The 144,179-nt window shown below is 45.2% G+C and overlaps 3 protein-coding genes across 4 annotated transcripts in view; 2 read left to right on the top strand and 1 right to left on the bottom strand.

Annotated features, from left to right (window-relative positions):
* The window catches only part of Tmem254 (transmembrane protein 254), an 8,564-nt gene extending 7,130 nt beyond the window's left edge, over positions 1–1,434 (top strand). Inside the window, exon 4 of one of the 2 annotated variants that reach the window (XM_076834375.1) lies at positions 1,020–1,434. In XM_076834375.1, the coding sequence (XP_076690490.1) occupies positions 1,020–1,140 (121 nt within the window). In that variant the 3' untranslated portion in view covers positions 1,141–1,434. The remainder of the gene's footprint in view (positions 1–1,019) is intronic. The other variant, XM_076834376.1, reaches the window with a different exon arrangement.
* Positions 1,435–30,860: 29,426 nt separating this feature from the next.
* Positions 30,861–43,313, top strand: Plac9 (placenta associated 9). The gene is made up of 4 exons (XM_076834492.1): positions 30,861–31,224; positions 40,284–40,381; positions 41,583–41,706; positions 42,231–43,313. The coding sequence occupies exons 1-4, from the start codon at positions 31,161–31,163 to the stop codon at positions 42,239–42,241; spliced, it is 297 nt and encodes a 98-aa protein (XP_076690607.1). The 5' UTR covers positions 30,861–31,160; the 3' UTR covers positions 42,242–43,313.
* Positions 43,314–48,873: 5,560 nt separating this feature from the next.
* Anxa11 (annexin A11) lies at positions 48,874–90,796 on the bottom strand. The gene is made up of 15 exons (XM_076834463.1): positions 90,664–90,796; positions 66,105–66,167; positions 64,515–64,627; positions 62,669–63,055; positions 61,048–61,135; positions 60,697–60,791; positions 59,873–59,986; positions 57,915–58,005; positions 57,469–57,548; positions 57,293–57,349; positions 55,566–55,659; positions 52,365–52,460; positions 51,083–51,141; positions 50,756–50,878; positions 48,874–49,677 (listed from the first exon to the last, which is right to left on the bottom strand). The coding sequence occupies exons 2-15, from the start codon at positions 66,157–66,159 to the stop codon at positions 49,618–49,620; spliced, it is 1,512 nt and encodes a 503-aa protein (XP_076690578.1). The 5' UTR covers positions 66,160–66,167; positions 90,664–90,796; the 3' UTR covers positions 48,874–49,617.
* Positions 90,797–144,179: the final 53,383 nt, after the last annotated feature.

Genomic DNA, 144,179 nt, shown 5'->3' with positions numbered 1-144,179 from the left:
AGCACAAGCCTGAAATCACAGTGGCTTGGGAGGCTGAGACAGGAGGATCACGAGTTTAAAGCCAGTCTCAGCAATGGCAAGGCGCTAAGCAACTCAGTGAGACCCTGTCTCTAAATAAAATATAAAATAGGGCTGGGAATGTGGCCCTCAGTTCAATCCCCAGTACAAAAAAAAAAACTTCTGTGTGTATCATGTTACAGGAATTGTTTCTTCTAGAGTTCTGTAGACCTCTAGTAAATTTAGGAAGCTCCATTGTATTTCTAAGTTTGCTGAGAATGTTTATTAAGAATAGATGATAAAATTTATCAAATGCTTCTTCTGAATTTACTAAGATTCTTTATGGTCCTTTTAAATCTGTTAGTGTAGAAAACTATATGCTTTTATATGTGATGTTTGTTTTAAATAAAAAGACATCCAAGTGAGATTTATATTACAGATGAAACTAAAATTTCCTTCAATTAGATCATTTTTCTTATTTATTAATTGGAGTTTTGTTTTAGGCAGTTTAATTTGAAAGACTCTGTGAGCAGGTGTTTATTATTACTGTGCACCAAGCTCTTTCCTAAGCCCTTTGGTTAATTATCTTACCAATCACCTCAAAATTTGGTGAGTTAGAAACTACTATTTCTATTTTTCAAATGAGAAAACTGAGTAAGTTTCCAGGTCACAGCTAGTGGGTGGCAAGCTGGGATTCTCTTCTGGTCTGTCTTCAAGACACTTACTCTGAAGCCCTACTAGTGCTGATAACCTATCCACTGATCAGGATCACATGAGAAACAGTTGTACAATACTGTACCCAGAGAGCAGCCAGACTGGTTCCCAGGGAGGTGTACCACCTAAGATGCATTTATCAGAAAACAAGAGAGATGAAAAGTAAATGAACCTATCTTTCACCTTCAGAGAAAAACAGCAAAATAAACCTGAAAGTACATGGAAGTGCTAAATGAAAAAAATAGAGAAGTCAGTAACCCCCATAAAATGACAATTCTGGTGTCTAAATTTTGTTCTTTCTTTTTCAGGTATAAAGGAATCACAGACAGTCGGGCTCAACTACTCTGGTTCTTGCAGACTTTCCTCTTTGGGATAGCATCTCTCTCCATCTTGATTGCTTACAGGCCAAAGCGCCAAAAACACAGTTAAAGGAGAAAGTCAAAACTTCCTCTCCACTTTCACATTCAGACTCTCTTTTGGGGGGTGCTATGTTTACTTGATGATATTTCTACATTCTAAAAATTCTGTCCTACAAAGGTATTTAAGACCCTCTCAATGTTCATTTTTCTTCCATATGCTCGGGTTGAGCTTGAGTAGACTAGTTGTTATCTAAGAAAGAAATAAGAAAAAACTCTGGTTTTCTAAGTTCTGCAGAAAACTTGAATGACAGCAATCTTGCAGCCTCTGCCTCTAAGGCCCTTGGCTGTGCTGGTCCCTCTCTGTCTTCAGGGCTGAAAGGAGTACTAGATTTGCTTGCTGGTGGGCCTGTACTCCCTGTTTCTGAGTAAAGCATCTCTTCTAAATTTGTTCTCACCTTTCTGAACCAAAACGAAATGACACATCCATAATACATTTGTTAGACAACTGTGAGGCAGGATCTTATCTCCTCAACTAAGCAATTGTGTAAAGGCCCAAAGGACCTGCCAAGAACCCAGAGCAGAGGACCAGGGCAGGGTCTCCCTGATGCTGCCGGTCAGCAGTGATCCTTCTCTGCACATGGCCCCAGGGACACAGTGCTCTGTGGTAGGCAGAGTGTGATGGCCACTGCTAGATTGTCCCTTCAATTCAAGGCCACAACTCAGGCATCTGTCCTTTTCCCTGGGGCACCTGTTCCCACCTGTGCATCAGGTGGTCCTCCTCCAGTGTCACTGACAAAGGAGGGAAGCACTTCGCTTCCACTTGTTCTGTTTCATTCATTCCATGTGTCCTCATCTCCTAGAACAGCACAGGACACCTTCAGTAGTGGTGCCACCTTTCTGTGGGTCCTCTGGGGAAAAGTGGATTGTTCCCCACTCTCCTGCTGTCTGTCGCTTTCTTCATCCAGCCCTAGCTTACTCAGTCACACCCACATTCCTCTCTAGAGATGCTAACCTCTGGTTTTTCCAACTGATTACTACCTCCCTGATTAACCTGAATGTACTTTATTTCTACTGGCCTTTGGGGAGAGAGGTTCCCTATCTCTGTCCCTTTACCTTGGAAAAATGGCATCATCACACTTAGGAGACATTAGGGCTCCTTCTGTGGAGAGCATCTGCTTGTTCTCTGGAAGCTATTTCTCATTTCCCTTTGGGATTCCTTGGGCAGTTGTTGAATCAGCATACATTTATAAGAAAAAACTCTCCCCAAAAAGAAAGCCCCCATGAGAGATCATGAGCTATGAATTGTTTTTAGTGGACATAATTTTTTTGCAAATATATCTCAGTCTTTCCTGATCTTCCTCTTGGAGTAGGGGTTACTTTTGAGTAAAGAAAAAAATTTGACCAGGAGTTAAGCATCATGGAGATCCAACCCAGATTTTTTTTTTTAAAGCATAGCTGTCTCCAGATGACCCTAATAATGACAATAATGGTGCCCCAGAACAATGTGGCAGATGATTAAATGAAATAGACTAACTCAAATAAAATGCTGTGACTTTCTCTACAATGAAATGGATTTTTTTTTTGTTTTGATCAGTGTTGATATTATCACACATTTTATTTTTCTCGGTAGCTCTAAATGGAACTGTTGGCACAGTTCAAATATCAGTTTGGCGTTCACTGATTAAGAAATGCAGAATGCCCTGGTTGTGGGGTGTGTAGTTCTCCATTCCTGTGTGCTCGCTGAGTCTCTGGGTTGGACACCAGTGTCTCTTTTTCCTTGTATGGTTGTTTCCTGTTTGTTTCTGTTTTCATTCAACATCTGATAAAATCTGTGCAGCAGGTGAAGTGTTCTGGCATTTTTAAAATGCCAAACCTAAAGAAGTCCTATAATCTTATTTGTGGCATTATTATGGCTTAGAACCAAAGGGGATCTTAACAGGTGCTGCAGGTCATTCATTTTATAGAATCATAAACTGCATCCCCACGAGAGTGACCTACCCAACATCTTCCAGAAAGAGGCAGAACCCTGAGCCTTGTATTTCCCCTTCCCGCACAGCCCAGGGATTTAGAAGTAAGTCTGTGAAGCAAAAAGTAAACAGAAAAATGGAGCCATCTTGGCTCTGCATTAGTCATGGTGGTGATAAGGGAGAAACAGATCTATGTTGAGATGAATGAGAAAAGGCCAGAGGCATCTTCATGGAAGCAAACATGGAAGATGAAGAGACTGACCTGTTTTCTCATAAACCCAAAAGATTTCCAGAGCATGTATAGTTTGGAAGAACAAAAAAGAAAAAAAAAATGACCTCACATCTTAATAGAAGTATCAACATATAAACTAACATGGCCTCCATTCACATGTTTATGAATCCAAGTCTGAACATGTTTTATAAGTCATGGTGTTAACAAGCCTTACGTTTAAGAGGCTAAATTTCAGATGTGTTGAGGCTTTTTAGGAAAACAACTTGCTCTCTCAGAAGGCCCTTATGTCTTTACAGTGAACATACACAAAAGAAAAGAAGTTAGAGGATAGAGTGCAACTGCAATTTTATCTTGCGAAGGCCCTTCCTGGAGTTTCCTTAATTAAAGCTCTAAGTTTGATGACTTGGTTAATAAATACCATTGCCCTGCAAAGGAACTAAACAGACACTTCTCAAATGAAAAAAAATATGAGTGGTCAAAAATTATATGAAAAAAAAATGTTTAACATTGCTAGTAATTAGGAAACTGCAAACTAAAACTACACCAAGATTTCATCTCCTGTCAGAATGGCAATTATGAAGAATACAATTAACAAATATTGGTGAGGAGGTGGGGATACATTGCTGGTAGGACTGAAAATTGGTGCAACCACTTGGAAAAAAAGTGTGGAGAGTCCTCAGAAAACTAGGAATGGAACCACCTTTTGATCGAGTTATTGCATTCCTCCATATATATCCAAAAGATTTAAAGTCAGCACACTTTAGTGACCAGCCACATCAGTGTTTATAGCAGCACAATTCACAATAGCTATGCTATGGAGTCAATCTGGGTGCCCCTCAACAGATGAATGGATAAAGAAAATGTGGTGTATATACACAAGCCATAGACAATGACTTTATGGCATTTGCCAGTCACTGGATAGAATTGGAGACTACCAGACTAAGTGAAATAAGCCAGCTCCAAAAAGTTAAAGGTCTAATGTTTTCTGATATGAAGAAGCTAATCCAAAATAAAAGTAGGATAAAAAAAAGAAAAGAAAGATCAGAGGATTAGATAAAGGAGAATGAAGGGAAGGGAGGAGGGATAAGAATAGGGAAAGACAGTGAAATGAATCTGACATAACTTTCCTATGTACATAAATGGATATGCCTTAGTGAATCTGACCATCATGTACATCCAAAAGATACTAATTTAAAAAAAAAAAAATCAGCGTAGAGGGAAGGGAACAGTGGGAGGGAAGAAGGGAGGAGAAGAGGAAATATCAGGGACTGAATTAGAACAATTGTATTTCATGCTTTTATAATTGTGTCATGGTATATTCCATCATCATGTATAACTAAAAGAACTAATAAGAAAAGATGATTGCTTTATCTATTTCTACAAGAAATGCCGTTGGGGTTTTGATTGGCATTGCATTGAACCTATAGAGAACTTTTGGTAATATTGCCATTTTGATGATGTTAGTTCTGCCTGTCCATGAACAGGGTATATTTTTCCATCTTCTAAGATCTTCTTCTATTTCTCTCTTTAGGGTTCTGTAGTTTTCATTCTATAAATCTTTCACCTCTTTTGTTAGGTTGATTGCCAAGTATTTTATTTTTTTTTGAGGATATTGTGAATGGGGTAGATGTCCTCATTTCCAGTTCAGAAGATTTGTCGCTGATATACAGGAATGCCTTTGATTTATGCGTGTTGATTTTATATCCAGCCACTTTGCTGAATTCATTTATTAGCTCTAGTAGTTTCTTTGTAGACCCTTTTGTGTCTTCTAGGTATAGGATCATATCATCCGCAAATAGTGATAATTTAAGTTCTTCTTTTCCTATTTTTATGCCTTTAATTTCTTTTGTCTGTCTAATTGCTCTGGCCAGTGTTTCGAGAACTATATTGAATAGAAGTGGTGAGAGAGGGCATCCCTGTCTTGTTCCAGATTTTAGAGGGAATGCCTTCAGTTTTTTTCCATTTAGAATGATGCTAGCCTGAGGCTTAGCATATATAGCTTTTATAATTTTGAGGTAAGTTCCTGTTATCCCTAGTTTTTCTAATGTTTTGAACATAAAGGGATGCTGTACTTTGTCGAATGCTTTTTCTGCGTCCATCGAGATGATCATATGGTTCTTATCTTTTAAGCCTATTGATGTGGTGAATAACGTTTATTGATTTCCGTATATTGAACCAGCCTTGCATCCCAGGGATGAATCCTACTTGATCATGGTGCACAATCTTTTTGATATGTTTTTGTATACGATTTGCCAGAATTTTATTGAGGATTTTTGCATCTAAATTCATTAGGGATATTGATCTGTAGTTTTCTTTCTTTGAGGTGTCCTTCTCTGGTTTGGGAATCAGGGTGATATTGGCCTCATAGAATGAATTTGGGAGTTCTCCCTCTTTTTCTATCTCCTGAAATAGATTATGGAGTATTGGTATTAATTCCTCTTTAAATGTTTTGTAAAACTCTGCTGTATATCCATCCGGTCCTGGGCTTTTCTTGGTTGGTAGTCTTTTGATGGCTTCTTCTATTTCCTCCCTTGATATTGATCTGTTTAGGTTGTTTATATCTTCCTGATTCAATCTGGGTAGTTCATATGTCTCAAGGAATTTATCTATGCCTTCACTATCTTCTATTTTATTAGAGTATAGGGTTTCAAAATAATTTCTAATTATCTTCTGTATTTCTGAATTGTCTGTTGTGATGTTGCCTTTTTCATCCCGTAAGCTAGTAATTTGGATTCTCTCTCTTCTTCTCTTTGTTAGTGTGGCTAGTGGTCTATCAATCTTATTTATTTTTTCAAAGAACCAACTTTTAGTTTTGTCAATTTTTTCGATTGTTTCTTTTGTTTCGATTTCATTGATTTCAGCTCTAATTTTAATTATTTCTTGCCTTCTACTGTATTTGCTGCTGATTTGTTCTTCTTTTTCTAAGGCTTTGAGGTGTAGTATGAGGTCATTTATTTGTTGGCTTTTCCTTCTTTTAAGGAATGAACTCCATGAAATGAATTTTCCTCTTAGTATTGCTTTCATAGTGTCCCAAAGATTTCGATATGTTGTGTCTGAGTTTTCGTTTACCTCTAAGAATTTTTTAATTTCCTCTTTGATGTCTTCTGTAACCCTTTGTTCATTCAGTAGCATATTGTTTAATCTCCATGTGATGTAGGGTTTTTCCTTTCTCATTTTATTATTGACTTCCAATTTCATTCCATTATGATCAGATAAAATGCATGGTAGTATCTCAACTCCTTTGTAGTTGCTAAGAAATAGATAAAGCAATCATGAAATTCATATGGAAAAATAAAAGACCCAGAATAGCAAAAGCAATTCTAAGCAGGAAGTGTGAATCAGGAGGTGTAGCGATACCAGATTTCAAACTGTACTACAAAGCAATAGTAACAAAAACAGCATGGTACTGGTACCAAAACAGGCGGGTGGACCAATGGTATAGAATAGAGGACACAGAAACCAATCCACAAAATTACAACTATCTTATATTCGATAAAGGGGCTAAAAGCATGCAATGGAGGAAGGATAGCATCTTCAACAAATGGTGCTGGGAAAACTGGAAATCCATATGCAACAAAATGAAACTGAATCCCCTCCTCTCGCCATGCACAAAAGTTAACTCAAAATGGATCAAGGACCTTGATATCAAATCAGAGACTATGCGTCTGATAGATGAAAAGGTTGGCTCCGATCTACATATTGTGGGGTCGGGCTCCAAATTTCTTAATAGGACACCCATAGCACAAGAGTTAAAAACAAGAATCAACAAATGGGACTTACTTAAACTAAAAAGTTTTTTCTCAGCAAGAGAAACAATAAGAGAGGTAAATAGGGAGCCTACATCATGGGAACAAATTTTTACTCCTCACACTTCAGATAGAGCCCTAATATCCAGAGTATACAAAGAACTCAAAAAATTAAACAATAAGAAAACAAATAACCCAATCAACAAATGGGCCAAAGACCTGAACAGACACTTCTCAGAGGAGGACATACAATCAATCAACAAGTACATGAAAAAATGCTCACCATCTCTAGCAGTCAGAGAAATGCAAATCAAAACCACCCTAAGATACCATCTCACTCCAGTAAGATTGGCAGCCATTATGAAGTCGAACAATAACAAGTGCTGGCGAGGATGTGGGGAAAAGGGTACTCTTATACATTGCTGGTGGGACTGCAAAGTGGTGAGGCCAATATGGAAAGCAGTATGGAGATTCCTGGGAAAGCTGGGAATGGAACCACCATTTGACCCAGCTATTGCCCTTCTCAGACTATTCCCTGAAGACCTCAAAAGAGCGTACTACCGGGATACTGCCACATCGATGTTCATAGCAGCACAATTCACAATAGCTAGACTGTGGAACCAACCCCGATGCCCCTCAATAGATGAATGGATAAAAAAAATGTGGCATTTATACACAATGGAGTGCTACGCAGCACTAAGAAATGACAAAATCATGGAATTTGCAGGGAAATGGATGGCACTAGAGCAGATTATGCTAAGTGAAGCTAGCCAATCCCTAAAAAACAAATGCCAAATGTCTTCTTTGATATAATGAGAGCAACCAAGAACAGAGCAGGGAGGAAGAGCAGGAGGAAAAGATTAACACTAAGCAGAGTCATGAAGTGGGAGGGAAAGGGAGAGAAAAGGGAAATTGCATGGAAATGGAAGGAGACCCTCATTGTTATACAAAATTACATATAAGAGTTTGTGAGGGGAATGGGAAAAAAATAAGGAGAGAAATGAATTACAGTAGATGGGGTAGAGAGAGAAGATGGGAGGGGAGGGGAGGGGGGATAGTAGAGGATAGGAAAGGTAGCAGAATACAACAGTTGCTATTATGGTATTATGTAAAAATGTGGATGTGTAACCGATGTGATTCTGCAGTCTTTGTAATGTTTTGAATAACCAATAAAAAAAAAGATGAAATGGAAACTTACTCTTCATTATGTATAATTTTATGTAGTTCTTTACCCCATCTAAATATTTTTTAACTCACTATATATAATGAAAGTATATTCTCCAAATTTTTTTCTTTTTATGAAGAGATTTGTATACTGATTCCACAGTGAACATTTGAAAATGCTAATCAATTGCCACTAAATGTGCTTTTTTTATTTTTTAGGTACCGGGAATTAAACCCAGGGATGCGGAACTCTTGAGGCACATCCCCAGCCCATTTTATATTTTATTTAGAGACATGGTCTTGCTAAGTTGCTAGGGCCATGCTAAGTTGCTGAGGCAGGGTTTGGCTTTGAACTCACAATCCTCTTGCCTCAGCCTCCTAAGCCACTGGGATTACAGGCATGCACCACCACGCCCTGTAGTGTATCTGCAGTTTCTAAGAAACATATTAAGATGCTTCTACCATACTAAAATATTCAGTACTTAGGAAAACAACACATTTCAGTACTTACGAATACAAAAAAGTGGGACGTCTCTACACTGAAAACAAAAAGATGAAAGACAGAAGTTGAAGAAGATACAAATTCTCCATGGCATTAATCTGAGCAATGATTTTTTGGACATGACCCCAAAAAGAACAGGCAACAGAAGTAAAAATAGACAAACAGGATTTCATCAAAGTAAAAAGCTTCTGCACAGCAAATGAAGTTCTCAACAGAGGGAAGAGACAACCTTCAGAGTGGAAGAAAATATGTGCAAAGCCACACACCTGATAATGGGTTAATATCCAAAACATACCAGGAACTCAGACTGAAGCAACAAACAAAGCACTCAATTAATAAATGGAAAGTCCCTGAGTAGATAATTTCAAAAGAAGAAAAAAGTCAGGTGTAGTGGCATAATGCCTGTAATCCCAGTGACTTGGGAGGCTGAGGCAGGAGGAGGGCAAGTTCAAAGCCAGCTTCAGCAATTAGGGAAGCCCTAGGTAACTTAGCAAGACCCTGTCTCAAAATAAATAAAACTGCTGAGGATGTGGCTCAGTGGTTAAGTACCCCAGGTTCAATCTCCAGAACAAGAAAAAACCAAAAGGAAGAAGAAAAAATCTGCCCCTGGTGGCACAAGACTGTAATTGCAGTAACTCAGAAGTTGGAGTCAGGAGGGTCAGAAGTTCAAGGGCAGCGCTAGTAACATAATGAGACTGTCTCAAAATTAAAACTTAAAAATGGCTGGGGATGTAGCTCATGGGTAGAGCACCTCTAGTGTCAATCCCCAGAACCACACAAAACAAAAAGAGACAAACAAATGGCCAACAGATGTACAAAAAAATGCTCAAGGTCACTAATAATCAGAGAAATTCAAACTGAACCACAATAAGATACTATCCTGGAGGTGGGGTTGTGGCTCAGTGGTAGAGTGTTTGCCTCGCATGTGTGAGGCCCTGGGTTCAATCCTCAGCACCACATAAAAATAAATTGATAAACAAGAGGTATTGGGTCCAATTACAACAAAAAATGAAATAAAATATTTTTAAAATGTCGTCTTCTCACACCAGTTAGAATGGCTATTACCAAAAGGAGTAAAGATAAGTGTTGGCCAAATGCAGAGAAAAGGGAACCCTAGTACACTGCTGATGGGAATGTAAATCAGTAACCCATTTATGATAAATAGTGTGGTGGTTCCTCAAAAAGTTAAAAATAGAACTAACATCACCCAGCAATCTAATTACTGGATATATATCCAAAGGAAATGAGACCAACATGTCAAAGAGACATCTGCACTCCCATGTTCATTGCAGTGTTGTTTTCAGTAACCAAGGTATGAAATCAATTTATGTGATCCATCAACAGATGAATGCATAAGGAAAATGTGGTGTATCTGCATAGTGGAATACTATTCAACCTTTGAAAGAGGAAATTCTGACATTTACAATAGCATGGAAAGACTGAAGGACATTGTGTTCAGTGAATTAAACAAGATACAGAAAGATATATGTCACATGACCTCACTTATATGTAGAATCTTAAAAAAAAAGTTAAACTCAGAGAACCTTGAAGGCTATCAAGGGCTGAGAATGTTTGTCAAAAGAAGCATATTTTCAGTTAGAAAGGAGGAATAAGTTCAAGAGGTCTGATGTTCAACATGGTGAATATAGTTATTAACAATATATTAGGTACGTGAAAATTGCTAAAAGGATAGATTTTTAAGTGTTTTCACAACAACAAAAATTTCTATATAAAGTGATTTTATTGAGCCTGATATAGTTATTTCACAATGTACACATATGTCAATACATTATGCTACACATCATAGGTGTGCCCAATTTTTTATCATTTAAAAAGAACAAAAATAATTCCACATCCTTAGGATGAAAATAGAATGGCAAATTTAAAGTCATTTAGATAAACTGATTATAATGCTGGCAAGGGGCTGGGAACATAGCTCAGAGTTAGAGGGCTTGCCTAGCATGTACAGTGCCCTGGATTCAATCCCCAGTACTGGGGGAAAATAAAAATACAGCACAGGCAACAGGAGTAGAGTTGCTCTGGAAGGTCTACAATTCCCCATGATGCATCCAGTGCTTCTCAAACTTGATTCTTTAGATGGACCAAGTAGGATCTTGTAAAAATGCAGGTTGTAATTTAAGCTTGATTAAGTAGAAGTGATTGAATCCAGCAATCAAGCTCGATTAGGCCAGGCATGATTAGGTTATTTCATCAAAGTAAAAAGCTTCTGCACAACAAATGAAATTCTTAGTGGAGAGAAGAGACGTTAGTGATGATGTTAAGACTGATGGCATCAAGTATAGAGTATAGAGGAGATTCTACAGGTCTAGCAGGCTCTCTGTGATGTACAGCACTTTGAGTAGCCAGGAAGAAAAAAAAAATTTAGAACTAGAAGTCAGATGATTCTATCATGGTTCCCTGAGGATGAGGTTAATTTCTGTATGTGCCAACATGGGTTGGTGTGTGAGTGTGTGTGTGTGTGTGTGTGTGTGTGTGTGTGTGTGATGCTGGGGATTGAACTCCAGGGCCTTGTCCATATTAGGCAAGTATTCTGCCAACTGAGCTATATCCCCAGCCCAGCCAACATGTTTTTGTCAATAATAAAAACTTCATTGTGAGCTCAGCACTCACTATATACAGTATTTGGAGGCAAATGAAAAGAACATTGTTCAAGGCCTTAAAATGCCTGATTGGATTAGTCGATTGAAATTTGGGATTGAGGTCTTTTGAAAATAGAAAGAATCCAGTACCTTCCAATCATTTACTTTATTCTAGACGTTGATGTAAAATATTCAAATCCACAACTCCTTCCGGTCATGTCATCCCCATCTTGTAGTTGAAGACACAAAGAATTCTTGCCAAGATGACTGACTGGCCAGGAGATTGACTCCCTCCCCAACAGTCAGCCCTGAAGGAGACAACAGAAGCACACAGAAGCCAGGATTTCTAAAACTAAGGAGTGGAGGAACTGAGAACTCTCCCCACTGTTCTAGACCAAAGTCAACTGCAGTCTGTGGGGATGGAGAGCTAGCTAATTAATAGCTATAGTCTGACAGCTTGTGAAACAAGGTTGGAGAACTTGGCACACTCTGCTCTCATACCGTCAAGTTGCCTTAAGACAGTCACCCTTTCAGCACAATAGCACCAGGGCCCATCAATGTCAGCAATGGGGGGGAGGGTGGGCAGTGTGGGAAATAGTTCATAACAGGTCATTTGCTCCACCACACTCCCAACCAAATCACCAGAATTGTAGATTAGATTGTTATTTCTTCCTAAATTTAGAAGTGAAACCCTAGCCAAAGGAAGGGCTAGTGGATTGGCCTTAAACAGGGATTAAGAATTGTTTAGTCCTTGGATTCTCACTCTATAAATCACTAGAACTGGAAATGTCACCAGAAAGGTTCATGGAGGTCCCCCAAAAGGAAAAAGGGGACTTTAACTCAGTCCCAGTAGATTCTCAAAATTTCAGAGAAGAATGTCAGGACACATCTAAAGTGGCTCAAGCTGAGATTTAGCCAGGATAGCAAGCACTAGAGCAGGATACACACTCAAAGGGAGAGGAGCGCGGGCCTCAAGAGTGAGCCACACTGTTGGGGTCTCAGCCTTCTTCTTTTTTTTTTTGGTAGCAGGAATTGAACCCAGGGGCACTTAACCACTTAGCCACATCCCAGCCCTCTTTTATATTTTATTTAGTGACAGGATCTTGCTAAGTTACTTAGGAACTTGCTAAATTGCTGAGGCTGGCTATGAACTCCGAACCCTTCTTCCTTAGCCTCCAGAGCTCCTGGGATTCAGGTTTCTTCTTTTAAAGGCCACTTTGTAAATGGTGAGCGTGAGAAGTACGTGGGCTGGTGGGAACTTGATGAGCTTATTCTTTTGATCACGGAGCACAGTGATCCACAGTGGTCTAGTTCTAAATAATTTTCATGGTGACATTATCTAGTTTCTAGATAGCACTTGGAATGTGCTCATATTGTGGCTCTGTAGCAATCTCTCAATTGTTCTTCCTTTAATCAGTCTAAAAATATATTCTGTAAGCTAACAAGGTATATAAGCACAAATTAACTAGACTTACAGTGTTCTAAAGTATATTGAACCTCTTAAAAATTTAGGCCTAGAGGAAATATTGGCCAGGGCGTGATGGAGAGGACACTCCAGGAGTTGTTAGACTTAAAGTCACAGTCATACTTTCCTTCTCTGTATCCTTCCCACCTGTTTTTATTTCTTCTCTTTCAAAACCGTTCTAGGCTGGGTTTGCTGCCCTCACCCCCTACCCCCATTGAGTCACTGCATCAGGAAGCAGTGTGATAGCAAGCCATGTGTTGGAAAACGGCAACTGTCACTTTTTAAATGACCATCTTAACCTTTGCCCTAAGGGAGAATCTTTATATGATTTTTCGAGGGATGGTATATGGGTCTCAGATGGGTGGGTACCTCAGTTGTCCTGCGCAGGCTGAGTATGCGTCTCTCTTCCTACACATGGGTCTGTAAGAGCTATCCAGAATCGATTTCCAAAGAGGACATCGATGATTAAAGTTTCTGGGTTTTGTTGTGGTCAAGGTTCCTGGCAAGACCCTTCTAGGTATGACCTTCTTTGGTAACAGGGTGCTCTGGAAGATGGCTTTGTGCATTCCCAGCTCACTTCAGCCTTCAGTTACTTCATAAGAAAAAAAGCTTCAGGTTGGGGATGTGGCTCAGCATTAGAGCGCTTGCCTAGCTCGAATGAGGCTCGGGGTTCGATCCTCAGCACCACATAAAAATAAATAAGTAAAATTAAAGATATTGTGTTCATCTACAAGTAAAAAGGAAAAAAGCTTCACTGGGCAGTTTATCCTGAGGAGACAGCAGATGGTAGCAAAGAGAAACTTGTAAAAATCAGATCTCCCTCATCAAGGGACTAACTACACTTGTAAGAAGAGCAGACATGAGGGCCTGGCTGGGCCGTCTTCCACTGCGTACTATGGGATGACCTAGTTTGATGTCCCAAGGAAAGGTGAGCTCTCAACCCAATTCATTGGACAGTGAGGAAAAGAACTCTACATGGAGGAACAGATAGCCTCCAAAACAGATGTGTTGGAACAGAAGGACCCAGAATCTAAAAGTATTCTTTAGGTAGGCAATAAGAGAAAATTATGTAAAGGAACAAAAAATTGTTTAAAAAAAAGTGAAAATATCTGGCGCATAAAACAGTTGAAATAATAAATGGAAACAAAACAAATGAAATATGATGGATATAGTTGAAAAAATAAATTGTGAATATAAGATTGTAGAAGTCCCACAATAGGACTAAAAGATATCAAGTACAAAAAAGAAATAGTTGGGCTGGGCAAGGTGGTGCACACATGTGATCCCAGAAGCTCAGGAGGCTGAGGAAGGAGGATCATGAGTTCAAAGCCAGCCTCAGGGATTTAGTGAGGCCCTAAGCAACTTAACAAAACCCTGTCTCAAAAAAATAAAATGGGCTGGGTATGTGGCTCAGAGTTAAGCGCCCCTGGGTTCATTCCCTCTTTTTTTTTTTTTTTTAAAGAAAAGAAAAATAAACACTTCATAATATGAAGAACAAGCATAAATACTAATAGCAGATAGAAAAAAATAAGAGTAGAGGAAATATTTGAATAAATATTTCTAAAAACTGACCTTATTTGAAAGGGCTTATAAAGAGCTAGACAAGACCCACATTGAAAACATGTTTGGAAGAAGACCTCAAATAATAAGAGGGAAAAAATCCAAGCAATGATGTGAGAGATAGGAACAGCAAGAGGGTGGGGAGGGGAGAGTTCATATTATCTTATATGAAGTTCAGGTTCAAATTATCTTCATGGTGCAGATGTCTTTACAGCCTCTCGGTATTTGAGGATGAGGGTTAAGGGGATCCAGGACCCAACCCAGGATCACACACAGCAGTTAGTTGTTGGGTTCCATTACCATTTTTGTTTTTGGTTTTGCCTGTAATGATTGTGTGTGTGTGTGTGTGTGTGTGTGTGTGTGTGTGTGTGTGTGTCTGTGTGTGTTTTGTACACATGCTCGCGTTTTACTGGTGATTAAACCCAGGGATGCTTTACAACTGAGTCACATCCCCCAGCACCCTCCTTTTTTAAATTTTTGATGTAAGATCCTGATAAATTGCTGAGGCTGACCTCAAATTAAGGATCCTTCTGCCTCGGTCTCCTGGGTTGCTGGGATTACAGACTTTCTATGACTGATGTTTTTAAAAAGTTTGTTCCAGTTATGTTGCAAAATGTCGCTCAATATTCTCCTTCCTCATGGTCAGACCGAAGTTAAGCACTCGAATAGGAACCATCCCTGGTGAGCCTGTGTCCTCTTCATTGTATCCCATCAGTAGGCACAAAATGAGGTTTATCCTGTTACTAATGACCCTACATTTCTTTACTGGGTTCCATTGGTATCCTCTCATTTTCTCCATTGGAAGGGTCTCTTCTCCCACCCAACCTGTGAGTTCATAAGGGATCTGTGGATCCTCACCAGAGGCCAAAGATGCCATTGATGATCCTGCCTCAACCAGTTTTCACCTTGATGTGGGCCCTGGGGGAGTTCCTGTCATTTCACCTGCCTTCCTTGGACGACTTTCCTCAGAGAGCTTTCCCTTCTCTGCCCCTCCTCCTTTCATTTCTTTCATATTTTAAGTATCACTTTGAATTCCTGGATTCTTTTTTATTTTTTCATTGTTTTTTTTTATATTTTTTATACACAATACCTTTATTTTGTTTTTTTTTTTAATGTGGTGCTGAGAATCCAGTGCCTCATACGTGTTAAGCAAGCGCTCTACCACTGAGCCACCACCCGGCCCTTGTCATTGGTTATTTTGATGCTCATATTTGGCCAGCGGAAGTCCCTTCAAGCTGGTTCCTATTTTGTCCCCTTTAAATCCCTTCTAAGTATTTTTCAATGAGATGTAATTTTTCCTTCCATAGCCTTGGATTGGCTTTTCTCTGAGCAGTCTGACTTCCTTTTATTAGTAAAAGGTATTTAGTAACCCAGATTTGGTGTGTCCCTGAAGCTTAGCTAAACTGTTCAGGGGACAGAGCTAAGAAAAATGTTTTTCTCTTTACTGTCTTTCTTTTTTTAAAAATCATGGACTGATATTGATGCCTTCTGACTCCAGTTTGATACCCCAGGGCTCTTATTCCTCCTCTATTTCCTGCTCCCACTGTGAGTATCCCAGCTCCAATGGCCTCCCTCCCTCAGTCCTCTGGCACATACACCCGCACTGCAGAATCACACCTTCTCAACCAGTGTCACCACCAACAAGGAATCACCTTTGCAAGTCATTTTATCCTTATAGCAGAGAAGTTACCTTTTATCTCCTTGTGAATATGCTGTTGGCGTTCAGGTTTATTTGCTAATTGGCATTCAGTTTGAGGGTTTTTCCCCCCATGCTTTTTAATTTTATCTTATATCCTTAACATATAAGACATTGACAAGGTCCAAAAAGAAAAACTGTGTAAAAAGGTAAAATGGAGAAGTCTTCTTCTTCTCCTTCTATTTTTTATAAAAAAATTTTTTAAAAACCTTATTTTTATTTACCCTCACATAAAAAAACATAATTGCCATCAGGTTTATCCTTGTGTAATTTTCAAATGAAAGCAAATACCCATGAACATTCCGAATTTGCCTTTACCTTGTGTGTGAGTTCCTGGAATAGATGCCCACCATGAAGTAGATTCCCCAGAAAAAAAAAGAGCAGAGGCTCTTTCACAAAACATCCAACATGGCGTCTCATCCTCAGAGAGTAACTCATGCCAAAAAGAGCCCCATGTTCAAGAACTTTCTACTTTCTAGAGCCCTCTACAGTCTGCATGAACCGAGACCTCAGAACACCAGAGCTGAATTTATTTACCTTCCCTTTCCTGCTATTGAGAAATGAAATTACCCAATCAAGATAAGAAGAGGTCTGATCAAAGCCAAAGTCCTAAAGAAGGAAGACTAGATTTGCATGAATCTTAAAGGTACTTTATTCACAAGGAAAAAATAACAATATTACACCCCTCAGAGTTGATAAGGAACAAATCCCTTTGTAATTCTTTGTTGTTATTGTTTGCCTTTATGAGCACAAGAGGCAGAGGCAGGGAACAGCCTGGGTCTTTCAATGACAGCTCTGTTCAATCACCCAACACTTATTAGCTATCTCTCCTTGGGTAAATTACATTCTCTCTTTGAGTCTCAGTGTCTATTCCCTCTTGTTTTGTTTGATTTCCATTATCCCCATTACCCAGCTGTCCCCAATTCTGGACAATAATCCCAATGTGTTTGCTATGCCTGTATTCTTGCAAAAATGTACATCATCATTTTCTGACTTATTTTTAATATAAATGAATAGTATTGTAATATATTTGTAACTGCAAGACCCATTCATGTTGCAATAGGTCAATTACAACTAAACTTTGGCATCTGGAAAGGACTCTGTGGATTCTGAGTTTGGTAACTGACTTATCTGATTTTCATTTAATTCTTGACAATTTGCCAACAAGAGCTGAGTCACTTACATTTCATGTTGCTCTCTTAAAGGGGAAAATCTATCTTTAAGACAGTATGAGAACCAACTAAAATCTATATAATTTTTGAACAAGACAAACAGAAAAAAAAAAAAAAAAAACCTTGTCCAACCAATTATTGTAGCTCATCTTGGATGTCTCCATAAAGTATTTTTTATTTTGGTGAACTTAGCTAGAATTGCATTCAACCACACGGGATATGAGATGAAATCATGTTTCCCATCCACTTCTAATCAGAATGCTGGCAATAACTTCAAAACACTCCCCTCAACACACATAAACCTCGTTTTACACTGGGAGAAACTAAGGAAAATAAACACCAACATCCCACAGACAACTGGGTGGCAGACCTGGGTCCCTCATGTCTTGCTGTTCTGCAAAGTGCCTGTTAGCAGGGTTGGATGAAGCATCCAAAGTAACATTCAGCAGCATACCTCACCTCACAAATATTTTGTAAATCTCATCCAAGAATGATGCATTAAGAGAGAATAGTCTCTATCACTGTTAGCTGCCTTAACCAGCTGAGGTCCATTTACATTACTTGTGGTTGACTTTGATACTGTATCCATGGCAATGCTCAAATATTGAAACACCCTGCAGACCTAGAGTTCTTCTTGCTCTCCATTAAAGATGCAGCAATAATATTTGGCACATGTACACAGGATGGGGGTATTTATAACATTTGTGAAGTTTTGTCATCTTCACAACCAGAGTTTATGGGTTTATGTTCTGGGTATTAGAGTATTTCCTAGAAAACTGAAAATAAACATGTTATGAAATTCCAAAGCTCAATGTGTCACTAATGTTATCCTGGATCCTGTCATGCCTGTAGTAAACACAGTTTGATCAGAGGAGGGATTTTTTTTTTCTTTTGAAGAGGAAGGATTCTTTATATCATCCCATGGTGTCCTTTGCATCTGCAGGAATCCCACAGAACAGTTTTAATGTTAATAATAATAGGAGAAACATCAACTGAATGCTCACTGTGGGCCAGGCATTGTGCTAAGAGCCTAGCTTGCATTCTTTCATCTAATCCTCACTTTGACCCCTAGGAGACAGATTCTGCTAGCCATTATTCCCAGTGGGCCTGAGGAATTAGTAGCTTGTTTGCAATCAGAACAGTGAGTGATAGAACCAGGAATCAAACCTAAATCCCTGTAGCTCCAAAGCCTATGTTGGTAACCTGTTCAGAGACAACCAGTTGTAAATTACTGAGGTAGCCAGTAATTTAGTCCCAACTGGTATCAATATATTCACAGTGAAATATGGATGTATATTGATTCCACCGTCTAATTTGTTATACAGAAATTACCCCATTTTGGCTTTAAGCAAGGGGTCCAATTGAAATGTTAAATTGCATCCAGGAGGAGAAGACTCAACAAGAGTTGAGCAAGAACTGACCAGAGGAGCATCCTCTGAGGCAACAGAGAAGCTGCATGGCAGCAGCTGGGCATTGTAAAAGACGCAGTGCTAATTCTGATTTGGCATCATAAGTTATTAATTCAAGAGGAGGAATAGGAGAGGCCCACTCAGAAGCACAAGATGACGTGGCAGGGTTCACATGGTCACAGTGCATCCATCCAAGTTCTGGGCAGTGGCACTGAGGGCTTTGGGTGGGTGTGGCCAGGCTCCTTCCCTGCGCAGGTGCACAAGCTGTTCTATGGTTGCTGTGGGTGTGATGGCCCCCACGCAGCTCCTCTGAACTGGTTCCACCAGGTTCCATTTCCAGTGTGAGGACACACCCAGACTAGATGGAGTAGATCAGTAAATGGACGTTGACCTGCAGAGATGGAGCTTCTTCAAGCAGGACCAAGGTGAATGTTAAGAGCCTTTTGGGATTGGAGGGTGCGGGACAATCAAAGGAATGTGGCCAAGAACTTTGCAAAGCTCAATCATCCTGTGACATTGCAGGATTGAGGGCAGGATTGCCTTGCAGAACCTAACCTTCATCAGTGAACTTGACCTTCACCATGTATAAGTCTTAAAACAGAGAATTTAATCCTGGAGTCCATAAACAGTCAGCACACATTTATATTGGTTTGTTTGTTGAAATGCTTTACACTCTTCAAACATATTGAGGATATAAAGGAGATTTTATATATTATCGATAGTTATGTTTACTATATTAGAAATAAAAACAGAAGTTTTTTTGAATGATTTTTCTGATGACTCACTTCAAAATAGCAACAATGAGTGAATTGCAATGAATACACTCCACAGAAATTAGTTTCAACCTCAGGAGCCCTTGAAATTAGTCCTAGGGCTGGGCGTAGTGGGGCCCACCTATAATCCCTGTAGCTCTGGAGGCTGAAGCAGGAGGATCATGAATTTAAAACCAGCTTCAGCAACCTAGAAGAGGCCCTGTCACTAAATGAAATATTAAAAAAAAACTGCTGGGAATGTGGTTAAGCACCCCTGGGTTCAATCCCAGTACCAAAAAAAAAAAAAAAAAAAATTGTAAAAAAAAAAGAAAGAAATTAGTCCTAAGGAAAGAATCATTTTGTTATAGAATATGAAAAAGCATAATAAAGAATTTAAAATAAGTTGTGGGGCCAGAAATGTGCCTCAGTAGGAGAGCACTTACCCAGCATGAGCAAGGCCAAGGGTTCAATCACCAGCACAGGAAAAAATTAATTAAATAAAACAATTTATTTGCTTTCTTTATAATACCAGAGTCTGAAATGTGTTAAATATGATGACAAATGTTTAAAAATCTTATGAAAAGTTGCTTTTATCACACTATGAATTTTATCAAGCAAAATTAACACAGTATATAATAATATTTATAACAGATAACATACAATGCTTATAAAATCATCATATGCAAAACCACTCCAGGTGGTACATGCCTATTATCCTTGCTCCTGGAGAGGCTGAGGCAAGAAGTTCACAAATTGGAGGCCAGCCTCAGCAATTTAGTGAGGCCTTGTCTCAAAATAAAAAATTTTAAAAAGAATGGGTTTAGCTCAGTGGTAAAATGCCCCTGAGCTCAAAACCTAGTACCAAATAAATGAATAAAATATATCATCCACTTTTTCACATTACAAAATACTTTAGAAATCTTATAATACTTTGTGTAATTTTGATGGCCTCATTTCCTTGATTTGCTGTTTGCCATCTTCAGCTATGATACAAAGGGTTTTTCTTTTGTCTATGTAACTTATCTATGTTGAAAGATTCTGGATTTGTTTCACCAGAATAACCTTCTAACTTTTACATTGATTTTATTATGCCCTTGATTATTTAATAAAATAAAATTTCTCACTGAGGAGAGAGCTAAACTTTACAGTTCCTGTCACTTTCTGGGTTTATTCTTAAATGTCCCCTTCAAAGAGGAAAACAAGTGTTATTTCTCAAGCACCCATGGCTCTAAATTAAGGGTTCACATTGAACAGTTTTGGATTTTCACCTTCCTCAAAACAGTCCTAAAGGTGGAATAAAAGACTTGATGTGGTGGTGCATGCCTCTAATCCCAGCAGCTCCAGAGACTAAGGCAGGAGGATAGCAAATTCAAAGCCAATCTCAGCAATTTAGAGAGGCTGTAAGCAATTTAGTAAGATCTTGTCTCTAAGTAAACTATAAAAAAGGGCTGAGGATGTAGATTAGGTGGTTAAGTGTCCCTGGGTTCAATCTCCAGTACCTACAAACAAACAAAGGGTGTGGAATAAAACTAATGATAGCTGAGCTCATCAAGAAAGCCCATTAAAAATCACAAAAACTTTAGCAATGCAAAATAACCCTCATCTCTACACAGGTACATTCTGCTGTAGCAGAGGGGTTCAGCTAACTTCCCTTTCTGTCTCTTGAAGAAGCTTATTTGAGCGTTATCTGTGCTTCTTTAACTTTCCTTTGCTTTATATAAGTCTGTGGTTTTTGACTTCTCCTTTGAGTCAGTTTTCTCATTGATTCAGTGAAAATCCCTAAAAAGTGTTCATTTTATATCTGTTTGAAGATCATGATTTGATCTTTATAAAATATGTTTTCAAACAATGCATAGGGTAAATGTTAATTACAAACAAGGCAAGCCTTAGGCTTTAGAGTTTAATTCTCTCCCTTAACCTTGGTGGGAAATCCCTAGAAGGCATTAACTAGGTGGAGACTTCTAGAAGGAAAGATGGCTAGCTGGATTAACCCCCAACAGCTCTGCATTCCTACTCTATCTCTGCAGGGGGTAACCTTTGGGCAGGTCCCTTCCCTTCCTTCCACTGTGCTCCTAGGTAGGTGGGGTGACAATAATCCCTTCACCTCCTGGATCAGAGATGGTGACAGTCATGAAAGGATTATCATCATGCTTATGCAACACGGTCTGGAAGAAGAAGCAGGGTGGGCTTGTTCAGAATTGTTCTATTGTTTTCAATGAGGCTTTTGTATCCTGAGTTGAAATGAAGGTAACATGAGAGTTAGACCAGGAGATGAAGATTTTGCAAAAACTTTCTATTGAAGTAACCAAGACATTTTCAGAACTGAGCACACTTGCTAGAATTTAATCCCACAGTTTAGGAGGCTGAGGCAGGAGAATTTGGGTTCAAAGCCAACCTCAGCAACTGTGAGACCCTGTCTCTTAAAAAATACAAAATAGGACTGGGGATATGGCTCAGTGGCCAGGTGCCCCTGAGTTCAATCTTAGATACCAAAAATAAAAGAACTGAACACACTTGTGTAACCAGCATCCAGGTCAAAGGACAGAACAATATCAGGGACTCCCTGGTTTTTCTCACAATCACTACCCTCCCACAGCCCACAAAAGAACTGGACACTGAGTTCTCAAAGCTTGGATTAATCCTGCCTATTTTAGAATTTCATACAAAGTGAATCACAGCATTTTTTGTGAAAGTTCCTCTCACTGATTATATTTTCATCCACAAGTTTGCATACAGTGATTCATTACCACATCTGATGTCAGTTGACATTTGTATAGTTCCATTTAGGGCTATCATGATAGAGCATTTATCAACATTCCTATTGGTATATTTTCACAATTATGCAATTAGGAGTGGAATTGCTGAGGCACATTTATTTCTCCATCAGTCTAAAACATGAATTCACCTTGAAATACACAAAAAGGTTCATATTTCCCTCTCCCTTTCTTTATTTGTAGTTCATTTCATCCACAGTGAGAAAAGTAGCTCCTACTAAATATAGCATTCTTATTATTTGCTCAATCCTAGAAACCCATAAAATAATTTCAGAATTGCTAATCTGTATTCCCTAGCTGTGTCTGCTGAGAGGGCCTGGGATCAATGGCACTCCAGTAGCAATGAGCACAAACAGAACCCCAAGAAAGGGAAGCAGAGGCCAGATGCAGTGGTGCACACCTGTAATCCCAGCAGCTCAGGAAGCAGAGGCAGGAGGATCACAAGTTTGAGGTCAACCTGGGCAACACAGTGAGACCCTGCTCAAAATAAAATCTAAAAATCTGAGGGGTATAGCTCAATGGTAGAGAACTTGCCTGGCATGTGCAAAGCCATGGGTTCCATCCCAAGCACTACAAAACTAAATGAATAAATATATAAGGAATTATTGAATGTGTTACTGGCGAGGGCTGCTGTGTTCATTGTCTCTGTTCAGAAAAGAATTGAAGAACAGGACACAGAGACAGCAAGTAAGAAGTAGGCTTATTGTAAAAGCAACAGAGTTACAGAGATAGGCTTCTCTGAAGAGAAGGGGCCCCAGAGCTGGGAATTTGATGGGGGAGTTTTGGCTTGTTCTTTTTGTGATCTCTGGAATTTCCTCCTTTCCTTATCTCCACTCCTGTCCACGTGCTCCTCACTATTATTGATTGGTGTCCCCCTCTGTCCCTGTGTCTGTTTTAGTTTTTCTATTGGATCCCCCACTTAGGAGCATGAATGCAGAAGTGCTTGTCTGATTGGGTCCCTCACCTGAGTCCTCCATGAGCACTTTCATCAAGCAGGAAATTGACCTCATCAGAAGACCCTCTCCCTGTTTCTTTGTTCTGGCCCCACTCCTGACATCCTCACTCGCCATCTTGCCCTGACTGCCTAAGCCCCTCTACATCTAGAAAACCACCCTTTGGAAACACAGTGTTCATGAATAGTGAGCCGGGAGTCAGCAATGAATGAAAGGGTTAGTAGGTAAAAATACAATTATAAGATATTTACATGAGATATTTATTACAAAAGGAAATTTTTAAAGTAGAGAAATCATGCAGCCATCATCTTTATCACTCCCTCTTCCTTCCCCCCATTAATGGGCAGTGAGCCCAGGGCAGCTGGACATATCACTGAGATACATCCCAGCCCTTGATGGAACGGACTGAGAAACACTCTACGCCACTTCACAGGAGCTTCACAAAGTCAGAATGGATGAATCGTGGCATTTGAGCTGTTGTTACTGTTACAATAATTATTATTAACACTAAACCTTGACCCTCACCCTGCATTTCGTTTCTCCCTGTACCAAGCAGACCCTCCTCTCCTCTTATATCTTTTCCCACCTGGCAGGAGGTTGAGAATGCATACTAAAAAAATGGTAGCTTAAAAACAAAATATAAACAACCAAAAAGCTTCCAAAATCTCAACTTTCCAAGTCATCTCCCTCCTTTCCCCACCCTGCCCCAGATGTTCTGGTTCTCTTCTCTGGCTATAGCTTGCTGTGGTCTTGGACTAGCAGCCTCCTAGGCAAAGCCCACGCTGCCTTGTGGGGCAACGCTGAGGGCTCTCTTGGCTGGGTCTCGCTGGTGGATCTGGAAATCCTTCTTGGTGCCAAAAGCCAAAGACAAGGACGCATTGTGTGGTTCAGACACTCCCAACCAGGAGGCTTTCCAATTGGGCTGACTCTCACCCCATGACTGTGCTCAGAGAGAGGGCTACCTCCCAGCTTCCTGTTTTCCTTGGACCCTTGCTTTGGGCATGATCGAGGAGAGCAAGCCCCAGAGCAGACTGCAAACCTGAGTACACACTTTGGGCACTGGTACAACCTGGGCACCTGGGGGCAAATCCCCACACCTCTAAATAGTCTCTGTGTATTTTGGGCCACCTCCTCGATCCTCCCAGACTCACCTTCCATTCAGCGTGGGTATCACTGCAACCTGCAGGGTAAGGGAGCATTAAAGAAAAGAGAGACTGGAGGCTCCTGCATCAAGGGTGCCTCATTAGCTCAGGCCAAGAGTGTTTTTTCTGGCAGCAGGATGCTCATGGCGGAGACCCACAAATACCCCAGTAGCTTCATTCTCACCTGGTTCACCCTCCGCATTCCCTCATTATCTATGATTTTCCTGGGACCTGAGAGTTAAGAGGCTCCATAATGCTGAAGATGTGGATTTTGCAGGCAGACCTAAGTGCCTTCCAACCTGGAAGCTGCAACTCTCTGACCTTAGAGTAAATATATTTCATAAATTTTACTTGAAAAATGGGGATGAAGATACCTACCTGGTGCAAGGATTAAATGAGATAAGGCATGTACAGTCCAAAACACCACTGAGATTAGAGAAGGCATCCAGCAAATGATAGAATAATAATAAATGATGGTACTTCCTGCTTCCTGGCCACCAGTGTGCTTTGTGGCCTGGCATCTGGTTGGTATATTCTGTTAGTTCCTTCCACTGATGCCAGTCTTCCCAATTTTGAATTTGAGGGCTCATTTATAGAGAATGTTGGACTTTAGTAAACTGGGCCCTTACTGTCTTCTTGCCCAGAAATATCCCATATACATTGGACTGGTTTCTATTAGTATGAGGAAATAAACACACAATTGTCATAAATTCAGGCAATTTATGAAATCATTCAAGTAGTTCTGGTCCTACCAGATTTTCTAGGTAAGCAATCAAATCTTCTACTAATAGCAATATTTTATCTCCTTCACAATACCTCCTCTTTTGATTTGTGCTTTATTACATTGAACTGCCCTTGGATTATTAACTGCTTCTATGGATACAGCATCTCTACCTCATTCCTGGTGTAAGAAAGAACACACAGCCATGCAAGGAGGCATATGTCTGCAATCCCATGGCTGGCAAGGCTGAGGCAAGAGGACTGAGAGTTCAAAGCCAGGCTCAGCAGTTTAGAGAGGTCCTAAACAACTTAGCAAGACCCTATCTCTGAATATAAAAAAAGGCTAGGGATGTGGCTCAGTGGTTAAGTGCCCTGGGTTCAATCTTCCAAACTAAAAAAAAAAAAAAAACAACAAAAAAACAACAACAACAACAACAAAAAAAAAAACAGGAACACAGCTCTCCTTTATCCTCTATGTATGTGTAAACTGTTTGATTAAGATAGAAGTAATTATCATGTTTGAGATATGACCCTTTATTTATACCTCAGAGTTTATCATTATTGTAAATCAGCAATGACTATTTAATTTTAATAGTTAAGTATTTATTGAAGTGATACTGCTATTTTGATTTTTATTTCTTTAACCATGGGACAGACATGACGGCCAGAAATTATTCCAGAATACCATTTGGGAACAAATAGTCAGCCAATAATTTAATTTATTTTCAAATTATCAGCTAAATGACTTGGCTAGCTTGGGAGGCTGAGACAAAAGGATCACAAGTTCAAGGTCAGCCTGGAAACTTAGCAAGATTCTAAGCAACTTAGTAAGACCTTCAAAATAAAAAATAAAAAAGTCTGGGGATGTGGGGATGTGGCTTTGTGGAAAATTACCCCTGTGTTAAATCCCTAATACATCAAGAAAGAAGGAAAGAAAGAAAGAAAGAAAATTAGCAGCTAAAGGATAGACTATATAATAGAGCAGGAGGATATTTAGATGTCCATTTGGGGAAAAAAATGTTAAATGAAAAATTTTAAATGGAATAGAGATTACACCTTTCAAAACATTTAAAACTACTTGGAGAAAATAATAGAAAACATTTTTATAATTTTGAAGTGTGGAATCATAAGCAAATTGTAAACTCTAGAAGTCATAAAGGAAAATCTTGATGGGGCTGGAGTTGTGGCTCTGTGGTAGAGTGCTGGCCCAGCACATGGGAGGCCCTGGGTTCAATCCTCAGAACCACATAAAAATAAATAAATAGATAGATAAATAAATAATATTGTGTCCAACTAAAAATAAATAAATAAATATTAAAACGAAAATCTTGAGAAATTTGGTTACCTAATATCTAAACTTCCTGAGCAAAGACACCACAAATATAGTTTAAAGGAGGTCTGGGGAAGACATTGCCATCATAGATAAAAGGCATTTATTTACATTAATAATCAGAATATGTAAAGAAAAGAGGGGAAATAGTGGGGAAAAGTATTTAAGTAGGCAAACACAACCCAATCTCACTTCTAAATAACAGAAACTAAATAAAACCAACAAGAAGACACCATTTTGCAGCATAGGGTGGTTTTATTTAAAAAAAAAATCAGGTGTCGGGGAACAGCCCTGGACACGTGGGTCTGTGACCTCAGGTCCTGCCCCTCCAGAAGTGTTTTATATAAAGGACACCTCCTCCAGCACTATTCCAACGCAGACAGTGATGTCAGAGTTGGGAACACACTGCCCTCCCCCCACCCCAGCCTCACCCCCGTGGTTTAGTGAGAATCGGGGACAGTGTTTGCCTTATGGACAAAAAATAAAGGCTCTCTCATTCTGTGATTGCCCTGCCAGGAATCTAGTCTTTCCAGAATACATGAAAGTGGGAACTGGGAATGTGGTTCAGTGGTTGAGCACTTGCCTAGCACATGCAGGCCCTGGGTTCAATCCCCAGCACAGGGGGAAAAAAAAGAAAAGAAAAGAAAGAAAGAAAAAGAAAAAGAAGGAAGGAAAGAAGGGAGGGAGAAATAAAGAAAAGAAACATGGTATTTACAGCTGCCCTCTCTCTCTAACGCCTGCACTGCCTCTAGTGCGCTGAACTCCAGTAGAAGGGAGCAAGAGAGTCCTCCAACAAAGCCCACTACCTCCCAAACCACAAGCGGTAAAACGCCCAAGAAGCATTTGGCTACAAAAATCGCTTGAAACGAGCGCCCTCTAGTGTAGAGAGGAAGAAAACTCAGAGTTACAGGCCCAGTGTTGTGGTGCTCTGACATCTAGTTTGTCCACTAAATTTCAGATTCATTAACTCCTCTTCCAGCGTCTGGTGTGAGAAACTGCTCCGATTTAAAAACAGAACTGGGCTTCCAGAGGGCAACTATCCTGATTTGTGGGAAGCAAATGAAGACTCTCTGGTTGGCTTTTTAGAAGACCCAAAACGTACAGTCGTTAGGCCAAATGAGCTCCAAATAGCACTCTGACACATTGAGAACTTATGTAAGAACCTACTATGGGGCTGGGTGTGTGTGTAGCTGTGTGAAAGCCACCCATGCATGAGACCCTGGGTTTGATCCACAGCATCTCAAAAACAACAAACCAAACCACCCTCTGTCCCCAAGGTGTCAAAAGGTGCCTCAGTGGATGATTATAAGTAGAAAACTAGGGGAGAGGAATCAGGTATTGGCAGCTTTTCCATTTTTATTTGTGTGTGAATTTTTTATATAAATGTTAAGTATGAAAAGCAGTAATGCAGATCAAAATGTTTCAGAGAACAATTTCTGGCAATTCAACTGTATAATGATTATAAACAAATGCTTTTTTTTTTTTTTACCATGACCATGCCAACATTTAGATTTTTAAAAAACTAAGTTAACTTCTTATTGATAGCCACTAAATGTCATTTGTAGAATTTTGATCAATCAGTGGATTCCACTCACTATGCCTTTCTGAGTTGTCCTTCATGCTATTGTTTTTAATATTATCCATCTTCTGTGCTGTTCCTATAAATCTGCTATTAAAATACAGGAGGCCAGGCACGGTGGCACAGGCTGGTAATCCCAGTTATTTCAGAGGTTTGGGCAAGGGGATTGGAAGTTCAGGGACTCTGCAACTTAGACCCTGTCTCAAAATAAAATCTTTAAAAGGTCTGGGGATATAGTTTAATGGTGGAATGTCTCTGGATTTAATCCCCAGTACGTAAATAAATAAATACATGAAACTGTAATATGCACAAGTATGTTCATGAAGCATGTTTTATATTGGGGAAAAAAAGAAACACCACATGTGTCCATCAACAGGGTATTGTCTGCATAAATAATGGTATATTCATCCATGGGATCTTTTGTAGCTCCTATGTGGAATGAAGTAGATTTATTTGTACTCATTTTTATAAATTTTTTCAAAATTTTTTCCCAAGATTGATGCTAGGACTGATGTAAACATGAATGTAAAAGCAAAATATTTGTTATTTGATAACAGGTTTATATTTTTTCTCCATATATAATAGAAAGGAAATATGTAGAGAAAAATAGGAGAGTCCACGACACTATGGAAACTGAACTGGAATTATTGGGCAGAGGAAATTAGTGACAGGGAGGAGTTTGAAGTTTTGCATTGTATACTTCATTACTTTATGCTCTAACATATCAAGAAATCAAAGTGTGTGTGTGTGTGTGTGTGTGTGTGTGTGCGTGTGTGTGTGTGTGCTAATCTTAATTTCAAAATATTAGGCAACTGTCGGGAGCCATTCTCACACGTGACTGGGTGACTCCCGGTTAGGGTCTGAGGCGCTCTGGCTGTGTCGGAGCTTTCCCGGCCCTCTTCTGTTGAGAAAACCTGTCCGTGTGGGGGTGTAACTGACCACTGACCCCGGAGGCCCAATCACTGACCCTGACCTTGGAGTGCGGCCCCCCTTCAACCTTCATTGGATGGAATTCTCCCCTGAATTTCTTGCTCCTCAATAAAAGGCTACTCCCTGGCGTGCTCGCTCTCTCTCTCTCCTGCTAGCCCTGAGTAATCCTTGCTGCCCTGCCGGGCGGTTAGAGGAGGGTATCAGAGAGGGGAGCCGTCTTGGACCTGGTCATAGAAAAAGGTAACTGAGTCTGTGTGTTTATTTCGATCTCACTAGCTAACTTTTATGCCAAGAACCTCATTAATGAAACCATTGCGCTGAAGGTTGAAGGGGGGCCGCACTCCAAGGTCAGGGTCAGTGATTGGGCCTCCGGGTCAGTGGTCAGTTACACCCCCACACGGACAGGTTCTCTCAACAGGAGAGGGCCGGGAAAGCTCTGACACAGCCAGAGCGCCTCAGACCCTAACCGGGAGTCACCCAGTCATGTGTGAGAATGGCTCCCGACAGGCAACCAACCCCTGGCTCTGAGCTAAAGAATCTTTGTGGATTTAAGTATTCTTTGATAATTTCCCACCCAGCTAAGCTACTGTGGAATATCCAACCAAGTGTGAGGAATTCTTGGCAATCTTAAAATAAACCCACCCTTCTAGGCCAGCTCATCTGGGCATCATAATCCCCACGTAGGCTTTTAAAAAATTAGATCCTAGTCTCAATGACAGATCTGAGGACTCAGAATGTCTGTGCCTGAAGCTGTTGTCTTACTGTTCAGGAGGAAATGGGATGTGAGGATTAATTGTTAGGTAATTATGTGGGACAATTGCACTACCACTGCAAGGAACAGAGAAGGCGGAGAGACAGACCTGGCCTGCAGAGGCTCCTCCAAATAAACCGGATGGGGACTCCTGATGGAAAAAGTCATTCTCCCAGGCTTGGCAATGAAGGTGTTCCACGTGCAGCAAGCAGGGTCCTCTAGTACTCAAGGCTCTCAGAAATGTCAGGGCTGTACCTTTAATTTGTATTTTCACTAAAACTATTATTTTCTTGCGCTTGTCTCAGTTTCTGTGTTCTAAACTGGAGGAAAGTAGGGGATGATTAGAAGATCACCGAAAAACTCACCCAGCTCTTGAAATGAAGAAACCCACCCAGTTTGCTTAGCATAAAGACAACAGGATGTAGTGTGTTATTATCCAAGAACCAGGCTGTGCAGAGGCAGACAAACAAAATTCTAGTCCTGACCCCTCTTTGTGCCAGTTGTGCAACTTATCTGCAAATTATCTGCAAGGTTCTTGACCTCTTTGAACCTCGATTTCTTGATCTGCATAATGGATAATGACGTGCTCCATGTGAGATTGCAGTAAGGATCAGAGATGGCGAACAGTAGAAGTCAAACAACCAAAGCTCAGCAGCTGTTTATTAGTTCCACAACAATTACTAGAGCATGAAATCCTTAAAGGTTAGACACAATGTGTGACTATGTGATTCCTTTTCCTCTTTCCCTACAGTCTACCTAACACTAGTAGAGGGTCACTACCAGGGATTGAACCCAGGTTCTTACACATGCTGGGCCAGCACACCATCACTGAGCTGTGCCTTCAGCCCCAAAAAATTCTTGTCTACAGATCTGTAATTCTGTCTGCTACAGGTTGTAGTGGTTCCCATCCCTCCTGGAGTGCAAGAGTTCAATTCTTTTTGCACGTGCAAGCCGCTTTTCCTAATCTAAATCCCTTCTTAGGACTGCTTGTAACATCTACTTGTTCCCTCTTTAACAAGGAGCTAAATAAAATCTTTGGCACATGCTCATTTTCTATCTGCATGACAGCCATGCATTTATTTTCTTTCGAAAGGCGTCTTTTAATATTGCTGCTACTTCTTTACCAAAGCAGTGGATTTCTGTGGAGGGCAGACACCTTGCCTGAATCTCCCTCTCAGGGTCAGATGGAGTCGGACAGCATTAGCGTTAATATCTTGTCCTTGGGTAGACAGAAAAGCTCCCTAAGAGTCCGGCTTCAGGTCCTGTGCCAACAACTTGCCGTGACACAGAGGAAAGCACTTCTCTCAGAGAGTCAGTCTGCCTATTTGTGAAATGGGCTCTTGACGAACCTCTAGACTCCCGGGGCAGCCTCCTAGGACTACATGTCCTCCCCAAACCCCTCCTCCTGAACACCCTTCCTGGGGTGGCGCCCTGGCTGGAACGCGAGAGATTTGGCCTTTGGGGTCTCTGAGATCCGCGGGGTGCCGCGGGGCCTCTGGAGTGGAAGAGTGTTTTGGAGCCAGAAAGCCGGAGCCGCCCAGGAATTTTGGCTCAGACTTGGAGCATTTCCTCCTGGGCCGGCCGGCGCTATCCTGGGGAGGGCGTCCGCCGGCAGACACCGCGCTGAGATTTGCCAGGCCAGCACCATGGGGCTCCTGCTCTGCGCACAGGCTGGGCTCGCCCTGCTCTGCGCCGCGGGCGCCTTGGCGGGTGAGTGGGACCCGGGGCGCGGACAGGGAACCCAGGGAGACCGCGGATGGCGAGGTAGAAATGAAAGACAGAGGCAAAGAAAGAGGCGGATAGAGGGAAGGAGGGATAGAGATGGAGAGAGAGAGAGAGAGAGAGAGAGAGAGAGAGAGAGAGAGAGAGAGATGGTAGAGATAGAGAAGAGATAGATATTAAGATGGAGATAGAGAGATAGAGACAGAGAGAGGAGATAGAGATAGAGAGATAGAGATAGATGCTGAAAGGGAGAGACAGCGGTGAGAAAATAGAAAGAGGCAGAGAAGGGCGGAGAAATGAAGATAAGAACAAGTGCTAAAGGAAAGGGGGATCCTAAAAAGAGAAGGAAAGGCTGAGACAGAAAGAGGCTTTGGAGATAAATGAATATGAAGGAGGATAGAAAGAAAACAGAGTCTGGAAAACAAACAAACAAAAGAACAAGAAGAAAAGAAAAAGAGGAACTGGATGGGCAAGAAGAAAGGAGAAAGAGGCAAAGAGAAAGTTTTAGAGACCAAAGGGGACAAAAGCTCAGAAAGCCCATGCCAGGGGCCCAGCGGGAGAGAGGAAGGATGGGGATGGAGGTCAAGGCTTCTTGGTGGGGCAGCCCTGGAAGCCAGCTCCACCCCCAAGGCCTGCGGGGGCGCCCAGGTCTGGCTTCAGGGGGCACTGCTTTGGCAGCTGAGCTCCACAGCATGAATGACCAGGCAAGGCCCAGATTCAAATGCCAGGTGGCCTGAGGGGGTTCTGCAGGCAAGTGGAGGCCAGCCTCCAGGGTTCCAGTTTCCTTGAGGGTCCAAGCTACCGTGCATGGGGAGTGGAAGTGGAGGGGGAGGGGGCCTTACAGGAGGGAGAGGCCATCTGGGTTTCTTACCTTGCACTGTCCCCTTTACCCACTGACTCCTGCAGTCTGATGCTGCCCCTTCCCAGGCGAAACTGTGAAGAGACAGAGTGACTGGTGGCAAGGGACATATAGTCCTACAACCCAGGACTGTACACAGAGGCATGTCCTCCACATCAAGACTCTGCTTATTGTACAGCACTTTACAGTTCACAGCCAGATTCCCATTTACTCGGGGAACAGTTGCTGCTCATCCCAGTTGTCCCTATGAGGAGAAAGCTCATTTCTCATGGATGCAAGAAAGAGCCCTGTCCAGGCATCCAGCACTGCAGCCCCCTCAGACAGGCTGTTGGACCCACCCATGCAGAAGTGCCCTGTTGACAGAGAAGTGTAGGAGTGGCTTTCGGGGGCCAGTGTCTGACCGAGTACTCAGGGAAAGGACTCAGCAGTCCTGATCCTTGGGAACTTCCACCGTGGGTCAGTCACTTTACACATCTGAGGCTGTTTCCTCCTCTGTAAATTGAGGAGAAGCAAGTCATCCCCCAAGCTGGCTTCAGGGATAGGATGAGAGGAGGTGCCCACCAGGAAGCACACATCCAACCTAGCTCCCAGACAACCAGATCACTCCCAGCCTCAGTTTCCTCACCTGGTAAAGATAATCAGCTGCTTCTGCTTAAGGCTGGTTGAAGAAGGGTGGAAATTCTGCCCAGCATAGAGCTCTATGCACACTGCATGACCTCCCCATCACCTCCCTGGGCAGGGGCCTCCTCCCACTCAGCCCAGGCTCCCACAGCTAAGGGCACAAAGCCTTTCTGTGCTTCTCTGAGGGAGGAGCCAGCTCCGCCCCAAAGTGATTTTTTGTGGCTCTTTTAACCACAATTGATATATACATTTTAAATTCGTTTTTAAGCATTATTTTTCCTTCTGATTATGCACGCTCATTGCTACAGATGGAAAAGAAGAAAGTATAAATATGTTAATGTACTTTCTCACATTTTAATTTATAACCAGATTTCAGACAATATCCCACGGTTTTCCTTAACATTTTAAAAAATATAATTTTTTATTTTTTATTTGATGCATAGGAATTATACATATTTCTGGGGTACAAAGTTTTCCTTAATTTTTTTAATGATGTGAACATTAGGCCACAAACTATACAAAATAATAGTACATAAACATAGAATATTGTGTAACATATCTAGAAACCTGCCTTAAGTACTAATTCATGGCCAATCTTGTTTTATCTATGAGTCTACATCCTCTCTCCTGCCTGGATTATTTAAAAGTAATTCCAGGCATCCTGTATTTTCATCTATAAATATAAACATCTATAAATATTTCCTTGTGTATATCTAAAAGATAAATAATTTGTTTTTCGTTTTTTGGGTCCTGGGCATTAAACCCAGGAGTGATTAACTACTAGCCACATCCCCCGCCCTTCTTTACATTTTATTTAGAGACAGGGTCTCACTAAGTTACTGAGGCTGGCTTTGAACCCACAATCCTCCTGCCTCAATCTCCTGCTTCAGCCTCCCAAGCGGCTGGGATTATAGGGTGTACCACCACACCTGGCGAAGAAAAATAATTCTTAAGTAAACATAACTGCAATTATCACACTCCCCAGAATGAACAATCCCTTTCTGACAACTATTCACTCTGTTCAAATGTCCTTAATTGTGTATATGTGTTTACATATCATTCATTCATTCCAGGTAAGGTGCTATACATTGCATTTGGTTGATATGCTTGCTAAATCTCTTCAAATATGTAGGGTCTCTCTCTCTCCTTTTTTTTTCCTTAAAATTTCTTTGTTGAAAAACTAACTTTGTCCTGTGAAGTTTTTCATATTTATTTTGCTATTTGTATCACGTTGATATCATTTATGTGTTCCTCTACCTCTCCTATTTTCTATAAAAGATTCCTAAATCTAGAATCTTTATCTAATTCCAGGTAGAATTTTCTTTGCAATAATACTTTATAGATAGTCTTTATGATTTTAATTTGAATTTATTTGATTACTGGTGAGGTTGGACTTTTTCTTCAAAGGTATATTGGTCATTGGTACAGATTCTTATAAACTACTTTACACTTTCTCAATTGCATTGAGGTTTTTCATATTGACCTATTAAAGCTTTTTTATATATCGAGTGAAGTGAACTGCTTTGTGTTACCTGTAGAGAACTTCTCTTAAGGTAAAGCTTCAGCTGAGCTCCTTTTTGCTGTCAGAGGAATCCCAAATTAATTCTAGTCTTCTTCATTAATATTATCATTCTCACCCACCCCTTGGGGCTTGAACTGTCACTGTCCACCACCTTCCCTGTGTCAATGGATATCTGTCTGCCATTGAGATTCTGCTTTTGCTTTGGATCAAAGCAGAAGATGCTGGAGGTTTGTGGTGAGGATCCTATGATACCTGTCCAGCCCCTCATTTTACAAAGGAGGCAGTAGAAGCCCAGAGATGGGAGACCCTTAACCTACACAAAGTCACACTACTGCTAGGGGACAGTATAGGCAGTATCAGGCAGTGAGACTCAAATTCTGTTGCCGCCACCTAACAGCTATGCAATCTTCAGCATGTCACTCAACCTTTTTTATCCTTGGTTGTTTGGTCTATAAAAAATTAAAATAATTAAAAAGACCTCAAGATATATGTAAATGAGATGATGCATATAACCACGTAACAAAAAAGCTTGGCACATAACAAGCCATCCCAAATCAATAGTCACTTAGAATGTAGAGTATGGTTATGCCCATTTAAAAAGCAAAGAAAGCTAAGGTCCAGCAAGTGGGACTGGCTTGGAGCAGAGCATCCCAGCGCCCCTCGGACCCTTGTATCCTCTGACCCCTGCATGGGTTTAGCCTTAGAACAGATGCCTCTCCATCTTGAGTCCTGGTCAGAGTGATCTGGAAAGAACGCTTGCCTCCACACAGAGAGCTGTGTCCTGGTTGACTTGCTGACCTCCCTGCTCCATGCCTTCCTCTCCCTGAGTCACAGATTCCTCACCTAGAAAGGCCTTAGAGGGCAATTGAAGAAGCTGGGTGACAGGCAGAGAGCACACCGTGAGAAGGCAGTGTCTTCAACAGCCAGCCCTGTGTTCTTTCCCACAGCACACAGAGAGAGGTTTGTCTCAGCATCCTGGGGTTTGGGGATGTGTTTAACATGATAAATCCGTGGTTTGAAAAACACAGTGTATCGAGATAGAAGTAATCTAGTGTCCTATCCAACTTGGAGAGCAGAGCTGCCAGCCAGCCAGCAGCCGGTCCAGCTCTGAATCAAAACACAAGAGAAATGAACATGGGTGTAAGGGAAAGGGGCTCTTGTTACAGCAGCTTAACTTGCTTTCTAAAAGTAAAGTACTAACTTAACCCAAAGAATGCATCAGAATGACACTGGCACACTCACAGTGATCCACAGGGCTCCCATCCAGATCCAGAAAACGACCAGAGGACAAGGAAACTAGGACACATCCCTTCTTAAACAAAACAAACCAAACCAAACAAAAATCTGCACTCTCAGGATCTTCACTCTCTCTTCCGGGGTTGGAGGGTCCCTCTCCTGCTTCAGCCAGAGCAGCTCCACAGACTGGAGGTCTTCACACACTCACTTCAAAGTAGCATTCTTCTGCTTTATGTATTTATTTTTCTGCTTCTTAAAAAAAAAAAAAGCCACTGATGGTTTTGAATGAATCACTTGTATAAATATAAGTATTAGATGTGAAAAAAGTTATCATTCTATTATGTTGAATGTGATCAAATATAATGAACCCCCCAGTGACCAATGCTGATGGTAAAAATAGGATGTGACATTGATGATCTGGAAGGCGACTGTTAGACTTGCTACTGAGAAAATGGTCATCACCCAGCACAAGAAATCACTTTAGTTGTGGGTCTTTCTTGCTCTCTGAATGCCAGATCCCAAAGGTCTCCCTGTGAGGTCTATAAGTGGGAAGGGGTCATACTTTCTATCCCAGAGGACAGGTCCTGGTGGTCAGGTCTCTAACTGGGCCAACCCAGCACTTCCCCTGGGCTTCTGGACTCCCTTTGGCAGTGCAGGATGCTTCTCCACCCATGGCCACTGGCCAGGGTGCACATCAGGCCTTGAGCAGGAGCTGAGCCAGAGAAAACAACCCAACATCCAAGGAGGTCCATTTCCCAACTGGTGGGGTCAGGAGAGCAGGAGGAAGGACAGAGGGACACTGGCAAGCCACAGTTTGGGCTCTGAACACTATGCCATGATAATCCTTCAGCCTTTCCCACTCCTGACAGCCGGATGTGGGGGGTAATACGGCAGAGAAAGAGAGAAATGGAAGGCACCCAATTTTTGCCTTGTTGGAGTTTCTGCTCCAAGAAGTAACTTTTTCCTTTGGAGATCACTTTTAAGGCCTCTTAGCAGGCCCCGAAAGGCAGAGAAGCATCTTGGATGAGCTACATCTGGAGGCATCGGGTTAACCCCAGCCCAATTTACACAAGAGGCTGCGGAGGCTCAGGAGGACAAAAGAAGTTTCTCATAGCCCGGGATAACTAGTGGCTGAGCCAGGCTGAGGATGGGTCTGCAAGGTGTTCTTGGCCAAAATGCATTCAGACCAAAGCAACGAGCAGCCCCCATTGTGGGGCTGGCTGGGCAGGGAGGTTGTCAAGGCCCGCTCCAAGTTTTCTCTCTCACAGGGAGTCCCCCAGAGGCCCGGATGAGCTCATGGACAGTTGTGCAGTGGTGCACAGATCCCAGCTCTGTCCAGATGTGAGGGATTAGTGCTGAGCTGTGTGGAGAATGACCTCAGCCCAGTCTCTTCCCCAGGGAGATGCTGGAGCCAAGTCAGACCTCATCGCAGGCACGTAGGGAACAGGGAGCTTGAGGCCAATGGAGGGGAGCAGTTGCATGTTGTTTGAGCATGCACAGCTGGCTCATTTGCTGTCTGCTGCCAGGGTTGCAATACTTCCTCTCTGCATGAGCTCTGAGAAAGTTGGGAGTAGAGGAGGCAGGTGATACCCAGGGAAATGACTTCATCAAAGGTCCTCAGGTATGTATGCTCACAGGCTCACACCAGGACAGTCCCCTCTTCCTGGGACAGCCTACACTGTGGGCAAAAGCTTCTCACTCTGCAAAGCCTTTCCTCTCCAGGCTGAGCACCCTAGTTTAAGCTAAGACAAATGAGACCAGGGTCACCTCTTGACCTTCCCCTACCTCTTAAAGGCTTTCTTACAATGCCAGCCCTTCCGGTGGGGTCTCCCATACAATCCTCCCTCTGCATTCGATCCATGACAGCTTCTACTTTTTGCTAACAACTCCATCAGACAAGTGGCTTATTTTATGAAAAATTTCAAACCATATAACTCAAATGTAGAGGGAATAGTGGAATGCACCCCCATGTGACTGTCACCCATCTCTAGCAATGGTCAACCTTGGCTGATTTTGTTTTCTCTAAAGGCCTGTTCATGCCTCTCCTTCATCCCCATGCCAAGCCTGGGATATTTTGAAATAAATCAAATATATCATAGCATTTCAGCTGTTACATATTTTAGTCTGGGTTTCTAAAAGACTTGTTTTTATAAAAGTAGCCAACATGCCAGGATACCAGCCTTCTCCCTCCCCAAATTCAACAATACCACCATTGTCTTTTGTGGAGGGCTTTCTCAGTCCAATAGAAAAAAATAACAAAAAGGAGAAATTGAAAAGCGAATCATTCTCTGTAAGAGGTTCTGTATTAGTCAATTTGCTGTCACTATAATGAAACACCTCAGGTGATTGACTCACAAAGAGAAAAGCTTTGTTTTGGCTCAGAGTTTTGGAGGTTCCAGTCTATGCTTGCTTGGCCCCATTGCTCTGGGCCTAGGAGGGAGGCAACACATCATGCTGGAGGCCTATGACAAAGCAGACCACTCACCTTATCAGTCAGAAATAAAAGAGGAGTAAGAGACAGAGATCCCACAAAGTCCTTTGAGGGCACACCCCCAATGACCTCAGGCGCTCCCAGGAGGCCCCACTGCCTGAAGGGCCACAGAGCTTCCCAATAGCAGCATCCTGAGGACTAAACATTTACACATGGATCTTTGGGGACACTTGGGACCCAAACTACAGCAATGGGTGCTTCTGGAGCTGCCCATTGGTGCTGACTCCCACACAGCCTCCCTCTCCGCCTCTCCTCCAAACTGCTCTTTATTCAAGTTCCCTGTTCAATGCTGCACGAATGAGCTGATTCTCAATGTTTAAAACAGCATTTTCTGATTTCCTCCTATTCTCGCCATGGCTACTATTTTAATGGCTGCTTTTAACAACCCAGACACAGAATTCCTAAAAAGTCAACAAGTCAGTTGGCCATGATCTTCAGCAGACAGTCCCATCTTATTTCGCAGTTAGAGGTCTTCAGGTGGGTATCCCCCTACCAATTTTTTGGCCACTTAAACAGTTCACCTGGACTATTCCTGCTGCACTCCTTTTGTTCTTCTCTGATGGTGGTCTGTCTCCCTTCTGGATCCCATGGCCTCCCATTTGCAGGAAATACACTCCTTTAGTTCTGTTTCCCTCCTGTCCCTCTGGCTACAAGCATGGCTGTGTTTCTCCAGTGCTTAAGCAAACAGAAACGACAACAGGAAACACTTTTCGAGGCTTGGTGATCTGATCTGCCTTTCCTCTTGCCCAAGCCTCATGAAAAGGGTTCCCGGACCTGGTCCATCCTCTCCTGTCTCTGCCTCGCCTGCACCAGTCTGGCAGAAGTGTGGGGTGGCACTGGGCAGGGCCTTCTGGTGCTGCCCTTCTGTGCTCTTCAGGTTAGCCCTCCCTGCTGCCTGACACCATGCTGTCCTTGTCACCTTCTGTAGAAGCTGTAAAGCTCTTCACTTCTGACCTCTGGGACAGCACCCTGAGTGGCAGCATTCTTCCAGGTGCCCCGCAGGCAGCTCAGAGTCACCACCTCCAAACCCTGAGCGCAGAACCAAGGCTCTGAAACTTCTGGTGTGAGGGTTGGTGGTGCCAGGAGAACAAGGTTGGGCAGAAAACTGGTGAATCGAAGTTGAGAAGGTTGAATCTCAGGTCTTCTCTTCCCAGCAGTGGCATTTCAGCCCTCTTTGCGTCAATTATCCTATTTGTAAGTTGGGGGTGATAGCAGGCTGTTGGAGGGGCAGTTAACATATGGAGTTAACATATTGCTTGACACACTGCTTGGGAACACTCATCAAATGCCAGCTATGATTAACTGGTGCCCACTGTCAATGCTACTATTAAAACACCTTCTTCCTCCCTCCTTCCTTCCCTCCCTCCCTCCCTTCCTTCCTTGTTACTGGGGATTGAACTCAGGGGTGCTTCACTACTCAGCCACATCATCCCCCAAACTTTTTATTTATTTATTTATTTTTGACACAGGGTCTCACTAAGTTGCAGAGGGTCTTACTAAATTGCCTAGGCTGGCCTCAAACCGGCAATCCTCCTGCCTCAGTCTCCCAAGTTGATGGGATTACAGGCATGCACCACCACATCCAGCTTTCCCCATGCATTTTCTTTCCCCTCTATTCCTTTTGCTACTGTGTTCATCACTCCTTACTCTGATTACCTCCTGCCTCCAAAGACCTACCCTTCCAATCTGTTATCTGTATTTAAAATACTCGACTGTTAAAATAAAACTCCGAACATTGTAATTGGTTTTCTTTTTAATATTTTGTCAATGGACTTTTTTTCTCTTTTTTTTTTTAATGCCATGCTGAGAATCTAACCCAGTGCCTCACACGTGCTAGGCAAGCTTTCTACCACTGAGCTACACCCCCAGCCCTGTAATTGTTTATTTATTTATTTACTTACTTACTTACATATTTATTTATTTTTAAAGCCTTAGGATAAAGATCTACCCTTTGGCTTTGTTTCCAGGATCCCTCTGCCCCGTCTCCTCTCCCACCCTCTGTTCTCTGGTCACTCCAAATCCCTGGAGGTTTTGTCCTGTGGAGCCTGTTATTTCATGCCTCTCTCTGGCTAAAATCTGTTCTTTCCTGACTTTTCCCAGGAAGGGCACTGCATCCTCATGAAGCCCATTTGGGTCTGTAGGTGAAGGCGGCTGCAGAGACAAGTGGTGATAGGGTGGTGGCAACCTGCACACTAGCTCACCCCTGATCATTTCTCTGCTCATCCTTGGGGGCTTTCAAGATCCACCTCACTCCAAGTCTGGAGTCTCTGTGCTGCAGGGAAACCGAGGGTTCACTGACAAGACTTGTTTTTCCACAGCCGCTGAGCCCCTCAGCCCCTCACAAGGAGACCCTGCTTGGAGCACAGGCTGTGACAGATACATGGCTGTCCAAGACCGTTTAGACGTGATGGAAGAGGTAACAAAGGTGTTGAGGTGGGGGACATGAAGCATAAAGACCACTTCCCTGCCAGGCTGGTGGAATAGACACAACCTTACCTTGGAATGGCAGGAAATCAGTTCAATCTTGTCCCTTAATCACCTCGTTGACTGTCCCCCTGCCCTAACTGGGGCAGCTGGTTCAGGTGACCAGCTGAAGGCAGAATTAAGGAAAGTAGAAATCTGGTCCCTGTGTTTGTAATGCCGCCATGGCTCATGACCTGGGGTTCATAAGCTTATGTGGGGGAAATGTTACATCTTTATTGTCACAGACCTTTAATTGAGATTTTGTGTTCCTATTCACAGTAAAACTGTATGGTAACTTTGTCCTCAACAGAAATCACAAATAACTTCATGCCATTATAGTCACTGAGAATATCTCAACATGTGCCAGGTGCAGAGGCACACATCTGTAATCCTAGTGACGTGTGTGGGTAAGGTGGAAGATTACCAAGTTTGAGATCAGCCTTTAGTAATACTCTGTTGCAAAATAAAAAGTAAAAACAGCTGGGGATATAGTTCATCTCAGTTGTAAAGCACCCCTGGGTTCAATCCCCAGTATAGAAAAAAAAAGGAATATCTCAAGTCATTTACACTCCTTATTGTGTTAGGATAGCATTAATTGTTATGCTCGATTTTAGATCATTTTATTTAGTGAGTTAAATAAATACATATATTTTATATCAAAATTTTTTAACATTTGAATAATATTTAATAAAGTTTATTTCCTTGTTAACACTACAGAATTTTCTTTTTACATTTAAAGCATTTTTTTCTGGAAAGTTCTGTAGGTTTCATCAGACTGCCAACAGGGCCCATGACAAAAAAGTTAAGAATCCTGAATAAAGAAAAATTAAAAATCCCGAACCTGTTATTTGGCAGCTGTGCCACCAGGGGGCGCGACAATAAAAGGAATGTGAACTCTGGCTGCCAAGTTCTAAAGCAGAAAGGGGGCGCTTCTGCCAAGCCTGGGACGGAGACAGCTGAGTGCAGACGGGGAGGGGGCCTTAGAGGGCAAGCCGCCTGGGACATTGTCATGTGGGGAAACAGGGAGGTGGGAGCAGAGCCCGAATGAGCACCCAGTTCTCTTCCCGCTGGACCCAGTGGTCCTTGGAGCGTGGCAGACTAAGCAGAAGTTGCCCCACTCTTGTCCCTAACTTCGCCCCCCTCTCCCTCTCTAGACGGCGGAGAAGGTGGTGGAGCACCTGGAGGCAGAAGTGAAAGGCCTCCTGGGCCTGCTGGAGGAGCTGGCCTGGAACCTGCCGCCAGGGCCCTTCAGCCCCGCCCCAGACCTCCTCGGAGACGGTGAGCGGCGGGGGAGGCTGGGGAGGCTGGGGAGGCTGGGGAGGCTGGGGAGGCAGGGCGGGCAGCCCCTGGGCCTCGGTGCGCGGAGTCTGGGAAAGCGCGCGAGAGGTGGCTGCTCCACCGCAGGAGTACAGCCTAGACCCGCAGGGAGACCCTCCGCCGCTCCGAAGGGACAGCTCGCGCCACCGCGGGCACCGCTGCAGCGGAGCGTTGATTCGAGGTGTACTCACAACCCCGACCTGGAGAGCGTCTCCCTCCGACGAGGGCCTTGGGCACGCCTCAGAGATCCCCCGTCCTCTTTCATCTCCTTCCCAGCATCCACTCTTGTTCCATCCCAAATCCCCGCCAGGGAAGACCCGCACGTCACTGATGGGGCCATGGTGGGATTGTCGCCTGCTTCCTTCTTGAGCCTGTGTGTCCAGGGGACTGAGGAGGGAACCGGGGAGTAAACTGCTGCCCTTGTGAGGATGAGGGGACCATTCAGTACCCCTGCAGCTCACTCTGGGGTCACCCCTTTCTTTCAGATCACTTCTGAGCCGCAGAGGTGGAGGAGCTGAGCAGCTGGAGGTGGGACCTGGTGGAGGGCGACTCAGACCAGAGCCACGTCTTCTCGTCCTCCTTTCTCTACCTTTGTGTGAAATAAAAGCAACTCCTTTGATGCCCTCTGTGTATGTGGACAGTGACCCCTACAGCCACAGTCCCTCCTCCCTTTTCTTCCATGCTCTGAGGCTCGGGTTCCCCCTCTAGACTCAGATCTGGGAACAGCACCCTGCCACCTATGCTTCGGCCCTCCTTATTTATAGGGACAGACTGAGCAGGAGTGGTACCCAGGGGTGAGACTCCTGAGGCCCAGAATCATAACAGGGACACAGCAGAAGGGCCCTGTAAGTAGCCCTGCTACTCAGACTTAGGCCCCAGAAAAACAGCGACAGCACCACCGGAGCTCCTCAGAAATGCAGGATTTTAGCAGAGTCCAGTGGCACACACCTGCGCTCCCAGATGCGCAGGAAGCTGTGGCAAGATCACAAGTTTGAGGCCATCCTAAGCAACTTAGTGGGACCCTGACTCAATATAAAAATTTTTTAAAAGGGCTGGGGGTGGTACAGTGCTTGCCTAGTGTGTGGCCAGGCCCAGTTCCCATCTCCAGTGCACATACAAACACACACAAGAAATGCAGGCTCTTGGCCCCCATCCAGATCTCCTGAATTAGACTCTGCATCTTAATGAGATTCCCCAGGGGATTTCTGTGTTCACTGAAGACACCCCACGCCCACCACCTTGGTACTGGGGATGAAACCCACCACCACCACCAAGGCTCTACCACTGAGCCTTACCTCCAGCCCTTTTAAAATGTTTTTTCCTATTAAAATAAAATTTACATAAAATTCACCATTTTAACCAGTTTAAACTACAAATTCAGCGGCTTTCAGTGTATACACAATGTTATACAATCACTTCCATCTAATTCCAGAACACTTTCATCATATCCTGCAATTACTAGGCAGTTACTTCCCATTCCCTCTCCCACCAGTCCCCTAAAGACCTCTAACCTTTATCTCTATGGACTTGTCTCTCTGAATATTTTATATAAACGAATCATACAATAAGTGGCTCTTTGTATCTGGCTTCTTTCACTGAGCTTGTTTTTAAGTTGTACACCTATCAGTACATTCCTTTTCATGGTTGAATGATGTTCCATTGAGTGGATGTACCACATTTTATTCATCCAAGCATTAATAAATGGACATTTGGGGTTGTTTGCACTTATGGACAAATATGAATAATGCTATAATTTATTCACTTAATAATTTAGGAGTTTTTGTGTAGATATGTTCTCGTTTTCTTGAGTATGTGCCTAGAAATGAAACTGCTGAACCAAATGGTAGCTGTTCAACTTGTTTGAAGAACTGCCAGTTTTGCACAACAGTTGTGCTGTTTTCCATCCCCACCAGCAACATTAGCTGCGGATGTTTCATGGACGCCTTCTATCCGATTGAGACATTTCCCTTCTGTTCCTTGAGTGCTTTTTTTTTTTTTTTTTAATCACAAAGAGAGTGTTGGCTTTTTTTCAAATGCTTTTTCTGCATCAAGAGAGGATCAAGCGGGGTGTTCTCCTTTCGTTTTATTAATAACACAATACGTTGATTAATCTTTGTATACCGAGTGAGCCTTGCATTCCCGGGGTAAATCCCACTTTGGCAAGGTGTACAGTCCTTATATATGCTAGTGGATTTTGTTGAGGACTTTTGTACCTGTAAGAGATATTAGTCTGTGGTTTTCTTGTGATATCTTTGTGTGGCTTTGGTACTAAGGTCATACTAGTCTCATAGGATGGATTAAGAAGTGTTTCCTTTTTTTTTTTTTTTTTTTTTTTTGAAAAAGAGTTGATTTTTCTTTAAGCCTTTGATGGAATTCACCAATGAAGTCATCTGACCATGGGCTTTTTTTCCCCACTGTAAATTATTTGATCACTGATTTAATCCCTTTAGTATAGGTCTATTTACATTTTCTATTTCTTCTTGAATCAGTTTGATAATCTGTGTTTCTAGGAATTTATCCATCTCCTCTAGAATGTTCAACTTGTGGTCATAGTTGGTCAGTGTCTTCTTATCCTTTTATTTCTGTAAGGTTGTGAGTAGTGTCACTCTCATTCCTCATGAGCATTCATTCCCTCCTTCTCTGTCTAAAGATTTATCAATTTTGCTCATATTTTTATAGAACTTTACAAAATTTAGATTGCTTTGTGGTCTATTATCAGCTGAGTGGAGTGTTTTACATAGCTCTAGTTGGTTTGCAAGATTGTTCAAGTTTTGTTTCCTTGTTTACCTAATTGCTCTATCCAATAGAGAAAGTGGAATGTTTGAAATCTCCATTATGTTTATTTATTTTCTGCAGTGGTGGGGAACAAAACTGGGGCATTGCACATGCTAGGCAAGAGTTCTACCACTGGCTACATTCCAGCCCTTCCAACTATTACATTGCCTATTTCTCCCATCAATTTCAGTCAATTTTTATTCAAAGTTTCGAGGGCTTTATGTTTGGTACATGAGTATTTATAATTGTCATATTCTTATAGGTTGACTCTTATCAGGGTAAAATGTCCTGTGTCTCTTGTAACAGTGTTAAAATCTATACTACAATTCCTTCCTTTTAAATGGAGAATTTATTCCATTTACATTTAAAGTGATTAATTCTTATTACTAAAGAAATGAGTCAATTCATCTATTATGCTGTATTTTATGTTACAGATTAAAAGCATATCATTTTTATTCCTTTTTCACTTTTACTGTTTTGGTTATTGTCTTAGTGGTTTCACTGGAATTACAATTAACATCTGCTTTATACCAATTTGGTTTGAATGAACATCATTTTTTAATAGTGCACAAGAACTTTGTTTCTATACAACTTCATCATCCACCCATATGTTGTCACTGTCACAAATTATCTTTATACATTTTGTGTCCGTCAATATTAGTTATGGTTTTTGTTTGGTATGGTCGTCTTTGAAATCATACGAGGAATAGGTGGGTATGGTGACACACACCTGTAATCCAAGTGACATGAGAGACTGAGGCAGAAGGATCACAAGTTTGAGGCCAGCCTCTGCTACTTGGCAAGGCCATAAGCAACTTAGCTAGACCCTATCTCAAAAGGGAGGGGGAAAGATGGGGATGTAGTGACTCAGTGGTTAAGTACCTCTGGCTTTAATGCCTGGTACCAAAAGCAATCAATCATGTGAGGAAAATTAAAAAGCAGTTACACATCCAAAAAATACACTAATACTTTTATATTTACCTTTACAATTACCTTTATTGGTGTTCTTTATTTCTTCATGTGGATTTTAGTTACTGTCCAGTAGTCTTTATTTTGGCGGGAAAGACTTAGCAATCCATGTGTGATATCTACTAGCAACAAATTGTTTTTGTTTATCCCAAATGTTTTATTCTTTTTTTGAATTTATTTTGCCAGATATAGGATTTTTCTCTTTTTTTGGTACTAGGGATTGAACCCAGGGGTGCATAACCACTGAGCGACATCCCCAGCCCTTTTTTACAACTTAGAGACAGGGTATGAGTTGCTTAGGGCCTCGCTAAGTTGCTGAGGCTGGCTTTGAACTCGTGATCCTCCTGCCTCAGCCTCCTGAGCCACTGGGATCACAGGCCTGTGCCACTGCACCCGGTCAGATAAAGGATTCCTGGCTGACGTTTCTTAGAGCATATTAAACGTATCATCCCACTGGCTTCCGATCCCCATGACTTCTGATGGGCCACTGGCTGCTGGTTTTATTGACGATAACCTCGACATGACAAATTGCTTCTCTTGCTGCTTTCAGGATCCCTGTCTCTCTCTTTGGGTTTGGTCACAACGAGTCTCAATGTGGACCTCTTTTATCCTGCTTAAAATGCACTGAGCTCCTTGGATATACAATGACTTCTACCAACTGTGTAAGTTCTCCCTCTTTTTTCAAGTATTTTTGCTATTTCTCTCCTCTCCTGTGATTTCCCATGTGTACACTGGTACACCTACTAAGGTCCAGCAATTTTCTTAGACTGTTAGAAGCAGGAAAAAAAAAATGAAGTACTAAGACTGGATACCCCCAAGTGGCCTATCTTGAAGTTTGGTGACTCTTCTGGCTTCTCAAATCTTCTCTTGAACCCTTCTAGTGAATTTCTTATTTTTATGCTTTTTAATTCTAGAATTTCAATTCCATTCTTTTTATCATTTCCCTTTATTGAAATTTTCTATTTGGTTCTATTGGATTCTTTCAGTTCTTTGTTCATGGTTTCCTTAGCTCTTTGAGCTTTGGGGGTTTTGTTTTGTTTTTCTCCAGTTGATTTAAAGTCTTTGGTAAGTACATCTGAGCTTTCTTGTTTCTATTAGTAAGTCTTTCGTGGGTGAGCCATACTTTTTTGTGTGCCTAATATTTTTGCTGAAAACTGAACATTTTGAACAGCATAAGGCCACCTAGAAAATCAAATCTCCTTTTTACCAGCTTGTTATTACTATAAGTTGCAGTTTATTCAGGAACTTTCTTGAGCTAATGCTTTAAAGTTGTACTCTTTGTCCAAGTGTGATCTCAGTCTTTGGCTAGCTTAATAGCCAGTCAGTCACCAGATTTCCCTAAACATCTGGAACAAACAAAAGTCCCCCCAGTCTTTGTGGGTGTTTTCCATGTGTGAGCCATACCTGTCACTCAGGCAGTTTCTAACTCTTCCTTAGCTTTCTCTTCCTCCTTGTGCACAGCATAATGGTGAGCCACAGGTGGGAGCTCAGGACTCTCTCAAGTCTTTTCTCATGCACCCAGGACTGGACATGTGTGGGATCCTCTAAATTCCCAGGACATGTGCAAGCTCTTCAAACACTTCATTCCCTAAAGCACCTCACTCCCTAGCCTTTCCTTTCTCAAGTTTCTAATTTGTCTCCTGTTTGCCCAACTATTATCCCTCTCCCTAGGCATCAGTGGCTAAAAGATTGCCTTTGAAATGACTCTCCTGTCCCCAGTTGCCACCTTCACCCTGGGAAAGTTCCAAATTAGGCCAAACAAAAGTAAGTTATTTGAGTTAGTCTTTTAGGGCATAACCTGACATAATTATTCCTGAGGATAATATCTATTCTCTTCCCTCCAGTGTTAACAAAGATTTACAGGGAACGAGGAATATTGCTTTTGATGCTACTGTCAAGCTGGGGAGTGGGGAATGGCACATTGGTAAGTTAATATACAACAGAATTCATACTGAATTCACTTTTTTCTTCCTTAAACATTCACTTGGTTGCTGTGAACGCTATTTCCAGATTTCCACTAAAGTTGACTCTGAAAAGAGTTTTTGCTAGCTTACTTGTTTTTGAGTAGACTTTGGGATTTCCCTATCTCACCATTGTTGTTGAGCACACTAAATTTTAGAAAGCTCTGCCCTAGTTTACTGCTCATTTTATAAAGGCCCAAAGACAGATGTGATTTCTCCACGGTCACAAGGCAAATCAGTCGTTGAGCCAACATCAGAATAGGGATGCTCGACTTCCAGCCCAGAGTGTTTTCTGATTCAGGATACAGGCTCTAACTACAAAAGGAAACGGGCTCAGTGTGAATACCAGTGTTGGACTAAGGAGCAGCCAAGGAGCAGAAGCTGTGGATTATGGTCTCCATTAGAGCTGGGAGACTTGAATGACTGACTCCTTTACTGAGAAGAGATTTGCATGGGGTCTGATGGGGGACGAAGTAATGATGTACCTGTCTCTTATTGGGAACACAGGCACAGAGAACTTTCAGGTTTGATAGGTAAAAATAAGAAAAGTGCCCCATTTGCCCTACAGATACTGAAAACTCACTAAGAGCTGAATTCACCTTGTGCTTCATCTTTCTGTTGTTGTTTGATGATGCTGGGGACTGAACCCAGGGCCGGGAAAGCCCTGAGCTACATTCTCAATCTCTTTAGTTTTTTTTTTTTAAGTTTTTTTTTTTTTTAGAGAGAGAGAGAAATTTTTAATATTTATTTTTTAGTTTTCGGCGGACACACCATCTTTGTTTTTTGTATGTGGTGCTGAGGATTGAACCCGGGACGCACGCATGCCAGGCGAGCGCGCTACCGCTTGAGCCACATCCCCAGCCCAATCTCTTTAGTTTTACTGTGAAACAGGGTCTTCCGAAGTTGCCCAGGTTGGCTCAAAATTGGCAATACTCCTGCCTCAGTCTCTCAAGTAGCTGGGATTACAGGCATGTGTCACCATGCCTAGCTCGTGCTTCATATTCTAGTTGCCCTTTCAGAAGTGAGATTACATGTGTAGCCTGGACTGGCCTTGACTACTGTCTCCAGAAAGCAGCCACAGCCCAGGGCACCTGTCTTCAGGAAGAAGCCTGTAAGGCTGCATCTCTTCCCATCTCTTTTGTCCTCAGCATAACTGACAGTGTTGACCCACATCTCCCAGTAACTCTGCAAGGAAGTAAGTATCTTTGCCCCTGGAGAGATTTCAATGAGATCACACAGTCCTTTAGCCCACAGGTACCTTGAGTTGGGCCCATTTCCTCCTGGTCACACTCTTAAAACTCAGTCCCTATAAATTAGCTTATGCTCACAAATTTCTATTTCAAGTTGAGCAAATTTTCAGTGGCTAATGAGATGGGAACCCCTAGCCATGAAGCAGGAAAAACAACAGGCTGGCCCCAGGAAGTCATTTCCAGAACATTCCACAGCTTGCTGACTTTAATTTTAAAACAGTTTTTGGCTACAGACATTCAGGTTTAAGGCACATTCCAAACTACAAGGAGCCCTGTCACTGGCAGGGAACCAGCCTTGTTCTTGTGGTTGTACATGGATGATGGAACAAATGACTTTCTGGCCTTTTTATTTTTCTAAAAAGGAGTGAGTTTGGCAAAAACAAAGCCTATGACACATTCTCACCAGATGCAAACATTACCCTGACAGGTCCTCCCTTTTGTCCTTGGTGAGGGCAGGGTGCTCTCTACCCACCCCATCGCTCTCACCAGAAATGTGTGTGTAGTAAACAGACTCGTATGCATCTGTCTGGCAATGACAGTTAAAAAAAGAAAGAAAGAAAATACGCCTTCAAATAGACATACAAAATCACATGACTAAAATGAAGCTAAGAGTCTTCGTCACAAGCAATGAGGAATGACTGCATGAATCAGGAAATAAAATATCTACCTAAAGAGCAAGAGGCGAAGGGACGGAGGCACCTCGAGAGAGCTCTAGCCCCACCCAGGCCCTTCAGCACGACATAATATGTGGATTGGGAAGGGCAGGAAGGTCAGGGCCAAGGCTCTAGGGACAGACAGTGCACCTTTGGGCTATTCTGTGGATTTGTGAGAAAAGGGTGCTCCTTTGGCCTTTTCCGGGCATCACCATTGCCTGCAGGGGGCAGAAGTGAGCCACGTCACTGCTCAGTGGTCACTCCTCAGTCGTTGCCACCACAGATCTTTAGCAGAATCTTCCGGTAGTCCCCTGAAGTGTCTCCCTGGTCACAGAAACAAAGGCATCCGTTAAGGGAGGCAAGGCACTTCCAGCCTCCTGGTTCCTGACTTTCTCTGGTTCCAAGCCCCCCTGAGGAGAAGCAGGGCCCTCCTGGGAAACGTCCCACCCTGCTGGTCCTACAACAGGCAGCGAGCACAGTCCTTAGACAGTGCAGTTCAGCCTTCCCGGGGCCCCATTAAAAAATAAATAAAGAGCTGCACTCACCCCAGTTATCAAAGTCAACTGCAACAAAATTAAAATCAGCCTAAAACCAATATGCAGGGCTAACCAAGATTGTTCTTTTCCCAGTGCGCTGACCTAGTACCAAACTGAGTTTCTGCTATAATGCACCATGTCCTGCCCAGGGAGTGTGATTTCCATGACCACACAATGTCAGATGCTGCTACTACACGGGCCTCCCAGCTCCCAGGCTCTCTCCTCTGTCTGACTCCTCTGCACCTGCTCCAGGAGTGCTGGCCAGGCCCTGCTAATTTCTAATCATTTCCTGCCACTGTCTGTTCTTTGAAAGTAAGGCCCATGGCTTCTTCCAGATGCCAGTCTGCTGGTGCACAGGAGATGCTGTCAGGAATTGCTAGTTCCTTGCTTTTACAGCCTTATCTTTACAGCAGGGAAATGGAGATGAGTTTCTCTCAAGGAACAACATCAAATGCTAGGGAGTCTAACTCAGGACCTGGTCCTGGCGATTTCAATTTTAAAGTTCACATGAGTTTGGAATTTCACTGTCAGGTCACCCAGACAAGAATAAATGTCGTCAGCCTGGCTCTGGGGCACAGTGACACAACAGTTGCCATTGGGTGATCACTTCCACGCACTGACTGACTGAGCAGGTGCACTGGAGCTGAGGATGCAGGGTCCAGACATGCCTGGACCTCAGAAGCTTACAAGTTGTTCAGGGGCAACTGGATGAACCAGTGGAAGTTGAAGTCTGAGGTCCAGCCACAAGATTACACGTGTGGCCCAGAGCCCAAGCACCTGGCTGTTCCAGAGAGGGCAAGGTGAAAACAGGGGCACAGGTGAGTGGGATGCCAAGAGCCAGCCCGGTCAGCCCCAGGGCCTCGTACCGTGATGTCGTGGTAGAGCGACTTGCCATACAGCCGCTTATACTCTGCTCTGATGTCCAGGAGGTCGATCTCGCTGCGAGACACCATGATGCGAATCAGGGTCCTGTCCTTCGTTCCTGCTCCCTAAAGAGAGTCCACCCAAAGCATGAGCAAGGGGCCTTCTACCCTCTCACTCCCCAACCCTCTGCCCCTCCCCTGCCCCTCGGTGCTCAGACCTCCAGGCTAAGGTCTCTCTCTCCATGACTTCTATGCTTAGCCCCTGGTCCCAAGCACAGGTAGGGCTAATGCAGGGATGACCTGGGCCTTTTGCACATGGGAGTTACATACCCTCATGGCCCTGTTGAGCCTTTCAGCAAAGAAAGCTGGAGTATTCTTGAGACATTTCACTAGAAGAAAAAACACAGCATAACCAGATCAGCAGAAAACTCAGCCCGAGAAAGGCACAGACTTCCCAGGTGTCCTCCTTGGAGGCCCCAGAGATCAAACCCGTCACTGCCTCCATCTTCCTCTCCTCCAGGCTCAATTACACCCCATGATCCTGACTCCAGCTCTTTGGAATAGGAACACAGAGTCTGGCACCAACCCAGCCTCTCTCCTCGTAACTCCCCAGATAAAAGGGGTGAGAACATGAAGTACGGTGGTGCACGCGGGTAATCCCAGCCACTCAGGAGGCTGAGGCAGAAGGATCCCAAGTCCAAGGCCAGCCACAGCAATTTAGTGAGACTCTTGTCTCAACATAAAAAATAAAAAGGGCTGGGGATAGCTCAGTGGAGCCCCCTGGGTTCAACCCAAGTACTGTTAAAAAAAAAAAAAAAAGAGGAATGAGAACCAGTGGCCCCTGAGCAATGCAGGAAGCTGTGTAGGGAGGGGAGGGAGAGGCGCATCAGAGCCCTATGAACCTCACAAAGAAAGATGGCTGAGCAGAATTAGTGTCCTTCTAGAATTTTCAAGCAAGAGATACACATGAGGACATATTAGGAAATGAGGACTTGTTGTCTGTTCCACTCAGAAAGCTCCAAGGAAAGCACAGTGGGCTGGTGGCGGGGGAGGGATGGGGAGGGCAAACTGCTTTCCCCATTGAGTATAAAGAGCTGTTGTGAGAGCTGCAGGGGGAGGACCCAACTCTGCATGATAGGCGGGGTCTGCTTCAGAGGCCACAAGCCCTGCAAGAAGCAGCCACCATCCTGGGAGCCCCGCCAGCTTCCTCTGGCATAGGCCTGTTTTGCTGTTGCAAGTAAAATCTTTCCACGTGTTTCCATCACAAACATCTGACAACTGCCTGCAGGGATGTATTTTTAGAGGAAACTTGGCAGGATATGAGTCACCTTCCTCCAGGACAGCAGCTGGATGCTCTCCCACTAATGCCCACACTGCAGCTCCCTGTCCAGAGTGGCTCTGGAAATATAAACAAGACACCCCTGACCGGGCTAGCGGGGCTCACTCTGCCATGATCCGGGAAGCGGGACTTCCCACCATTGGATCTGGATTTAGCAACCCTGGACACTTGGTTCTTGCACTCCGCCACCCTTCAGCAGGACGGCGAGCACCCTGACCACTGCTGTGCGTGCCAGCCCCTGCCTGGGGAGAGGGGCAGGTCTGAGACACCTACCCACAGCCAACATGCCCTGCTCCAGGTCCCCGGACATCTCCCGGCAGATGCTCTTCTCAATGTCTCGACCTGTCATCCTCTGGTACTCGTTGAAAACTAGCGGGAAGACAGAAAGGACATGTCATGGACTGAGCTGTTTCCCCCCAAATTCAGAAGGTGAACTCTTAACCCCAGCACCTCAGAACAGAACTGTATTTGAAGATAGGATCTTTAAAGAGGTACCTCTATTAAAACCTGACCAGTGTGTCTATAAGAAGAGGAGTTCATGACAAAGGAAGATGAGAGAAGTGCATGCACAGAGAGTCCTCAACTTATGATGATTCAACTTATAATATTTTTGTACTTACAAAGGTCCCCATACAACACTCAGTACAGTATTTGCTGAATTACAGGAGACATTTGGGCTCTGTGGTCAGATGACTTTGCCCCACTGTCGGCTAACATGAGCATCCTGAGCATACCTAAGACAGGCTAGCCTAAGTGTGACTTTCAGGAAGTTAAGTGGTAAATAATGCTTTTTTTTTTTTTTTTTTTGAGACATGGACTTTCAATATTGTCCAGGTTGGTCTCAAATTCCTGTGCTCAATTGATCCTCCTGCCTCAGCCTCCTGCGTCCCGAGGACTGCAGGTGCATGCTGCTGCACCGGGATTTAAGTGCGTTTTGACTTACAACATTTTCGACTTACGATGAGCTTACTAGGACATAAGCCCATCGTAAGTAAGTCAAGGAGCACCTGAACAGAAGAGAGGCCACGTGAGGCCACAGTGACAAGGAGGCTGTCTACAGCCAAGAAGAGAAGCCCCAGAAGGGGCCCTGCGGCAGCTTCGCCTTTGGACTTTTAGCCTCCGGAACTACAAGAAAATAAATTCCTGTCATTTGAGTCACCCAGTCTGTAGTCTTTGTCAGAGCAAACTAAGGACGCGCAAGAGGAGGCCTCTGGCCCTCAGGAGCTGCCTCTCCTGCTCTGCTCCAGGCGCCCTGGGCAGCCCCACTGACTGTGCCTGCCAGCTCTCAAGGCAGCCACAGTGTCCCACGTCATGGGCACTGCCCAGTATTCCTTGCTCATGGAGTCCTCCTACCAGGACAGTCCTCGCCAATCTGCTTACCCAATCGCAACCAACCCACCCTGGCACACCCAGGGTCCCCTCCCACCAACTCTTCTGCACCCCCAGCCCACGCATTCCTTCTCAGTCATTCCTTGTTAGTTCCGTCTGCTCAGCCTAACAGTGAGCTGAGGCCCGGCCAGCAGGGCCAGCATCGCCCCATGCTCTCCCCACAGCCCTGCTTCCCCAGGACCAGCAGAGCCGGGGCGGGATGGAGGCCTGGAGCCAGGCTCTGCATTGCATGCTGCTCTCTCTCGCTCTGCCTGCTCCCCAGTATCAGCTCCAAACTAGTGTCATCTACAGAACAAAGCTGTGACTTCGGCTGCACTCGTGCTCAGCGCAATTCAGATTTTCTTCAAGGTGGGGCTATTTTCCCCCAAGCCACGTTTGTGGAATCCTGGGTTTGCTGCAGCTACTCTGGTATGATATCTCGCTATTAAAATGATACCGAAGTGGAAAGTACCTTAACTCCCACTCTACGCAGCACAGTGAGGAAGCTTAAAAGTGTGCCCTGAGGCCAGAGGCCTGGGTTCAAATCCAAGTGTGGCCAGACTCACTTGCCCAACAGCCTATTCCCTCCTCTTGAAGCCAGGAGGACACATGCTCCTGGCGCCTGCGTTCTAAACTCAGTGTGTGCTGGGCCTTCACCTCCCGCCAGCCCTGCATCTCTGGCCAGTGCCCTTCCATGCTGCCCACGCTCAGGATTCCCAGTCCCTTCTCAGTCCTTCCAACACAGCTGGCCTCCAAGACTGCCCTTTTCCGTGAGTCCTCCCCCAGGGCCCTGACCTCAAACCACCATTCTCTCTCTGTCCCCTCCCAAGGGGACATCTAACAGTCCAGAGGCCAAAGCACTGTTGACCCTTTGCAGCTAGCTACCAAACTCCCACCTCTGGCTCACAGTTCTCCTGAGCACCAGGCTCATAAGCTGGCTTCCTGGCTTCTCTGTCCCAAGGCTCCTAGTGTCCTTCTCTCCTGATGAGGCCCGTTCCGTCCAGAGCTTCCCAATCTCTGTGGAGTGTCACGCCATTCTTCCACTTGCTTAGCCAAAACCAAACTCTCTATCATCCTGGGCTCCTCTCCTTCTCCCACTCTGCGTGTCCCAGTCATCAGCAAGGAGGGCCGGAACCTGACCTCCTTTCACCCCATCCCTCCTCCAGGCCACCCTCATTTCTCCCTGGAGTCACTGCAGCAGCTTCCCAACAGGTTCCTCTGCTCTGCCACAAACCCTGCACTCTCAACACAAGCTAGGTCCAGGTCCCCCAGCACGCCCCGAGGGCAAGGAGTACACTCAATTCTCCAGTGAACTTGCAAGTTGCCTCCTCAGGACCCTCCAGGGCCTCCAGGCCACTCAGGATAAACACCTAACCCCATGCACCATCAGCCAGGCCTCCTCCGACCTCATTCATTCCAACTGCTCTGGTCACACAGCCCGTTTCCCTGAGTCTTAGCCACTGCACCGGGCCTTTGCGCCTGTGTCTTCTTCAGGGTTTCAGTAAAATGGCACTCAGTCCAAGCAGACTGGCCCCAAAGCCTCCCCTGGGGTTCTGCTCCATTACTCCCTAACCCCACGTCCGGCTTTATTATGTTCTCTACAGGATTTATCGCCTGACACAGGCTCTACTCAGTACTCACTTACAGTCTGTATCCTGAACAAGGCGAAGCCCATGAGAACAGAGACTCTGCTGGCCTCTGTTCCTTCCAAGCCCCGCACCCACTCCACCACCCAAGAGGAACACAGCCAGAGTTCCAACTGGATGTGTTGACCAAGTAAACAAAGTTGCCCACAGTCATTGCTATAACTGTGTCTTATGCCACCCTGGAAAACCCCGATGAGGAGCCCCAGAGGGCACTCCCAACTCCAATCCATACTCCAGCACAGCCAACCAGAGCCCATTTCCTCATGTCACCCTTTGCTTCCCGCAGAACCGGTGCTTGGATTCAGCAAACACTCAAGAGCATCTTTTAACTCACCACCAGGGGGCGCTTTTAAGAAAGCAAAGGCCCCAGGCAGAGATGAGCCGCCCAGTGGTCCTGCAAGCTTGGTTTCCCACAATGCCCTCATCTAACTGGTCCCAGGGAGGCCCAGGACTGCCTTACCTGCCACCAGGTGGGCCCGGCTCCGGGAACACAAAATTGCATTGAACTTGGACTCGTCTGTTCCCAAGCGGTTCTCCCCAGCCGCATACAGCTCCTGGAGAGGAAGGCACATGTTCAATGCAGGGCTCACTTCATACCCCTGGCTCAGGTCACCTAGAAAACAGGGCAGTGTCTGGCCCTGTGACCCCAGAGGAGAAGAAAATGGGGCAGTTGGAACAAAGGTTTGCTGATCCCCTGCTGTGCTCCACCCCTTGGGGTGGCACAGAGAATGCTGGTGCTGGGAGACACTCAGATCAGGACAACCAAGGCAAAGAGCATCCTTAACTGGCCCAAGGGAGCAGCAATGCAGAGAAGAAATGGAAGGAATGGAAGAAGAGGGCTGGGCTCCAGGCAGGCGTCTCCAAGTCCGTTTCTCATCTCTAAAACGCCAAGGGTGAGTTTGATTTGAGGTTGCAAAGTCAAGAGCCCCAGAGGGCCAGCTGGGTAACAACTGACGAAATTAGGTCAGCTTTGAAGCCCAGAGTGGGGCGCCATGACTAGCCATCCTGAGGGACAGTGCTTCTCAGCAGCAGCTGAGTCCTGTGACAGAGAGACATGGTCTGATGCTGCCAGATCCATTCCTCAGAAGCCTGAAATCCAGATTTCTACAGGTAATTTCCCAGCCTTGAAAAGCAATTTCCGTATCTATAAGAAGGAATGCGAGTGAGCTGGGGTTGTGGCTCAGGGGTAGAGCCCTTGCCTAACACATGTGAGGCCGTGGGGTCAATCCTCAGCACCACATAAATAAAATAAAGGTATTAAAAAAAAAAAAAAAGAAGAAGGAACATGTGAGACAATCAATATTACAACAGCAGATAGATGGCAATCATGAGTAAGGGATTTCATAATTTGTTCTTCCTCTGTTTATTATGTATACCATTATGTTTGCAAAGAGGCAGAATTTGCATTCACCTGTTAATGAGCTTTTGAAGGTTTGAGTCCTAAATACTTGACAATTTGCAACCCTGCCCCAGATGGCCTCTAAGGTGCCTGCAAGTCCCAAGCAGCAGCTCTTAGACCTGTGGGCACTGGTACCCAAGGGAATCAGCAGGTCAAGGTGAGGCTGAAGGAGGTCAGGCATGGAGGACAGAGAGCATGATACTTCTGCCTTCAACAGAAGGCTGCTGAGAGGTATAGCCGCTCTCTCCCACCAGACGGGGCTCCCTGAAGCCAGCACACCAGGGTCTGAATGCAATAGTAGGACACACAGACTTTTCCAGAGAAGCATAGACACCTGAGCTTCCTTCCCCTTTTGCTTTGCAAATCACAAGAGGAACAAGGATGGAATTCTAAGGAAGCACAACTGGGGTGACAGCTGGTTTCTAGGCTCAAAGCCTCAAAAGCTTAACAGGCAAGTGCTAATTCTTTCCCTTTGCAAACATAATGGTGCACACACCTCAACACCGGAAAGGTCCCAAGCCATGTGAAATCCCACATCCATAACTCATCGATCAATCATTGCACTATTTATTTTCTTGCATGTTCCCCCTTATAGGTGGGGAAACTAAGGCCCAGAAGACTAGGTGGTTTCTCAAGGTCACACAGTTGACAAAGGGCAGAGCACAGCTGAAACCTGAAGCATCTCTCTCTGTATCCATTGCTCTTTTCTTCCCAGAGCATCTCTTTGTGAAGGAAGAAAGTGGGGGACACCCCTGGTTTAGGAAGCCTGGCCTGGTCATCATGCTCACCTGCACATCTCTCTGGACAAGGGACATGTCCACATTGGTGCTTTCATCCCGGTTTCCCTGAAAGGAAGCAGGTGGTACGGTGAAGCCCACCCCGTCGAGGCACGGAGCTCCTCACTGCTCCCCTGCCCTCACTGCTCCAACCCCACTGCTCTGATTGCCTGTCGTGGGGAAGGTACCTGAGAGAGAGAGATGAGGAGCCGCTGGAAGTGCCCCGACGTGTCACTTCGGATGGCCTCCTCCAGGGTCTTTTTGAATTCTGAAAGGGAGACACAAGGAAATCAACTCCCAGCTGCAGCTGCCCACTGCAGGGTCAGTCAACAGTGGACAATGGGACAAGACAGTGGCCCAGATGGCCCTTCGAGACATGCAACCCTGTGACCCCCAGGCTGCCCTGGCCTCTGACAGGCGTGGCTCTACCACAGCCCCCCCTTACCTTAGTCACCTGCTCCATGTATGAAGAACAGGCAGGGTTGGGCCTGGGTCAAAGCCCAGTGTGCTAGGAGTGGCAGGAAATGGGGTGATAAGGAGGCCACAAAGGAATAAGAAGCCCTGGGAGAGGGTGTGGCCCATACCTGGCATGCAGAGCCACCTGCAGAGGGCAGAGGCCCTGGGCCAGGCTCACCTGTTTTGTAGGCTCTGCTCAGTTCCCGGATGTGCTCATTGCTGCGGGAAGCGAGGATCTCAATCAGGCAGGCTTCGTCAGTCCCAGCCCCCTGCAGTGGCACAGAACACAGCAGACCACACAGTTACCCTCACCAGCACCCTCGAAAGACAGCAGGTGCTACATTGTTAACACCAGCCCCAGAGGCACACCTGTGGCACTGCTCCTGGGCCTGGGAGCCAGTCCCCTCACCTCACTTCCCCAGTGAGGGGAAGCACTAGATAACAATGTCAATAGAGATGAATACAGATCACATAAAGGGTCACCATCACTGACAAGAAATAATCAGAGAGGTACAGTGACTGTCCAGGGCCACACAGTACTTAGTAAGGGTGAGATGTGGACCAAGGTCTATTTTATTCCAAGGTCAGCCCATGAGTGAGATGACAAATAACTGAGAAAATGGGCTAAAAATAAAAGAGATCAGAGTGGGTGTGTGGGAGTCCCAAGTAGAATGTGGAGTGTCTGGGGACATCTTAGAATAGGCTGCAATGAGGATTAAAAAAAAAATGACTATACCAGGGACAGTAGGAAGGCAGAGGACAGAGTCAGCAGCCTTGCTTTTATGTCACTTTGAATCTTGGCCATGTGGTTCACCAGCTATGCAACCTTGATGAGTTACTTAACTTCTCTGTACCTCAGGTGGCTGGGTTAAGGTAGGTAGAGCATTTAGACAGTGCTGCTCAGGCAGGATGGCCTCCTCCAGGGTCTTTGTGACCCTTAATTGTAAAAAAAAAAAAGTAGCTTATGTGAGCTACTGTTACCATTACTGATACCCCCTTGCAATTATCAGATTACTTGGAGTTTACGATGGGCTTCTGGGTTAGGCACTTACCCAGTGCCCACTGCACATCCTGACAGCATCTACTGTCCCCACTTCCTTATGCTCAAGGACACACAGCTGGGCAGCAACAGCTGCAGCCACGCCTGTGTTGCTCCCAGCACCCCATCACCACCACCTTATCAAGCTGCTGAAGGCGGGTGTGGGGCAGAAGCCTGGGGACCACTGCCCTCCCCAGTCACCTCCTGCGTCCTCCCTGGACCAACACAGGTAGTGTGTGTTCCAACAGAGTCCTCTCCCCCTTCCAGGCACCACACTGAATCTCTACTTCTCCTGGGGGAGGCATTGGACCCCAATGAGCAGTTCCTTCCGGGATGCATGCTCCACCCACAAGGAACCCCCTTCTGAGGGGTTGTCCCTTCTCAGCCCCAGGACACACACAGGTGCAGGACTGTATGGATGGATGGGACCTGCCCCTCAGCCGGAACCATCTAGACCTGTGGGGGACAGTGACCCCAAGCCAAGTCCATCAGAATCTGCCTCATTAGGTATTTGGACAAGGGACAGCTGGTCTCTTCTGTAGCTGGATCTGATAGGTGGCGGAGATGGCGGTGGGGTACAGGGTGTCATCATTTGGAAGCAGATACCCCAGAAGTGGACCCAGAAATCACATCTGGGTCCTGCCCTTTATATGCCCTGGCCCTGGCCCTCCTTCTCTATGCCAAGCTGTCTTGATCCCCACGACCAGTTCTCTGCCTCTATTTTGGTTCAGCTCAAGCAGGTGGCTGCCATTTGCTAGTGGCAGAGACCCACAGGATGAGAGCTCCCCAACCATGGCCTTGACCCCCCCTCTCACTCCATTACCACCTTCCTCTATACCCCAGCTCCTGACACGTAAGATGGAAAGAGGCTTAGACACCCCCTCTGACAAATGGCATGTCATGTGTCTCTTGGGGAAATTACCGGAAGATGTGCTTTCTACAGCATGTTGACTCCAACCCAGGAGGGCCCAGGAGCTGCACTGAGCAACAGCTAGGAAGGGGACAGCCACATTTCACACCATCCAGCTCTCTTCTGGGCTGTGTGTCCACACCCACACTCCACTCCACACCCCTCCCACAGCCCTACGTGTACACACCTTGATGGCTTCCTTTATCTCATACACATCAAACAGGACTGGAGTCTTCATCAGAGCCAAGATTGTCTTCTCAAAGTTTCCCGACAGCTCAGACTTCAAGTCTTTGATCAAATCCTGATTGCATTTTCAAACAAACAAGACAAGGACATTTTGAGAATCCCCAGAAGGTGACTCACAGGAACAGAATCCCAAATGGGACAGCCACATCATGGACATCACAGGGAAGAAAAGCCTGCTTTCAGGGACGGGCCTGAGCTGCAGAGCCTGCAATTACACAGGATGCCCGCCACTGGGGGCACACCAAGGGGAGCGCTGGGCCGGGCACTCACCCATCCAATATGTACATGATTATTTTTTTAAGATTCAAAGTTCTAGAAGTTGAAAATATACCCCTTTTACATTTGTTCAGTTCACAAAGTCTTTTCTTCCAAAACTCCTTTGTCAGCTAAACCTCCCAGGGTGACATGAAGAGGGAGGGGAAGGGACCCTGAGGCTGGGTAGGGCTGGGGGAGAAATGAACTATGCCTGGTGTCAGTGAGTGGAGGCAGAGCCAAGGCTGCAACCCAGATGTCCACATGCCTCTCACCAAGCCTCACTACATTATGGACTCTGGGGGTACTTCCTCCAGGCATCCTTCACCTCTAAAAGATGTCACCATCTGGGGATGACCAACTGGGGAAGATCAGGAAATGTCCTAATGCAGTTCACTGTCCATTAGATGTCCAGGTCCACTTGGTTCCAAGGAAAAGTGGGTCTGTAGGCCATGCTTGCCTCTATAGGGACCAGGGCCCACTGTCCTCGCCCACCCCCACCCCATAACTCACCTTGCCATAAGCTGTCTTGAAGGACAGGAGGATTTGTTGCCGCTGCTTGTTGGAGCGACTCCCCAAGCAGTCAATGATGGCCTGCTCATCAGTCCCTGGGGATGAGGAGGTGGGAGTGGGTCACCGGATGCTTTGCAGGTGATAGGGACGCTCTGTGATTACTGACTCCTGGCCTGGGGCCGCTAATTCTCCTGGACATCCCTACACTCCCAGGCCCACCTTTCCTTCCAACACCACTGGGGTCAGGTTCGCCTCCCGCCAGCCACCTCAGCCCACGGAACCATCGTGAAACTGCTCAGGGATTTGGGGCACGGGGCGGGGTGTGGACGGGAGCCTCCCCAGGTCTCTCACCAAAGCCCTTCATGGCCTTCCGTAAGACCTCGGCATCTCGCAAGGGGTCAAAGCCAGAAGCATCTGTGATGGTGCCTCGGTTTCCAAACTACTTGGACAAAGAGTTGCAGGTAAGATGACTCACTCTGGCTGTCCAGGGCCAAGGCTGTCCCACCCCAAGGCGACTCTGGCACCACTTCTCTCTAAACCTGGGGGAGCTCAAGGAGCCCGAAATAAACAGTGCAGAGGGCTCCACATTGAGTCTCCTTCAAATGGCTGTTACCTGTCCTTGTGTTCTGGTATGGGTTTCTTCCCGGCTTCTGTGGCTAGGAGCCCTTACAGCTGGTTCCTGCCACTAAAAACCTGCCCTCCACCCAGGTCCTCCAGGGCTGGGCCCAGGTCCTGAAAAAGGGCCCCTGGCCTCTCCTCCATGCCTAATCACATCATGCATGGAGCACACATCAGGACAGTCCTGATGGGCGGCCACTTCATGTGACCCTGGAGATGCCGGCATCCAGCCCTCACAATGGTGGGTGGCCTCCTAACTGCTTCTTGGGACTAGCGTTCATTCCCTGTCCCTGTCCCTAGAGGCCATGCTGCCTGACTACTGCACTGCCTGCACAGCCAGCAGCTGTACAACCCCAGTGAAATTGAACTTCCCAGTTGCTATTTGACTTTTACATGCCTCCCAGAGACTCTTGTGTTAAAAGGACTTTGCAGAAAGCCTGCAGCACTAGTGGGAAGTGGCAGCACAGTGAGGAGCCGGGGCCTGGTGGGAGGAAGTTAGGTCAGTGAAAGTGTGCCCCGCCCCTTCCTCTCTGCTCCCTGGCTACTATGAGGTGACAGCTCCACTCCAAGCACCTGCCTTGATACAGGCCCAAACAACAGGCCAAGTGACCATGGACTAAAACCGGGGGTCCAAATACATCTGGCCTCCTTTAAGCTATTCGTCACAGGTATTTGCCAAAATGACAGAGAGCTACTGCACAGGCTCAACTGTCTCCTGGTGGGCCGTCCTCCCAGGCGGGCTAGACAGACGGCTATGACACGGTGAGGAGATGTGCTCAGAGAAGAGATGGGAAGGAGGCGGGGAGGCAGGCTGGAGGGTGGCATGGAGGCGGACAGGGAGCAGAGGGGACCCTCTGTCTAAAAATAGTCACCCAGCACATAACACCAGCCCTGTGCTTGGCTGCTTTGCCACGTAACCATGACAATGAATTCTAGGCTCTGCAAACATGAACCGTGCTCCAAAATGAGCCAAGATCAACCCTGGAGGAACTGCCAACAATTTTCCCAGCCCAAAGGGGATTTTAAGAATCCTCCAAAACCTGTCTGGGAGGGCCCATCGAGGGGACTATAGGGCATGAGCCTGGAGACCGGTGGCCTGGGTAGTTCTGAAAAATTCACATAGCCCAGGCGGTAAATCACAGGAGGAATGAACAGCACCCAACTTGCACTTGAAGCCAACTGGGAGAAGCTCCCACAGGCCTAAGGCATGGTCCCAGGGGAGCCTGTGACAAAGTGATACTCTGTCCAAATAAGCAGCAGCAAAGGCCCAAGCCCTCCAGTACCTCCTGGCCTTGCTGCCAGAGGCCACAGGGAAGTCTCCAGTTTTTGGGTTCAGGTCCCAAACAGCACTCACCTGAGCTGGGGGGACAGCAGGAGTGACAGTCCCAGAGCTTGAGTATCCTGGGTAGCTTGGTTGAGGCTGCTGCCCTGGCGGTGGCATTGGTGACTGCCCAGGGTAGGTCATTGGTGGCTGCCCAGGATAAGCCCCTGGGGGCTGCTGCCCAGGGGGTGGCATGGGCTGGCCTGGCACAGGGGCCCCTGGGTACGGTGGATATGAGGGCATCCCAGAGGGTGGGTTTCCTCCAGGGGGCGGGTACATTCCATATGGAGGAACAGGCTGCTGGGCTGGAGGGGGCTGCCCAAAGCCCCCAGGAGGGACTGGAGGGTAACCACCCCCAGGGGCCCCAGGGTACATGTTTGGCACGTTGGCTCCTCCGAATGTCCCAGACATGTTGGCTGCCTGCAAGTGCACAAAGCAGAGCCTGAGACCCCCAGCCCAAAAAGTCTGGTGGCGCTCTGATGGTCTACCCTTCCCTGGCCTGAGCCCTGCCGGCTCCCAGGAGCCTCATTCCAGGACCTGCCCACCAAGCCCTGCTACCTAAGCTCTTCTCATACCTGAGCCGACTTAATACAGCACCTCCACCACAGCTACATGACGGATAATCACACCCACAAAGTGGACTCAGAGACAGGCACATTTGTTCAAAGCTACAGAGTCAGCAAGTGGTGCAGCTGGAGCTCTGACCTGAAGGTCTACATCCAAACCAGAGACCTGCCACCCCCAGTGCAGAGGAGATGCCTTCCTTCTCCCACGGCTGCTGTTTCCAGCCAGACCCACTGGCTGAAGGTAAGGGCTCACAGCCCCAGAAAGCAAGAGGGCCCTTTCCTGCAGGCTGGCCACCGGCTCTGCAAATGAGGCCCAGGAAGATGTGTACTCACAGGACCCCGACAGGGTCCTGTGTCCTGAGACCTGGGCCCGCCTCCATCTCTAGCCCCACACTCACCTCTCCTCTCCAGCTCACTGTCCCTGAGCACATCAGGCCACAGCAGCTCAGAATTTACAGTCCCTAACATCCACACGGCACATCCCTCCTCTGCTTAGATCTTTGCTCAACACCCGCTCCCACTCTGACCCACGTTAAAAGATGGAACCTCTACCTTATAAGCCATATCCCACATCACCCTACCCACTCCCGACCCTTCTTCCTGGCTTTTCTTGCTTCCAAAACCCTTCAATACAATATCATCACGTGGTTACGTCATTGTCTGTGTCTTCCCAACAGATGCTGAGTGCATCAGGGCTGTGATTTTTGTTGTTTTATTTGCACACCCCTAGTACCTAGAGCTGGGCCTCAGCAGATCTAGGTGTGCACTGGTTGCCGTTTCTACATCTGCTGTCAAATTTTTAAATATATTTTAGAAGCAAAACAACAAATAAAATTAAGTGTCTGCCCACTCTCCTGCCATACACCCACCCAGGACCAACCAGACAGATCTCCACGTGTACACACACACATGCACATGCAGACACCTATACACAACACTCTCATGTACACACACATGCACAAACATGTGTGCACACACACACCCTTCCCTCTGGGCCCTGTGCTGAGCTCGTAAGAAGGTGCTCCACGAACTTCCATGAAGACATGGCCCTTACCCAACCCCCAGGGCTGAAAGGACCCTGAGAGACCATCAGTCCAATTATGCTGCCCTTCCACTCATCTGACAGAGGGAGACACTGAGGCCCAGAGAGGCGGTGAGGAGGTGGCAGAACGCTGAAGAAAACCCGCATGTTCTAACATACAGCTCAACACACTCCAGCTCAGGACCACCTCTGAAGCCACAAGGGGCCAGTGCCCTGACCCCTCTGGCCACGCAGCTACAGCCCCAGGAGCGGCCTCAGGTGCTGGACTCACCATTCCTGAGAGGTAGTCCGGATTGAACTGCCCGGCATAGTTGGTCACGTTATCCAGCCCGATGGGAGGCATGCTGGGTGGGGGGTAGCCAGCTCCGCCCCAGGCACCACCACCTGAAAACAACACCGAAAGTCTACAGTGATGTGCAGGCTCGGGGGTGAGGGGTCCTGCGGGTTTGGTTTTTTGCTCTAAGTCTATAAATGGCAGAGACAAGAAGGACGACAAGATGGAGGAGATAGGGTTGCATCGTGGGACACTAACAGACACTAACCAGTATTCACAAGGGGACAGTAAAGCCAGCGGTGTGTCTTAGGGCAAGGTTCTCAACCACTCTGGGCCCATCTCCTGTGCCGAAAAATGGGCACAATGCCCAGTGTGTGTGTCCAGCTGCTGCAATGGAGAATAAGCTAATGCCTGGGCAGTGGCTACATGTGTCCACTGGACCTGGTGGAGGCTGCTGCCTGGCAGGTGCACTCCTGCCCACAGCAGCCTCACGTCTGGCTCTTCAGTTCCAGGGCTGTGGGATACCCAGGGACCATCCTGCCCTAAGACACCCGCCTACTCTCCCTCCTGCTGCTCGGGCTGAGCAGTCATGCTGACAGAGGTGGGGATGGCAGGATTTCTGCAGAGGAGATCGGCCCAGTGTGGTTAAGCTGGGGGTGAGCAGCTGCTTCAGCAGAAGTGACCCGGCTCAACCCTGAGATGAAAGTGACAAGTGACTGAGTCTCCCCCCCACCTTGGGCTTGGTCTTCACCTGTTGAATGGGAGGGAGGAAGGACACAAACGGCCTACAGGTTCCACTGATGCTTAGACCTCAACTCCAAAAGTGTGTGATGTGGGCTGTGTCCCCCGGGGCAAGGGGCAGTACAGCTCGGACTCCCTCTGAGGGAATGTCCCTGAAATGGCCCTTGCCTCCCCTTCATTCCAGAAGCTCCCACATCTCCTTTTCTAGTGTGGGACCAAATTTCACTTCAGGAAAATGAGGGCCCAGGGCCAGGGCAGAAGAGCCCTAAGCGTACGCTTTGCTTCTGGGGCAGGGTTCAGATCACCCACTGGGTGGGTCAGCCTCACCCTATAACACAGGGCTTCAGGCAGCTGCAGGGAATGACACGTGATCCCCACCATCTGCCTCCAGGAGACGGCCTCTACTTCCTCCCTGGGGGAGGGCAAAACCCATGCTCCCCGAGCCAGGGTGGACGCTCTGGAGGGCACCCAGCCAGAGCCTTTGCCTGCCAGGCTCATGAGCACCTGGGTATATGGTGAGTATGTCATCAGTAGCCCAGAGAAGGAGAGATCTTTGAAGTCACTTTGCAAAGGAGAAAATGGAATCTCAGAAAAATAAAGGCATTTGTCTTTATCAGCTAATAAGGTTGGAGACAGTCCTGGTCTGGCCCAGGGCCTTCCAGAACCAGTTTCAAACCCAGGCTTCCCCAAGCCTCAGCGTGGGTCCTCTCCAGGCCCTGCCTGCCCTGGGGAGGTCCCCTCTGTTGTCCTCGCCTCCTGCAGGTTGTGCTCAGGGGAGGACAGGGAGTGAGGAAACTCCCATTCCTCCTTCCCCACTCCAGGCCCACCCCGCCCCACCCCTCTTACCTGGTGCAACTGGGGGGTAGCCGCCAGGAGGTGGGGGATAGCCTGGGTAGCTCATGGCTAGATCTGAAAGAGAAGAGAAAGCACACTCAGGTGTGTCCTGGGCGTCCTCACCAAGCAGGCTTACTGGTCAGCTACGAGAGGACAGCAGCCATGGCCACAGCTGCAGGAGTTGCATCAGGCTGGTGGCACTACCAAGCTTCCTCGCTCCCTGTGGGGCCTCAGAGCCGGGCCTCAAGCTCGGACTGTGGGCCAGGCCCCGAGCCCAGGCCACAGGAAGACTCACCACCTGGAATCTTCTCAAATCCTGGACAGCCCTCTCACCCACATTTCCCTCCAGCTTCAGGGGACAAGGGTGCAGCGTGTGTCTGGACCTGCCCTCTGGCCTCTGACCTCAAGTGACAGAGAAGACACCGCCTCCTTTTCAGGGCTCCAAGTCCACGTGTCTTCCTCTTCCTGTGCCTTTATCGCCATCCCTCCAGCAACAGGGGAAGTCAGAGGACCCCGTCTCCCTGTGGCCAGCCTACAAACCCCCAGCTGTCCACTGCCACTCCCATCTTGGGTCTGACTTATACACCTTCCAGTTTCCAACCACTAGTTCGTCAGGCAAGGGACCTGGCCAGTACAGAACTGTCCTTCCTAGAAACAGAAGGGCCCTGCACAGGGATTTTACCTGTTGTGGGGCCCAAAATCAGGGCAGAGGGGACAACGCCCTTCTGTTCATGATGATGAGGCCACTACAGGTCACTTCGAGTAAGTGACTTACTTGCGGATCAGATAGTAAGGGGAGGAGAGAGTCTGGAACCCACGACAGCTGCAGGACACCTGTTTCCACAGTCCCTTCATACACAGACCCTTGGCAATGCCCATTGCCTAGGAGGGACACAGATCAGCCGCCACACCAGCCACTCAAAAGACTCAGGTCCCCTTCATCCACCCTGAAGAACCAGACATGTTGTTTTTAAGGAAGCTGAAGGGCTCTCAAGGTGCTACAGGTCCCCAGAAGGCGATCCGGGTTCTCAGCCATTGGGTGTGGTCACTTGATTTGCTCAGTGGGTCCAGAAGTGACCAGAGGCAAAGCAATGGGAAGTCAGATGATGCCTTAGAGGTCTTGGAGAGAGCTGGAACTGCTACCTGCACCTTCAACAAACCACCCTTCCCCTTGCAGTTTACCATCTGGCCCAGATGACCCTTCCCCATGCAGTTTACCATCTCTCTGAACTTCTGGCCCATGCACTGCCTGGGGCATGGTCTGAGTCATCACCCAGCAGCCAGGTGACCTATCAGCAGGAAGCCCCGCTTGTCCTGCCCTCAAGCTGCTCCTTCAACCCAGATTCTGCTGGGACCCTCAGGCCTCCCAGGGAGGAAGGAGCCTGGGTGGGGACAGGTGACCCAGGAACCTTCTGACTGTAAGGAGCTGTCTGCAGCAGGATGAGTTGCAATGGTCACTTGGCATCTGCCCCTCCAGAGACAGCACTGGACAGGACTTCAGGGCACCAAAGCACAAGTGTATTCTTCTATTCCTCTTCCTTACACCAAATAAATGTTCACTAGGCTGGAGATTTAAACTGTAAGCAGCAGCCCCAAATCCCAAAGTCACAAAATAGAGCTTCTGCATTATCAGAAACAACCTAAAGACATAACAAATGACTAACTTATGGGGAAAGTTATACAATTAAAAAAAGCCAGCTACTCAGGAGGCTGTGGTTTGAGTTCAAGGCCAGGATGGAAAACACAGGAGACCCCCCATCTCAAAACAAAAAAGAAGAGACCAATAACCATTAGAAAAACTGAAACGATGTGGATGAAACGCGTTTGCCTTCAAAAGGTGCTAAGAGAAGCACCGTTAAAAATGCAGAGATGCCAAAATTTAAAATGGCACTTGCTTTAACCCAGCAACTCCACTAGACATTTATCTCCCAGAAGCACTTGGCCCTATAGGAAATGATGTAGGGCCATGGATTTACTGTGGTATTACCTGTAACAACAGAAAACCCCTCACCACCCAACATCTGGTCAAACATAAAACACAACAGAGTCCTACAACACACCCTTCAGAGTTAGCCAGCTCTCTCTCTCTATGGGGATCATTTCATGTCCCCACTATTCACCAAGGTACAGGGCTACGTGTATACAAACTGGTAATAAAGAAACCAGAAACACACAAACTAAGTGGTGCCCGTAAGTACACGAGCCCAGACCGCCTCTGGAGTGTTGAACAAGATTCTGGGAACCCTGGTTGCCTCTGGAAGGGAAAGCGGGGGCTGGAAGTGAGGCTTGCTGTTCCCGCACACGTCCTCTGCATTTCTGCCACACATGTACTACCTACCAACACACAGCTTTACGAAGGGCTTAATGCAGGCAGGCACTTCTGACACACATCAGGCCACTCCTTCCTGCCACACAGATTCATGGCTGTTCTTCCAAGATTAAAATAACTCACATAGGGACAGTCAGACCTGGCAGCAGGACCCCAGGCCTGTCAGCCACACAACTGGAACGGCACTCAACTTCTGGGAGGACAGCTGTGGAGCCTCCTGGCAAGAGTCAAACCTGCCCCCTAGGAAGGGCTCTGCCCTGCAGGCCCACCCTAAGGCACCTGCAGAGCCTTATCCTGCAGTCCCTCATCAGGGTCCTGTCCTCTCCCCAGGACACACCTCCCACCTTCCCCTCTGCTGAAAGAAGGATCTCCTTATTCCTAATATTTCTTACCTAGAATAGTTTCAAGCCTGCTGCTCACTCACTTATCTGTCTCTGAGCCTTTTCAAGACCAAAGGGCCCTGGTGCAGTCTGCAGAGGCAGGGCAGGACATTCCGCTGCCTCCCCGTGGACAGAGCCGCCCACCTCTCTGGATGGCCGCGCGTGGGTTTTTCTGGGTGGTGGAGCCCGTACATGGATTCCTGTTAAATTTCCCTTGTAGATCCTGCCGTGGCTCCAGCCCACCGAGAAACCCTGCATCCTGACCCACATCACATCTCAGCTCTTGCTCCCTTCTCTTCCCAGCTGCAGATCTGAGGGGAGTGGCATCTGTGCTCTTCTTCCCAGGAACAGAGGCCAGCCACTTCCTGACCCATCATGCTGACAACTCCCCACCATGGTATCAGACACGGGGACCCAGTGCCCCCCTAAAGGTGTCACAACCCAGCCCACATCCCCACCACGTTCAGATGAGGGCTGTAGCAGCTTATCTCTCTGACAGCCGCAGGGGAAGCAGGGGAAACATAAAGTGGCCGGATGGCCTGGGGTGGCCTTTAGGCCTCACCTTGGACCTCACCTTCTCCTCCCACCCATCTGACCCCCAGTCTCCGTTTCAGAGGACAGCCACAGACAACAGCACTGTGAGCTCCAAGCAGCAGACCTGCCTGCTCTTCCACATTCATGAGGATCACCCTGCCTCCTGGACTTAGGCCTCTCTCCTGTCCTTGAGCAAAGAAAAAAGGTGCCTGGGGACTAGGGTGTGGCTCAGTGGTAGTGTGCTTGCCTAGCATGAGTGAGCCCTGGGGTTCAAACCCCAGTGTAAGGAGAAGAAAGAGGAGGAGGAGGAAGAAGAGGAGGAGGGGTAGGGAAGAAAGGAAGGGGAGGGAGGTGCATGAACCTGGGGACATGCTTCACATTACTGAGTGAGTCTGCCAGCTAGGGCATGTCCCTCCTTCTATATGCCCACATATGATCACAGCACCCAGACATGGGGCTTCATTGGAGAGGTTCTCCCACATACCAGGCGGCTGGCCTCTTCAGGCTGACCTCCAGCTTCAATTCTTTTTTTTTTTTTTTGGTCCTGGAGACACAGAAGTTCTTTACCACTAAGCGCTACAGACCCAGTCCTCTTTATTTATTTTGAGAGAGAGTCTGGCTAAATTGCTGAGGCTGGCCTTGAACTTGTACTTCTCTTGCCTCAACCTCCTGAGTCGCTGAGATTACAGGCGTGGGCCAACAAGCCTGGCAGAACTGCTCCAATTCTTAGAACCTGCCTCTAGGGAATCTCCAGCCTCTGGTCCTGACTCTCTGGGGGACCTTGCAGCACAAACACCCACTTCCTTCCTGCAACTGTGCACTGATTTCATTAAGCTGTGGCCACTGTAGGTAAGAGTTTGCCTCAATAAAACAGTCACCGGTGGGGCCTGTTACCCCTCGACTGCTGGGTCCCACTGCCATAATCCAGCATCGGCAAGTCTGGGGCAGGGCCCAAGAAGCTGCATGTGCAACATACTTCCATGTGATGCTGCTGGACCATGGGCCACACTTGGAGTGACACTGCTTCCCCATGTGTGAGCATCACCAGGAGAACTCGGGAAACACTGATGCCTCAGCGCCAAGCATGCGGGGCCCTTGAACCTGAGGTGGGCCCAAGGATATGAAATGTTATGCACACACCAACCCGAGGCCCCAGGATTCTGATGAATTGGTTCTGTGTTCCACATGCTGGAAAATGCTCCTTCCTTCAAGGTACCTGGCCTTTCTGGCCTGTACCATCTGCTTTCCCCTCCAGCAGCAGACTGAGAAGACACATCCCAGCAGAACCAAACTCCAGGGCACTCGTGAATGTCGAAGGAAAGAGCTGGGGGCGTGGAAGGGACTAGCAAGGGGCCTGTTCTCTGCAGCTGTGAATAGGTGCTCAAGTACACCAGTAAATTTCAAGGGTCCCGCACGGACACTCGCCAGTCCTCACACACAGAAAGCCAGAAATGCATGTTGTGCGGGAGGCTAAACCACCCAGAGGGAGTTTGCTTCCCACTACTGGCCGTCCCCGACCCAATGGGGAGATGGACGCCAGGCCTCCAGCCAGCAGCAGGGCTGGCCTGTGCACATCGTGTGGTGGCAGTACCTTGCCTGGCATGAGTATAGAGATGGCCTGCCTGGAGGAGCAGCAAAGGCTCACACAGGACAGAGCCTGCACTGGGTTAATGCTGAGAGGCCCAGACAGACGAGAATGGATACCTTCCTGGGATGACCCTCCACTGACCTTCCTGGGCCTGTGGGAATATTCATTTATCCATTTGTTTTTTAAATATTAAATCTTTAACCTGCTTTTACACAAAATTTAAATATGGATAGTTCAAACCACAGTGTTCTGATAATCCTCCATGCTCTGTTCTGTAACAGAAAAGAAACAGCACACACACCCTAATCCCAGCTACTCAGGAGGCTTAGGCAGAGGGATCCCTGGAAGGCAGGGGTATGAGGCCATCCTGGACAACACAGAGAGACCCTGTCTCAAAAAAGAAAAGAAAAAGAAGCCACAGAACAACAGAAAATATCTGCAAAAGACACCTGACAGATTGTTAGCCAAAATATACAAAGAACTATTAAAACTCAACAAGAAAAGCAACCACATAATTTTTTAAAAAGTGGGCAAAAGACCTGGACAGACACGTCACCAATGAAAGATCTACACATGACAAAGAAGGATATGAAAAGACAACATGCCATTAAGGAATTGCCAATTAAAACAATGCAATACCACCACAGGCCTGTTACATGGCCATGGTCCAAAACACTGACAGCACCACATGTTGGAGAGGATGTGGAGTTAACAGGAACACTTGTTCATTGCTGGGAGGAATACAAAATGGTACCTCCACTTTGGAAGAGATTTTGGAAGAGACAAAACCAAGCATAATTTTACAAACAATTCAGCTATCATGATGTTCTTGATATTTATCCAAAATGAGCTGAAGACTTAGCCACACACAAAAACCTGGACATAGATGCTTGTGTTAGCTTTCCACACTGTGACAAAAATACCTGAGATAAACAACTTATAAGAAAGAAAGGTTTGTTTTGGCTCATGATGTCAGAGGATCCAGTCCATGGTTGGTTGGCCCATTGCTTTCCGGTCCATATGAGGCAGGACATGATGGTGGGGAGCACAGGATGGAGCCAAGCTGCTCACCTATGGTGACCAGGAAGCAGAAAGTGAGAGAGGAGGGTCCAGGTTCCAATGCCTCCTTCACAGGAACATCTCTGATGACCTAACTTCCTCAAAGTGGGCCCCATCTCTTAAAGCAGTGCCACAGGCTGGGGACAAAGGGACCTTTGGGGATAATTTCAGACCCAACTATAGCAAAGTTTATGGTATTTTAGTCAAAACTGGTAGACTCAGAAGGAACCAAGATGTCCCTCAGTAAGTGAATGGATAACCCCATACTGGTGCCACTAGGCAGTGCAGTGGTGCTCTACATTAAAAAGAAATGAGCTATCGAGCCATAATACAAGTGGACAAGTCCTTCTCACTTGTCCTAGGGGTGGTGAGGGGGGTCGCCTCTGGTGGCTCTTCCTTCTTCTGGGATCTTAGGACTTCTGAAGAGCTTCTACCCTGAAGCCTCACAAAATGATTTCCACACTGGAGGCGATCTTGGAGACTATGTGGGTCCCACCTCCCTGGGTCCGGCTTGCTAAAATCACAGGCGCTCTGGAGGCAGTCCGTGCACAACGTGGCCTGCTGGCGGCAGAACCTGCCTCCTCCCAGGCTGGCCAGCCTGTTCAGGGGTTGCAGCTGCTCCTGCCATGACAGTCTGAAGACCCCTCCTCCACGGGCAAGAGACAGCATGGATGTGTTTAGAAAGGGCTCTGCAAGGCCATTCCTCCTGCTGGGGGTCCAGAAGCCCCAGGGCCTCAGCTCACCCCACCCCACACTGTCAACACCTACACCCATGGCCCTGGCTCCAGGCAGGAGGGGGCCAGACTCCGCCCACACCTGCCACACACACTCAAGTAACTGCACCTCACCCTGTGAGCAAGAGCACTCCCAGGAGTGAACCGGAGTAGGGAAAACAGAGATGAACAATGACTGGCATCCTTTACAGCTTTGTCTTGTGGAGAATATGCATAGAGCAGAACAGTGCAGTAGACGCTCACCACTGGGCTTCTGTGAAGCACCATCCCGAGGCCAATCCTGACTCATCTGGACCCTGCCTGCTCCCCGGTATCATTTAGAAGAAAAGCCCAGACACTGTATATTACTTCACCTGTAATTTTTCACCTCTCTAAATGCCATGAACTTGAAGTAGACACACACATGCATGCATCAGCGGAACTCTCAGGTAATAACCAGGCTTCTGTGCCAGCAATGCTCAGGCACCAACTCATCCTAGGAGAAGTGGAGCTTGGAATGCTTGAGGACACCTGTCAATATAAGGAGTCCCAAAAAACAGCCTCCCCAGGACTTTCCCAGTCCCTGGATCATAGAGCTCTTACCTGGTGGCAATGCTGCCAACCATAGGTTGGCACCAGTAGACACACGTCAGCAGCCTCGTTCACCCCCATCATTCTGCATCTGGCTTAATATGTACCCCATAAGTGCAACGTGGGTGGAAGGCTGAATGAGGTCTGGGGCCCGGCATGTGCTCTGCTGATTGGTGGCTGAGTGAGCCTGGCCCCGCCACCAATACCCCTCCACCTAGACTCTCCTTTATAACCTTTTCCCTCACTTGCTCCTAAGACCATGTGAGCATCAAATAAGAGGCATGTGGCCCGCACAGGCAGGGCAAGGAACAGCACAACAATTAATCCAAGGCTCTTGGCAAAAACGATAAACTGACTCCAATTCTGCATCCCGGTGCTCTGTAGGACTCTGTAGGATCACCGCTGACTGATGGCAGCCACACAGCTACAGGGACCTAGAGCCACCTGATCCTGATCTTCCCTCCAGGCATCGAGTTTGTCTGTCTTCACTGTAAACCTGCTCACTTCTGTGCGTCCACCGTCTTTCTCAGGTCCAACCCGGGCCACTGTCCCCAGCCAGGGATGCCAAGGGCAGAAGCAGACAGCGTGACCTGCAGCTCAGTGCTGCCCCAACTGTGTTCTCACCAACATAGCATCCTGCGAACTGTGAAGTCAGCCAGACTGCAGCTTCAGAAGACAGATTCACTGTCCAAACACTTCAGGAAATGCTGCCTAACACACAGTTACGGGCTGCCACTAAGACCTCCCCCTCCAGGAAGCCGCTGACTCCCAGGAGCACAGAGTAAAAGCTCCGAGAAGTCCCGTGACAAAGAAGCCTGCCTGTCTCCACCCTCCAACTTCCCAAACATAGCAGGCCACAGTCACAGCCACCGGTTGCCGATACTAACCACGAGCCAGGCACGGCAGCAAGAGCTTTATGTGGAATTTAACGTCACGACAACCCTAGACAGGAGCTCCCACCAGCTTCCTCCTTGCACAGAAGAGACGGAGGCCCCAGGAGCAAGTGGCTGTGGCAGAATTCACACCCAGGCAGGCCAGCACCAAAGCCCAGCACTCACCACCATGCCATCTCCCTCTCAAGAGCCAGTGACCCCAGGACAGTGTCTCACGGATTGAGTTTGGAAATACGGGTGTGACTGAACAGCATGGGAATAGGAATCAGCACAAGCAAGCTGGTTTCTATGTCCAGCTGTCACAGGGTGACCCTGGACTTCCTCGAAGGCAGTGAAGGGTGGTAGGAAGAACCCGGCCTCTGAAATCAGACTGCACAGGTTCAAACCCCAGCTCCGCTCCCTGCTAGCTCTCTGATCTTGGGCAGGTTAACTTTTCTGGGCCTCAGTTTCCCAGATCTGAAGAATGGAAATGGTAATGTCAAGTTCGTTCTCATTATTTCACCTAACCTTTCCTTGATGGAGGAGGATCTGAGGAAGTACTGTGGAGCTCTCAGGAACAGGATGAATCACCTATAATAGAAAGCCCAGAGAGACCACCACAGGAGAGGGAGACGGTGTGTCTGTGAACCTGAAAGCGGACCCTCACCAGACACCAAATCTGCTGGCACCTTGATCTTCAGACTTCCAGCTCTCCAACCGGGAGCAGCAGATTTCTGTTGTCCAAACCACCTGGCCCACGATGTTTTGCTACAGCAGGGCACACTGGTGAGATGACCTAAGGACACACCCACCCACAAAGGGAGACTGCGCCGCCCCTGCCAGGGCAGAGAGGTCTGTTTCTGTGTCATCACCTTTTGCACAAGCAGAGCCCAAACAGCTGGAGAAGCTCAATAAACGGGACCATCCAGCAGAAGTGGCCGCTGACGGTGATGTGCACAGGTCCCCATATGTCGGGCCCGGTGGCTACCACAGCTCTCCACGCTGCCAAGCCCACCCTGGCTTCTCCAGGTCGCCTGACCACAGGGACGCTCCACACTCCTAACCCTGCAGCAGCCACTCAGCCTGCACAAAGCACCCCTTCCAGAGGCTCCGAGAGAAGGGACCAAGGGGAACCCCTCCTCTAGACCCTGCCCTCACCTGGGTGGGGACAGGGTGGCGGAGTCTCATTCCAGGCCACGCAGCCTGAGCGTCACCAAAATGGCTCCTGACATCCGACCACAGATGCTTGCCAGTCTTTCTACCACCCCCACTTACTCCTCCCACACCCTCAGCCAGTTCCCCCACCTTCACACAGCCCATGATCCCCCATCAAGAACCACAAAAGTCACAGGATTATCACGAGAGACTTCTCTATTCTGCTAAATGAAATTTCCCCACAGCCCACACAATTCTGTTATCATCTAACACTGCTGCTGGGCTGTGATAGTGACATACAGGGTCTGGAGTCCAAACACAGTGACTCCAATTCTAGCTCAATCCCTCACTGGCTGTGTGATCTTGGGCACACTGCTGGATCTCTCTGAGCCTTTCTCCTCACCTGAAAAATAGGGGAAAACACATCCATCTTTCTCTGGCTGTGGGGATTCAGGTACTAATTAATATCCATATATAAAGCTACTCCCCATGATAGCCGATTAGCATTTGGTAGGCACTACATTTTAATAATCTTAACTCATTCCTTAAAAAGCATTAGCTTGGGAACCAAGGTCTAGGGTCTAACTGTGCCCCTAGCTGTATGACCCTCCCTGGGCAACTTAACCTCTCTGAAATTCCATGCTTTCTAGTGGAAAAGCATGGACTTAGTCCACTTACCTTGGATTACTATGATGATTAAATGTAGTAATAAGAATGAACTTTGTAAAGTACTGGAATAGCTATCTTCCCTGTGACCAGCTTGCCAAGTGCCATTCTCTCCCAAGTGGCCAAAGAGGACAGGCTGTGATATTTGGAGAGGGAATAAAAGGATCAGAGATCCCAAGTGTCTGCCCTCCAGTTGACCAATCCATGCAGTGAGGGCCGTGCCGAACCAACTGCTAAGGTCACAGGGCCTCAGGACCAAGTTGGTCAGAAAGGGTAGAGGGGAGGGCTTCCCAAAGCCCGAGATGAAGCCACCATCGGGTTCCACACTTGGAAAAAACACAGATGGTCCACACCCTGGTCCCCAGAACCCAAGAACATGTGACCCTACTACTGGCAAAAGGGACCATCCAGATGGGATGAAGGCCACCAGCCATGTGCGGGAAGGATCCTAGACTACCCAGGTGAACCGGCCAGTTCCAGGAGTCCTTCAGGTGGTGCACCAAACAGGCATGAGGAGGCTCCGGGGAGGAAGAGGCCCTGGCCAAGGGGCACCCCTGAGGAGAAAGGGGACCTGGCCAAGGAATGCAGACACTACTGAGGCAGGAAAAGGAAAAGACACGGAGCCCTGGAGCCTCAGGAATGACAACCCTGCCAACATCCTGACCAACCGCAGCACTGACATCAGACTATGGGAAGAACTGTAAGACGAGAAAGTCACAGGGTTAAATGGTCAGCTGGCGTGGGAAACCCTGGGGGCTCCTCAAGCAGCTGACTGCACCACTACAGATGCCCTGTAATCCCACTGTCATTCCCAAAGGCAACGGGAGCCTCAAATGGATACCTGCGCACCCACAGTCACAGCAGCATTATTCACAGTAACCAAGGTGGCGGCAATGTGAATGTCCCTGGATGGAACAAAATGTGTGTGCCAGAGACCCACGCTGTGGAATACTACTCAGCCCTCGAAAGAGAGGAAGTTCTGACACCTGCTATCACCTAGATGAACCTTAAGCACATCATGCCAAGTGAAATAAGCAGTCACAGAGGCGAATTATCGCAGGGTTCCCTTTATACGAGGCATCCAGAGTGCTGGAAGTTATAGACAGGAAGGTGCATCTTGAGGCCAGAGGCCGAAGAAAGGAGTGAATACAGTCAGTTTGGGAAGAAGAAAAAGTCCTGGAGGCAGGTGATCGTGACAGCTGCATGACGGTGTGAATGTATTTAATGCCACTGAACTACACACCTAGAAACGGTTAAGAGCATCAATTTGAGGTTGTGTATGATTTTTCACAAAAAGTTGCAAGGCTATAAGCCCCGAGTTTGTTATAATCGGTTACTGCAGGAAAAGAAAACTCATTTATTCAGTGACCATTCCTCCTCTCCGTCCCCCAGAGCCTTCCATGGGGTTCTTGAAGCGGCCTCTGCCCTGTGTGAGAGACGGCCATAAACCAGCCTGCCTCGCTCAGCGGCCTTCCGTGATGAGGAAGTATCAAACCACCAGACCACAAAACAGCACTCCCCAATGAAGAGGGACCAGGTGCTCGCTCTCCCATGCATCTGAAGAAAAGCTCAACAAAGGTTTGCTCACTTGTATTATAGGTCAAACCGGTCGCCATGGTTGCCATGGTCACCCTGGTCACCATGAGTCACCATGGTGAGACTCGGGCCCTAGGATAGTTTCCGTGTGGCTAAGCAAGACACACCCGGGCAGCAATGCAAATGCTCTGAAGGAGGGCGAGGGTGAGAGCTCCGCCAGGCACAGGCCGGGCAGTCATGCCCGATGGGCCAATCATGCCAAGGAGAGGTGGGCAAGTCCAGTCCCACCTACCCACCTCCTCCTGATTCAGTGGGGAAACTGGCGGCCAGGGAGGGGGACTGGCAGGCCAAGGTGATACTGCAAGATCCTAGGGGGGCTGCCCCAGAGCCTCCTGCCTCCCATGTCAAGAGCTCAGCATCCCAAAGGCAGGGCACGGGCACAGCAAAGGGTGTCCAGGGGACGGAAGCCCCCTGCTCCAGGATGCTTCTTTTGGATCCTTCTGCAGAGGGGCTCTGCAGCCAGGGAGCTCTGGCCTGGCCGGCTGCCTGAGGCAATGGCAGGACAGAAGTTCAGGGCTGAGCAGAGATGAGTTCTGCAGTACCCAGGAGAAACCAGAGGAGAGGGAGGTGTGGTAAAATCCCCGCCTCCTCCTGCCACCCCAACTATGGACCCTGAGCCCCTCACCAGCCTCCCCTCTCCCTCTCCGTATTAACATACCAAGGATGCCAGAACAGGGGAAGGTCTCCAGCAAGAGGGGCAAGGTGAACACACAGGAAAAGGACCAGGGAACAGAAACGTTGACGGGCAGGAGAGGAAAACTACAATCAATATCCTCAGAGGCCTGAGGAAACACCGCCTAAAGATGCTCAAACGTGGAACAATTAGCCGGCAGTAAAGTGCCTTCAGAAACTGAAGACAGAGGACTGAAATAAAATAGGCAACCGAAAGATTAAAGACCAAGTCAGGGAAAATTCAGGAAAAAAAAAACAGAAATACAAACAAAAAAATCATACAGATCAAAAAAAGAATTAGAAAATGGCCAGGTGTGGTGGTACATGCCTGTAATCCCAGCTACTCAGGTGACTGAGGCAGGAGGATTGCAAAGATAGAGGCCAACCTGGGCAACTAAGTGAGACCCTGCCTGAAAATAAACCTTTAAAAAGGGCCGTGATGCAGCTCAGTAGCACAGGGCTTGCTGGCACGCGTGAGGCCCTGCATTCAATCACCCAGCACTGGGAAAAAAAAAAATGATCAAAAATGAAAGGATGGAGTGAAAACAGAGGCGGGAAAATTATCACTTAAAATACAAGTATGTTGATAAACACTGAAATAAACTTCCATATTGATTATTATATTTATTGCTACATTATAAAACATTTTATAATTAAATACTGTGAAACCTACTGGCAGTCCAATGGCTGGAGAAAGACCATCAGCAAAGCTTATCACTGTGAAATTTGAGAGAGGCAAAGAAAAGACACTGAAATGTCTCAGGGAAAAAAAAAGGAACAAAGGTCTTTTGGGGGGAAGCAGAATGACACTGAACCTCTTAACAGCCACATTGGAAAGTAGAAGACAATGGAACAATGCCTTCACCATCCTGAATGAAGGGCTACTTTCAGCTTCTAATTCTATACCTGGCTAAATTATAGGCTGATGGAGAAAATGGAATAGACTTTTCCACAAGACTCAAAAACAAACCAAAATCCCCGACCTTTCATGCACTCTTTAGGAACTTCTAAAGCACTCCAGCAAAAGGAAAAGTTTTTTAAAAAGAAGAAAGAAATGAAATATATGGACCCCAGAAACATGGGGAATCTAGCATAGAAAACCAGCAGAAATTGTAAAAGGAAGTTCTCAAATGAGAGCTCATCAACAGACCTGGGGACAACTTGTCTAGTATGGATCAATAGATACGCAGAACACTGAGTCAAAAAAAAAAAAAAAAAAAAAAAAAAAACGAGGAAACTATTCACTTCAGGAATAAGGAAAAACGAGGGTTTGAACTCCTGAATGTCTAACCACAGTGGATTAGTTGGCACAACACTGACAAATATAATTTATGGTCAATAATATGTATTGATTCTTATGAATCCAAACAGGAAGTCAACACACAATGTCTAAGAAATTAAGAAACAGTAATAGGAATCTATTATTTAAAGATAAAGAGCTTCTTAAAGACGGGAAAACTGTGGAGAGCTAGAAAAAGGGAAGGACAACTGGTTTTATTATAGTCTTTCAGATCTTTATATTTCATTTTTCTCATTTTTTTAATATTTATTTTTTAGTTCAACACAATACCTTTACTTCACTTATTTATTTTTATGTGGTGCTGAGGATCGAACCCAGGGTCTCACACGTGCAAGGCGCGCGCTCTACCACTGAGCCACATCCCTAGCCCATCATTTTTCTCATTTTTTAATTACAAAATATTTTATAGTATTTTGTGATTTTATAATATTTATGATATTTTAAATACAACATGTGTATGAGTTAAAAGGCACAATAATAAAGTCAGCACCCTTTATCATCTAGCCAATGAACAAATTACACCAGGCACATGGCGCACACCTGTCATCCCAGCGGCTCAGGAGGCTGAGACAGGAAGATAGTGAGTTCAAAGCCAGCCTCAGCAATGGCAAGGCACTAAGCAACTCAGTGAGACTCTGTCTCTAAATAAAATACAAAATAGGGCTGGGGATGTGGCTCAGTGGTTGAGTGCCCCTAAATTCAATCCCTGATACCAAAAACAAACAAACAAAAAATAGATTATTGTTATTATTGGTCATATTAAAATCAACTACTTTGTGGAAAAAAAAAATTAACTTTGAGGTTTTTTCTAAAAGTTGAAATACCTTTTGCTTCCAGTGTTGCTTTCTTCCAACAAGTCTCTGAGTGTTTTTGTTTTTAATCATCATCCACAGGGGTAGCTCTAAGGTTTATGGGTCATGAGATTTTGTATTCATTTAATTCATTCATTTAGAAAAGAAAATGAATGCAAAACACTTTGCTTTCTGCAAACTTTATAAAGCCAGATGACTTATGGACTCACTGACAGGGCCCTTCCCATAGCCTGGTTGGGGCCTGAGCATTCACAGTGCTGTGCCTAGTCACCGAGGCCCTGGGGGTAGGCTAGATACCCCAGGACAGAGGAGAACACAGTAGGGCCCCAGCCTGCAGCAGGTTTTCCCTCGGTTGGGAGGTAAGGCCTGTGCACTTCCAGAAAACACACAACAGTACTCCAGAGCGGTTCCCAGGAGGTACAGAACTAAGAAGTGAGAAAGGTGGTCTTGGGAGCAGAGCCAGGGGCGCTGGGGAAACTGGCTTCTCTCTAAGCCTCTCCCAGGTTTCTCTGCCTCACCTATATTCTTGGTACCTGGGGTCCCACGAAGGTTTTGTGGTCACAACAGGAAGATTCTGTAACTCACACACAGTAATTTCCTTGGAGGGGGCTGGAGGACAGGGGTTACGAAAGACTGTGACTAAGATCTTTTGAAAAATGGAACAGCAGGGACAGGGGCACTCCAGGTAAGAGGTGGCAAGCCACCTCACCTTCACAGGAAAGTATCACAGAAGTCTCAAAACAGCTGAGGGCAGAGGCGTGGAGGGTGAGAATGGAGTCTGCAGGCAGCAGGGAGGCCCTGAACTGCAGCCGCCCAATCCTCAGGCCTGCTGGACCCGAGGGCCACAGGGCCAATGCTTCCCGCCCTGCCTAGAAGCCTGGGAACCTCTCCTTCAAATGCCCCTGATCCAGGGCCCCTCTTCCAACTGTGGAAGAGCCCCCAGCCAGACATGCATGCTGGTAGCCGAAAGGAACCCCTAGAGAACCCACAGGTCGCAATGGAAAGAAAGATTCTCTCTTAGGGCCCGGGCATGGGCTGATGCCCTTCAGTTGGCATCCTGAGCTATGGCAAAGCAACTGTACCAAGAGTTATACTGGGGCACTGAGGGATGGCAAGACAGGAGGCCCCCCAAGGAATGTGTGTGACAGAAAGAAGAGCAGGAAATACATGCCCTTCACTCAGCCAAGCCCAGCAACTTCCATCTTTAAAGTTCTGTCTGGAAGACCCTGTGGCTTATCCCTCCTCTGGTCTCCTGGCCTTGCCTAAGGCTAGGCAGAGTCCCACCTCCTTTAGTAAACCCACCTTGGTCTCCCCACCCACAATGAAGGCCCTTCCAGGAATCCCCCCAACACTTGGCCTAAAATGTCCTCCATTGTTCCAATCATGCTCCCCCTTTGCTCATTCCCAGGATGGGCATGACACATGCCGCATCACCTTGTTAACCTACACAGCGATTCTGCTGGAGATGCATCATCACCTCATTTTATAAGCAAGAGACCTAGGGCTCAGCAAGGGACCTAGCTAGCGCTCAAAGGTCACACCCCAGTGAGGTCAGAGCCAGGACTCTTTTTCTAAGACAGGCAGTGCTGCAGGACGCGGGACAGGCCTCTCCTCTCTGTTCCCCACCGCCAGGCATGAGGCTGGCACCATGAGGTCCTCCACACACAGAATCCCACCAGGAACACCTGTACCTTGACCAGTGTATCCTGACTCATCTCTTCCACGCCCAGGTGGCACCTGTTCGGGCAGCCTGTGTCTGGTGTGTAGGCTTCAGGAATTCTGGGGGCAGGGAAGACACATTAGGACATTTCCCTCTCCCTCCTACCCCCTAGTAGGATGTGAGGTGAGAGGGCATATAAGTGTCCCTGACTGTAGGGCAGGGGCTACAGAGCCCCAGGCCTTGCCCTGGTAGGTCACAGGTAATATTAAGTCACCAAGCAAGCCAGAGAGCCCCAGGGCAGCATCTCACCAACAAGGGCCCTATTTTCCCAGGCTCTACAAAAAAAGCCTACGGAAGGTGCTGTGGAGCATTCAGCTCCCACCTACACAACAGGAATTAAAAACAGTGGTGTCTCTGTCAATCATTAGCCAGGCTGAGCTTCAGACTCTGCCCTCCCAAAGCTGGCACCTGGGGCAGCCCAGCCTGGAAAAATTCAAGGCAAAGCAGGCCAGGAATGGCCTCGGGTAGTCTCCACGGTGACCAACAGCCCACACCTGAGCCAGCAGGTTCTGAAAGACACTTTTTAGAAATAAAAGCTCAATGCCCCGTGCTCTGGCATTTGGAGTACAGAGGAATCCTTAGGGACAGAGCTGCCCTGCACACACTGCCTGCCAGCTTGCCACTGCCACCAAACATGGGTCCCACTTCCTAACCTGAGGAATACGGCTCGGCCAATGGCAAGGCTGATAAACACAGGAACAGCTTCAAATGAAGGAGAGCAGTGGGTGGTGTTCTGGAAACTTCCGGCTGCCTCCCCTCAACCATCTGCCCCTGCTTGCTTTAGTAACAGAATACTCGCTGTAGCCTGGCACACACAAGCCCCGAGTAAGGACCACGTCCCCAGCCTCCTACCAGCTCGGCAGGGCCCTCTCAGTGGCTGTCTTGGGCCACAAGGGGGGCACCTAGACAGTGCTACCCTAAGCGTGACCCCCACACTGGCAGCATCGGCACATCCTGGGCCTACTAGAAGCTAATTCTCAGGCCCCATCAGAGATTCCCAGATCAGAACCCTTAGGACAGGGACTTGGGAAACTGGGGTTTTTGTTTGTTTCTTGGGTTATTTTTGTTTGTTTGTTTTGTAGAACTGGGGATGGAACCGAGGCTTTGAGTATGTGATGCTCGTCAAGCAAGCCACCTCTGAGCTACACTCAGTACTTCTTATTTTGAGACAGGGTCTCACTAAAAGGAAACTGCTAAGTTTCTCACTAAAAGGAAACGTGTTGCTCAAGTCTGAGAAGCACAGACTGGAGGATGCCAGGAGCAACATGACACAAGGGGCCTGGTGCCTGGAAACCTCAGGGAACAGATTCTTGGAGCCCGGCTCTGGTTTCTAAAGGCGGGGGAGGGGCTCCCTCACATCACAGCCAAACCCAGATCCTAATCCAGCTGGGCTGGGGAGGAGGGATGCAAAGAAACTCAGCCACCAAGCAAAGATCAGAGGAGAGAACAGTCTCCCAGGGTACGAAGTAACGAAGACACAAGGAATAAAGTCAAGCATAACCCCCATGTGAGCAGTCCAAGTCCTCCGTCAAAGATGGAAAGCCCCAAGTCAGGTCTGCGGTTGCCATCCGCCATCCTCTCTCCTGCCATGTGCTGATTATAAGAAAAACAAAGTTTTAAGTGAGAAGGATTCAAAATCAAAGGCTGAGCAAAGGAAAATGGAAAGAAAACCCTGAGGTGGAAGTATTAATATTAAAAGTAAGTTGAGGCCAGGTGCAGTGATGCTCACCTGTAATCCCAGCAGCTCAGGAGGCTGAGGCAGGAAGATCGAAAATTCAAAGCCAGCCTCCGAAACTCAGGGAGGTGCTAAGCAACTCAGCGAGACCCTGCCTCTAAATAAAACACCAAAAAAAGCTGGGATGTGGCTTAGTGGTTGAGAATCCTGGGTTCAATCCTTGATATCAAAAAACTAAAAAATAAATAAGTTGAGGACTTTTTGATAACCCTGACTCAGCAAGCCAAGGACTTCTTTTCAATCATTTGCCTTTATTTGGAAACAAAGGACTTGGAAAAACCACTAAGCTCTGAAGGTCCAACAAGGCTGAGACGACTCCAGTCGGTTGAGACTGTTTATGAAACCTGAAGCACACTGAGGTCTGAGTGTCTATACCTAATGTCTGTCCCTCATAAATTCTTGCATATTAACTGCTTCAAAACAGCTAGGTACAGGGGCGCACGCCTGTAATCCCAGAGGCTCAGGAGGCTGAGGCAGGAAGATCACCAAAAGCGAGGCACTAAGCAACTCAGTGAGACACTACTGTCTCTAAATGAAAATACCAAATAAGGCTGGAATTTGGCCCAGTGGCCAAGTGCCCCTGTGTGCAATCTCCAGTACTCCCCTGGCCCAAATAAAATAACAAAGACCCATCTTGCTGCCTCAAAGGAGGACGGAAATATTAAGCGCAAGTGAGAGCTGCCCAAATCCTTGAACCTAAGGAAGGGGCCTGGGCAGCAAAGGGAGAGAAGAGGTTCTGCCATGGTTTGAAGACGGTTTGTCCCTAACAGGTTCACATGTGGTGCTAAGGTAACAGTATTCAGAGGTGACAGGACCTCTTACAAAGTGGGGCCTAGCAGGAGGTGACTAGATCAGGGTGACTGGATTAGTTACTGCGAGAACTGGTTGTTATAAAACAGATCAGCCTCTTCTATCCACTCTCTCCCCCATGCATGCCTCCTTTTTGAACATGCTTGCTTCTTCTCTGCCATACTGTGACACAGCATGAGGCCCTCAGCAGAAGCCAAGCAGATGCCATGCCATGCCATGCTCTTGGAACACTATAAAATTGTGAGCTAAATAAACTTCTTTATAAAATCTCAGCCTCGGGTGTTTTGTTATAGTAACAGAATAGACTAGGCCACGTCAATAGAGGTTGCAGACAATTCTCATCTTAATTCCTCCTAAAAGCCTGACAGACCACTGGGGCAGCCATGAAGGGGAGCCCATGACTATAAGCAAGACCTTATCACCAACTACTCCACACGAAGAGCAGACAGGGTTTGAATACCTTCCCACTGATATCTGCCTCTCAATTTCTGGCCCTTAATGTCTTATAAAGTGTACTTACTTATTAATTTTAGGACAGTAAAGAAAAGGGATTCTCCCAGATCCTTGCCTGAATATTTTCCCCAAACAGATGATGAAATTTAAGGTCAAAAGACCAAAATCATTAAATAAGCAAAAAAATGAAACAAGGTATGATCCACAAGGTAAGCATGATAAACCTGTAAGCACCAAACACGAAAGCCAAGTTCACAGAGCTGGGATTCCCACCAACACAAATAGAGCTTGGCTTAGAAAAAATTGTAGTGAGAATTTTTTATACATTGCTCAGAATTTGTCAGATGGACAAGCACAGCCATAAAGAGCAAGCTCAAGTTAAAAGACATTTCTAAAATCTGTGTCCTCAGAGAATACAGATCTTCTTCTTTCAAGTTCACCACACACTTTAACATGGATAGTGTAGTTCGCCACAAAGAAAATTTAATAAAGTCCCGTAAGAAGAGAATTTTTGCAGATCACATTCACTAACCCAATAAAACTAGCACTCAACAATAAGACAGCATGATACTCTCCATAACATGATCCACTTGGAAATTCAGGATCCTACCTGCTAAATAATTCTCAGACCAAAAGTGATTTAGAAAGGGACCAGAAACTATGGAAAAAATGAGCACTTTCTTCTAAAGCCCACCAGCTACTTCTATACTCAAGGAAGATGTTGAACATTATATGCTTTTTAGATTAAAAGACCAAAAATAAATGAAATCATTTAGATAGTGAAAGAAGAACAACAAAACAAGTAAGAAGAAATGGACAAAGGCCGAAGTTAATAGTCAATGAATGGGGGGGGGGGGGGGGGAAGCAGAAAGAATGAAAAATTAACGTAATGATACATTTAAATTCTGGCACATCCTGTTAGAATCCCATTCTTAACATATAATAAGAACACACCACAAGGCTTGCAGTCTGGCCTCGATTTGGGAAATAGCGTTAAAAACATCAACTCTTCCTAAGTAAACACACTGGGAACATTCCAAGCAGGGAGGATCCTTCTGGGTTGTTTACTCCAATACTGATTCAAGTCAATAAAAACAGTAAATGAGGGGCTGGGGATGTGGCTCAAGTGGTAGCGCGCTCACCTGGCATGTGCAGGGCGCTGGGTTCGACCCTCAACACCACATAAAAATAAAAATAAAGATGTTGTGTATGCTGAGAACTAAAAAATAAATATTGAAAAATTCTCTCTCTTTCTCTCCCTTCCTCCCTCTCTCTCTCTCTCTTTCTCTCTCTCTCTCTTTAAAAAAAAAAAAAAAAAAAAAAAACCAGTAAATGATCTCAGTACCCTCAGTGAGGGCAAGGTTGAATAAATTATGGTAATTCCGTACTATAGAACATTCCACAGCTGCTCACCTGGTGTCCCAGGAACCAAGAGCTACTGTCAGCAATAAACAAGTCACACACACAAGATAGCAAATAAGTTGCACAGCACAAAGTCAATTTGTGAACGGAGCAAAACTTTGTGGGTGCCCATGACGCAGGGGCAGGAAGAGAGAAGGGAGCGATCCAGGCTGCTGACAGCCACATGCCAACTCCTCGGTGAGTTGAGGAGGCAGAATGGAACTCTCTGTACTAGCCCACCTTTCACAATCTACCTACACCCACACCCCAGGATGCTCACCTCCTCTTCCCCTCACCCATTCATTCCAATCTGGCCTCTGTTCCCATAGTCTCACCAAAACAGCAGCTGCTAAGACTACCGCCACTGACAATGGCAGCAATGCCACCACTGTCCACTTGCTCCTACTGAAGCAGGCTCACCTGGCTCCTGTGTTACAGGTCTACCTGGCTCTCAGGTCCCCTCTCAGGCTGCTCTCTCTTGCCATCTCCAGTATAGGCTCATCTTCCTTTAGTTGGCTGTTAGAGTTCAATATCACTGTGTCCTTGACTTCAAATATAAATATAACCTAGACAAAAACATCTGTCTGGCCCAGACACCTCCTGAGCCCCAGACCCACCAGCCTACTTGGTGTCTCAGAGGCACCCTGAACACAGCACGGCCCAAACTGATTCAAACCTCCCCTGCTACAAGCTGGGTTCTCACCCAGCACCAGCTTTGGGGACATCTAGAAGGATGAGCACACAGGTGGGAGGCAGGGGCCTCTCCTTCTGTGGATATAGCACAAGCCCAGGCAAATGGGGATTCACTAATGACGAGTTCAACAGAAACGTGCCTGTCACCTACTCTGTAAAAATAGCCATGACCTTTGTGGTGGACACAACAAGCTCACATGTGCTATCACCAGCTGGCCCCAAGCTCCCCCGACCCCAGAGTACCACGCCCCTGGCCTCCCTGTGAGCAGCCTCCAGCTTCTCTGGCCTCACCCAGACTGCTCTCTCCCCACTGTCCTCCAAGCCAGCTGCCCCCTGCCCCAGGGGTGAGGGGGAGGGGACTCTGATTTTCCTCCTTAATCACCTGTTTCGTTTCTTCTTAGCAGTGGAATCCTCAGGAGCATAAGCCCCCAGAAAACTAGACACCAAGCGATAAGTGTCAGGCTTCATCAGCACACACTGGTGCCCTAGCTTCGTAATTCTGGCTGTAACACACCCACTATATCAACAAGGTCACTGCCACTCCCTGACTGATCTCAAACCTCTTCTGCAAACCTCTTGTTATCTGATTCTCCACTTGAGGCAGCAGTTTGTCATCCAGAACACTGGGGCCATGTGGCTAAATGGCATGTCCCAGGTTACCCAGCCTAGAAGAGAACTCTGTTCCCTAATTCCTTGGTTCCATTACTTTCTCACATCAGCAGGGGCAGGACCAGCTGGGGCTCTGGTCACTACCCAGGCTGTAGGATCATCCCTATAACAAAAAACATGTATTGCAGGGGTTAGGGCCAGTAAGTCTACTGTGGAATGGTATCAGTGATTATGAGACAGTTCCATAAGGAATTCAACAACTCCTTTTACAAACACGAACTCCCACCTATTGCTTCATTTACCCTAAGAACTTTCCTATCAAGATATGGTTCAAATTCCTGATGCTCTAGGAACAATGGAATCAGGGGGTGATGTAAAGAAAGGCCCAGAGAGACCAGAGTCTGCTCCCCTGACTGCAAAGCACACTCACACCAAACTCCCCCAGGACTCCCTGTGCGACCAACTGCCAGGAACTGCACCAGGTTTAAGAGGGAAAAAGGCAGTTAGGAAGAGAGGAAGCCAAGCTCCTGGGTCCCTGAAGACTCAGAACTCAGTGTGGATTCCTGCCAGCACTGGTTCCTCTTCTCGTTCTGCACAAAGTTCCTACTATCATCCCAACCTCCAGATTATTTTCCTGAGTCATATGACCAAAGCATCACTGCTCAATCATGTCCTTTTGGATAGAGTAACCAGGATGGCCCTTTCTGTTAACCTTGTCCTGCTAAATAAAGGGGTCAAATGGTCAAAGTTGGCCTCTCAGCTTCTCTCCCACCTTTCAGTCTGGATTCCCTGCCAGTTCACCCTCCCTGCTTTTCTCTACCTATTCTGTATATCCAGTACTTTAACCACAAAGAAACTACTTCCTTCCTGCTTCTCATTCAACTAATATTTCCTGAGCACCTAATAAGGCAAGGCCTATCCTGGGTGCTACCAGAGACCAAAAGATGAATCAGAAACACAGACCCCACCCTCCAAAGACAGAACAGGGCAAGGGTAAGACACATGGTCATACAAATATTATCTACCACCAGGGCCAATGGCACATGCCTGTAATCCCAGCAACTCGGGAGGCTGAGTCAGGAGGGTGCAAGTTCAAGGCCAGTCTCAGCAACTTAGTGAAGCCCTGTTTCAAAATAAAAAAGGTGGGGGGTGGTAGGAATGTGACTCAGTGTTAAATGCCTCTGAGTTCAATATTCAGGACCAAAGAAATACTATGTACCAGATCAAATGAGAAGAGAACTCAGCGTGGATTCACTCAGTGTCAGAGGAGTAGAGGAGGAAAAGTGCAAGCCAGTCCTCTCCTGTCTGCTGGGGAGCAGGCATCTAATGACTAGTGAATAATGGGCAAAATCAGGGAAGGAGGGCATTCAAGAGAGCAGAGATGCATGAGCCAAGACAGGGAGGCACATCAGAAAGGCAGTTCAACTTAGCTGAACTGTCCACTGCATGATGGCAGTAATAGCTATTATTATATTATTCAACAGCACCTAGATCTGATTACTTCAGCTAGGCCCTACTTTGCACACCTACCTGGAACACACAGGTACAGGGCACCAGTTTCCACCTCTTCTGACCGGTCAGGACCTGAGCACTCTACAGTTGTTAAAAATATTAATTCACTGAATCCCCACAATAAGCCTGTGAGGTAGGAATTAGAATGATCCCCATTTTACAGATGAGAAAACCAAAGCACAGAGTCTAGAGAGATTTGGGAGGGGAGCAGGAGCCCAAGGTGGGCTACTCATCAGATGCCTGCTCCTTTAAACTAACACAAGGCAAGGGCAATACCTCTTCTGGCCTCTCTTGTCAAGGAACACCTTGCAGCATAGACAGTGCCCTGAGGGAAGGGGACCTGTTAATCCTGGAATCCCCAACAACTGAGTGCAGCAAGGAAGGAATGAAGGAACACAATGAGTGCCAGGTGAGCAAGATAATCGGCCCTGCCCTGAAAGCCTGTAGTGTCTATTATGTGGGCAGGGCTGCAGGGACCGCACATGAAGGCCACTGGAAGGAGCAGAGGGGCAGGCTGAGAGGATAGTCAGGGTCTGCCCACAGATGCTCATCTCCCCAGAGAGGTCACAGATTTGGAGGGCGGGGACACAAATGTCCTGAGGAGAACGTTCTCAGCTTCAGTTAGCTCTGGCTACCCTAGCTTTGCCCTTCAGTCTCTAAATGAGGAACTTCACTCTCTATCCTTTGAACTAACAGAACCGCTTCTACCATTTTAAGCCTTCAGAGGGCTGGCTTGAGCCCCAGGGGAGAGGCAAGTCCAAGAATCCCTCCCGAAGTTGGCATAAGGACTGCGGGTTGTGGGGACAGCACCTAGGCTGGATCCCGCATTCTCTCAATTACTTGGGAGAGTGCCTTATAAATAAACTGCAACGGTGGCAGCTCCCAGGAATTGCGTCCTCCCAGTTCCGGAGAAAGTTCCTGAAGGCAGCCTTCTCTACTGGCTCTCCACCTCACAAGCCCTGTCCGGAAGGGCACCCACACTCTGGAGAACTCAGTTGGAATCGCAGGAGCCGGGTCACCAGCCATCCCTCACACCATCCAGTTGTCTTCTGGTGGCAGGTTCACGACCCTAAGCCCTACCAAGCTGAGGCACAGCTCCTGACCCGACTGCGCCGCATAATCACGTGCGCCGACCTGGTTGGCGGGGGTGGGGGGTGGCCTGTGTACCCCAAACTCGTTAGAAAGGCAACACTCTCCCCATGCCGCGGCCGAGGGGACCCGGACCCACTCTGCCCGAGGCGACGCAACCAGGAAGAGTGGGACCGACCCGGGACGCACGCGGGGCAGTTCTGGGCCTCCACCAGGGGACGCAGCGCACTGCCGCCCCCCACCCCCCGCGCCCCAGACACCCGGCCAGCCCCGGACTCTCACCTGGCAGGGGGACACGGGCTGCAGCGGCTCTCTCTGCGAGCACCTGGGCTCTCCCTGGAGCTCCGTCCCACTCCTGCTCTCCGGCACTCCCGGGGATCTGCGGGCGCCGAGCCGTCTGGGCGGGGCAGGAGGAGGAGCCCACTAGGCGGAAAACTCCGCGGGCGCGGCAGTCCCCACGCGCCCCGGGGAGGAGACTCTCGGACAGTGGCCCCGCCCCCAGGTGAGGCCCAGGACGCGCAGCAGACGGAGAAAATGGCCTCTGCTAGCTGGAGGAGGAAGCCTGGGCCCTCTCGAGGCCAGGACAGGTCCTGGAGCCCGGGCCCTCTCGAGGCCAGGACAGGTCCTGGAGCCCGGCAGCTGCTCTCCTGACCCGATCCAGCCCCGCCCCGCACTGGTGTCCAAGAAGGAAAGCATTTCCCAAAGCCTCTTCAGCTCAGTGTATGTCGCTAGTGCCTCTAAGAGGAAGAAAACTTTCTACATCAAAAAGGTCACACTGGGGCTGGGGATGTGGCTCAAGTGGTAGCGCGCTCGCCTGGCATGCGTGTGGCCCGGGTTCGATCCTCAGCACCACATACAAACAAAGATGTTGTGTCTGCCGAAAACTAAAAAATAAATACTAAAAATTCTCTCTCTCTCTCTCTCTCTCTCTCTCTCTCTCTCTCTCTCTCTCAAAAAAAAAAAAAAAAAGGTCACACTCAAGGGCTGGCGTTGTGGCTCAATGGTAGAGTGCTCTAGCATGCATGAGGCACTGGGTTCGATCCTCAGCACCACATAAAAATCAACTAAAGATATTGATATTGTGTCCTCCTAAAACTAAAATAAGTAAATATTTGAAAAATATTCATACTGGTTATTCATACTGGTTACACCCAGTATGGACTGGCGAAGAGGAAGGTTCATAGTGAATAAAACTGACAACCTTAGCCAAGGATCAAGGTTATCATCAACAGTGATAAATCATAGTATACATAACATGCAAAAATATCACAGGAACCCTAATTGAGAAGCGGTCCCTAGAATGCATGGGCGCACCGCTCAAAACAAGGTCATCTGAAAAACAAGGAAAGTCTGAGAAGCTGTTACAGTCAGAAGAACTTGAGGAAATATGAAAACTAAATGTTCCTGGAAAAAGAACATTAGGAAAAAGCTAAAGACATCTGAATAAGTGTGACTTTTAAGTAATAATAATGCATCGATATTGGCTCATCCATTTAGCAAAAGCATCATGCTAATAGATAAAATGTTAATAATGGGAGAAATCCTGGTTTATGAGAACTCTCTATATTCTCAATTTTTCTATAAATCTAAAATTGTTCTAAAAATAAAGTTTTTTGTTAAAAAGTTCACTCACGTGATATATGAATATGTGGTAATTATAAAATATTCAAAAACTACAAAATATTTGCTCTTCACTTCTCCCCCATTTTTTCGTGCGTCCTTCCAAATCTCTCTCCTAACACACTCTGAGTGCACGCATGCATACTTACATAACTGTATTGTTTATAAAACGGTGTTGGAATAGTTGCAACAACAGTATTCTGTTTTCACTCACTGTATCTTGGAGAGTCTTTCCAGGCAGGCAAACTGGAATCGACCTGGTTCTTTCTAAGGATTGCGTAGTGTGCGCCATCACACAGTCATCATTCTTTATTATCTAGCTCCTTACTGAAGGACATTTATGTTTTGCATATTTTTGACTGATGCAAACAAACAGCTGATCCTATTTGCATTTCAAGAGCGCCCAGACAACAAGAACTAGAAGGACCACAGCGAGCGAGCGGGAGGCGGGGACAGGGCTGGAGGCAGGCTCTGGCCTCCGCCTTGCGCTGGCCTTTCCCTGGCAGCGGTGCGGATGCAAGCACGCCGTGCGGGAACGCACCTTCCAGAGCCTGGCCGCTGCGCCACATCGGACCGTGGGGGCGCATTCATTCTCTGCGGTCTGTCAGTACTCACACACGCGCACACACGCGCACCCCTCCAGGCGGAGGAGGGCTCTTCTTAGGGGCTGGACCTGAATAGGAGGGTGAGAGGTGAAACTCAGGCTAAAGGCTCCGGAGCAGCTCTGAGAAAACGCCTCCAGGAACAGAGAAGGTCAAAGGGAACAGGAAAGACTCCCCCAGGGTTGGGGTTATTATCCTTGCAGGGGCGCGGACAAACTGCAGGAGATAGCATCAGTGCGAAACCCGCAAAGAAACCAGCGCGCCTTTTCAGCTCTCAAGAACCCCTGTCACCTGGTGTTCTCGATGTGTCAGGGAGATTTGTATGGAAAGGGAGCCAGGTGACCTCTGCTTGGATGCCCGTGGTCGGCAGCAGAGGCGATCTTCTTTTCTCCCTGGAGAAATACTTTCATCCACTACTGAGCAAATGTTTCTTTGTTTAAAAATAAAAAAATCCTTAGAGTGGATTTCTTCTTTCCCTGCTACACACTTTCCTGTCTCAGAACTCTTCAAGGTCAGAATGGTGAATAGCCACCACTGTGCTCCCCTTTTCATAATTTTCAACCATATAGTCTCAACAAACATGTGTTAAGCCCTGACGGCGCCAGCAAGATGCTAGGGGCTGAGGAGGTACTGCAGAGGGGCCTGGTTCTCCAGGTGGGTGGACAGGCTCACTGCTAGGGCTTCCATACAGGGAACACCTTGTGAGAGCTGCAAAACTTGGTTTTCCAACGCCTGGGTTCTAGTTCTGATTCTGACATTACAAGTGATTCATCCTCCAAGCCTCAGGCTTTCACACCTATAAAATCTTCAAGATTAGAAAATTAACCCTGACTTCCTTGCTGTTCAGGATTCATACAAACATCAAATGAGGAAAGGGAAAGTAAATTCCTTGTAAAAGGAAAAAAAAAAAAAAAAGTGCCTAACCGGTGGCACATGCCTGTAATCCCAGGGACTTGGCCAACTGAGGCAGGAGGATCATAAATTCAAGGTCAACCTCAGCAACTTAGCTAGACCCTATCTCAAAATAAGAAACAAAAAGAACTGGGGGTGTAACTCAGTGGTAAAGCTCCTTGGAGTTCAATCCCCAGTACCGAAATAAATAAACAAATAAGAAAAATGTCACATGCTGTTGGATTCTGAGTGATACAGTATTATTATAATCATTCTTATATTGACTCATTCAACCAATAACATTTGAGTACAGCCTACATAACTGGCCCTGTGCTTGGTACCATGGATAAAAGAATAAAAGAAAATTCCTATATTCTTAACACAGTTCCTAATCTAATAGGGAAACAAATAAATCATAAATGCCACACAAAGCTTGCTAGCAGGAATCCTGCGGGTTGATGAGAGGATGGGATCTCAAAGGCTTCTGATCTCTCTCACCAGGCTTAGCAAAGAAATAGCTTTTAATTTTTTAAATCATTTTCACTCTTTTTAAAGTTATCTATTGCTTTAATTCTACTTTTATCTTTGTAATAGTTTTCCTTCTTTGGGTTTACTGTAATGTTTTGGCTTCTAGAGTTGAATGTTAGGATCATACATTATCAAAGTCTTGTTTTCTAGTAAATTTCTATCACTGTAAATCTCCCTGTAAATCCTGCATAAGCTGAATCACACAAGTTTTAATATGCCATGCTTTCATGACCCCTCAGTTATAAATACCTTGGGTTTTTGTTGGAACTTTACCCTTAATTCATGGATTATTTAGAAGTATATTTTCAACTTTCTTTTTTCAAACTTAGAGCTTTGTTAGTCTGGAGTTGTAGCTCAGTGGTAGAATGCTTGCCTCGTATGTGTGAGGCACTGGTGTTCGATTCTCAGCACCACATATAAATAAGCAAATAAAATAAAGATCCAAAAACTATTAAAACAAATTTTCTTAAATCCCTTCAGCTTTGTTTAAGAAAGAAATCATTTTGTCACTGACTTCTCACTTTAATGGTCAGAGATGAGAAAAAGTGCTTTTTTTTTTTTTAATTGTTGAAATTTCCTTTGTGGCTTACTTAATATGCAGACCTTTTCTCGGGGAGGGGGGCAAACCCAGTTTTTGTGAATGTGGCTTAGTCCTTTTTATGTGCAATGTCCTCTCTTTCTTACTAATCAGGTTATTTAGATCTCTGCCCCACCCCCCCAACACTTCCTTCCCCCACTTCAAACTACTGATTATTGATTTCTGAAAGAGTAGTTTAATATTTCCTACTTTTACTGTAGGGTGTCAATTTCTCCTTATAATTAATTTGGTCTAAGTTTGCCTTTAATTTTGAAAGCAAATTATTAGGAGTGTACAAGTAGGTAATTGTTGTATTCTTTCGTGACTTACTCCATTTTATTATTTTTTCTATTAATATTGATATCCTAAAGTAGTATTTGTCTAGTATATCTCTATTTCCCCTTTCTCATTCTTTTGTTTCTTACTTCTTCTGTTTTTACTCCTTTAAGGTTTGTCTGTTGGAAATGACATTTCTTATATAAGATTTTTAAAGAATCATTTGAGTATCTGCTTTTAACCAGTGCATTTAAACCATTTATATTGATAATAATTACAAAGATATTTGGATTTCTTTCTGTCCTCCTTGTGATATATAGATATAGATATAGGTAGCTCCATATCCCCCAGGGCTGATATTCATCTAGAACACATTGCTATAACTGTATAAATTGTTACAAATTGAAGTTCTGTTTGGTGCATAGCTGTAATGGTTAATTTGAATTGTCAACTTGATTGGATTAAGAGATGCCAAAGAGCAAGGAGTTTATGAGTGTATCAATGAGGGTGTGTCTAGGAATGATTGGCATGATAGCCAAGTGAAATAGAGACCCTCCCTAAGTATGGGCAGCGCCATCCAATAGGATGGTGCCTTGAATGGAATAAAAGTTGTAAGAACAAGGAACAGCGGCAGATGCAGACTCCATTCTTCTGGAACTGGTCCTTGTTTGCTGCTGTGATCATCTAAGGGTATCAGAGTCTTGCTTCTTCACTCTTCCAAAGCAGACTCTGCCAGTAATTCTCTAAAAACCTTCCATCTCGGACTAGGGTAGCACCGTTGATCCCTCTTGTTCTGGGGCTTCAGTCTCTTGGGCTGTGCAGCTAGTGGTTCTCCCAGCTCTCCAGTCTGCAGACGGCCATTGTGGACTATATAGCTTCTGGTTCCGTAAGCCAACCTAATAAGTCCCCTTTTAATAATTATACTTCCTGTTGATTCTGTTCCTCTAGAGAACCCTGACTAATAGCTCTCATCTCCACAATGCCCCCACCCATGACCTTCCCCTGATATGGCAATAAAAAGGCCAATGACTAATCAAAGGAAAGCCTTTCTAGGACATTTTCCAAGGCCCTAATAGGTCAGCAAATAGGCCATACTGATAGTTTAGTATTTTGAATAACATGTGAAATGTACTTTCCCATTCTCATTCTTTTTTCCTCTTTACCTATATTCCTTTATTCTGTTTGAATTTTTTTTTTAAACAGGAAGGTGATTCTAGAGTTACAAACATAGACATCTACTAGGTCCATTACTCAAAACACTCAAATTTATCATGTCAGAAAAATGAACTAACTCTCTTCACCACCAGACCCACTTTTCCTCCTGGGTTCTGTATCTTGGTGGGGTAACACTTCTGCCAAGTCATTCATGCCATGGATCTGATAGCAACTGAATTCCCCTCTGCCAGAATCACTTTTCAAGACCTGTTAATAGAGAAAGATTCTTCAGGAAGCTGCAAAGCCCCCCTGCACAGACTCCTAAAAAGGTGGCTCAATAATGTATTGTGTCATGTGTTTTTGTAGAATTTCCCAAGTAAGTGTGTGTGTGTGTGTGTATGTGTGTACACATAGGTACATACATATTATATATATATGCATCATATATAGTATACACTATAGATAATATATATGTATTCTTGTATCTATATTCTACAATATGTACTACAAAGTGGGAACAACAACAGGACACTCCACGTTCAGAGGGGAGCTGTATGTGCAAAGAGTCAAAATGGCTGGGTCTTTTCATTCTGATTCCTCTTCATCTCATTTCTCCTTATGCCCCTGGTGTGGAGTAGCTGTGGCTACAGATATTTGGGAGATCCGGCTAGGGATGGGACATGTTGATGTAGTTTGCAGTCACTTCAATGTGTAGTCACTTTCCTGGTGGTGTTTCTGGTATAGGAATGGCTTCCAGGATTCCTGTTCTAATTCAGCCAGCAGCTCCAGAGTCAGCATCTCAATAATGACCTGTTCTAAAGCACCCGTCTTCAGAAATAAGTCAACAGTGGAGGAAATACAAGAATTGACATGTATGGCGCAGATGTATGGAGCAGAAATCAGTCTATGGAAAACTCATTCAACCACTCTATGTGTGTTGTGTGTGTGTATATAGTTTTAAGCATGTAACTCTATTCTCATCTATGCCCATTTAAAATAGAAGTTCTCTCCTATAGGAAATATATTCAATAAAGCAACATACAGTTTTAACACAATATATAAATGCATCTTTTTTGAGCAATTTCAGGAAACATTTTTGTTAATAACTTTTTTTTTTTTTAATGTAGTGCTGAGGATCGAACCCAGGGCCTTGCACATGCGAGGCGAGGGCTCTACCGCTGAGTCATAACCCCATCCCCACTGGGAAACATTTTATAATAACTCTTACATAGCAAGTCACAAAATGTGCACATGCTACAAATAGAAGTATGCTTGCATGAAAATTGAATGTTCTGTGCATCTTGACATATCTGGTTGTGACTGACTTTATCTGACATCTTTTATTCTGATGAAGTCTGCAAATGCTAGATATAAACACTAAGATTATGTTTTATGATAATTTGACATGAAATACGTCTACGAGGATAATATAAAATTTAATCCACCATTACAATAAGAACATCCATGACAAATTGGATAATACTTGTGTCTATTCAAGAAAGATTAAGATGAGACACTGCACAGGAAAACTTAAGATGCCCTCTAATCTTATGGCTTATATTTGACACTTGATAGGAATATTTCTGGTTCTGGCAGTAGTCACAAAAATTCACATTATTACTAATGGTATTAACCATTTGCAGTTAACAGATAACTTTTGCAAATTTTACAAAAACATATGACTGTCCTAGAAGAAGACTGAAGAATCTTTCTATTCAATCTATAGAAAACCACATTAGAACATCCTCCTTGTCTACAGGTTTTACTTCCCACACACTAACCCCTCTTCTCCATCCCTAACATATTACTGTCCTCCTTCTCTGGCCCTTGTGGAATCTAACTGGGACCTCTGCAGGAACTTTCTAATTAGTCTTCCAGGCTCCAGTCTCACTCCCCTCAAGTCTATCACCCAGGGGAGACAAGATGTGGACTCTCCAGGATAAAGCTCACACCTGAGCATGACACATGATTATTCACGCCCTACCTCTGTCTCTGCAGCCCTACAACTTTGCCTCTCACCAAACGTCAAATTTCTTGTATTCCCTCTCATCTAGACCAAGTACTATCTCCAAACCTTGCTCTTGTATCTCCTCATCTGCAAAGTTTTGTGGGTTTTTTTTTCCCCTCTTCTTTTCACTTTGGCTGCTCTGACTCATGATCCAAGATTCTGCCAAATTCTCATCTTGTTTAGAAACTCTCTAAATTCCCTTCCTATAATAATGGACTGAGTGTATGCTACCATCTCTCTTACCTGTCTCGAACTCCAAAAATGATGGGGAAGGAAACAAATAGTGTTTTCAAATAGATTACAGGATATGTTCAGAGAATCAGAAGCCCTAAAAGGCTGAAACAGGAACAGCACTGGCCAAGAAGACTCTGTGTGTGTGTGTGTGTGTGTGTGTGTGTGTGTGTGTATGTGTGTGTACACATAGGCAAATAGGTACTATATATATATATATATATATATATATATATATATATATCATATATAGTATATACTATAGATATTATATATGTATTCTTGTATCTATATTCTACAATATTCACTACAAAAGTACATATTGTAGAATATAGATACAAGGACACTCCATATTCATAGGGGAGCTATACATGTGCTTTCCTACTGGCCTGCTCAACCATTAGGCATAGTGCAGCCCATCTGTAACATCAGTTCTAAGGGTTGGTGTCTGTCTGATGAAGAATCCTAGAAATGGTATAGCCCTGACACCCTGCCACACAGAACAGAAGGTTAAGCCTCCCCGTGGATGAAAATTACCTGGTTTTGATATTGTGGACCAGGAGTGGTCCTAATGGACAACACTGCTATCTAATTGCCTCTGGAAATAAAGGCTACCAATTCTAGATCTAAAATAATCTTTTTTTTTTTTTTTTCCTTTTTGGTGCTGGAGTTTAAACCCAGGGCCTCACACATACTAAGCATGCACTCTATCACTGAGCTATATCCAACTTTAGGGGAATTTATAGAAAATAATTATAAACTGTAAATACATCACTTTGTGAATTACTTTGCATGTACATTTCACAACTAGTCTAATGAGCAGAACTTGTTGCTCAAAATTAGATACGTAGCAGATTTCTCGGGTGGGGGGCAGGATGTAAAAAAGCTCTATGGTTCCACTCCTGCTCTCCAGTTTTTCCAGACTGATTTCTATTGCCATTGCACTTTTGGATGTGGAACTGTGGGTCCTTGATTACTAATTCATTGTATTGTTAGAGAACACTCAAAGTTCCTCCTGAAAAGAATCTGGGCTCTGCTTGCAGGATCGCTCTTGATACATCTCAAAGGGCATGTGACTCAGCCTTCTCTTCAGGAAAATGTTCTTGCTGGTGCTTGAGTTTTTGTAAAAGGATTGAATAGAAGCCTCAGCTCAGTTTATTATTAAGGCATATGACTCATATCTTTTCATTGGCAATGGAAACCATTAGCATTTTAAGTACACTCTCAGCCTCATAGCCATGCTGTACTTTTTAAAAGCTCAGTTAGAGAAATGCTATTTACGGATAAGTACCCACACACTGTGTATTCTATGCGATCCTTGGACATGTATTCTTCTGCCAGAGCCAGACCCACACTGTTTGAATTTCCACTCCCAAACTCTATGCTAAATAAACATCTTTTCTTTATAAAGCATTCAGCCCCAGCATTTCATTATAGTAACAGAAAAATGGAATAACACAGAAGCCTAGGGTAATGACATGGTCCATCTTGTCTTATACCCTTCTCCTTCACCAGCTTTCTATTCTTTATTACCACACATGGATAGCATCAGTGGGAACAGCAGGGACTATTGGTAAGTCAAACATCATATGCTTTCCATTGTTTCCCTTTCAGTCCCCAGGTGTAAGTACTTCTCTCTAGAGTTCTCATATATTATGTGAATCAGAAAAGCAGGTCACTGGAGATATTAAAATGTGGACTCTGGAGTCAGAGGGCCACTTTTCAAATCCTGATTTCACCACTCATTAGCTGAGTAGCCTTGGGTAAAGCATTCAGTCTTTTTATCTATAAAATAGGAACAAAAACACTGCTTACCAAACATGGTTGTTATGGGAAATGCATTACATAACTACTGTGAGTCATTTAACACAGAGCCTGACGCAGCAAGAGATGTTTATTATGAACAAACGTGATTCAGAGTTTGGTCTTTGAGGACTGGAAATGTAGCGCACAGGTGGAGCACCTGCCAAGCATATATGAGTCCTGGGTTCCATCCCCAGTATCTCCAAAAAGAGAGAGACTCAGAGAAGCTCTGCTCCTTGGAATTGGATGTACTTGGTTTCTAACCCTTCTGAGGGTCAGCCGTAAAAGCTTGGGCAAATTTCTAACTTCCTTAGTCTTCAACTTTTTTATATGCAAAATAGGTTAATAGAATATATAATACTCATGCCACACTGCTCGGTCTGAAGTGTATGCTCCATAAATGATAATTCTACTTGTTATTTTGCAGCACAGCAAGAGAAAAGAGAGCTTAAGCTATAACAGCAAGGGGAATGTCTGAGGGCAAGTCTCCTAGGCTACCAACCCTTTGTGGTAACAGAAACTGGTCTCCATCTCCGACTTGTGGTAGTAATAGAGCTAGTTAGAGTTCTCAATTTCTATGCATGAGGCAATGAACTGAGTGAGAGTTTTTATGTTTTTCTTTTGGCCTGATATTTCTTTTGGGACTAGATATGCAGAAATCTTAATATTTGAGGGCAATGAGTGCTTTATCAGTTCAAGTCCAAACAAAAAACAGAAACCATATGGTAGTTATACAATGGAAGTTTAATAAAGATAATTATTACACAGCGATTAAAAAGTAAACATGTTCCAGGCACAGTGGCGCATGTCTGTAATCCCAGGGGCTTGAGAGGCGGAGGCAGGAGGATTGCAAGTTCAGAGCCAGCCTCAGCAAAAAGCGAGGTGCTAAGCAACCCAGTGAGACCCTGTCTCTAATAAAATACAAAATAGGGCTGGGGATGTGGCTCAGTGGTCGAGAGCCCCTGAGTTCAATCCATAGTACTCCCCCACAAAAAAAAAAAAAAAAAAGTAAACGTGATTTAAAGAGAACCCTGTGGGGCTACTGCCCCTATAGCTGGGGAGGAGTACCCCAGAAAGAACAACCTTGCAAAGGCTCCTTCCCTAGGGGATCAGATATTTTTGGAGGCTTCTTGGTGGCAGAGAAATTTGTTGGGTAGCCTAGGCCACAGTAGGTCTGAAATAACTGGGAAAGCAGGAAACAAACTTCCAGGGCACAGGTGAGCCACCAGCAGAGGGTGGGTATATGAGTATGTGCAAGGAGCTGGGTCTCCAGCAAGGACAGGAAGCATGAAACGTGCAGTGGCTGTGTTGGAAGGATCCTAAGGAGGTGATGACCAGGCCAGGGCTGGCATCTCCTGGGACCTTTGGAGACGTGGATGGGGTAGAATCGCTGAATATCCTCACACCCACCAAAACAGCAAGAGAAGCCTCTTCATTCCAACTTATTCTCTCAGCACCTTCTATTTGAGAAAGTCCTATATTGTGTTCACTTGCAAGGAAAGAAGCGTATGGGAATTCTACTCATGATCACAGAGAAGGTATTGATGGGTGCTATAGGGTCAGCTGTAAGAGCTTGGGCAAATTTCTATCACATACCCTCCAAAGGCCCATGTGTTAAAGGCTTGGTCCCCAGGGTAGGGTTACTGGGTGGTGGTAGCACCTCAAGGAGGTAGGGCCTTTTAGGGGGTCTTTAAGTCATTGGGGGCATGCCCTTGAAGGGGATTGTGAGACCCCAGTCTCCTCTTCTTCCTCTCTTGAGTCCTGGATCACGAGGCAAGCATTGGTTCCATCACACCCTCCTGCCATGATATGCTGCCTCACCAGAGCCCCCAAAGAAAGCAGTGGAGCCACCTAGAACTTGGACTAGAACTTCCGAAACTGTTGGCTAAATAAACCTTTTCTTTTATAAGTTAATTGCCTCAGATATTTCTCTATAGTGACAGAAAGCTAATACGGTGAATGAATTTGGAGCTGAGAAGGAAGAATTTAGTCACTAGCATAGATACCTTGGGGGCACTTGAAGAAAGCTGTGTGGATCTGTATAATCAGGCGTGTGCACGTACCTGTAATTATCACCCTACTCTGGTGGATCCTATTCCTGAGGCCTTCACAGGCTCTAGGTAAAGAGTGCCTAGAGGACAGTTGTCTAAGGAAGGCCTGCTCTGGTTCTAGGACAGACACTAAAAGGCTCCCAGAAAGCTCTGGAACTCTCTGGGGATGCATGTTGTAACACAAAATAACTATGAGAGTATGAGAGTTCTGCACTCTGTCCCAGTTATGGAGGTGACATTTCTTCCTCCTCTTCCATTCCTTTCCAAATTACTTGCACCCCAGGGGAGACCCCAAGATTCTCCAGCAGGGTTAGGCCTTTTTTTTTTTTTTTTTTTTTTGCATTTTTATTCCTGCCAAAATAGACACTACTCTATGTACGAGGTTCCTGGGTCATTACACAGACCCATGTGCCATCATTTTGCCCTCCCAACTGAATAATGTGCTCCTTGTTGATGGAGGCAAATAGCAGCCTCCACGTTTCCACCTTTTTTGGCACAATAAGAACCCACTCCTGGCCCTGCAGGAAGTCAGTTCTCAGATGCTGAAAAACCCCTCCCGCTCCTCTGTCCTTCCCATGGGGCTGCATGCTGCCAGTGGGAAGAGAGTGGCTTGCTGAACGCTGTTGATTCCATGAGGTGCTCAACAAATGCATGAAGCACGAGTGGAACTCTGCCTCCACCCACATCTGCCTGGGTGGAAAGGGGCCCAGGAGATGGGTGCATTTTTTACTAATCCTGCTCCTTCCCTGGCACATCATCTTCGGAAGAATGAGGAAGTCGTCTGGAACTCCACATATTCCTGACAAGGAGTCTGCTCTCCTCCCTGCCGCTCACACTCACCATCAGTGTCTGTCTTGAGGACATCAGGACTCATATTATCAGGACCTTCACTCCGTTTGCATCAGTCACTCCAGGAAGCTCAGGGCCCTGGGACATCCCTTATCTCCCAGGCTTGAGTCCCCACTTAGCTCTGTGTGACTCCCTCTACTCCTCCCCCAGTCTTCATTTCCCCACTTACCCCATAACATCATCCCTCACATAATACAGTTGTCCTGTGTATTTGTGAATCTCACAGGCTCAGGGGTGGGGAGTCTTGTCTCTCTTGTTAACAACTACACTCCCAGCATCTACAAGGTGTCTGACATTTACTAAAGAAACAAAAGCAATTTTAATGTCTTCTGTTCTTTGGACTTGGTCTGCACTGCAACATGGTTAGTCTCATTATACCTTCAGGTCTAAATCCTGGTGTGATGGCACACACCTGAGGCAGGAGGATCTCAAGTTTAAGGTCAGTATCAGTAACTTAGCAAGACCCTATCCAAAATAAAAAAAAAAATAAAAAGAGTTGGGGATATAACTCAGTGGTAAGGGCCCCCAGGGTCAATCCCTAGTACTAAAGGAAATGAGAAAAAATAGACCTCCATAAACTACCTTCAGGCTAAACAAGGCCTGTACCCCAGGACTTCTTCTGTGCTGAGCTGATCCCAACCATCCAGGAGATTCTAAGCCTGGGCTTTGAAGACATGGGCTTGAGTTCAAATCCTGGCTGTGCCACTGTGAAGTTTAAACATCTCCGAGCCTCAAGGTATTTTTTTATTTGTAAAATTAGAAGTGTGCCTAACTCCTGAGAATTTGTCATCTGGTAGGTTCAAGGGAAGTTGTGTGTAAGGGGCTCCATAGAGCTTCCTGCACAGAGTGTGCAGTTATGTTTACTATAGATGCAATGGAGTTGGGGGAGAGAGCAGATAGGCTTTCCTCATAGACCACTTCCTATTGGTTGGTAAGGGAATATCATGATGCAATGGGTTCTGGGCAGGCTGTGAGCTCAAGGGGAAAGAATTCTACAATTGATTAATGATGTCTGTCATGGACAGGGGTTGAAGGAAGGGGGAGATAAAAGAAAATGGAAGAGCCAGACAATTTGCACATCCTGATCTGGAATTTCCACCACTGCACTTTTTCTTTTTCATATCTTGACTGTGTTTAAGGATGAGGGTTCTTCTGTTTATAGGAACTCTTCTCTGTCTCCTCAGTTCCTCCCACACCTACTCCCTACAAATGGTACCATCTCCTCCTCAGAGCCTCAACATTCTGTTCAAGGCTATCCTTTGTCATTCTCAAGACAGCATTTTGTATTGAAAAAAAAATATATCTCAACAGCAACTTTCAGGTCTCCTTGCTGCACATACAGGCTAAGAATGCCTTCTGGCTACATTTTACCTTTGAGAACTAACTAACATGGTAATGCAGAAAGTTCTCTGGATTAAAGTCAGAAAATTTGACCTTGCTCTGTGAACTTGAGCACCTCTCCCTCTCCCTGAGCCTGAGTCATCCCTGCTGAAAGGGAGACTGTGTCACATGGCTTTGTGAGAACTGACATTTCATAGGCTCCTTAGAGGTAAAAAGGGTCACTTTCTTATTGCATATCCACATGCCTCCTCCCGACCATGTCTAAAACTGGAGCTCCTGCAGAAGTTCAGTTAAGATGTTTTTCAGCAAAGAAGAAAGAGGATGAGGCTCCCAATGGGAGCAGAGGGCATCACGAGGCTCAGACTGCAAACAGAAAAAGCAAACCCAACTTTGCTCCCTCTCAAGCTTGCAATGGTTAAGAATTGGGAGCTGGGAAAGCTAAATGCTGTCCTCTGCTGGTCATCTGCTGTGTCGCAGCATTAATGGAAAGTTCTTGTTTCAAACCTGGGTTAAGGGACTAGAGGGAGGAAGTGGCCTTGACTGAACATCTGCTGTTTACAAGGGACTGTCTTCAAAGGTGCTGTGAATATGGAGAGAATTAGCCTTGGAAGCGGCTGGTAAGGAAAGCGCAGATTCCAAGAACCAGGTCTGCCTCTTAATAACTGCATGCCTTAAGCACACTCTTTGATCTCTCTGTCAGTTTCTCACTTCTCTGAACACCAGTTTCCTAAATCAGGTGGATAGACTAGGGAAGGACCTAGAAGATGAAGAGAATGCTGGTAAGAGGGTGCTGAGAAGGAAGGAAGGAAGGAAGGAAGGAAGAGGGCATCCTAGGCAAAGAGGTGGGCGTCAGTGGAAGCCCCTGGAAGCGCTGAGTGAGATCTCCTTCCCTTGCCCCTTTGTGAATGAAGCTGAGGGTTGGGGTCCAGACCTGTAAGCCCCTGTCCTCCTCTGATTACTGCTCAGGGCAAGGAATGGAGGAATTGGGAAGACTTCTTAAAGGAAGAATGAAATAAACACCTGTGTGGTTTCTACCAACTTTAAAAAATAACACCATACCATTACCGTGAAGTATTCCACGACTATGATTTATCCACACATGCTACTGTTGATAGACATTTGGATTTTCTCCAGTGTTTCCAGTTTTTCTTTCCCTGCCTTGAACCTTCCTGTGCATGCATTTCTGTCTAGTATATCCCCAGGGGTGGAATCACTATTTGTAGAGAGGGTGCATTTTCAACCTTAGAGACCATCACAGTTGGGCTGGGGATGGGGCACAGTGGTAGAGCATTTGCTTGGCAGGCCTGAGGCCCTGGGCTCTACCCCAGCACTGCAAAAAACAAATGAAACAAAATAAAATAGAACGAAATGAAATATCATCATGATTTGTTGTTCAGCAAAGTTGCACCAATTTAAGTTCACATTAAAAATGTGTACATTCCTATTATTCACTATAAATACCTGATAATGTTAGATTCGAAAAGTTTTGGTAATTTAGTGAGGTGAAGTGCTGTCGTACTGAATTTACATTTGCTTTTCCCCAGTTAACAACGAACAGCTCTTTGTGATTCACAATGTGGGAACAATGTTCACAACTTGTTGATATTCTGAGTTTCTTCTGTGAAAATATTTTTTTCTTTTGTCTGTTTTTCCATTGATTCTATTTCTTACTAACATGTAAGAAGTTAAAAAGACATTCTAGATCTAATTCTTTCATCATTTATGTATATTGTAATTTTTTTTTACTACATCTGTAGCTTGACTTTTCACTTTCTTTCACAGATGCTCCGCAACACACATTGGGGTTCCATCAGATAGGCTAATTGGAATGTGACCCCAACTTAGGTACAAAACACTGAGTTAAAAAAGCATTTAATACATTTAACCTCCTGAATATCACAGCTTAACCTAGCCTACCATAAATGTGTTCAGAGTGCTTAAGTTAGACTCTAGTTGGGCAAAGTCATCTAACACAAAATGTATTTTATAATGTGTTGAATAGCTCATGTAATTTTTTGAATACCTGTGTCCAAAAATTACCAGCAACACATGGTACTATAAAGTGTCGTCATTTCTCCCTGTGACTGGGAACTGTGCCTCACTGACTGTGCCCAGCATTATGCCGCCAGCCCAGGAGAAGATCAAGATTCAAAATTGAAGCTTGGCTTCTACTGAGTGTGCATTGCTTTCACATCATCAAAAAGCCTAAGTATAAGGCTGGGGTTGTGGCTCAGTGGTAAAGTGCTTGCCTAGCACGTGTGAAGTACTGGGTTCACTCCTCAGCACCACATATAAATAAATAAACAACAAAAAAAGGCATTGTGTCCATCTACAACTATAATTAAAAAAAAAAAAAAAGCCTGAGAATCATAAGTAGGGGATCATCTGTAGTGTCATTCAAAGAGAAGAATTTTTTTCAGTACAGGGGATTGAATTCAGGGTCCTCTACCACAGAGCTTCTTCTCCGGCCCTTTTTATTTTTAATTTGAAACAGGGTCTTGCTAAGTTGCTCATGCTTGGCTCAAACTTACAATCCTCCTGTCTCAGCCTCTCAAATTGCTGAGATTACAGGCAGGTATGTGGCACCTGGCAGGGACACAAACTATTAATTGTAATGGAGTGGTGGAAGTCAGAATTCTAAGATGACTCTCATGACCTTTGCCTCTCTCTGTACAATGCCTCTCTCACCCCTTGAGTGTAGACACGAAATTCAAATTCGACGGGATCTCACTTTTGGGATTATATGGCAGTAGGAACTTTGCAGATGTAATTAGGATTACTAACAGTTGTATATAAGTTAATCAAGAGGGAAATTATCTAGATGGATCTGACCTCATGACTCCTTCCCTTCAGTTCGGGGTCTTGAGATCAGAGAAAGAGAATGTCAGAGTTTCAAAGCATGAGAAATATTTGGTATGCACTGCTGGCTTTGAAGACGACGGAGGGGACTATATGACATCACAGAAGGCCTCTAGGCAGTTGACAGGTGCTGACTGACAGCCAACAGGGACCAGGGACCTCTTCTACCTCATCACCAAGGAGCTGAACCTGCAGTAACCATGGGAGTGCAGAAGAGAAACAGGGTCCAGATGGGAACATGGCCCTGCCAACACCCTGATTAAGCCTGAGACCCAGAGAAGAGCACAAGGCCATGGGGTCTGCTTTTGGGCCCCTGAGCTAACGAATGTTCAATTGTGTGGACGTTTGTCATATAGTAGAGGAAAACTAATACAGTAGTTCTATTTATCATCATTTCCTGTATTTATTTCATTTTCTAAGTTTAAAAATAAGTCATTCTGTATGCTGAGTTCATGAAGGGACTCTCTTCTAAAAAAGTTCATAGTTTTTCTTTTTCACATTTAAATTTTAATCTTCCTAAAATTGATCCCCCCCCCCGCCACGACCCCCACCACCCATGGTGAGAGGTAGAGATCTGATTCATGAAAATTTATCCTGTAACTATTTATTGAATAACTCATCATTTCTTCACAAATCTGCAGTTACCATTCAGTCATGCATCAACTTTTCCTGTTATGAAGGATCTGATTATGGTTAGGATCTTGAGTGTCTCTGGAAGGCCCGTGGGTTGAAGGCTTGGTCACCAGTTTGTGGCACTATTGGGAGGTGATGGAACCTTTAAGAGGTGGGACCTGCTGGAAGGAAGTGAGGTCATTGGTACATTGGGACCTCAGCCCCTTCCTCCCCATCTCTCTGCTCCACCATGTGCTCTCCACCATGATGTTCTGCCTTACCACAGGCCCAAGGCATCGGACCAACTGACCACAGACTGAAACCTCTGAACCTGTGGCCCATCATAAACCTTTCTTCCTCACAAGTTCAGTATCTCAGGTATTTGTTATAGCAATGGACTAACAAGGTCTGTTTCTGGCCTCTTTATTTTGTAACATTTTATTTATCCGTCAATGTTTAATTGTCCTGTGGCTACTCCAACTTTCTCATCATCTTCTAGATGTCTGTTAAAATAAATTACCTGTCTTGTTCCTCAAGAGCATCTTGGCTTTTCTTTCTTTCTTTTTTTTTTTTTAATATTTTTTAGGTGGACACAATATCTTTATTATTTTTTTTTTTATTTTTATGTGGTGCTGAGAATCGAACCCAGTGCTTCACGCATGCTAGGCGAGCTTGCTACTACTTGAGCCACATCCCCAGCCCTTGGCTTTTATTTCTTCTAAATAAGACTTAAAATAGATTACAAAATTTTAGAAGAAAACCTATTAGAATTTGCTTTAATGGTACTATTATATCTATAAATCAGTTGGAGGATTGGCATCTTTAAAATATGGAATATTCCAATCAAGGAATGTGGCCATATCTCCTTTACATAAATCTTGTTTAATATTCTTCATAAAGACTTAATTTTTTTCCATATAGACAACTTATAAAGCTTATTTTAGGTACTTCATTCACTATTCTTTATTTTCCATCTTTTTTTTTTTTTTTTTTTTTTTTTTTTTTTTTTTTTTTTTTTGCTCTCTTAGCTTCAATTTCAGTGTTTTCTACTGATCTAATCTTCAATTTCTGTTTTGTCTAATTTGCTATTGGATAGAAAATGATTTTTTTTTGTACTGGGGATTGAACTCAGGGGCACTCAACCACTGAGCCACATCCCTAGCCTTATTCTGAATTTTATTTAGAGACAGGGTCTCACTGAGTTGCTTAGTGTCTTGCTTTTAGCTTTGAACGTGTGATCCTCCTGCCTCAGCCTCCTGAGCTGCTGGGATTACAGGAGTGTGCCACTGCATCTGGCAGAAAATTCTTAATTTGTTAGTTTTCTCAATTCTATAATTTTTATTTAATTCTTTAAAAAATTGTCCCAGTTTTTGGTAAATTTCTCCATATTTTCATCTATTTGACAATTAGTCATTTAATTTAAAATTTGTGTCTGATAACTTGAAAACCTAGACAATCTGTAGGTCTGTTGCTATTTTTTTCTCTCTCCATTTTTTCTCATTTGGCCCTGTATCTTGGCACACCTAGTTATTTTTAATGGAACAGTAGGCTTAGTGTTTGCAAATTACAGAGGCAATGGATGATGTTGTCATCTCCAAGAAAGAATAGAATCTTTTTCCTGTCGTGCCAAGGAGGGTGGGCGTATCACCTTGCTCTAATCAGTGAAAGGACCCAAGACTGGGTTCCGGCTTTTGCAAGGTAGTCTATATTTGTTTGTTTATTTTTCACAGTGCAATCCTTTTAGAGTCTCAGATGAAAGTCTGGAATATTTTTCAGAACATCTTCTTTTAGGTAGATTGTGAACCTCAATTTTTGTTTCTCCATTGTGAGATTGTCAAAATGCCTGCCTTCATGGCCTCTTAGCAGACACTCTCTATGACGTCGTTTTCCATCTTTCATCTCATGTGAACAGAGCTTATGCTTCTTCAAGGCTGGCAAATGCTTTGGGGGAAAAGTTCATGGAGAATACCAGACTCTTTTTTTTTTGTAAATTTTTTTTTTAGTTATAAATGGACACAATACCTTTATTTTTGTTTATTTATTTTTATGTGGTGCTGAGGATTGAACTCAGTGCCTCACACATGTGATACAGGTACTCTACCACTGAACCCCAGCCTCAGTCCCAGCCCCAAGACTCTGTTCTTGATGGTCCTCTTTTCTCCAGTGCTTACTACCTTGGTAATAATGAACTCCAGTTTTAATTTCTTTGGCTCAGTGAGATTTCTTTAAAGCTAAATCCAATATTTTCTGCTTGGCCTCTATGCCCAGGGCTGAAATTTGGCAAATATTCCAAGGAAAAAATGTAGGAGCAAATTCTGGTGTTACTCCAAGGTTTTGGCCTGCATGATCTCCAGTTCCCTAGTCTTCCACTTGGGAAGGTCACCATGCTCTGCTTGAGATCACCCTCCTGGCACTGTGGTACAGAATGTGCCTCCCAGTGGAAAACCAAGGTTGATAGTAAAGCCGTCTCATGTGGATGCATTCTTTCCGGCAACATGGTTCTGTGTCACTTCTGGCCCAGTGTCTGCCATATATTTTCCCAGTTTTCTAACTGCTTATGTCATGAAGGTCAGTCTGACCCCTATTACTCTATCACAGTGAAAGCAGGATTCACTCAATTCATTAATTTGAGTTTAGTTTTCATTTTAGCTTTTTCAAATTGAAGTTTAATGAAATGCTTATATTCTTTTAAAAAGTCAATTAGATCTACAACACTTATGAAAAAGACTTCTCTGTGTTCTCCTCACCAGCAGTAACCCTTAAGATATTTCTTCCTGTAATTCCTTCAAAATCTTTAAATAACTTGTTTTTACTGTGATTGAACTCAGGAGGATTTGGGGACTCTCCCTATCCCACCCATTCATAGACATACCTCCCTTTCTCCTCTTCTCCCAATTTATTGACATCATAATTGGTTCCTCCAGGTCTCCATTCCAGGATGACTCTGTAAATGCTACTCACAACTGAGTTCTGAAGTACATAATAATTGCTTTATTCATTTTTGACATTTGAAAATCTGCCTTGGAGTAATTAATTTTCTATATCCATTCACTACATTTTGAGTGCTTTTTATTTAACTCTGCTAAGAGCTTTTATCTCCACATAAAGGATTCACATATTAACAACCTTGAAGAAACATCTGGCCTGCTCTGCTCTGAACTGGTTGCTGAAGGCTTGCTGCATAGCTCCTATGCTGGAATTTTCGTTTGCCATTCTTCTGAGCATTCTCCTTGCCAATGTTTTCCTTGGATCTCATATCCTCTCCTTTCTTGGTTTACTCCCTTTTCTTTTTTTTCCTGAAGTACATCCTCCAATAGTTTCTTGAGAAAGAATGCTTGGGAGGTAAATTTTTAAGTCTTCGTGTGGATAAATATCTCTGCTCTCATACATGAGTGATATTTTGACTGGGTCTTTGAGTTTTGAAGGCATCCCTACATGGTATGCTGTGTTCCAGTGACTTTAGTAAAAGTCCCATGTTATTTTGATTCTTGATTGTTTTGTATGTTTCTTATTTTAATATTTTTTTTCCTGGAAGTTTCATTTTATTCTTGGAACTTTGGAACATTACAATGATGTGTTATTTTTTTGTCCATTTTTTGTCCATTTCACAAGATGCTTCATGAATCCTTTTGATCTAGAAGCCCATGCCTGTCAGTTCTGGGATGATTGTTTATGAAATTACTGACTTTAATTTTTTCTTTGGCCTGTTTTTTCCCCCCTGTTATTTCTTTCTGGAATTCCTATTAATCAAATGTTGGACCTACCAACTGACCTTCTAATTTCCTCATCTTTTCTCTCCAATGTTCTTTCGTTTCCTCCTCATACTAGTTTCTAAAAGACTTCTACAGCTTTCTATTGTTTCTATGGAATTTTCATTGGCTCTTTTCTGTCCTATGACTGTTTCTTTTAGTTTTTTTAAACAATCTGTTTATTTTATGTATACAATCTTCTTTTACTTTCTTAAATGCAAAGGTGACATAGTTTTAAGGATTTTCCCTGCTTATATTGTGCTTGTCTTTTCCAAGATGCTTTCGAGGATATTTTTTATTTGCTTATCTATTCTTTGCCTCCATCATTCATATTAGAAGCTTTCTGGCAACTTTGAGAAATCCTTGGCTATCTGTTTGTATGTAGTGACACACTAAAACACGTACTGGAAGCTCTGTAGGCATGAATAAGCCTGTCAGCTGGTGGGTTCACTGTAGGGTGCTTGATGGGTATCACTTTTGAATTCCTATACATCTTTTAGAGTGTGAGGGCTAACATTTCCCTAAACTGGAATCCACTTGTTCTGTGCTTTGGATGTGAGAATGGAACAGTAAGTATGAGGCCAGCATCCTAGAGCAGAAGATGAGTGGGGTTCTGTGGGCTGAGGGGGCAGGAGCCTCTATGGTCTACATTTAATATCCCACTTTCATTCTAGCACTTAATGCCCACCGATGCTGATGCTGTGCCTGGGGTCCCCAAGGACAGAGGGTTCAACATTTTCTCTGTGTAAATTCCAGTGTTTTGCTAATGTAGAAGAGGAATGCTCATGAAGGTGGGGGAAATCTAGGAGTGTTGCTTTTTTTTTTTCTAATCTCAATTAGTATTCCTGTCTTTGCCACACTCTCTACCCCAGTTGCGTCAGTTAGAACAACAACTAAGCCAGTATAATAAATAAAAACCACCACCACCAACAACAACATACACCAAACATAGATCAGCTTAGAGAAAATAGAAACTTCTTTCATGTTCTTAAATAAAACATCCCCATGGTGAGCCGTCCGAGATGGGTGAATCTTTGCTCCTCACAGTCATCCAGGGACCCAAGGATCTTCTCTCTTGTTGCTCTGCCACTCCCTGGAACATGGTTCTCATTTGCATCATCAAAGCAGGGACAGAGTAGGTGCCTGAGTCTTCTAGTTCTGAAGAGGATAAAGACCACAGAGGAGCCTGCAGTGCATTAACTCCCTGACCCAGGAATGGTGGATGTTACCTGACACACCTTTGGTTACTGAGTCACATAGCAAATGAAAGATGTGAAATATGGATCCCACTAGGCAGTAACATGCCAAGCTGCAATTCCATTACTCAGAAAGAAGAGAACAGATTTTGTTACTCACTGAGCCCTCTCGGCCACACCCTCCTTGGTGCCTCCAATTTCTGACCCTTCCAGGATTCTGCTACATGCATGTGAGCTCCTTGGCCTCCTCTTTCCCCAGAGAGCACTTCATGTTCTTCCTCCTATTAGATCAGCTGCCACACACCTTTATTTCCAGTCTCTAGAATCTTGCAGACATGTCTTCTTTGCTGTTGACTTTTCCCTGTTCTCTTGGTCCTGGGGTCATAGGTTCCATCTTCTGTGTTCTACAAGTTTTAAGTTACACCTTTAAGTATTTCTTTAGGTTCTTTTAATTTCTGTTATGTCTTGGGGTATACCAGTTTCCCTCTGCATTGGATATTTCTCATCTGTCTTCCATATTTACACTTTTCTCTCTAATCTTTTAAATTGTTCACTCCAAATGCATCTCTTGGTTTACGATAAGGAAAAAAAAAATTCTCCACCTATTTTTGTGTTTTTCAGGGGTGAATCTTTTGCTGCTCCAGGGTATCATTCATTTCTGGAATGTTTTTCCGCCTGCACTCTTTTCAAGATTTCTGCCAGCTCGTATCTTCTCTTCTCTTCTGTCTGGCTGGGTCTTCCCTGAGTTCTTAGGATCTGCTCAAAAACTTTGCATCACAGAAACAATTGCTTTATTTTATTTATCAATATGCTGATGGACTTGAACCTGATTTTCATTTACTATGTAGTGATATTTTTTCTATCATTCATCTGCTGAGTATTCTGACATTTTCTTATATTTATGGAGTAACTTTTTATAGATGCTGTGGTCTTCTTTGATTACTACTTATCCGTGACTGAGATGAGCTGTTCCTCAACTAGATATTTGGAAGAAGTTCACTGAGGAGGCGAGGAGGGCTGTGTTCAGAATAGCTCGAACCTTCCCTATGACACAGGGCTGTGTCGGAGCTCTTTTAGCTGACTGAGCTTGTCAGTTTCAGGGCCGTTCACACTGCACGATCTTTCTTCTCTGCTCTGCTTCACTGACAGAGGACTTCATGCAAATATGGCTTATGTGTATATGTAGTCTCTCATTTAGTTCCACCAACTAAGTTTCCCCTTAACATAAAAGTAGGTATTCAGAAGGTGCTTCCATCCCTGGATTTACATCCTCTTTTTTTATGACCTTAAAAGGAGAAGTGCTCAATTCCATTCACCATAGCACGAAAGAGAAGATGATATTTAAGATTGAATCTAACAGATAAAAAAAAATCCTGTGTAAACAGCCTGGAAGCCTTGATGCTGTTGGGATGGCAGTGCTCCTCAACGTGGTCTGCAGACTCAGTGCAATCACTATCAAAAGCTCACCAACCTCTTTTTTAGGAATTGACAACCATATCCCAAAATTCACATGGAAACTCAAAAGACCCCAAATAGCCAAAACAATCTTGAGAAAGAACAAAGCTGGAGGACTTGCTTCCAAATTTCAAAACTGACTACAAAGCAACAGTAATCAAGACAATATGAGACTGACAGAAGGACAGACATAAGACAATGGAACAGAATCGAGAGACTAAAAATAAATCCCTACATTTGTGGTCAATTGATTTTTTACAAGGTTGCCAAGAAAATTCAATGGGAAATAAAATTGTCTTTTCAAGAAATGATGTTGGTACAACTATTGCGCCACATGCCAAGTGGATTTTGGTGCCCTCGTCACCATAGAGGACACTGACCAAGATAGATCATAGACTCAAGTGCAAGATCTAAAACTAGAACACTTAGAAGAAAATATAGGAGTAAATCTTTGGGTCAGGCAAAGTCTTTTTTTTTTTTTTTTTTTTTTAAGATATGACACCAAAAACACAATCAACAAAGTAGAAATTAGAAATAGACAAGTTGTATTTACTAAAAATTAAAAACTTCTGTGCCATCAAAAATGTGAAGCAACCCACAGAATGGGGGGAAAACAACTTTTGCAAATCACTTAACGGACTTGCATCCATAATATTTAAAGGAAACTTAAAAATGAATGATAAAAACACAAATAATCCTATTTAAAAATGGGCAAAGGATCTGAAGACACATTTCTCCAAATTATATATATATATATATATATATATATATATATATATATATATATTTTTTTTTTTTTTTTTTTAAAGAGAGAGGGAGAGAGAGAGAGAGAGAATTTTTTTATTGTTTATTTTTTAGTATTTGGCGGACACAACATCTTTGTCTGTATGTGGTGCTGAGGATGGAACCCGGGCCGCACGCATGCCAGGCAAGCGCGCTACCGCTTGAGCCACATCCCCAACCCTCCAAATGATACGTATTTTGGTTAGATTTTTTTTGCTGCTGTAACTAAAAGTTCTGACCAGAACAATTTTGAAGGAGTAAAAGCTTATTTGACCTCACAGTTTCAGAGGTCTTAGGCCAGCTCCACTCCTTAGGGCTTGAAGGGAGGAGAGAGAGTCAAATCACCAGATACAGACTTATACCCAAAGCCCCATCCCAATTCCCACTTCCTCCAGCCACGCCCTACCACTTCAGTTACCACTCAGTTCATCCCTATCAGGGGATTAAATCACTGATTCAGTTAAGACTCTTAACAACCCAATCATTTCTCCTCTGAACCCTCTTGCACTGTCTCACACATGAGCTTTCTCAGGGGGACACCTCATATTCAAACCATAACAATATACAACTAGGCAACGATTACATAAAAAGATGTTCAACACAATTAGCAATTAGGTAACTGCAAACCAAAACCACAGTAATGCCACCTCGCTACCTGTAGAATAATAATAAAAAATATATATATATATATATATATAATAAAAAAGATATATGTTGGACTGGGGATATAGCTCAGTTGGTAGAGTGCTTGCCTCACATGCACAAGGCCCTGGATTCAATCCCCAGCACCACACACACACACACACACACACACACACACAAAAGACTTATGTTGGTGAGAATATGGAGAAACTAAATCCTCTTACACTGCCAGTGAGAATGTAAAATGGTGTAGCTTCTGTGAAAAAGAGTTGGTGGGCCCTCAAAAAATTAAACATAGAGTTACCATTTGACTCAGTAATTCAATTTATAGGTACAGACCCAAAAGAAATTAACACATGTCCACACAAAAACGATGTTCATAGCACTGTTATTTCATAACTCCAAAGTACAAACAACTCACATGTCCTTCCACTAATAAGTGAAATGTGGTCCATCCATACAATGGAATATTATTCAGCAATAAGCAGAAGTGAAATACCGACATCTGTTAGAATACCGATGAACTTTTAAAACCTCATGCTAAGTGGAAGAAGGCATTCACAAACGACCATATATTATACTCCATTTATATGACATATCCTGAACAAGTTAATCTATACAGACAGAAGGTTAATTACTGGCTACCTCTGGCTGAGGAGGATTCAGCAGAAATAAGGAGTAATTGCTGAAGGATACAGGGTTTCTTTTGGGGGCGCAATGACCTTGTTCTAAAATTGACTGTGGAGATGGTGGTACAACTCTATAAATACACTGAAAACATTTAATTGTGCATTTAAATGGTACATATATTGTCTCTCAATAAAGCTGTTTTGGTTTGCTTGTTTTCGGTACCTGGTTTAAACCCAGGGGTGCTTAACCATTGAGTCACATCCCTGGCCCTTTTTTTTTTTTTTTTATTTTGAGACAGAGTCTCACTAAGTTATTTAGGGCCTTGCTAAGTTGCTGAGGCTGGCTTTGAACTTGTGATTCTCCTGCCTTAATCTCCTGAGTAGCTGGGATTACAGTGTAGAATTTAAAAAATTTGGATGGAGGGATTGAATAACACTACAGTGTCTTAGACTCATTCATTTGCTTGTTTACTTTTTCATTTTAAGCCCTTCCTTGGCAGGAACTATGTCTTTTTTGTGGGAGGGGGGTATTAAGGATTGATCTCAGGGCACTTGGCCACTGAGCCACATCCCCAGCCCTATTTTATATTTTATTAGAGACAAGGTCTCACTGAGATGCTTAGCGCCTCGCTAAATTGCTGAGGCTCGCTTTGAACTCCCCATCCTCCTGCCTCGGCCTCCCAAAGTGCTGGGATTATAGGCTGCTTCACCACACTCGGCCAGGAACTATGTCTTCACCTTTTTTCCTTTGTTGAAACCATACTCTATTTCAGAGGTCTTGGTATATTCTAGAACTCTTCTGTACTGGAAGCATGGGATCTTAGGTGGATGAAGGAGTAATGTCATCATGATTGTCATGCAGGTTAGAAGGCAGTTCACATTTCTGGACACTTAGAAAACAGTGGCCTCTCTCTTTCTCCCTGCCCTGGAATAGAAACAAAATGATTGTCAGGTGGGTACCTCCTAGAGACCAGTTCTCAGGCAGTTAGAAGCCACCCAGCTCTGTAGAGTGACAGGAACAGTTCTGGAGAGCTCTCCCAGATGGATCTGGCCTGTGCTTTACAAGTGTGTAGGTTCCTGTGTGGCACGTGTGCTGAGCATGGATGGTGGGTGAACATGATGTGTGTATGCGTGCCTGTGGGGTAGCCAGGTCTGCGGCTGAGCAGGCCAGAGAGGACGTCAGTGTCTCCACAGCACTCGTGGCCTGGGCTCCTTCCCAGATGTGGCTCCCCCGCTCCCCTGTGTCTCGTGACCCTTCCTGGCGTTACTTCCTCGTAAGGTCAGCAGGCCCAGCTGAGGCCTCTCAGTTTATCAACCGGGTGCCTTTTATTTTAGACGTGGCCAGGATGCTTGCCTAGACCTGGACTTCACATGGCCAGGTGCCAGCTGCCCACTGCTTCTGGGCCACAGCAGCCTCCCTGAGCTCCGGCAGGACTTCTGCCCACACGAGATCCTCCTCCTGCCTGGGGTAGGGAGCCATCGGTTACCTGACCAGACAGAGGAGTCACACCAATAACTCTTTTTCCTCCCCATCTATGGGAAGGTGAATGCTAGCACCTGACCCTGGTGCTGACATCAGTTCCTGCTGGGGGCTCTGGTGCCACCTCACCTGTCAGCCTCGCACAGACCTGTCCAGACCCCTCTTCCTGTTGCAGTGCCGCTGCTCCCTGCCATCACACTCCTGACCCCTGCCCTGTGGTCCCTTTTTCTTTTCAATAGTCCTATCACCTTCGAACATCCGCTATGGTTTGTGCCTCTGCAAATTTCAAATTGGTACCCCCTCACTAGACTGGAAGCTCCATGATGGCAGCTTTGTCTTGTTTTTCCACGTGTCTAGAAGAGTGTGTGACATATAGAAGAAGATTAAAAAAGAAAGGAAAAAAAAAATATGTGTTCAAGCATGGGAAGGGCCTCGCACCAGCACTCCCTGGACACGGGCCCGTGGCCCAGGTGTTTGGACCCTGTTCTCCCACTGACTGCCTGGGACAGCCAGGGACAGAGGACAGCCTCTGGTGGCTGAGGATGAAAGGTCCTGTCAACTTGCCATCATCCAGACTGATGGGAAGGCGCAGCTGTGGGACCGGGGGAAAGAGGGAGGAAGTATATGCTCTGTCTATGGGGACAGGGCTGCTGGCCAGGGGTGGACTTAGTTTAGTCTGGCAAAGCAAGGGCAGGTTAATGCAGGTCAGGGGCAGTTCTTTCCTCAGGGCTGGGGCTACGGCTCCGCTGAGAGCCAGCTTTTGGTTAAGGGTGTGACTGGTTAAAGGGGCCTGAAGCCAGGCGCAGGGGAGGTTGAGTTACACATCATCTTTCCAGGAGAACAAGACTGCTGGCCCTCCCCTGCCAGGATGCCAGCTGCCCAGAGAGTTGGTGCCTTCGTCTTTCCTACTTTGGGACTTTATAACCTACCAACCCCATTCACAAGCATGGCCTTATTTGGGCCTCACAACCACCCTGTTCGATGGAAGGAGCTGATATGCTGGTCAGCTTCCTGTGGAATGAGGGTAACCAGCCTTCCAAGCAGGTGGGCCAGCCCTGCAGGCCTGCGCCAGGCCCAGTGCCAACACCAGGGAAGCAGGGCAAACCCCATGCTGGAAAGCGGAGCATCAGGGTTGACCCCCAGTCCTGCTGCAGATTAGGCAAGATGCTGCTGTCCCTGGGACTCCGCTTCTCCTCCTAGACAAGCCAAGCCCAGTCCAGCTGATGGGCTTGAGGGGGCTTCTGTGAGGCTGGAACACAGCTAGGTTTTGTGCTCTGTTGGACTCCAGTCATCAGCCAAGAGCTTCCAGGGGCTTCAGGGGGAAGCTCATTCTCGCCCTGTCCCCACCTTCCCTTTCTCCACCTGTCCTCTTCTCTCTCTGTCCTGCGTCCTGGAGTCTAAATAAAGGCCAGTCACCACTGGTCACTAAAGCAGCTTCCTAGGCAGGCTAGCAAGGCTTCTGAGAGGACCCACATGTTAAACACAGTGACGAAGACTCTGCATGCAGCTAGGACACCCCAAAGGGTTAGCAATGTCAGAAATGGGACTTGATTCAGGCTTCCAGAGACTTCCACGGGGGCCAAGAGAACCACCCACATGTTTACCAACAGATGAGAGGGTAGATACAGTGGGGTCCTTTCATACCATGGAAAGTCATTCCGCCATAAAGAGGAGAAGTACTGATACATGCTGCCACATAATCGAACCCTGAAAATATCATTCTCAGTGACAGAAACCAAACACAAAAGCCACGTCTTGTATGAGTCCGCTCAGCTGAACCAGCGGACAGCTTTCTCCCTCCGCACCCTCACCCCTGGGCAAGTGGGTTCTGCTGACGTGGCCTGAGGCCGTGGCTCACGCAGTGCTTGGCATCCAGCTGGTAACTCATTCAGCTGCCCTGCCTGTTCCTGGGCCGGCACTGGGATGTAGAAAGAGCATGGGCTCCCGTCATCTCACCAGCTTCCGATCCTGCCTCGGCCGGCCATATCCCTTTTCTATCAAGGAGTCAAGTTTCTTACTCTCTCTGGCCCTCCATTTCCATATTTGAGAAAGAGAAAAAGCAAGATGGTTGAGGATAAAACCGAACAAGTTTCTCAGGTAATGAGCATTCAGGAAAAGGTAATGAGCGTGCACACACACACACACACACACACACACACTTCTACTGGAGGTGGAAGGGTGTGATAAGGGCAAGAACTGGGTGGTCAGAGGGCCAGTGTCCAGGGAGGCAGATGAAAGGGACATTAAGGAACCTGAAGTCAGGAGGGTGCTGGGAAGGCTTTATAGGTGGGGGCACTGCTTAAACCAAGGAATCCCCACCCCAAGTCAGGCCTCCCCCCGGCCATGCTGGGTAGAAGGTGTCCTGGGAGGCACAGCCAGCCAAGGAGCCAGGGTGGACAGAAATCCAGACATCAAAGCTGGGCCAGAGGTTTGGGGCCAAATGAAGAGCAGCAGGAAATGGGTCTTTTGAGTTGAAAGGCCCAAGAAGCCCCAGGTGTCTGGGTTCCCTGAGGCTTCAGAGAGACCCAGTGGAGTGGTTGGAGCCTCCTGGACTCCCTCCAGAGCTCCGACTAGCCCTGCGCTGCTGCCTCTGTGACCCTGTAGAGGGAGGAGAGGGAAAACGGGGGAGGGGAGGGGAAGCCACACAGCTGTTCAGAGCTGGGGGCCTGGGAAATTGGAGCTGAGTCACAGGCCTCTGCAGGCAGGGGAGGCCACTTGAAAGGCTACCTCTGAGCTCTGGCCCAGCCTCGCCAGCAGCCCAGGATTATAGCAGGCTTCTCTGAGCTCCGGACATCTGCAGCCAGGAGTCCATTTCTCTGTCTCTCAGCTCTGCAGGGCAGCCCTCTGCTGTTGAGGAGGGGAGACACAGCTGCGTCCTGGAGCAGGGTTGGGAGGGGTCGCTGACTGGCCTAAGACCTCTGATGAGGACCCAGCAACAGTACAGAAGCCATCTGGCACCTCATCCCAGAAATGCCTTCCCCTTCCCCAGACTTGTGAGCCTCAAGGAGAAAGGGGTGGGGAGAGATAAGGGAGGCAGCAGGTAGTGCAGGACACTTAACCTACTTCTTAGAGCTATCTCAAGGTCAGTCTTACTGTTTCCATGCTTCATTTGAGAAGACAGGTTCAGAGAGGTTAAGAAACTTGCTCATCATGGCCCAGTAAGTTAGTGGCAAGATGAAAATCCAGGTTGGGGTGAACCTAGTTATAAACCTTGAGTCCCCACTCTACCTGGAGCCAAAATAATTGGAATGGGGCGCAGGTCAGAATGGAAGCCAGGGGTGGGTTGGTCTTGTCTGCATGCTGAGGCTTTGTGCGGTCAATGGCTGCATTGTTGAGGTAGCACACTGAGAAGGCAGAAGAGGTCACCAGCTTTGCAAATTGCTCCTGGATGACAGTTTAGATCCCACCCTGCAGTGAGTCCAAAAGAAAAGATCAAGTCAGATGTCAACAAACTGGAGGTTTAGCTGAAACAAACTAAAAAAAACAAACAAAACTAGATATCTCAGAAAACACTTAGAGAGGCCAGATAATTGCTGGTACTGAGCATAATGACTTATCCCATGGGACTTGACTCAGCCAGCATAGGCTAGAAGTTGCTGCAATAACAAATAATTTCCAAATCTCCGTGGTTCACACAATGAAGGCTTATTTCTTACATTACTTACTCAGCACAAGTCAACAGGGGGGGTTCTGCTCACTGAATGGATCAAGTCAGGCTTCATCCTGCAACAGGGGCACAGGAAAGAGGCAAACTGCATCATGGCTTTTACATCTTTTGCTTGCACTTCACTGGAACAAAGGAAGTCACATGATATACTAGTCAGCTTTCTGTCACTGTGAGAAAATGCCTGAGCTAATTGACTTAAAAGCAGGAAATGTTTATTTTGGCTCACAGTTTCACAGGCTTCAGTCCATGACTGGCTGGCCCTGTTGCTCTTGGATGGGTATCAAGGCAGTACATCGAGGTGGGAACACGTGGCACTGGAAGCTATTTACCTCATGGTAGCAGGGAAACAAAGAAAGAGGAAAAGGAGAACCCAGGGTCATGCTATACCCTTCAAGTTCATGCTCCTGTATGACTAGAAAACTTCCAACCAGGCCCCACTTCTGAGCGTTTCCACCACAGGCTATTAACATGGGGACCTTTAGGGGACACTTGTTCAAACCATGGTACATGGCAGTATCTAACTTAAGATGCCAGGAAGTACAACCCACCCAGTGCCCAGGGGCAGAGGGAAATGTCTGATGGACAGTACTTATGACCACCTCAAGGCCAAAGAGATGACTGGCCTGTGGGTGGATGCATTTGTGAGACCACCTAAGCATGACCTTCTCAGGGAAACTGTGAATGCCCATCCACAGAGGCCAAGACAGGATGGACACATTGCAGGAACATGATGAAGCCTGTTTGCCATTACTGGCCTAGACTGTGTGACAGTGCAGGGCAGTTAAAGGCAAGGTCTCTGGAGCCAGAGGCACCTGTGTCCAAATTCTGTTCTCTCTCAACAGCTGTGTTACTATGTCCAGATTACTTAATGTCTCTGGGCTCCAGTCTCCTTTTCCATAACATTGGGATAATAAGAAGCCCATTGAATTGCTGTGAGGGTTAAATGAAATATTACAGGCACACTAGCCTGGCACACGACAAGCTCTAATCAAGTCGGTTGTACTTGTTGTTGTTCCCATTCCTACCCAAGATCCTGTGCCTCATCCCTTTCCCTGCCTCTCACATCCCTAAGACATCAGTCAGCAACCGGGGCAGGGTTGGGAGCAATCTGTGCGCTAGCCGAGCAGGCTGAGCATTCCCCATGACCGTTGCGTGGTCTACTGAGGTAGGGGCTTCTCTAACCCACCCTGCTCCTCAGTGGACTGTCCTCAGCTGGACTGCAGAGCAGCTTCCTTCTTCTGCTCATCTTCAGATCTTCCTTGACAATCCTTGATCTGATGACTTATGTCCCTGTGCCTCTGCCTTTTTGCATAATGTCATAAAAATGGGGGCTTTTGGTGTGTTGCCTTTCTGCAGTCTCTAGATTTATCCACTTTATAGAGATGACAGGATAGAGACCTCTCTTTCGTCTTCCTCCCTATTCAGTGTCACTGATATCTGCTTCTTGGTTTCTGTCTTCATAATTCTAAGTTAAAGGCAAATCTGCAGCTGTGATCTGTCCCTGCTCTTCACATAAATTCGAAAAAAATCATCTTAGAGACCTCAGGAGGAGATGTGGTACAGTGAGCTGTTGGGTCAGAAATGGGTGCTGCAGGAGCACAGAGGAGGAGCGGAAGTTAAGAGAGGCTTTCTGGAAGAGGCGGGCTTGCCCTGAGTCTTGTCCACTTGGGTCTCTGCAAGCAGCTGAGCAGCTGTGGCCGGCCGCTCTCAGGAGCTGCCAGTCCGAACTGCAGTACCTGATTGCAGACGCCAGAGGGCAGACGAGGGGGCCATGCTGGGCCCTCCTGAGCTCTGCAGGCCGCCGCAGCTCAAAGCTCCCAGATCACTAGGAGCTGCAGCAGGAGGGGGAACCGACGTCAGACTCTCGGCCTCCAACCCCTTGGAGGCTCGAGTCCATGAAAGCCGTCCAAAGCTGTGGTTTCCACTGCTTTTCATTGGTATTGTCGCATCTGCACTCCCGATTTCTCAAGTGTGGTCGCTTGAGGCATTGCAATGGCATCAGCTCATTAAACATGTCAATTCCAGGAATCTGCATATTTAGCAATTGGCCCATGTTCCTCTCAGGCACAGGATGGACTGAGAACCCCAGGATTGAGGCTTTGCATAATCTCAATCCTTTACACTTCTCTGTTCTTCTCTTGCCTATTTTTCATGGCAGGTAAAGGGTCTGTAATTTGGGGAACAATACTTGATTTCTGTAGATTCATGACTCACACCATGTTAAAAGCCCTGTAGCAAAAAAGCCTGCATGACTCTGTTAAACCCAGCAGTTCCCCCAAGTTATTTGACAGGGAGCCCTATTTCCCACTTATATCTAATGAAGCAGCCTGGAGAAGGGCCACCCTAACCACCTTCAGGCCGGACCCCAGGTTCCCTCCTTGATGTCCTCAAACACTATACATTGTGCCACTTCTCTACCACCCTCTCCCTCCCTGCGGAAGACTTCCTGGATCTCCGTAGCACACCTGAGGCTTTTCGGGGTCTCCAAGTTTAAATAACCCTCCCTTATATGTCATTTGGGTCACTTACTGGGTTCTTCACTTCCAGCCAACTTAGTATAGCAAAACCTTCCTTCTCCTTTTGTTCTCAAGGAGAAGCGACAATACTGACTCTGCTGGGAAACATCTCCAGGAAAGGAAAAGGCAAAACTGCTCCAAACCCCAAGTCCAGCCGATTCTCTAGCCTGAGCCCCAGAAAGTTGGCCCCGCCCCTTCCCAGCTCAGCATCTCATCCCCTGGCCTGCCTCATGTAGAACACTGGTTCACTCTTCACCACCCTGGGCTGCTCTCGGGACCAGCAGAGGTGGTTACACCTGCTCAGAGGGGACAGAAAGTCATTGCAGCTAAAGTCACAGGCCACTGGGTTTCCATTATCCATCAGGTTAGTTCAGTGGTTCCTGAACTTATGGCTTCCAAAGGCCTGTGCTAGAGTTTGAATGTGTCCTCCAAAAGTTCATGTGTTGGAAACTTAATCCTCAAAGTCACATGTCAGTGGTGTTTGGAGGTGGAGACCTTGGGAGATAATTAGGATTACGGAAGTCATGAAAGCCATGGTGGCATTAGTGGCTTTATAAGTGGCTTTATAAGAAGAGTGCTAACGTATTCTTCTATCTCACTGTGTGATGTCCTCTGCCATGTTATGATATAGCTCAAGGCCCTCCCAGATGCTGGCATCATGCTCTTAAACTCCCCAGTCTCCAGAACTGTAAGCCAAATAAACTTCTGTTCTTTATAAATTACCCAGTCTGTGGTATTCAGTGATAGCAACAGAAAACACTCAGACAGTCCATAAGCAAACCGTCCCTAAGTGCCCATGTGAAATGCCCACTAAGGTTCCTTTCAGGCCCATTAAAATATTGTCTGATCTGTGCTTTAGTTTTCCCAAAGTGTGATTCTTGGGGCTTTTGAATGAGAATCACCTGGCTTTTGTAAAATAATTTTAAAACAAAATTTTAATATTTTTAATACCAAAAATGCAAAAGGAATAGATTTTCAGAATAAAACCCCCTAAGTTAATAAATTTAATTTTATTGAAAGTTCATTATTTTTTCCACAACTTTAAAAATTCTTTTTGAAAACAAATAAAAAACCTTACCACAAGCCAACTTGTGTCCTTGGGCCAGGGTTTGAAAAGCAAGAGTGGATGTGCCCCTACTATGAGCATAGGTCCCTGCTGAGGACCGCTGTGACTGCAGTACCAAGACTGAGGGTCAGTTCTGGGATTCCAGTTCACTCTCTGTGTAATGTAAAGACCTGGCATTTTAAATAAAAGGGAGAGGTTATCGCCGTTATCTTCTACACTTGATTTTCATGCTGATCCAAGGATTGAGAGTTTATGAAAAGTCAAGAAAGAAGTACCATCTCAGGAGGCATACAGAGTCTGCTTGAGGGGTTCCATGGCCAGTTGTTGGTGGGAAGTCATAGGCACTGCCCTGGTCAGGATGGTAAAGGGTGGGCACCTGGATGGCAGAGGGAAGAGGAAACGACCTCTGTAGATGAATCCCCAGAAGGTCATGATGTGATTTTCATTTCTCTGCAGGGATGGCCCAGGAAGGAGCAGGCTGCTTAAGTTCTTTGACTTTAGAAAGAAAAACTGGGACTAATGGGGAGAAATGACGGAAAGGCACATTTAAGCTTATAAGAGGAAAGAAGCCTAGGAATTAACGATGCCTAAGTAATAGCTTCTTATTACTGGATGCAGAGTTTGGATAGTCATTTGGGAAGAGGTGGAGAACATTACTACATTTAAATTAAAATAATGAAATTAAATACAAATAATGAAAATGATAGTTTTATGATTATAGTACATGACATTTATTATGTTGTTTTAATACAATTGCATTTTAAAACAGTATTGAGAGGTAAAACATTATCTGACTTTAGATTTAAGATGGTAGATTGAGGACATGTGAACAAAACAGAAGTGCTTACTTTTGTGGAGTTCACAATGTAGAAATTCCATAGATTTTATATTATCCTTAAGAAACTAGAAGAACTTAAAGTTAGGGTAAAATAAGTCAATATAAGAAAAAAAGAAAGGCAATTATAAACTATAACAAAAACAATAAAGGTAATTTAATCACAGCATATTACTGATTACATAGTAAGCAATATTTACTTAATCATAAGAATGTAAATAAGTGCTTTTCAGTTTCTGAAACAACTTGTAGACAAAGCTTGCATGCTTAGTGATGATTTAAGAAAGAAATGTAAAAAGTTTTACATTTATTTTAAAAAGTTAACTCTATTCAATATCCCAACAATCCTGTATGAGGATTACGCTATTAACACCTCACCTTTTCTTACATTTTTTTATATTTTCAAAACTATTTTGAAAATATAAAAATAAATATGTAGGGGCTGGAATTGTGGCTCAGTGGTAGAGAACCTGTCTAGCACATGGAGGCACTGAGTTTGATCCTCAATTAAAAAAAAATCAATCAATCAAATAAAGATATTGTGTCCATCTACAACTAAAAAAAAAATTTAAATGCTAGTAATTGATGGCACTCATTTTCATACCCTGCTATGTGTGACTTCAGAACTTACATCCCTCAGAAAGAACTTGTCTGAGCAATTTCTCTTCTTTCCCTGTTCTGAAAACACCTCTTCCTAAAGATAAATTTTTTTAAAAAGTGTACCCGATGGAATACCCAATAAAAATATTAAAATACGTGAATAGCAAATAGAATATTCAAGATGGAAAAAATGTAAGAAAAGGTGAGGTGTTGATAGCGTAATCCTCATACAGGATTGTTGGGATATTGAATAGAGTTAACTTTTTAAAAATAGAAATGTAAGTATTTTGTTGAAATACTCAAGTGTAAGTACTTGAAGTAACAGTGTATTAGAAGTAGCAGCAGCAGCAGTAGTGATTGTCGTAGTAAGAGAGAAAGAAAGAGATGAGAGATCAATTGACTAAACAAAGAGAAAGAGGAAAAAAGGAGTTTGTGTGAACTAAATTCTCGTTTTCTGTTACCTAAAGTTAGTAAATCAAGAAATAGATCTAGCTGGGCAAAGTGGCATATCTCAGTGACTGGGAGGCTGAGGCAGGAGGAGTACAACTTTGAGTCCAGACGGGGCAGTTAGCAAGACCCCACCTCCTAAATAAATAAATAAATAAATAAATGGCAGGGGATGTAGCTCAATAGTAAAGTGCCCCTGAGTTCAATCCCCAGTACCAAAAAAGAAAAAAAAAAAAAAAAAAAACTATAAGCATTTTATTTAGAGTTGCAGAGGCTGAACACCTAGAAAATAAAAAATGGTTAAAAGAAGGTTGCCATGGAAAGGAATCCAGGATAGGGAGGGTTGGCCCAAGAAATTTTTTTTTCATCATAAACATGTCTAATGCTTCTTGGTTAAAATAAATACGATATAATATATTCATTTTTTAAAAATTAATTCTAAAGTGATCTTCTCCATTAAATAGATGAAAACACTGAGGTTCAGAGAGGTGAACTGTCTTTCCTGAGGTCACAATGCTCAGAAGAAAAGGGACCAAAATGAATGCCCTATTTTCTGACACCAGCTCCTTAGTGCTGTCTGGAGTGACCCCCAAAGAACCGATAAGAGTCCTTCCCTGGCCGCCGCTTGATTCACCATCCATCCAGGCTGCTGTGCTGTGGCACCTGCTATTTTCTCTGCGTGGTGGGTCCTTCCCAACTTCTTTCCCTGGCATGCGTCTGCTCATTTTTCATGACTCAGCCACTCTCTTCGGTCCTCCCTGCATACTCTCCTGCCTCTACCGTAATGCTTACTTATGATCCCATGAGGTCATAGATATTTGATTGTCCCTCTGTCTGTCCATCTTGCCCTCTCTTGGCTAGCCCATGGACCCCTCAAGCAGCAGTTTGTGTCTGATTTAACACCATAATCCCCCCCGCTCTCACCCAAAGGCCTGCCCCGGGGCCTCAAAAGTGTGCGTGGACTTGTGAATGGGTGGAGTGCAGGCGTCTCTGACTCCAAGCTTCTGGGCTGGTGGCCGAGCCCCAAGCCCTGGCCACAGGCCTGACAGCTGTGGAGGAGGCTGTTCCATCCGGTCCAAACCCAGCCCAAGTGACTCTCCCACCCCTGCCTTTGTGCTCTAGCCCTCCAGTTTCCTTGTCCCCCTCCCTCGTCCGGAGGCTTATCTACAAATCCCGAGACTCACAAAAAGCAGGCTTAAGAGCCAAGGAGAGCCTTCCATCTGGATTGAATTAAATCACTGACAGAGTTATGTCTCCCAGTCAGCAGGGGCTGGAGGAAGGTTTGGGAAACAGACCAGACCCTTCCTCCTTGGAGGAGCTAACTCAGAAGGAAAATAATGTGCTGGTAAGAGCTGCTCATAGGGGTAGGAGAAAAGGCTTGGGTTACTTAGCACATCACTCACTAGCTGTGTGTCCCTAGGCAGGATCTCATAGTCTCTGGGCCTCTTTTCTCCCCTGGATAATAGAAGCAGGGACTGTGGTGGGGAGATTAACTGAGGCAAAGCATGAGGCTGTGTTCTGAGCAGCACTGGCTCAGAGCAAGTGCTCAGTGTGTGTGAGAGCTTTCTTCTCTTTTTTTTCTCTATATTTTTCATCACAGTTCTTTATGGATATAGTTATATTAACAAATTGTCACTTTCTTACAACAACAACAAAAAACACCTTCCTACCCTATCCCCACTGTTTCTTTTTCCCCAGAGGCAACTCTTTTATAAAACAATTCTTCTGGTATTTATTTCCAAATTTTGAAATAACTACTTGCATGGCTACTTTTTGAATTTCTTATTTTAAACATTTCCAACTGACTTTTTTTTTTTTTTTTTATCATGGGAGATGATCCTTATTCTCCATCTCACATTCAGTCTCTGTATCCACCACTCCCTCTCCCTCCCCCCTTTTCTCTCAGATGCACGCGCACGAGCGCACACACACACACACACACACACACACACACACTGCCGGTGTTGTTGTCCCCGGTCCTCCCATTACGATTGTGTCATCGTCTTGCTCAGAGTCATTTTCATGGTTCTCATCTCTTTTGATTATGTAAACACCCTCCACCGTTGAGACATAATTTAGACCGCAGTTGCTTTTTCTCCTCTGAACGGCATTTTCCCTTCTGGAATTAATAATTACCTTTCTGTTCAACTGGTATTTTAAAATGTTTGGTGTACTTTGTTTTATCTACCCAAACACCCACTTTGTTGGGTAAGTCCCTCCGTGTGTTCAGCCACATCTGAGCGCCCGGAGTCCCTCCTGGCCTCTGGAGCAGCGCCTCTGGTTGGCTGCTGACTGGGCTCTTGCGCAGTTGGCTACCCAATCTTCTTTCACTCTCATCCTCCATCTCTCTTGTGTTAGATCTCCTGCTTTCTGGATTCCAGGTCTTTCTCTGTCTTGGCTCAGACCCTCATTTTTGGTGGGACAAACCCTCTAGAAGCTTGAGGACAAAGAGCATGTGAGGCAAATAACTAAGAATGTTCTGATTCTCCCCCCCCCCACACACACACACTCTAGGTTGATAGTTTAGCTGGGCATAGAATTCTAGTTTGAAAATAATTTTATCTGGAAAAGTTGAAGACATTCCTTGGCATCGATGTGAGCTAATGCCATTCTGATGACTGGATATTTATTAATAAGCCTATTTGTGTTTACAGAATTGTTAAGGACCTTCTCCTTGCTCCAAGTGTTCCCATATCGCCCATATCTTCCCATGTTGACTTCTTGTGTATGGGTCTATTTTCACCCACTGTGCAAGGCACATGCTGAGACTTTCTCATGTAGGAATTCATGTCTTTTCATTCTAGGAATATTTCTTGAATCATTTTTTTGTTTTTTTTTCTAATTAGTTATACATGACAGCAGATGTATTTCAACTCATTGTACATAAATGGAGCACAACTTCTCATTTCTCTGTACGATGCAGAGTCACACTGTTTGTGCGATCATACTTATACATGGGGTAATAATGTCAATCTCATTCCACCATCCTTCCCGCACCCGCACCCACTCCCCCTACCCTCCCTTCTCTCCCCTCTGCCCAATCTAAAGTTCCTCCATTCTTCTCTAGCCCTCCCCCATTATGGATCAGCATCCGTATACCAGAGAAAACACTTGGCCTTTTATTTGGGCGGGATTGGCTTATTTCACTTAGCATGATACTCTCCAACTTTATCCATTTACTTGCAAATGCCATTATTTCATTCTTCCTTAAGGCTGAGTTATACTCCATTTTGTATATATATACCCCATTTTCTTTATTCTTTCATCTGTTGAAGGGTATCAAGGTTAGTTCCTTGAATCACTTTTTTTTTTTTTTAATGAATTTCTTCCCCAATTTCTTCTCTCTGCTCCCTGGTTTCAGGCTTACCTGTTGAACCTTGAATTGTTCCTTCAGTTTTCTCATATTTTTCTTTCCTGATCTCCATTTTGATATTTTCCTTCCTCTTTCTGGGAGAATTCCTAAATTTCTTTCCTAATTAATTTATTTACTTTTAAAAAATTATATCTCCCTGTTTTTAAAATTAATAGGACTTACTTTTATAGCAATTTCAAGTTTACAGAAAGTTTGAAGAGGAAGTACAGAGAGATCCTACATGGTGCCTCTTCCACCACATGTGGCTCCCTCTATTATTAACATTTGGCATTAGTGTGATATATTGGTTCCAACTGATGAGCCAATATTGATGTATTGTGATTAACTGAAGTCTGTAATTCTTATTAGGACTCGCTCCTTGTAGTGCATGTTCTATGTGTTTTGACAAATGTATGTCACGAATCAACCATGATATACTTCATGCAGAATAGTTTTACCTCCCTGAAAAAGTCCTTCACTCTTTTCGTCCTCCAACCCCTAGCATCTCTGGTTTTGCTTCTTCCCCAATGCCATGTAGTTAGAATAACAAATCTCTGAAGGCTGGATTTTTCACTTAGTAAGAGGCATTTAAGTTTCTTTCATGTTTTTTCTTAGTTTGGTAACACACACACACACACATATATAAATATATATATATATATATATATTTTATCACCGAAGAAGTGTCCATTGTATAAATGCACCACAGTTTATCTATCCAGTTATCTATATCCAAGGACATCGTGGTTGCTTCCAGTTAGGGGCAAATGTGAATAAAGTAACTGTGAACATTTGTATGCAGATTTTTGTACTGACCTAAGTTTTGAACTCATTTGGGTAAATACCAAGGAGCACTATTGCTGGGTCATATGGTAAGAGTATTTTTAGCTTTTTAAGAAACTGCCAGACTATCTTCCAAAGTAGCCAAACGGTCTTGTATTCCCACTGGCAGTGAACGAGAGTTCCTGTTGTTTCACATCCTCACCAGCATTTGGTGTCAGAGGGTTTCAGATGTAGCCATTCTTATAGGTGCATGATGATGTCACATTGCTATTTGAATTCATGATTCTCTAATGGCTATGTTGCTGAGCATCTTTTTATTTTCTTATCTGCCATCTATGCAGTAGTCTCCTTTTACGTACAGGGGTACAAGAGGTTCTGTAGATCCTTAAAACCACAGATAACAGCAAATCCTATGTATATTACTTTTTTTCTATAATACCCACATACCTATTAAAAAACTTAACTTTTAAATTAGGCACAATAAGAGATTAACAAAAACAACTAATAATAAAATGGAACAATCATAACAATAGCCTGTAATAAAAGTTATTTGAAATTTATGAATTGTTTATTTCTGGGATTTTCCTTTTAATATGTTTGGACCCTGGTTAACACCAGATAAATGAAACTTTGAAAAGCAGAATTGAAGGTAAGGGGAGAAATTACTGTGTGTCTTCTTTGAGAAGGTTTCTTTGTATATTAGAGGACAGAAGTTCTTTACAGGATATATTTTGCAAATACTTTCTCCGAGACTTTGGCATGTCTTTGCATTTCCTTACCTACTAAGTTTTTATTGCTAGTTTATGTTGAATTTCTAACATTTAATTTTTGTTCTCTGAATGTCTTTTCTTGTAGTTCTTTCTTTTTGTCTCAGATATGAAATACTAACTCCTTTCTCTATCAGAATATTCATGCTGCGGTGAATATGGGAATGCAGATGTCTTTGACATACTGAGTCTCTTTGGATATATACCCAGTAGTGGGAGTCCTGGATCATACAGTAGTTCTGGTTTTGATTGAGGAAACTCCACACTGTTTAGCTATTCTAACAAGTTAACTTCCAGGTGCTCCCTACTTTTGTTACTCCACACTCATCTGAACCCAATGTCTTTCAGTTCAGATACCTTGATTTTGTTCTCCTCAGATAATGGACCTCCATGATTCTGCTAAGGTGGAGCTCAGACTGACCCTTATGTGTGAGGTGAGGTGAATGGATCTGGGGAGTCTCATTACTTCTTAGACGTTTTTAAGACATAATATATTTTATTCCATAGGGATAATTTCACTTTCCCCTAGTGTTTTAATAGCATACAAGAATAATGTCCAATATCTTTTCGTGTTATTTATTTCTAATAACTCTTTTTTAGTAAAAATAGGATAGTATTATTTTTCTGTTACTCTTCAATAAGATTTTACTAAAATTTGTACTTTCTGATCATCTATTCATACAAATATCCAGATTTTTCTTACCCTCAAACTTGACTATACTGTTGGAATTTGAACAAAGCACTCCTATTAGAAACTGTTTCTATAGATTTTTTTTTAGTTGTAATTGGATCTTTTATTTTATTTATTTATATGCGATGCTGAGGATTGAACCCAGGGCCTCACACCTGCCAGGCAAGGGCTGTACTACTGAGCCACAACTCCAGCCCCTGTGTCTATAGATTTTAATTGAGTAAATTCTTCAGGCTATTCTGGATTCTAGCTAGCATTATCTAATATTTATTGTTTCCACTGATTTTGTTTAAAATTAACTTTCTATTTGGTAAACATGTCTCCTTAGGCTCCTCCTGGCTGGGACAGTTTCTGACTTTCCTTCGTTTTGGTGATCTTGACTACTTTGAGGAGCCTGGTATTTTATAGAACATCCTTCAGTTGGGATCTGTCTGATGCATTTCTTGGGATTAGACTGGGATATGCATTCTAGAGAGAGATGATAGCAATTGTGTTGAGGTGTTGCATGACACATGTCAGTTACACAATGATGTCAACCACACTCAGGGGCCAAGGTGTTTGTTAGGTTTCTCCACTATACAGTTACTCTGTCCACCACTACTACCCAAAACAAACCTTCCGTACTGGACTTTTTAGAAGGAGGTTACTGTGTACAATCTGTATTTGAGGACTGGGGAATTACATTTCAACTGTTTGAACGTAGAGTGTCTATATAAATCATTTGGAATTATTCTAATCAGGAGATTGAATTTTTCTCTCTCGTCTATGTATCTGATCATCATTTATGTCAGAACGGACTAAAAGATTTTCATTTTATACTTGAGTTATAATCCAATACCACTTTATTTCATTGTCCAAATTGTTCCAGCTTTGCCTATGAGGAGCCCTTACAGTTGGCATTCACGCATATACCTATCACTGTGTGTGTACTTTGTGTGTGTGCACACATGTTTAATTGAGCCCTCTCTTACTTTCTGGCATTAAATGATGCCCCACGCTTATTTGTGTATTTCGGGTCCAGTTATAGAAACAGACATTTCTCCTGTTACTAATATCATTAGTAACCAGGGCTCCTGGTTCTAGTTTTTGGAAAATGATATTAGTAATCAAGATCTGGGTGCTAGGGGTGCTCAGTAATGTCGAGATGTCATGGCTTTGGGGCCTGCTCAGCTGACAGAGCAAGAATTATATGTGTGTATACCCATGAATACACATACACATGTATGTATTTCTGTATGTAACCAGTTATATTATATCTATATTAAACTAAACATGGGTTCATGGTGGTATTTCTTACTCTAATCCATTAACAAACAGATCATTCTAGGTTCTTCTCCTACTGATCTGGGACCTTCTATCCCACAGTTAAAAATCAGACTCCATCTATTTACCTAATCATTCAATTCCAATATACATGAAGAACAGTATCAGAATCTGTTATAATTTGGGTGTGACGTGTCTCACAATGTCTCACATGTGAGACAATGCAAGAAGGTTCAGGGGAGAAATGATTGGGTTATAAGAGTCTTAACACAATCAGCGTATTAATCTCCTAACAGGGATTAATTTGAGTGGTAGATAACTGGAGGAGGGACTTTGAGGGGCATGGTTTTGGGGGTGTATCTTTTGTATCTGGAGAGTAAAATCTCTCTCTGCTTCTGATCACCTTGATGGGAGCTGCTTCCCTCCATCTCACTCTCCAGCCATGATTCCTGCCTCACCTTGAGCTGCCAGGAATGGAACCCTCTGTCAATCTCTGAAACTGTGAGCTCTCAAATAAACTTTTCCTTCTCTAAAGTTGTACTGGTTGGGTCTTTAAGCCACATCAGTGAGAAAGATGACTAAAACAGAATCATTAGCCTGTGTTCCCACGGGAGATAACTAGAATATAAACCAAGTGCACAGATTACGTACAGGGTTTTTGCCCATTAATATTACGCATTTCCAAATGGACTCATTTCCAAAGTTACTTGTGTGAGCACCTTTTTCCCCCATCCCTTTAGTCATTTGTGTTCCTGTACCTGTAATACGGTTAAGTCGTTTTGTCATATTCTTCATTTCGTTCTGCGGACCTCCTAAATGATTTAAGAAAAAATTTTTTTTTCATTCATGTGGATTCAGCCTGTGTGGCGTAAAGTTCTACGGGTTTGACAAATTCACTATGGCAGTATCATACAGAAGTTTTACAGCCCTAAAAGTTCCCTGTGCCTTACTCATTCAGCATCCTCCTCCCCCCAGCAATAGCTCACCTTTTGCTTTCTCTGTAGCTTTGCCTTTTCTAGACAGTTTTTAGAATCACATAGAATGTAGCCTTTTCAAACTGGCTTATTTCCCTTAGCAATATTTTATTAAGATTCATCCATATCTTTTCAAGCTTGATAGCTCATTTCTTTTTATCACTGAACAATATTCAATTGTATGAGTGTGCAATAGTTTGTTTTTCCATTTACCTATTGAAGGACATCTGGGTTGCTTCCAGCATGTTATGAATAGAAGTGCTAGGAACATTTGCATGCAGGTTCTTGTGAGGGTTTAGGTTTTCAAGTCCGTTGCCTATCTAAATAGACTTTTGGCCAATCGTTTCTCTTTTTGGCTCCACCTTCATACTCACTTCCAGAGGAGAGAGGTGCTGCCTGTTCAGAGCAGTGTCATTCAATGCAAATCCCAACATGTGTTCAACCCACCAACCTCAACCAGAAATGCCCCCTCTTTTCTTTCTCAGAGGGTCAGATTTGAGTTCCCTGGGCATAGGATAATGTCTTAGTCTGTTTTCTGTTGCTATAACAAAACACCTGAGGCTGAGTACTTTTAAGAAAATGGGTTTATTTAGCTCATTATTTTGGAGGCTGAAAGTTTAAGACTGGGCAGCCTCATCCATTTGGACTCTGGTAATGGTCCCCTCTGGGTGGATTGCAATATGGCAGAAAAGATGGCAAAGGAACTGGCTGAATGCAGAAAGAACCAAGCATGTGGAATAGCTTCACTCTATAACAAACCCTCCAGAGAGACTAGCATTAATTCCTTTGGAGGGTGGTACCCTCAGTACCTAATTACTTTGCACTAGACCCCACCTCTTAAAGGCTCTATCACCTCCCAAAATTGCCACACTGAGGACCAAGCTTCCAGCAGATGAATTCTTTGGAAACAGACCATATCCAAACTCTAGCTAATAGACAGAGGCAGCATAAGTAAAATCATGGTTGCTGTGACTCCAAGCATATAACCCTGTGCCTCCAAACCCTTTTCCCATTTCGCTATCCCAGCAGAGTCTGGCCATAGTTCTCTACCCTCAGGGCTCTGTAGGCCCAAACCCATGAGGGGTGGGGTGGGTCAGCTAGATATTCTGTGCTGGAGCCTCATAGCAAAGTCCTGTGTGGCCACAGCTCAGCCTGGGGAAGTGATCCAAATGGAGGGGAAGGGGAAATGCAGCAAGTGCCCCATCAATCAATAAACTTGATTGACATTTTTCTAGTCACTGACACGTCCACTCTCATTTTCCTAACAGTGTCTTGCAGCAAACCTTTGGGGCCAGTGGCTGGGGTGATGATGTCTGGAGTTAGAGTCAAGCCATTAAGTGAGTGGCCATTGACTGGCATCCCCTCCTGCTGCCATGACAGCCTGTGGCCTTGCTCTTCTCTCCTTTCCCTCTACCCAGTGTGCCTTCCCTGGGTGACTCAGTGCCCTCACTGATAGCATGTGTTCTGGGGATTCTCAGGTGATGTTTCCAGACATGGTGCCCTTTGTGAGCTCTAGCTAGTGGAGAAGGTTTGCCCTCAGTGTATCATAGGCATCACGGCCACATGTACTCCATGCCACGCTGCCCTCTTCAGATCACACCGCTTCTGGTTTACTTGCATATTTGCTCTTGTTTCTAAGGACTGTTGTGTATTTGTTTGGTAGCCTTTACCATTGCTATAATTTGTTAGGTCTTTGGGTGGAGGCAAGACAGCTGTGTGACTTGAGACTGAAAGAACCTGTCTGTCCTTTCCCAGGGTCCGTGCTCAAAGGCTCTTGAGGTCTCCCTTCAGCCCTGAAACTCCCTTCACACAAGTGCAAGTCCATCATGTGCAGGGAAGGATGATTCTCAACCCCTCGTGAAAGGGGGGTGTGGTCTTTCCACCCCTGGTGCCTTTCTTAGGGTCTATTTGAACCTTCATTCTTACTCCTACCTCGTCAACTCATCTCTCACTGGGGTCAAAAGCCTCCCAGCTCTCTGGTTTCCTTTTTGGAAAATACACTGGAGGTTTTTTCCCATGGGAAGGGTGGAAAGCAAATCTGGTTCTTAGGATGATTCCAGAGCTATGTAGCCAGCAACCAAGGGTTTATGCAACGTTCTCACTGTCTGGAGGCCTGTGAGGGTAAACTGTTCGTACTTACCAGAGAAAGCTCAAATGTCCCATCCGGTCACCAAAGCCACCCAATATCTGCAGTCTTAACCTTATCTCAGGCTGCAAAGACTCAGTATTAGGAGCCTGAGTCTGCAGCCAGAGCACCTGGGTCTGTGATCTGACTGCCTGTGCTTGTCAGGTCTTGTGCAAGTGATTGATGTCACTCTCTGGGCCTCAGTTTCCTTCTCTGTGGGAGGATAACAGTGGGGTTATGGGCCTCAAACAGTTTTTAGGGAGATTCAGTGAACTTTTAGGAAGGTAAAGGAAAGGGCTCAGAATAGCACCTGTGCTCTGTAGGTGTCGGCTCCTGTCCCTACCCCTTCACTTCCCAGAACATCTGGCAGGACCACTGCTTCCTCCCGCTCCAGCTCTGAAGCTTCTTTTGGGCAAAAATTAAATCCTTGTTTTGCTTTTCCTTTCCTCGTTTCTCCTTTTGTTTCTTTCTCATATTATTAATGGTAACTACCATTTTTGAACCCTGGCTACATGCTAGCTCCTTCTCAAAGATTATATATATATATATATATATATATATATATATATATATATTTTTTTTTTTTTTTTTTTTTTTTTTTTTGTACTGGGGATTGAACTTAGGGACACTCAACCCTAAGCCACATCCCCAGCCCTACTTTGTATTTTATTCAGAGAGCCTTGGGCTGGGGATGTGGCTCAAGCGGTAGCGCGCTCGCCTGGCATGCGTGCAGCCCGGGTTCGATCCTCACCACCACATACAAACAAAGATGCTGTGTCCACCGAAAACTAAAAAATAAATATTAAAATCTCTCTCTCTCTCTCTCTCTCTCTCTCTCTCTTTTTAAAAAAAAAGAAAAAAGAAAGAAAAAAAAGAGAGCTTCACTGAGTTGCTTAGCGCCTCGCCATTTGCTGAGGCTGACTTTGAACTCATGATCCTTCTGCCTCACCTCCCTAGCCGCTGGGATTTCAGGTGTGCGCCACCTTGCCCAGCCAAACATTATATTTTTAACCTTTGCAATAGCCCTGAAAGTTTTCCTATTTTATTGATAAGGAAAGTGAGCCTTAGAAGGGAAAGCAAGTGGTCCATGTCACTTTATTGCTCAGAGTCAGAACCGGGAGTTCATCCGTGTCCTTCTGACTCTGTTTTCCGTGGCAGATTGCTTTATTATTACACATTCACTGTCCACCACCCAACCTGTGAGGTCATTCTCTCAGTTCTTTTTGTGTTGCTCTGACAGAATGCCACAGACTGGGTAATTTATAAACAATAGAAGTTTATTTGGCTCATGGTTCTAGAAGCTGTGAAATCCAAATCCATCTTTCCTACGGTGGCTCCCACAGTGTCTCAGGATGTCGTCCACAGCAGTCAGGGTTCTTCTGTTACATCCTGAGACAAGGACATGAATATAAGTACGTGATTTGGGAGGTGATCCCTGGAAACATTACTAGGAAAATGAGAAGCTCAGATAAGGAAAGAGAGCCCATAAAGAATTGTCTCAGCCCAGTGGTGCACACCTGTGATTCCAGTGGCTCGGGAGACTGAGGTAGAAGGATCGCAAGTTCAAAGCCAGCCTTAGCAATAGTGAGATGCTAAGCAGCTCAGTGAGGCCCTGTCTCTAAATAAAATACAAAGTAGGGCTGGGGATGTGGCTCAGTGGTCGAGTGCCCCTGAGTTCAATCCAGTGGGCTTGAAAAAAATATGTCAAGAAAAGAACTTCTGAAAACTAGAATGAGGTCTTACTGAGAAATGTTTTGGGGAACAACCTAGAACCATGTGTCGGAATGACCCCCACCAAATGGTGCTGGATACTTCAGCCTGCCTCAGGGGCCGGCAGAGAGGGCTCCAGAAGCCAGAAAAAAAAAAAAAAAAAAAACTCAGACCAAAATTCAAAGAATGTGAGGGGATAATAACTCGAAGGAGGACAAGGGGTAGGTGAGGGCATTAGGGCATCCGTTAGGCCGAGAAGTGAGCTTCCTCAGCCAAGCCCACTGGACGGGGAAAGATCCTCCCATAGCCATCCCACAGAGGGCCTGAGATTCACTCGGTGTGCCCTGCTGAGGTCCCAGCCTGCACCTGAACCAACCACTATGTGCCCTGACTGCTTCAGGTCACTCACCCACTGTGGTGAGAAATGGGGTCATGCCGACTGGCTGAGGCCAACCAGTGTATCCCCAGGGCTGGCAGTGGAGCTGGTCCCAACAGAACTGGGTGGCAGCTGCCCTGGAATGCTGCACAGATGGGAAAGATTCCGAGGAGCAAGAGACAATGTCCATCACAGAAGTATTAACTGCAAAAAAGGTAACTGAACGAAAATAAAACTTGAAGGAGGAAGGATATGGGAACTTGGGGACTCAGGGCTCAGAGAGGAGCTTCAATCACATGTGCTACCAGGGTCCTCTGCTCATCTGTCCTCCAAGGTGACATCGGGTCTCAGCTAATACAGCTCCAACAAAGGGGAGTCCACAAACCTACAGAGTAAGCCACAGTGGTTCTAGAGACATCTATGACCACTCTTTGTGCCTTCCCCTATTGGCCCAGCCAGCCCTCTGGGGAATCCAGGACACATCTGCTTCATCTGTGAGTCCTACAGGGACATGTAAATGGCGATTGCATATCCCAAGGACTTCTCTGGAACAAATGACCACTCCCAGCCCTGTTGCCTCAGCCATGATGGTCACAGAAGAGTCCCAACATCTGGAATGGGGAGCTGGGGAAGCCCTGGGAAAGGCATTTTGGAGCTGGTGGAGCATCGGATGAGTTTCTTCCTGAGAAGTATTGGCCGGTCTCCAGGTCAGCCAGTTTAATACTCAGAAACAAATGGCCTCTATCCTAGGGAGGTGCCCAGCTCCCCTGGGATGTTTATTTGGAGGTGTCATCTCCCCAACATGCTGACACTCTGCCTGCCTCCCACCCCGTGGGCTCCCACAGGAACTCTGACGTGCCTGGGGGTGGCCCTGTGCCACGTGGCTTCAGTTTCTGGATCTAGGCTCCTTCCATCTGGCCACAGGCATCCAGACCCCCACAACCAGGGGGCCACTGCAGTGAGCATCCCCCAGTGAGTTTGGTGCTACTCAGATAAATGACTGTGACTTTCAAAGCCCCAGTTTCCCCCCTGAGAAGCAAGAAAGGGAACCTATCCGTGGAGATACTCTGGAAATGCGGGAGCACAGAGCATTTGGTAGGTCCTTTACAGGTGTGTGAAGCAGTCAGGACAGAGAGTTTACCTGAACCTAGGGGTTCTTCACAGGTTCTTTATAGTGCTTTATTGGAGAAGTCTCTCCCTGATGCTCCCCTGATTATCAGAAGCTGTTGAGATGGTCACTAAGACCTTGAAATTCTTCCCCCAAGGAAACCCTCACAGGTTGGCCAGTTAGGCTAAGGCCCTGCCCTCTCTCAGCCCTTCTTTCCAGCTTCTTTAGACAACTGTGGTTCTATCTTCCCCTCCCTTTGCTTGGGAACTGTTCCCACCCGGTCATGTGTCTATAGAGGGAGCCACTTGCTGTATTGCCACGCATGTCCTGGGTCTCTGGTGACCTCACACCCTAGTCTGGGCTAGACAGTGCTCTCCACTTAGATATTTTGCTTTGCAACAAGAGAAAAGAGCTGATGCATGGAGAGAAGAAGCAGGGCCCAGAGACACAGCCCATCTGAGCTCTTGGTCCAGGCATTCCCAGCCTTGTCTGTCCCAAAGGCTAGTGGCCCAAAGCATGCTTAGGATACATGAGGAGCAGCTCATTTTTCTCAACCTCTCCTGAGGTCTAACTGGTTGAATTTGGAGAGGACATTTGACCAAGGGGAATTAATCCAGAAATCAGACTTCTCCAGTATTTCCTGGAATTGCAACACAGAGGCGAGGTCAGATATCTGCCCGTGCTAAGCTTGTGAGGTACATAGACAGAGCTTTCAGGGCAGACGTGAGGAAACTTACATAGCAAACAAATAGCTATGCACGACTCCCAGAGCCTGAGAAGGTCAGAGGGAGACGGGGGGAGGCTGGGAGAGGGGCTGCCTTGGCTCTGGCTGGCTGCCCACACCTTTCTAAGACCTGCCCCTCCTGCCCTCAGGCACCTGAGATACTCTGCCTCTGTCTGGAAAGTCTTCTCTTTGCTCATGCTGATGAGTCAGGGCTCCTGTTCCTTGCCGTGGCTATCCTATTCCACTACCAACATGAAGAGGGTTCAAGGTCACCCTTAGGGATTCTGGGCAGCAGGTCCCTGACATGACTTTGGAGTTTCATTCAAGTCTTCTTTTTAAACTATGATATAATTTACACCCAGAAATTCACCATTTTGAAGTATACGATTGATATGTTCGATTATAATGTACCAATAAAAAATGGAAAGAAAAAAAAAGAAAGTATACAATTGAGTGTTTCTTTATGTATTCACAGAGTTGTGCAACCATCACCATCAGCAAATCCAGAATATTTTCAAGACCACAGAATGAGACCACAGGCCCATTAGCTGTCACCTGCCTTTTCTCCCTATCCCTCTCCAGCCCTGGTCATGCAAAAAATTACTCTCTGTTTCTGTAGATTTGACATTCATATACATGGAATTGAAAAACATGGTCCTTTGTGTATGACTTGATTCTTCCCCTGTTTTCTCAAAGGTTACCTATGTTTACCATGTATCAGTACTTTATTTATTCTTATGGCTGAATGAGGGTGACATATTTTTACCCATCATCAATTGATGGGTTGTTTTCCCTTCTCGTCTATGGCAAGTAGTGCTACTACAAGCGTTTGTGTACAGTTCTTTGTTGAATACCTGTTGTCAATTCTTTGGGGTATGTATCTTGGCGTAGAATAGCTGGATCATATAGTATTCCATGTTTAATTCTTTGAGGAACTGGTTGTTTATAGTGGCCACACCACACTTCACATTTCCAAAAACAACGTTTGAGGGTCCTAATTTCTCCACCTCCTCCCCAGGCTGGGTGGGTGTGAAATGATGTCTCCTTATGGTTTTGATTTGCATTTCCCTGATGAGGCATTTCTCAAATGCCTACTGGCCATTTGCCCACCTTCTTTGGAGAAATGTCTATTGAGATCTTTTGTACATTTGAAAATTGAAATGTCTTTTTATGAGTTGTAGCCATTCTTTTATATTACGGATATAGGTCCCTTGCCAAATAAATGATTTGCAAATAATTTCTCCCATTTTTGTATGTTGCCCTTTTACTTCCTTGACTATATCATTTGAAGCACAAAAGAAGTCTCCTTTGTCTACTGTTTTAGTTAGCTTCTGCATCACTGTGACCAAAATACCAGACTAGAAGAACTTAGAGCAGGAAACGCTTATTTAGGGCTCATGGTTTCAGAGGCCTGAATCCATAGGTGGCCGACTGCATTGCTCTGAGGCCAAGGCGAGGTAACACAACACAGGGGAAAGGACTATCAGAGGAAAGCTGCTCAGCTCATGGCAAGTCAGGACGCAGAGAGGGAGAGAGGAGGGGGCTGCAGGGAAGATGCACCCTTCCAGGGGATTCTCTCCATGACCCTCCTCCTGCCATGTCTCACCTCCTTAGTTACCACCCAGTTCATTCAAACTAGGATGATTTGATTAGGTTACAGCTCTTACAATCCAATGGTGTCTCATTACTGCATTGATGTCACAATGGGGGGACACCTCACTTCAAACCAAAACATCTACCTTTTTGATGTTGTTGCTTGGGCCTTTGATGACCTATATAAGATACCCATCTTTTCCTTCAATTGATTCCTTCCATCTGTTGAGTCCCAGACTAGGCCCCATGTTTGCAAATATCTTTTCTACTCCTTGCATCTTGAATGAGTCTATCTGCCTCAGATAACAAATTCCCCCAGGAGCAGTGACCAGCTCTGAAAAAACAAACCCACACTGTGCAATGAATCAAAGCTTTTCAATGATGATCGCGATAGTGACCCAAGGGTCAGTAAGCTTTCCCTTGAGTCTAACCTCAGACTGCAGAATAAATCCATTTCCTTTCCGTAGTTTCTGGAGAGGACTTGGTTGTGAAGGAGAGGAATGGAGGGAGTCTAGAGCTGCCACACGACTTGGAGCCAGACCATCATCTGCAAATGTTCTCCAAGCCTGGCTTTTCACCAAGCCCAGGGCTGCACTTTGAGCTGGGACAATGGAGGGGGTGGGGAGCTGGTACGCCCTCTTCAACTCCAAGAGAGAAAAAGATGGTGGCTGGGCAGGGTCAAGGTCCCGGCACTGTCAGCTTGGGCTAAGGACAGTAACCCAGACAGGGCAGGTCGAGAGCAGGGAAGAGGAAGGTGGTGCTCAGCTCCTGAGAGCTACACCTGGTTTTGGTCAGCAGTCTTGGACCTGCTCCTTGTCAGATATTTGTCTCTGGGGATCTTCCCAGGCCAAGAAAGAGCAAGGCCACCTGAAGCAGGCACATTTTCTGCCAGTGGAGAGGGGCCATAGTGGACAAGCCTGAGATTCCAGGCTGCCCACCCCACTGGGCATTAGCTGAACTCAATACATGTGATTTGTCATCACTGAGAGAGCTCCCACCATATGCCTGTGCTGGACTCCATGACACCCTCTGTCCAGGGCCTCAGCTCTGGGTCTCCAGGCTCTGGGGTTTGGATTGGTGCTTCAGTCTAGTATCCCTTTGGGAATTATGTCATATGATGATGGGGGCGGAGAAGTTCCCTGATGTTACCCGTAAGCTGGACTATCAGGGAAGCCAAAGGCCCGGGAACCTGGAGCTCTGGTATCCAAGGGGAGGGGAATATGGATGTCCCAGCCCCAGAAGAGAGAGGGAATTCATCTTCCCTCTACACTTTTGTCCTACCAGGCCCTCAGTGGGCAGGAGAATGCCCGCCCACATTGGTGAGGGTGGATGTTCTTTACTCAGTCTACTGATTCAAATGCTCATCTCTTCTGGAGACACTCTCACAGACATACTCAGAAATGATGTTCTACCTGCTATCTGGGCACCCCTTAATCCAGGCAAGTGGACAATTAAAATTCATCATCATGTTTCTAAAGATCTAAGGCAACATAGAACGGACAGATAAACGGAAAACATTGATAAACTTGATAAATATTAATAAAGCTTGATAAACAGAAAATATTATTATTAACTACAGAGCCAACTCTCCATCCTGATCTTACTTTTTTGTCTTCTTCAATCTCCTCAATCAGCACCTGAGCCCAGATCTCTGTCCCGAAGACTTGACTAGTTTGTTAGTCCCAGTCGTGTTCACCTGGAGTCTTGAGGCACCTCAACTGTCTAAGCACCTCTGTGCTGAACCCGTCTCCCCAAGAAAACTTGCTTCCTCATGGTTGCAGTCTCAGGAAGACCCCACCATCCAGCCAGTGGCTCAAGTCAGAAAGCTGGGTGTCATCCTAGAGCTTTGCTCTTCTAAAGTCCC

Source organism: Callospermophilus lateralis, chromosome 15, assembly GCF_048772815.1.
Source record: "Callospermophilus lateralis isolate mCalLat2 chromosome 15, mCalLat2.hap1, whole genome shotgun sequence".
Classification (NCBI taxonomy): Eukaryota; Metazoa; Chordata; class Mammalia; order Rodentia; family Sciuridae; genus Callospermophilus; species Callospermophilus lateralis.
The sequence above is the reverse complement of the archived record's forward strand: the minus strand, read 5'-3'. Positions and strand labels throughout refer to the sequence as shown.

Coding starts and splice junctions, on each gene's coding strand:
- Plac9 (XM_076834492.1), top strand. CDS start 31,161: ATGGGGCTCCTGCTCTGCGCACAGGCTGGGCTCGCCCTGCTCTGCGCC. Junction 31,225..40,283: donor CGCCGCGGGCGCCTTGGCGG/GTGAGTGGGACC, acceptor GTTTTTCCACAG/CCGCTGAGCCCCTCAGCCCC. Junction 40,382..41,582: donor GTTTAGACGTGATGGAAGAG/GTAACAAAGGTG, acceptor CTCCCTCTCTAG/ACGGCGGAGAAGGTGGTGGA.
- Anxa11 (XM_076834463.1), bottom strand. CDS start 66,159: ATGAGCTACCCAGGCTATCCCCCACCTCCTGGCGGCTACCCCCCAGTT. Junction 59,987..60,696: donor TCAAGACAGCTTATGGCAAG/GTGAGTTATGGG, acceptor AAATGCAATCAG/GATTTGATCAAAGACTTGAA. Junction 51,142..52,364: donor GCAGGGCATGTTGGCTGTGG/GTAGGTGTCTCA, acceptor TTTTTCTTCTAG/TGAAATGTCTCAAGAATACT.